This window comes from Papaver somniferum, chromosome 1, assembly GCF_003573695.1.
Source record: "Papaver somniferum cultivar HN1 chromosome 1, ASM357369v1, whole genome shotgun sequence".
Lineage (NCBI taxonomy): Eukaryota > Viridiplantae > Streptophyta > Magnoliopsida > Ranunculales > Papaveraceae > Papaver > Papaver somniferum.
Window position 1 is genome coordinate 228,022,407 of NC_039358.1, and position 144,179 is coordinate 228,166,585.

The 144,179-nt window shown below is 37.5% G+C and overlaps 11 protein-coding genes and 1 long non-coding RNA gene across 14 annotated transcripts; 5 read left to right on the top strand and 7 right to left on the bottom strand.

Annotated features, from left to right (window-relative positions):
* Positions 1–3,034: 3,034 nt before the first annotated feature.
* Positions 3,035–3,671, bottom strand: LOC113271399. Its single transcript, XM_026521255.1, has 2 exons — positions 3,539–3,671; positions 3,035–3,423 (listed from the first exon to the last, which is right to left on the bottom strand). The coding sequence occupies exons 1-2, from the start codon at positions 3,669–3,671 to the stop codon at positions 3,035–3,037; spliced, it is 522 nt and encodes a 173-aa protein (XP_026377040.1).
* A 13,593-nt stretch (positions 3,672–17,264) lies between these two features.
* LOC113318128 (60S ribosomal protein L5-like) lies at positions 17,265–19,984 on the top strand. Its single transcript, XM_026566256.1, has 8 exons — positions 17,265–17,398; positions 18,053–18,122; positions 18,211–18,429; positions 18,512–18,591; positions 18,687–18,803; positions 19,018–19,164; positions 19,283–19,452; positions 19,623–19,984. The coding sequence occupies exons 1-8, from the start codon at positions 17,396–17,398 to the stop codon at positions 19,741–19,743; spliced, it is 927 nt and encodes a 308-aa protein (XP_026422041.1). The 5' UTR covers positions 17,265–17,395; the 3' UTR covers positions 19,744–19,984.
* Positions 19,985–20,403: 419 nt separating this feature from the next.
* LOC113337950 lies at positions 20,404–21,142 on the top strand. Its single transcript, XM_026583485.1, has 2 exons — positions 20,404–20,691; positions 20,775–21,142. Exons 1-2 carry the CDS (start codon positions 20,516–20,518, stop codon positions 21,004–21,006), a joined length of 408 nt encoding a protein of 135 aa, XP_026439270.1. The 5' UTR covers positions 20,404–20,515; the 3' UTR covers positions 21,007–21,142.
* Positions 21,143–22,378: 1,236 nt separating this feature from the next.
* LOC113318137 (splicing factor U2AF-associated protein 2-like) lies at positions 22,379–29,097 on the top strand. 3 transcript variants are annotated; one of them, XM_026566270.1, is made up of 15 exons: positions 22,379–22,548; positions 22,969–23,082; positions 23,376–23,396; positions 23,490–23,624; positions 23,709–23,956; positions 24,655–24,843; positions 25,893–25,985; positions 26,121–26,159; positions 26,501–26,590; positions 26,689–26,791; positions 26,922–27,002; positions 27,296–27,372; positions 27,512–27,592; positions 27,973–28,064; positions 28,559–29,097. In XM_026566270.1, exons 1-15 carry the CDS (start codon positions 22,539–22,541, stop codon positions 28,683–28,685), a joined length of 1,500 nt encoding a protein of 499 aa, XP_026422055.1. In that variant the 5' UTR covers positions 22,379–22,538; the 3' UTR covers positions 28,686–29,097. The 3 variants fall into 3 exon arrangements, with proteins under 3 accessions (XP_026422055.1, XP_026422048.1, XP_026422062.1); XM_026566263.1 differs by having other exon boundaries at positions 22,380–22,548; positions 23,706–23,956; XM_026566277.1 differs by lacking the exon at positions 23,376–23,396 and having other exon boundaries at positions 22,382–22,548; positions 23,706–23,956.
* Positions 29,098–29,718: 621 nt separating this feature from the next.
* LOC113271410 lies at positions 29,719–29,991 on the top strand. The gene has a single exon (XM_026521264.1). It carries the CDS (start codon positions 29,719–29,721, stop codon positions 29,989–29,991), a length of 273 nt encoding a protein of 90 aa, XP_026377049.1.
* Positions 29,992–44,065: 14,074 nt separating this feature from the next.
* LOC113337958 lies at positions 44,066–44,658 on the bottom strand. The gene has a single exon (XM_026583492.1). The coding sequence runs from the start codon at positions 44,531–44,533 to the stop codon at positions 44,249–44,251; it is 285 nt and encodes a 94-aa protein (XP_026439277.1). The 5' UTR covers positions 44,534–44,658; the 3' UTR covers positions 44,066–44,248.
* Positions 44,659–45,660: 1,002 nt separating this feature from the next.
* LOC113337967 lies at positions 45,661–46,263 on the bottom strand. The gene has a single exon (XM_026583499.1). The coding sequence runs from the start codon at positions 46,077–46,079 to the stop codon at positions 45,789–45,791; it is 291 nt and encodes a 96-aa protein (XP_026439284.1). The 5' UTR covers positions 46,080–46,263; the 3' UTR covers positions 45,661–45,788.
* A 1,138-nt stretch (positions 46,264–47,401) lies between these two features.
* On the bottom strand, positions 47,402–48,507 carry LOC113271417. The gene is made up of 3 exons (XM_026521274.1): positions 48,176–48,507; positions 47,659–48,094; positions 47,402–47,503 (listed from the first exon to the last, which is right to left on the bottom strand). Exons 1-3 carry the CDS (start codon positions 48,505–48,507, stop codon positions 47,402–47,404), a joined length of 870 nt encoding a protein of 289 aa, XP_026377059.1.
* A 2,362-nt stretch (positions 48,508–50,869) lies between these two features.
* On the bottom strand, positions 50,870–51,532 carry LOC113271424. Its single transcript, XM_026521286.1, has one exon. It carries the CDS (start codon positions 51,530–51,532, stop codon positions 50,870–50,872), a length of 663 nt encoding a protein of 220 aa, XP_026377071.1.
* An 18,167-nt stretch (positions 51,533–69,699) lies between these two features.
* Positions 69,700–70,452, top strand: LOC113337972. Its single transcript, XR_003354520.1, has 2 exons — positions 69,700–70,058; positions 70,202–70,452. It is a non-coding gene; the product is annotated as an uncharacterized LOC113337972 (long non-coding RNA).
* Positions 70,453–108,851: 38,399 nt separating this feature from the next.
* On the bottom strand, positions 108,852–109,398 carry LOC113337978. The gene has a single exon (XM_026583509.1). It carries the CDS (start codon positions 109,249–109,251, stop codon positions 108,979–108,981), a length of 273 nt encoding a protein of 90 aa, XP_026439294.1. The 5' UTR covers positions 109,252–109,398; the 3' UTR covers positions 108,852–108,978.
* An 8,955-nt stretch (positions 109,399–118,353) lies between these two features.
* LOC113337989 lies at positions 118,354–119,766 on the bottom strand. Its single transcript, XM_026583517.1, has one exon. It carries the CDS (start codon positions 119,665–119,667, stop codon positions 119,374–119,376), a length of 294 nt encoding a protein of 97 aa, XP_026439302.1. The 5' UTR covers positions 119,668–119,766; the 3' UTR covers positions 118,354–119,373.
* Positions 119,767–144,179: the final 24,413 nt, after the last annotated feature.

Here is a 144,179-nt window from a genome sequence, read left to right on the forward strand (position 1 = left end):
AGAAGCAGAGAGTTGCCAAAGTCGAGCCTCAGATAGAGCAGACTGTTGAAATCCCTCAGATAAAGCAGGTAAAATTCTTTATAAATCAAGCAGTTCTTGGGTGAGGTTTTAACTTCCATGCATTTAATCAATTTGAGTGTTATTTGCAGCCTGATAATTGAATTTTGTAGGTTGAAACTGCAAGGATAAGTGAAGGTTTTTTTTTCTGGTTATAACATGCATGAATTGCATTATACTTCTGATGCAATGTATGGGAGAGCAGGTTCTGGTGGTAGGGTGTCTGGTTTTAGAGGTGGGAGAGCAGGCAATGGGGAAAGGGCTGTGTATGCAACTGCCAGGCGAGGGAGACCACCGCAACAGGTCGAGCAAGGCAGAATTCAGAATGGAGAACTTGTGGGTGTAAAAGATGGGTGGGTTGTTTTTGCTCTGCACCCCACAAAGGGCCGCCGGGTGATAAAGGAAGGCATTGTATTGGTAGATGATGAGCGGATTATCTGTGGGGGGACTCAGCATGGCTTCTTTTCTGCTCATATACCCGATCCTGCCAAGGATCAGATCCAGATCAAAGCTACAATGCCACCTGAACCAGGTCAGATCACATTTCCCAATTTGTTCATTTTTGCTCCCACTCTCAGGAAGATGGCTCAGGATGTGGCCGAGGTGTCTTAGACTGGTGCTTGAGAAGTCACACATCCACTTGAAGTTCCTCGATATGAGCATGTAACTCTTGGAGTTGATTCTAGGATTGTGGGTCAAATCTACAGATCTGCAAATGCTAGTGCTATGCGAGATGAGGAGCCCCAGCTTCCTGTGTTGCCGGCTGATGACACTTTGCCTCCTGAAGCAGATGCAAGGGCTGTAGAGAGGGTGTATAAGGCAGTGATGGCCAGAGCTGTGAGAGATGTTGCACTTGAGTCTGGGGGGCCAAAAGCAGACTAAACAGGTAGGATTTAGCAAGCTACACATGCTGAATTTAGTAGTACCAGACATTCTGAAATCTTTTCTTTTAGTTTGATGCCGAAAAAAAAATGATGATATCCTATTTATGAAAATGTTTTATGCATACTTTGGTAATTTGTAGTATTATGTTTAAGTTTTTATTTCCATTTAAAGAAAAGGTAGTGCAATGTAGCTGATTCCTAGTTAAAAGCATGTTAAGAAAGAAGCAATTTTCCTAATAGAGAAGATCATGAGTGCTAACAAGGTTCAAGAAATAGTCAGGTTTAAGGGACTTGGTAGGACTAGCAGGCAATAGAGAGCATATGCTTTTGGTAAATTGTAGAAAGATCAAATTAGGAGTAGTGAGTAGATACAAACAGAGAGTCAAGTACTCACCTCCAGGAAGTTTAGCCAAAATAGCCAAGATAGTACACTGATACATACCAGGGGAAGGAGGTGTAGAAATACAGTTGATTCCCCAATGAGCTTTGCAACTAGAGAACCTCCGACTAACTGGTTGAGATTTTTGTCTCAAAAAAACTCCTTCCATTGCTAGGATAAAAATATGGCTTTGAGAGCTTGAACAGGGTAATTTAAATCTAGGCAATGGGAGTTTAGTGGCAAGTTGTTTTTGATAAGAATTTTCCAGTAAGACTGAAAGATGCTGAAATAGGCTAGATTGGGTATGTGTTTTTGTAAAATAACCCAGAAAAGCTTTTGTGCCATAGTAATCATGAGATATGCCATAATGGCCTTTGATGGTTTGGGCATTCATTCCTGTGTGATTCTTCGGATTGTAAGTTATGAATTCAGTGATTTGTGTGTTGCAAGTGATTTTTGAGCTTTTTGTGATTTGAGTGGTATTTGTGATTTGTGTTGTATAATTGATGCAATTGCAGTTGCAAATGTGAGACTTGTGAGTAGTGTTCATGGATTGTGCTTGAGATTAGATGAGAAGTATCATTTGCAGAGAAACATTGGAGATTTCCGGAATTTTTTTTTGGGATCGGCGGCTAGAGAGAGCCGGTAAAGAGACGTTGGAAGAATGGGACAAAAAAAAAAACGGTAAAAAATAGCCGTTACTGAGATGGGAGAAAGCTCAGGTGAAGCGGGAGAGAGGAGAGAGGGAAGATCCATATTTGATGATTTTAATAAAATTGTCTATGGCACCTTCATTAACTGTTTGCTTTTGGGAATGAGGTCATATGCTTCATTTTGGTACTTAGCTAGAAAGTGACGGTGTTGAGAGCTCCACCAAGTTCAAATACGGAGTACAATTCTTTTTTCTTTGTTTTTTTAATTAAATGGATTGATAAAATAAATTAAGGAGGATTTTCTAAAGTGTTGGTTTTCCTTATCCTGGGTTGCACAGACGCGGACACTACAAAATTATCAAAAAACTAGGACGCGGACACGTATATACATATTTTATTTATATTTTATTTATATACACAATCATGTATTTATATAGCAAAGTATGAAGTGTTTCGATCCTAAAAATTAGAAAATGATACTACATGTGTATAAATTTCAAAAGAAAATAAGAGATCGTATGTTTATACACGCCGAAGATCAAACAATCAATCACTATTAAACACATGACACAATCAAAATGCATTATTAGAACAACACATGCCCAACCAAGGATATACGTGATGTTATTTCCAGTTACAAAACCCTAATAAATACCTAAATGATTGATCTCAGTATTTGTCTTTCTTCATTTAGTTAATGATAGTAAAAATAAAGGAAGAAACTTAAATGAAAATGAAAAAGAACGCTTCAAACCCGAGTCATCAGTGCGTCCAAACCAGACGCGCGCATGACGCGCACATTGGTGCGTCGGACACGCGTCGTGTCAGCGTCCCACGCACGTCCTGTGTCTGGTGCAAGTATGACGCGGACATGGCTCGAAAAATGCAGCGTCCGTGCAACCCATCCCTTATCTCATTTGAGTGGCTTGAGATATGACTTCTACCAACACATTGTTCTCCTAATTACAATATTAAAAAAAAAAAGAGTTTGAAAACTGAAAATCAGAAAAGAAAGAAGAAAATTTGGGATTTGCAACCATTATTACATGACTGAAAGATTTTCATTGCTTCTCCAAAAAAATGTTGCTTGTTTTTCCCAGAACATAGAGTATCAGCCGCTGATAATCACCTTCCACCCAGAAGTCCTTTAGATTCATACTATTAGCCGACTTTGCTGCTTCCAGCAAACTCAGAGCCTCTGCTTCTTCTGCAGTTGATGGTTGGAAAGTCCCAGCTCTAGCTTGACTAGCACTTCCTGTATCATATCGTATGATTAAACCATAACCAGCGGAGCGTAAAGCATCAATCCACGAAGCATCAAAATTTAGTTTAAACTGATTTAGAGGTGGTTTTGTCCATCCTTTGTCTATGTGAGATGCCTGCCTAAGTGAGTTAGAAGCGCTGTTTACTTGTTGGTCCGTGTTTCCAGTTGTATTTGTTTCTTTTTTTTCTTTTTTTAATAGGAAAGGATATTTATTAATAAAATAAAACTTACAAGAATGTTTTATCCTACTGGAGTAAAGATAAAACCCAGTTAGGTCCATTGAATAACCAATCAAAACTACTTATTTCAGACAAAGGAGACCAAAAAGCCAAATGTCTTTGGACTGCTAGTGCTAGCTGAACACTTGTGGTAGATTTGGATTGAAAGATGATAAGGCGTCTTTCCTTCCAAATCAACCAGCATTTTGTGGCCATTAGTTCTATGTCGTTATTTGATCTTGCCCCTGCAATCCAATCAGAATATATATATATATATGCAAAAGAGAAGCGAGCAACATTATTTGAGTTTAAACCTACAAGAGGAGGTAACATGAATACTGTCTTTGCATAAGGGAATTCGAAAAAAAGATGTCTAAGAGATTCACACTCATGATTACATAAAACACAACTCAAATCTATGTCTTTCATAAATTGTCCTAACTTTTTCCTTACAGGAAATGCATCATGGATACATTTCCTTAAAAATATTTTTATTCTCTGCGAAATGTTGAGTTTTCAGAAAGCTTTCCATAAAAAAAACATTTCCAGACATGTTATTATCTACAGATGGATTATTGAGTTTTTACGTAACAGTTGAAAAAGACACTCAGACAAAGTAAAAGAAAGTCTCAAAAGAAAAATACCTCAATCAAAAAGGGGAATAATAAAGATCAAAAGAATCATGAATATAAGTCTTGTTTAAAGTGCTACAGAAGTGTTCATACTTCAAAAAACTATGATGAGAAGGTTAATGAGTTAACCAAGGCTTGGATGACTACTCTTGACTACTGTCCGGAGGAAGAAATCTGTGTAAGTTCCTTCAACTTCTTTGCTGACAATCTTTTCCTCCAAGCAACCCAGTTCACTCCGAATTACTCAATCCTGTCCCTTCAAAAGAAGAAAGTCTAATGAAAAGGATTGAATATTTGGAAGATCAACTGGATGTTCTGAGACATGAAATTGCAAGCATTCGCAATAGTGATTCCCATAAGAAATACCATCCCTCGGTTATTTCTTCTCAGCAAATCATGCCTGACTTTATATCTAATGAAAAGGATGATATAGAAAATCACAAGATTGTCTCAATTGATTCAAAATCTGATATCTTGTGTGTTGATCAGGATCATCAAGATAATATAAGCACAAAAAATCAAGAGATTATCTCCTCAGTCAAAACATGCTTGCAAAAGAGAAAAAAGAAATCTTTCATATGTACTAGTAAAAGTACGAAAGAGATTTCTAAGGCCACTCATAGCCTTCAAAGACCAACAAACAGAGTTCTCAATACTACTCTAAGACAAATGAGCAAAAATCTCAATTTTGTTCACACAAGGGGATAACGGGATCAAGAGATAAGTACACCCTTAAGATGGAGACCTCCCATTCCTGTTCTGGATCGGGAGAAACTTATTCTGTAATAAGAATATAAAATGGTTCTTGTACCCTCTGTTTTCTACAAGAACCATATCCAACTAAGAGGGTTGTATTTCTGTACTTAGTCTGGTTCTTATCTCTGTTTGGTTTGGTTAAAAGCATTCATAAACGGTTTCTCTTAAAATCGTTTCCTTGCACCTACCCTTGACTTAGGTTTTTAGTCAAAAGATCTTCTTAAAATATCTTTTTCCTTTTAAGAAGAAGTCTCTTCCCTTGAAGGCTAAGCATTTCATTTCTCTCTTCCGCCATGTCTTCTTCAAGTCTCTCAAGCAAAGAGAATGATGTGTGGACTGTTTTGTTTCCATTTAAGAAGATTCGTTTCGATTCATCAGATAATGAGTTATGCTCAGACAAACGTGATGTATCTTTTGATGGAAATCCATCTGTATCCCAGTTTGAGAAACTCTCCTTGACCATGAATCTCATTTTGGAACAAGTAAGTGCTCTGAAAAAACGAATTGGTTGTATCATCCAAGAAACTGGAAGAAAAGATTGAAAATCTTGAATCAAGGATTGATCTAATTGAAGAGGAGCTTGATGAATATAGGGAATATGAGAAGAATTCTGAAAGTAAGTGAAATATTATTTTTTCTAGGAAACTTCTTAAGAGAATTTTATTCTTGTTTTTGTTTATGAAGGATAACTAGGGTTTGGAATAGCCATTATTGTGAGTACACATAGCTATGTCCAACTTTTTCATCTTGCAATTTTTTAGATTTATTTATTTAAATTCTAAAGTGATTTGGAAGATGATGTTTGCATTATTAATCTTTATGGTTTTATATGTTGCAATATGTTATGAGATATGTATGTTTGCGTCCGTGAACTATTATTGTCCCATACGATGTCAAAAGTTATCTCTTTCATATGTCGATATGCATGTAGTGATACAAGATCGATGAACTTTTGACAAACAAAATTAAATCCTATTATGTCAATTCTTTGATGGAAGATAGGTTAATATCTTTTGTTTACAAAGATTATGTCTATTATATGTCGTTACGCAAATAGTGATGAAGATAGAATGAATCTTTGTATATTCGGCAGTATAGATCTTCCCTAATCCATATTTTATGTATATACTGTGCGGCTCCATAAGTTTTATTATGTGAGCATTTCCAACTAAACAAATCATAGATTCGTTTGTGATTAATTTGGTTGTGTATTACGATTAAATTAATCATGGGTCCTCTTGTGATTAGTTTGATTGAGATTTTTTGGATACAAAATCATTTCCTTATGGTTTTTGGTGTCCAAAGAAATCCTTATTTTCTTGTAAAAGTAAGTTCGCTCTTGTTGTTCTTTCGGGAATGACATCAAATGGGGGAGAGTTCTTTTGAACTTACGCTTAATTTACATATCTTTGTGGGGAGTGCGGCTGTGGAATATTTTAGGGGTTATCTTGTATCGTTATAAACTCCTTGATGAATGCATTTAGCTTCGGCTTTATGATTGCATCTAAACAAGTTGATATGTACTTTTCTTTGGTCTTGAAGCATCTCCGTGGAAATTTCATTAGGATCCCGTTTTCGTACCTTTGCCAATTTTATTGACAAAAAGGGGGAGAATTAATATGTATTTCACACTACAAATACATATGGTTTACGTGTTTTATGAATCATTATGTAAGGGGGAGTGGTTTTCATGTTGAGATGAAAGTATTTACTAAGGGGGAGTGATACATATCACCATAATATTGTTGTCTAAGTTGTGATATAAGAACTTTGATATTGTGTTATAATACTATGACACTGTATAACAATGATCGAGAGCTTTTGTTTTCTCATTGTTATGGCTACGGATCTTCAACAACTATGATGCTGAATGGAACATCTATGGAATCATGGGAGTACTTGAAAAAAACGAAGTTTTCGAGTAATGTTGAAGCACCAAGGAGATCAAGCATGTGGACGAGAAGCTACAAAGTTTTATTTATTTTGTAATCCATATGTATAGATAGTTTTTCCACTAAAATTGACAAAGGGGGAGATTGTTAGAGCATTGCTCGGTCGAACTCGCATGCGTTTCTATCTCAAGCATGTTTGTCAATTTAGGTGTCAAAACTATATGTCTTGATTTCTAGACTACTTATAGCTAAGTCTCGGATTAGGACAGTTCAGTGTAGTTGAGCTCCAGACTCCATGGCGATCATCTTACGAAGACGAAGAACTACTCAAGGAACCAGTGGAATTTCATCCGACCAAAAGGTATGTGGAGACTTGAACTTATCTATCACTTATAAGTGATCTACTCTATCTCCTACTCTTGAGACAAAGTCGTATAAGTATGATAGTTTTCATACATACACATTTGCTATTTCGAGCCAAGTTTACTCGCCTATCTTTTTCTCGAAATATGTGTTGGTAAGATTTCGCTTTAACCACTTATCATCTTATCCCGTGACGGAAGTTATGATGACGTTTCAATATTGAAAAATAGCTTTGATGACGATAGTTGTGAATAGCGACTATTATAACATTATAGAAGAATGTTTCAATTATTGAAATGTAGAGTTGAGATTACGTAACCAACTATGGATATAAGCATATATAGTATGTTCGCACATTAATGTATAAATCCACGTACCGGAAACCAAGTGTGTGCATATGTGTGCATACGATATGATGAAGGAGACAGGTTGGGTACGAGTACCCGTATGCGTACCAGCGGAAGTTTTCGAACCGAAAATTTCTGCTGAGTTTGTAAGTTTGCAAACTGTTAAACCAGCCACCTTAGGTAGGCGTACCCACAGAAGTTTTCGACCGAAATTTTTTGTTGAGTTTCTAAACTCAAATCAGGTAGCTATAGTACACGTACCCGTACGTGTACCGAAGCTGTTTATATTTCTCAAATCGGAAGTTCATGAACTTAAACAATAAATCAATAAGTAATGCAATCATTGCAAACCGTGGATATATTGTTCATGAATTGATTCAAGTGAATCAAACCGATTTTGTTTCAGTGTGTCTATTCATAAAGACCTAAGCAATTTAACAACTCTTCAACTAGTTCTTATGAGTCATTTGAACTAGTTATGTAAAGAAGATGAATACGGTTAATATGGAAGTGCTCATATGGCTAACCATTGGTTAACTATTTGTGAGCCAACTAAGTGTACACGTTTAGGTACGGTTACTCAAACCTAAATGAAATACATTTCATTTGTGTGTGACAAGTTAAGTTTCGATCTAGCGGTTGAAAGATATTAGCTTGGTTAAATCAGGTTTTTCATCTAACAGTGAATATTGAATGCTTTGTTACCAAGGTAACTTGGATTGCAAAACCTGATTTGAAACTATATAAATGAGACATCTAGCAACTGGAAAAACTAATCCCCACACCTCCTGTGTGATAATAGTTGGTTTTTCTAGAGTCGATTCTCCTTTAACCTTAGGTTTCTTCTCGAGACCCTGTAGGTTAACGACTGAAAGACTTCATTGGGATTGTGAAGCCAGACGAAACTACTTCTCTTTTAGTTGAGCGATCTGATCTTGCCATTTTCTATCGTACGAGTTCAATTGAATAATTGACTTGAGATTATATCTCCGATAGGGCAAGATAAAAAGAAACCACAAACATCTTCGTCTCATCGTTTGTGATTCCACAATATCTAGTTTCGCTACCATACGATTTAGATTATTGTGAGGTGATTGATAAGTCTAGGCTGTTCTTCGGGAATATAAGTCACGGTTATCAATTGGTTTCTGTTCACCTTGATTTTATCAAAAGACGAAACAAAAATGTTAGGTTTATCTGTGGGAGACAGATTTATCTATCATTGTAGACTTTTCAGTGTGATACAGATTTGTTTATTGAAGTCTTCGACTTTGGGTCGTAGCAACTCTTGGTTGTGGGTGAGATCAGATAAGAGAATCAAGTGCGTAGTATCCTGCTGGGATCAGAGACATAAGGAGCGCAACTGTACCTTGAACCAGTGTTATATTGATTAGGGTTCAACAACAGTCCAGACCGAAGTTAGTTTGTAGTATGCTAGTGTCTGTAGCGGCTTAATACAGTGTGGTGTTCAATCTGGACTAGGTCCCGGGGTTTTTCTGCATTTGCGGTTTCGTCATTAACAAAATTTCTGGTGTTTTTGTTATTTCTATTCCACATCATATTTTGTTATATAATTGAAATATCACAGGTTCTGCGTTAAGATCAATCAATTAGAATATCCAACCTTTGGTTGTTGATTTAAATTGATTGACACTTGGATATTGGTCTTTATTACCATCCAAGTTTATCTCTCTAGTATTTAATAAAGACTCACAGATTTCCATTTGCTTGAGTATAGATCAAATCGAGAGATTGAGATATTAACTCTTTGATATACTTTTATCTAGATTGAGTCTGACTGTCTAGTTGATTCTCTAGAAAGTATATTGGAGTTAATCCATAAAGATTGCTAATGGAAATATTGCGTGAGGTTGTTAAACCCCCGCTTTTTTAGAAACTTCTACACTTCATTCTTGCTCAGAAACACTTTTAGAAAAATCAAGGATGATCACATACTTGTTTTTCTTTCTCACACAAATTCATTTTTCTTTAAAACTCAAGAACATAAAAAAAAACTCTCCATCGTAAAAAAAGGCTTCTAAAAACTCTTCTTATTCTTTTTCATCAAAATCTGATTTTTAATATCCAAAGAAATAAATATAATCTTAAATGAAAAATATTATTAAGATATTAATTAACATCATTAACTCATTCAAGAAAAAAACGGTTTTCGACATTAAATCAAAACAAATTTATTCTTTAAGATGAAGAATAATTTTCATATTAAAACCATTCTAGTGAGACACTAATTTATTGGAAATAAATAATGTTTTTAAAACATATATTCCCAACATTAACAAATGCAATGTTTAAAAAATGTCTGATATACATACTATAAATATAAAAGTTCAAAACGTAATTTTGGTAGCTATTCCGAAATTTCACCAAAATTTTCCCGGAAATAAGGTAAGGTTGCCGCAGTGTCTAGGTCGAAACGGACTAGAATATGGGATCAACTGCATTGCTCATGACTACAGTGATAATTTTTGTGCGTCCATTAAAAAATGACCAAAAAGGAAAAAAATGAATATATGCTCAAGACTCTCGAGCCTCTATAACGTGGTATTTTACTAACATGTATAAAGGAACATCGAGAAATACTTTATATAGCAAATTCAACAATCTAAAAAAGGGAAAAACACAGAGGGAGAGAGAGAGAGAGAGAGAGAGAGAGAGAGAGAGAGAGAGAGAGAGAGAGAGAGAGAGAGAGAGAGGAGGGAGAGAGAGAGAGAGAGAGAGAGAGAGAGAGAGAGAGAGAGAGAGAGAGAGAGAGAGAGAGCTCTGAAACTCCGATTCTCTTCTTCGTCGATTAGGGTGTTTTCTCCCCATCTCTCGTCGTTTTCAGGTAATGTATTCAGTCTCCTAATGTATTCAGTCTTTTCTTGTTGTTGTACTTATTTGTTTATGCTTATCAGCGATGATTATTTTTTTTTTAATTTTTTTTTTATTTTAGGGTTCTTTGTTTTTCATTCTTTCATCTAGGTTCTTCTTCTCATCAGCGATGAGTTCTTGGTTACTTTTAATACTCTTGTGAATCTTAAGATATTGGTGGGATAATTTTTGATTTGATAATAATTATTAAAAGAATGTCTACAAATATATATAAACATTAATGGTTATTAAAAGAATGTTTACAAATATATATAAACATTAATTATAGTTTTTTATGTTTTTCAACCAAACAATATGCCACTCTTGTTCTCCTATGATATTCATCCACATCAAATTTTATCTTATTTTAAGACCTTTTCCCAATGGGTTATTTTTACAGTAAAACTTTGAAAAGTAGTTTTCTTATTATATTAACGAAGTTACTAATTTATCGAATTAAAATTTAGCTTATATTAGCCTAGATTAGACAAGAGAATTTTATTACTTTAAAAAAGTAATTAATTTATCGAGAATTAACTTGTCGAAGTTCTACTATATTGTGTTTTTTTTTCTTTGATCGGCTATATCGTGTTTTTAATACATAGTGTTTTTAATATATGAGAACGTTTTCGTAACTAAGCTATTAATAATATACAACGTAGATAAATTTAGATATTGTGACTTCGTTTTCTTTTATGATTATTTCACAATAAAAACATCACCTTGGATTCAATCAACATTATTTATGAGATGAATAAAAAAAGCATCCTGAAGTAAACACTCAGATTGAGAAGAAAGTATTATGCATATGGTATATATCTGTAGGAGAAGCCGTCGATCGTATAGAAGAAGCTAATGATGACGCTGACGTTATTGAAGTTTGTGAGATCTTATCTTTAGGCAATGGTTCTTGGAGAAGGATACATGAAGTGCTACCTTATTTTCTTCGTGACAATTTCCTTGTGTGTAAGTTCCTATAGGGCTACATGTATAGTAGCATTTGATGCTCGAATTGAGAAATCTATAGAGATCCAAATCCCATGATTTTAACTGGGATCAACATTTGGATCTAGATGAATTCAAACCATTACAGTCGTCTAGTAGTAATTGATGGCAGTTTAGGTATAATACGGAGGATAAGTGCTTTTATTTCCAAGCAATGGATATTTTACGATGAACAATAAGACAATCACAAGATCAACAAAACAACGTCTACAAGTGGTGAAACTTGGATTGAAGAGACTATCACTTTACCCTTTCCTTGGACTAAGAGCCTGTCACTTAATTAATAGTTACCCTGTTGTTGGAAGTTAGAACACATCAAATAATCTTACAAACTTATCAAGGTACTGATAGACATATGATTCATTCTTATCATTGGAAATAAAAAACTCTTACATAGATTATGACCAACGAGCGGTCTGTTAGGGGAATTACCGATCCCGGACGCTATGCACAATTTTTTTTTGATCAAAAAAATGATAATAATTATATATATATATATAGTGTGGAAAGAATAAAAGAATTACAAGGGAAAAATTGTTTATAAATAACATCTCAATTCGTCTGGTTTAAAAAAAAAACTATCCCCTAACTATTTCTTCCCATTTGAAGACTAGTTCTTCGAACCTCGCATTCTTGAGATTATGAGAAGAGAGACCAATACAAAATGATATCTTTTATGTCTAAGGTAATATTCTTAACATCCTTCTCGCCTTCCTCTTTATAAACGTCCGACAATTATGCTCTTTCCACAGGGTCTAACATACTGCATATGGAAAAACTTCCCACATGAAGTTTTTCCATTATCAGAAAAAAAATCCTATTAAATCCCTTGTAGAGAGCCCACATTGAACCCAGCTGATCCCAAAACTAAGAAAGAAAATATTCCATATTCCATTTGCAACCTTGCAGTGAATGAACAAATGGTTTATGGATTCCAAATCTTCTTTACATATACAACAGCGATTTACTAAAGTTCTTCCTCTAGTGGCCAAGTTATCTAGAGTTAGTATGAAATTATTATTAGAACACTGCTCGGTCGAACTCGCAAGCGTTGCTATCTCAAGCTTGTTTGTCAAGTTTAGTTGCCAAAACTATAAGTCTTGATTTCTAGTCTACTTATAGCTATGTTTCGGATTATGATAGAATGTATAATTGAGCTTTAGACTTCACGGAGTTCACCGATTGATGCGAAGAACTACTAAGGGGAGCTTGTGGAACTTCATCAACAAAATGTATGTGGAGACTTGAACTCATATATTACTCAGAAAGTCTATTTCTATTCTATCTCCTACTGAGACAAAAGTCGTGTAGCTATATAGACTTTAAGTATATACATTTGATATTTCGAACTGAGTTTAACTCGCTTACATATTTCTCGAAATGTGTGTTGGTAAGATTTCTCTTTAACCAAGTTCATCTTATATTCTTGACGAAAGTCAAAAGATGATCATGTGAAAATCGCCTGGTAACATCTTGTATGATTTGTGTGAGACAATCATTTGATGTAGACTTGGAATGTTTCGTATTGACCATTCAATCACTTGAAAATTTCTTTGAAGCTAATAGTTTGTGTGAGACAACTATTCCCGTCTTCCGTGAATGTTTCAATGAATGAAATGGAGTTTAGAACGATTAACCATGATCGGATATAAGCATAGTATGCGTACTTGCATATGTGTAGTCCAAGACCGGAAATCTAGTATGCATACCCCTATGCGTACTGGCGATGTCAGTAGAAGTTCGGGAACTTTAATATGCGTACCCGTACGCACACTATATCAACTGAGTTAGGATGTGAACGACAATATGCGTACCCGTCAGTGCGTACACAGTCCATGTCCGGCTACTTAGGTATGCGTACCCGTTTGCATACTAAATGGGTTATGTTCTAAAATCGGTTTGCTCATGAACTAATACATTTATATAATAAGGAATGCAATCTTTTGCAAACCGTGGCTATAATGTTCGTGAGTCGATTCAAGTGAATCAAAACCGATTTTGCTTCAATTGTGTCTTGTATACTTCTATGAGAATATAAACAATTGAACAACTCAATAAACTAGTTTCATTTGAGTCATTTGAACTAGTTATGGTTAAGATGAATAAAGTTGATATGTAAGTGCGGCTAACTTCGGTTAACAATTGTTGAACCAACAAGGTGCACACGTTTATGTACTGTTACTCATACCTAAATGGAGTCACATTTCATTTGTGTATAACTAGGGCTGCACAAGACCCGGTCCATTTTAACTGTACCGACCCGGAACCGGAAAAACCGGACTCGTACCGAACCGGAACCGGAGTAGACGGGACAGGTACCGGTTCTTAAAACTGAGAACCGGAGTAGGCCGGTACTGGTACTGGTTCTGGGGTGAGTCCCGACCTGTCCCGGCCCATATGTCCCGGTTAATTGTAGTCGTAGATTTTTTTGGGGATCTTACATCCTGACCGTCCGTCATAGGTATAAGTTATCTCTAATTCTATCAACTTTCATTTCAGTTTTCTTTTTTTTTTTCTTCCCTGAAGAGCAACAGTCGTTCTTCACTACCATTCATGATTCACCAGTGACCAGTCACCACCTTCATCGATTCATTAAGGTATAAACTAGGATACTTGCTCTTCTTCTTCTTCTTAGATTTGTAAGTTACTTGTAACTCTCATGGGATTTGAAATCGATTATGGAATAAACTAGGGTTTGAAACTTTGAATCGTGTAATACTGGATTTGAAATCGATTTAAACTAGGAGTAACAATTGTTTTGTTACTATTAAGAATCTAAGATTGAAATAGGGTTTGATTTGAAATTGAATTAGGGTTTGATTTGAGATTGAATTAGGGTTTTTATTTTGTGTTGACTGATTTATGTGATTCCGTGTATACCCATGTTGAGATTTGATAAGCAGTAGACAACTAGACATGGATATATGTTAGTTTTTGTTTTTATCAATTCCATTCCCAAAATCTGTGATGTTGAGTTGAGTTATTGTATAGTTAAAATTACTTAAACTAATTGTGTTCAGTGTCTCTGTTTCTGCCTAGTTGAATTGAGTGTCCTGGTAGTTACAAGATTTGAAGCTAGTGAAATGTTATTGGTGGGTGATTTTTCGTGTAGTTGTATTTGTTATTGGTGAATCCATGTAAAAAAGTTCATGGATTAATTTTGTTAGTTCTGTTTAATTGTTTTCATTGAAAGTATGCAATTGTGTATTTAGTATGCAATTGTGTGTTGTCGTTTTTAATTGTTTTCATTGAAAGTCAGATATGATGTTTTGATGTAGTTGTATGTGGTTAATTTTGTTAGTTCTGTTTACTTACTGCATATAATGTTCTTTACTTCTCTTGCAGGCCTTTAAGGTGCTAAATGGGGAAGCGCAAAGCACCAGATGATTCCAGCAATAACATTGTAGCTGTTCCTACACCAAGTTCAACTCAAACTCCAAATACAACTGAAGTTGGATCATCCTCTCAAGCTGCATCTAACACTGATGATGGCAATTGTTACTCATCAATGAACAATTAGTAGAATTTAGAAACAATGTAGCATCAGATCCTTTTATTGCTCGTATGTCTCGTCTAATGTGTGCTAAGTACCATAAGTATTGGGGTGTGTATGAATCAATGAATTCTGTAATGTTTATTGCTCATCTGTTAGATCCAAGAGAGAAACAAAAGGGTTTGGAATTTACTCTTAATTATTTGTATGAGAATAATACATGGGAGGTTCAAAGAGTTATGAGAAAGGTGAAATTAGAATTTGAGGAACTCTTTGAAGATTATAAGTCCTTGTATTCAGTTCATGAGGAGGGGTCAAGTAGTGATGCTCATACTGTTGCTTATCCAGCTAGTGTGCAATCTGTTGGTCTGTTTGCTAGAATTCTATCAAGGAGGAAACAACATTGGGACACCCCAAGTTGTGTTGAAGAGGCAAGAACAACTGAGCTCGACAGGTATTTGACAGATGTGATTGAAGGTGGAATGCGTGAAATAGGTCAACCTGACCATTTTGACATATTGGCTTGCTGGCAGGCTAATGCAAGCAGGTATAAGATACTTTCATACATGGCAAGAGATATATTAGCCATGCCTGTGTCTTCAGTGGCCTCTGAATCAGCTTTTAGCACCGGGAAGCGCGTGCTGACTCCATGGAGAGCTTCTATGTCTACAAGGACAGTCGAAGCATTGCTCTGTACACAAAGCTTTCTTCAAAATCCCATTGCTCTTGATCTTCTATGTGACTATATACCTGATGATGCTGTTGAAGATGAGGCAGGTAATATATTAGGTTTTCTTCTATTTAACAGAACTTACTTTTCAAGTTTTCTTGTATTACTTGCTTACTTTCTTGTTTTACTTTTTTGTTCCATGTTGCAGCCATATGGGATTCTCTGCTAAAAGAAGATTGATGTAAACTCCGTGTCAGTGACTCAATGCATCCAGTGCCAATTGTTCGAGAAGTCCCCCATCCTTTGCAAGGATTTCTTTTCATTTCTTGTCGCAGACTTATGGAAATGTTGTTTTTAGTACTATGTTTTAATGTTGAACTTTGAACTTAAAGTGTGATACACTTATTATTCTGTGATGTTTTAAACATTTATTATTTTGAACTTTGTAATGTTGAACTTAGTCTTAGACTCTTAGTCTTAGGTTGTTACTTTATTGTGTGTGTTAAAATTCAGGTAAAAAACCGGTACCGGAGTGGAACCGGACCGGTCTTACCGGGACAGGTACAAGTCCAGGTACAGGTCCTCAAATTGAAGAACCGGTCAACTCCGTGTACAGGTACCGGTTCCAACAGAAAACCGGACTGTACCGACTCATGTGCAGCTCTATGTATAACAAGCCAAGTTCGATCTAACAGTTGAAAGATATTAGCTTGGTTCTAATTAGGTTTTCATCTAACAATGAATATTGAATGCTTTGTTACCAAGGTAATTTGGATTACAAACCCTGATTTGAAGACTATATAAGGGTAGGGTGTGCAACAGGCGGACAGATGCGGATTAGGGGTCACCCGCGTCCAAACCATCAAAGTTGCGGATTTGGAAAATCCAACCGTGTCCGACCCAATCACCCGCGGATTTGACATCCGCGGATCAACGGGTGATACAGACCGGATGCTGATTAACCGGATGCTCATCATCACCAACAATTTTTACATTTTCCTAAAAAACCCGAAGACGGAGGATGGACGATCGTTCAAATACCATTTCTGAAAACTCAGATCCCTGAAATCCTGCAGAATGGTTGTGCTATTATTATTGATGTACTAAACAGAGTTGCAGAATCAATGATTGCTCATACGAAAGCTGGACTTAATATTGATGGTGCACGTGATCTTAGGATGCTTCTCAGTTATGTTAATAACTTGCATACTAAGTATGTTCTTCAATTAATCTTAACTGGACCTATCTGATTAATTCCTTCATTTTTATTGCTTTGTTATTATATGTGGTGTTTAAAATGTATCACTTTGACGTCGTGATTAGGCAGGAGAATAAGCTGTTTTATGCTTTGGATATTGGAGGGACGAATTGCCTGTGTGTTAAGGGTTAAGTTAGATGGGGAGGATGTTGACATCCATAACTATTATAAAACTTTACTATCCTACGGTGCGGGTGAATCCGCGGATTTCAAAATTCAACCGCAACCAAACCTTAAAAGTGCGGATTTGAGAATTTCACCCGTATCCAATTCATAGAACTTGCAGATTGGATTTCATCCGTAATTTTACGGACGGATACGGATGAAATCCACGGTTCCGGACTTTTCGCTCACCCCTATATAAGGGAGAACTCTAATAACTGGGAAACCTAATCCCACACCAAGACCATCGAATAGTCCCATTGGATTTGCTCTCAAAATGTGGGGAAAAGCCCATAGGAGCCGGCCTAAAAAGCAAGCGAGTGCGAGGGAGCATCCGAGTAAAATCAACAAATCCAGGCCGTCAATTAATACCTAGGGTTTTATATATTTAGGCACCTTCTCTATCGTCTCCTCTTCTCTTTTATCGCTGAACAAAGCGGGGAGAGTTGTCTTAGGACTTAGGAGGCGGAGAAACTACTCGATCTTCAGCAATGGTACGAACCCTAAATCTTCGTTCATTCTCTACAGCGTTTACTATTGTTCTCTGTGTGAATCATCTATTTCTATTCGTGAAGTTTGATTTCGTTTGAGTTCACATGAAATGGGATTTTGGTTTATCTTATTGTTAGTTTTAAGCTCATTTAGGTAACGATTTATACAGATAGATGAAGCTTATTTGGTATTTTGTTTGTATGTTTGTGTTCTCTGTAGTTGTTTCAGTGGTAGGTTTTATGTTTTTATGAAATAGATGTGTAAATGCCTGTAAGCATATGCTTAAGAGCTGAATATCTGTAGATCTAGTGGTGTTTTTATATTTCAGGGTTGTAGAAGCAGTGATTTGTGTATTTTGGTTATTGGATTTTGATATTTGATGATTTTTTAACATAAACCCTGGATTTTTTCTGGATTGGGTCGAAAGGGTTTTCATCTGTGCTGTTATGATGTTAGGATTCTATGATTATATATGTTGCTGAGCTTGTTTTCATTGATTTCTTAGCTGGGAAAGGGTTGTAGAGCATCAATATCTCTTTGGGTTTGCTGATTTGTATTTTCAATTGTTGTCTGGTTTGGGTTTGGCTGAATGGAATTGTAACCTTTTTATGTTCATGAGAATTTGCACTTATTATAAATTACATCGGTCTGTGCAGGTTTTTATCAAAGCACAGAAACCCAGAGCTTACTTCAAGAGGTTTCAAGTTAAATTCAAGCGAAGGAGAGGTATATGCTCATTTGATTTTTGATGTAATTTCTTATATCTTTGCGTGGATGTGATCTGATTGTATTTGTTTCTTTGTAATGAATGTAGAGGGAAAGACCGATTACAGAGCCAGAATCCGTCTTATTAACCAGGACAAGAACAAGTACAACACCCCTAAGTACCGTTTTGTTGTTCGTTTCACCAACAAAGACATTATTGCCCAGATCATTTCTGCTACCATTACTGGTGATTTGGTAATGTGTGCAGCTTATGCCCATGAATTGCCCCGATATGGTCTTGAAGTTGGTCTCACCAACTATGCTGCAGGTAAATATTCTAACCTTACTAATGGTATGTTGTATTTTTATGTCATTGAAAGAATCTGATAACTGTTCTCTTAAAACCACAGCTTACTGTACTGGTCTTCTATTGGCTCGTCGTGTGTTGAAAAAACTTGAGATGGATGCCGAGTATGAAGGCAATGTTGAGGTATATGCTTGTTCTTTTGGTTGTTTCCTTGTTTTGTTATAGTGTAGATAAGTTGTGGGCAGAAGAAACATGTCACTGACAGTTATCACTTGCAGGCAACTGGTGAAGACTACTCTGTTGAACCCGGTGAAAGCCGAAGGCCCTTCCGTGCTCTTCTTGATGTTGGTCTTCTGCGAACAACTACCGGAAACCGTATCTTTGGTGCTCTTAAGGTAACATCATTCCCCAGCCTAACGCATCTTTGCTATATTTATCATATCTTTTTCTTTGTGTGTCTGGGACTCTGGGTTAATCATTCCTTGATATTTTGGTGTATACTCTTTTTTCCCTTTGGATTCATATCTTCTCTTAGTTACTGAAACTAATGGTCAAATGTTGGATTTACTGTGGCTCATAACGTCTAATCATTGCTATACACAATTTTAGGGAGCTTTGGATGGTGGTCTTGACATTCCTCACAGTGACAAAAGGTTTGCTGGTTTCCAAAAGGGTGAAGGAAAGAAAGATGCTGCATTGGACCCTGAGATCCACAGAAAGTACATCTTTGGTGGGCATGTTGGTACATACATGAGGGTATGTGTGAAAATATAAGATACTTGCGTTTGTACTTTCATTAATGAATACTCATAGTTTGGATTGATATGCTCTTTGGTATTGTTTTGTTTTCTGAACTTCTGTTGACTATGTCCAGACCCTAATGGAGGATGAGCCTGAAAAGTTCCAAACTCATTTCTCCGAGTATGCGAAGAGAAACATCGACGCTGATGGTCTTGAAGCTCTTTACAAGAAAGTGCATGCAGCTATCCGTGCTGATCCTACTGCAAAGAAAACTGAGAAGGCAGCTCCCAAGGCCCACAAGAGGTATAGAGCTACAGCCATTTCAACAAATTCAGTTTTATTTTCTCAAATTCCTTTTTCTTGTTTTGTTTCGCCTACCTCTGTTTATACACTTGGTTTCATCGAAATAGTTGAACTTGTTTTTTGAGTTGAAAACTGTATTCATGGTTTTATTTGTTTTCCATCAATTGCAGGTACAACTTGAAGAAGCTGACATATGATGAGAGGAAGAACAAGTTGATTGAGAGATTGAATGCCCTCAACTCAGCAGCAGGAGCAGATGACGATGATGACGAGGATGAGGATGACGAGTGAACTGTGTCTCACCCCAAGTAGAATTAAAACCAAGAAATTTTGGATGTTCATCTTCGCCTCGTTTTCGTTATACTCTTATCCATTTACAAATTATTTAGCTTTGTTTGTCTTGAATCTTAAAGGTTATAGACCTTGTTAGGCTTTTTGGATGTTACAAGTGGAGAATCAAATGTTACTCGTTTTTGTACTAGTAACTTATTCTGGCATTTTAGTTTTTAAATTTTTTTAACCTTTTCTGCCATGTTCTTTGTTTTCTTTTTTCAGTGGTTCGCCAATCACCATGGTCTATGTTCTCTGTCTGAGTACACTGATTTTGATCATGATAGTAACATCCCAGTCAAGTATAACATCTCTAGAACTTCTTAACCAATAAACTCTGCAGACTGGTGTCAATTTGTAGGCTTTGGTAAATCTATTCCTAGATGTGTAGACTTAACCTTGGCTAGTTCAGGATATTTGTTTGAACCTCCCAAACTATGCCTCAACCCCGAACCGTATGGTTGGAACCATCTTTCATTATCACACCCTGATTGGGCTCTTTTAAGATTCTGAGGATTATCCCTCGGAAGGTTCTTCAGTTGATTTCAGAAGGTCACTATGGTCCACAGTGGATGAAGTCTTATCCAAAACCAACCAATAAGAACTAACATCATATTGTACCTGTGCCTCTGAAGTCCTAACACCATCTTTTTCTATCATAAACATTTGAACCTGTTGGTGCCTTGCAAGCAAATCAAATTTCTAAAGAAACTCTTTTGTGAGGGTGAGTGTAATGGCTCATTCGTTAGCCTCTTCATTGCAGCTTTCTGTAGCTGCTTTCTCAACAAGAACCTCTAAACAAAGGAACTACCAATGCTCAGGGATTCAGAGAATCAGATGTGACCACCTGAGTTGGAATTATCAAACATTAGATGGTAAATCAGAAACCCAATCCGCTATCGGTCGGAGGTAAGTCCTGTAATTGTATCTGGTTGCGTTATGTACTCAATGGCAGAAACTGGATTAATCTCTTGTGGAAAAATAAAATGCAGGATTCTTGTTGGGGGATTCACCGGGGCGATATTGAGCTTGAACGTCGGTAACCAAACTGCAAATGCGGCTCAGAGAAGACCGCCACCAAAGCCTCCGGCTGAGAAGAAAGACCCGAATGTTAGCGGTGTTACTGCGAAAGTTCTTGCCAGTATGAAGAGGAAAGAAGCCATGAAAGAAGCCGTGGCAAAATTAAGAGAGCGAGGAAAGAAAATCGAGGGAGTGTCCGAGTAACAAGTTACAAATCAACAAATTGTATGTTTATGATTATGAATGACCCTATATTGATTCAACTACAACAATTACTCTCTATATTTTTTTGTTATGAAGTTAAATTCATGATTGGGGATTCAAATTTTATTGTTCTTTAAGTACTAAAGGCTTGAATTGAGCCTATTGTGTTGATAGGTAGGCTCACTCCTGCAAACTTATGCAAATGCTATTGGAATTCTATCTGATACAAACAAATGATTTCTATAACAAATGTAGTAGAAGGAAGGTGCAGGTCCAAGGAAATAGATTGACAAGCAGTTCAGGTATTGTTATCAGCGAGAATATGATTGATGCAAATCAAGAAAAGCAGAAAGGCGCATCTTTGGTAGGGAGTTGGACTGAACTGTCTGACAACCTATAATTTGGACTCCACTAGAGAGGCCAAAAACAGTGCTGAACTTTAGGATTCCAAAAAGTCTGCAGAGTTTAGACTTGTGCAGCTCTGCACCTTTCTCACCATACATTTAGATGTTCAATATAGAGTACAAACTTATAGTAGTTGCATACTGCAAAATTGTTTAGATATCAAGCAAAGCCCTCCCAGAATTGTGCAATTATGTTTGATCTCAATGTCTGGATCATTAGAGCGTTACAAGTTCTGGGATGCGCAGGTGTAAATGATTAACAAGACAAAGACGATATCAATAGTTTTCTGTAAACAAGTGCTAGGAGCCTGGGACTACTAAGTGTGTTTGCCTGGCTTGCCCTTGTAAACTTAGAACCCATTGAACGAGTAAGAGCAAAAGCTGCAGCTTGATTTGGGCAAATTGGAAGCAACTCAACTTACTAGTTTTTGAAGGGAAAAAGCCAACTGTCATCTAAAATGAATGAAAGCAAAAATTGGTTTTTGGAATTGATTTCTGCTTTCTGGAAAAGCACTTCACACACCTGCTTCTAGTCCAAACACACTTGCACAATGACTACTACCTCACTCATATATGAATCTCTAAAGTGGAGATAGGATCCACTGATCTCAAGGATGATAGTCAGGCTCCTTGATTATACATAATCGCCTAAAAAAATCAATAATCTGAGAAGTTGTTTCTCAACTTAAAAAGTAAAAAGTAAAAAGCAAAAAGCAAAAAGTTAATTTGGCGTTTGAAATGACGCACTTTTTGTGAATTGCTTTTCTGGCATCCAAACATGCTCCTAGCACATGGCAGCCACGTCATCTACAACACATGACAAACACGCCAGTACATCCAATATATGTACACTTGGCAGTACCGACGTGTCAATCTAGTTCCCCCCCTTGCAGGGTTACAGTTTCAACGTGTCCTCCAGACTACAATCACTCTCAGACTCGCCAGTTTAGGCTTCTCTCAAAAGTGGGCTAAACCCTGAAAGAAAAAAAATGAAATTCATATATATGAAAAAAACACAGCGTTCGTTCTTCATCTTTCAAACCCCCCAAAAAACCTAACTTTCTTCGTGAATGTCAAACTGCTGATTCCGAGATTACCAAATCATCATCAAGGTTGGTTGTTGTCTAGATGGATTCAGGTATGTAAAGCAAATCCCTAAATTTCTAAAACCTGATAATATTATCAGAATAACAAAAACCCTTAAAATTTGAGTTTCTTAGATCTTGATTCGTATCTTGTTATTCATATCTTGCGTCGTGAAAATGGTCTCAAGAACAGGTTCTGTTTGATTTATGGTTCTGAATGCGATTTTGTAGTGTGAGTGGAAGAATTTTTTTAGGGTTTTGATGTGTTGAAGAAGGTGATTTAGGGTTTAGTGACATTAGCTGTCAGTGTGATTTTGTGGTATGAATGGAAGAAATTTTTTAGGGTTTCTGTTGTGTTGAAGGTGATTTAGGGATTAACAATTTTGTATGGAGCTTATATTCATCAGTCTCAGAATCAAAATTATCTGTAATGTTGAAAAAAAGAGTTTAATTCTTTGGCTTTAATTTTGCAGGTGCGGAGAATAGTCGTAGTGGAGGAAGTGGCAAAGCAATTTCTGAAGTAGGGTGGTACATACTTGGGGAGAATCAAGAGCATGTTGGTCCATATGCATTCTCTGAATTACAAGGTAAGTTGCATTACTAAATTCACTGCATTCTCTTCTTTTTCTCAGTTGGAAAACTTGGAATGAATGCTTTTCGAAACCCGTGTATGTGGCCATTTGCTTATCATATCATGTTGAGCAGGATTTTTCCTTGTTCTGAGAATCCAATAAATGGGTATCTGTGAGATGGACTGCATCGTGCATTCTACGGTGCTCAATAAAAGGAACTTTGAAGGAATTACATGCTTTTGTAGTTTCTTTTGTAAAAGGAGAATGCAGTAAATTTACTTGTTTTATTCTTGTTCTTGAATTTTCAGTTACACCAGTAACCTATCAAGGTTTCAGGACAATTGTTACATCTGTGTCATGTTCATAATGGTCTTATGAGCTATTGAACCATCTACTTAGTTCTATTTACTTCGCCTGAGCAGAGCATTTCAAGAATGGATACATCGCTGAAAGTACACTATTATGGGCTGAAGGAAGAACTGAATGGCTGCCGTTGTCATCGATTCCTGAACTGTTCACGGGAATATCTTTACGGAGACCCGAGCCTGCTGTTGCAGGTGAGTTTATCTACCAACCTTGGCTTGAATATGACGGTTGCATATGATAGGTATCTGAATATGTCGCTGTCCTTGTTACAGCAGCAGCGACTCCTGACAATGATGATGAGTTCGCCAAATGGCAGGAGGAGGTTAGAAAAGCAGAACTCGAAGCTGAGGCTTTGAAGCATGGCTCAAAATTAAATGATGTTGGTGGGTCAGATCAGTTGAAAGACTTGGAGGGGGATGTTGACGAGAGGCCTTCCACACCACCTGATGGCGAGGAAGAATTCACTGATGATGATGGAACTGTGTACAAGTGGGACAGAGGTCTTAGAGCATGGGTTCCCCAAGTAAGTTTTTGGCTGCATCTATCTTTCTTGGTTCTAAACTAATACTAGATAAATAGGATAATTTTTATCACCGGATACAGCCTGCGTAATTAAAAGGTTATTGTCTTTTATCACTTTTGTATTTCTTATTGTGTTATTATGTTTGAGGCTTGTGAAGAGAGTCGTACTGCCTTCTCTTTTTCGCGGCAGTATTGTCTTCTCTTGGTCTGTCTTATATTTCTCTATTTTGGTTGAGGCCGATTCTAGTAGTATGTTTTTATCCAACTGGTAAGTTGCTAAGTGCTGCTGCAGTTACTCTTTCGGTCCATTAAGGACTTCATAGCATATGAAAAGTCATTAGTGATTTAAGTGCAGCCTATCTTCCTTGCTGGTGTTACCCATCAACATGTTGTGTAGGACTCCAGTGGTGGCCATTTTCGAACTTGAATGACATACCTGATTATATGCCAAATTCTGTGGTTGACTCTTTCTTATGTGGTTCACGGTTAACCTTTATAAGTGGTTTTACCCTTGTTCATTCTATAATTGAGAATGTTTCCACGTAATAGCCAATACCTATTTATTTCGGCACTGATTGCATCTTTCACTGGTGTGAAATTGATGTAGCCTTATTGTTATGTTACTTTATCCTACTATATTCTTTATTTTTCATCCGTCACCTTCTGATTATTAACATGTATCTGAATAATTTCCTTCAGGAAAACTTGGTTTCGAAAAGTGAGGAAACATATGAATTGGATGAGATGACTTATCCAAAAGAAGAGGAACTGTTCCCATCAGTACTGGGTGCTGACATCTCTTTAAAAGGAGAGGTTGATGATAACACCAAAACAAAAGAAGCAAAACCTGACGCTAAGCGTAAAGCACCTGAGAAGGAAGAAAAGAAGGTAATCTTTTGATCCTGTGTTCTGATGGTGTTGGTTAGGCTTGCTTATGCTAACAGTCGTCATGTGATGTCTTACCTCTAGCCTCTAGGTTTAGCTCTCTTTTCGGTGTGTTCATAAAGTTTTACTTTTATTATATCATTTCATGGTTCCTTCCTTAGTTACCAGGAACCTGAGAAGTGGTCACGAATCTCAGTGAGAACCGCCATTTTGCGCTCCTCACTAAGATCTGTGATGGGAGCGCGCTCCGAGCATGAGAGAAACGTGCTCCAAAAGAGTGAAATCCGTTTCTCTTATTTTCCTCTTTTTTTATTTGTAATAAGCAAGCATATCTGATATCTAGCTTCATGTCTGTTAGTAAATATTCTCGTATCTTCATATCTTTATCTGGAATATCATGTATCAGCCGCTATATCTTCTAGGTTACCTATTTTATAGCCATATAACATCTGTATTACTTATCTAGTTTAGTCTTTATCCTACCAAGAAAACAGGTCGAGGTATATCTTATGTGATCAAACTCCTTGATAGATGATAAACTAAATCCTCACATGTCGTCTAAACCATTCTCTTCTCCTTAGTCTTGTATTTTTATTACAAAGGCCCACAATTTTAAATTTACACCAATCTTATTCACTTAGACCATTCTCTTCTCCTTAGTCTTGTATTTTTATTACAAAGGCCCACAATTTTAAATTTACACCAATCTTATTCACTACTTTGATCAGATTGTAGGAAGAAAATCTAAGTGTTAGTAAACGTTTTTGTGTTCTTTATTGTTTATGAAATTGGAAAATTAGTAGTATAAATAATGTATTTATGAAATCTAATCTACGCTCCCAATACGCTCCTCGAATCTCATTTTTTGATAATTTTACGATTTTCGAATCCGTTCTCTATTTTGTTCCCGACCGCGCTCCCGCTCCTGTTAACTAAGGTCTTCATTCTCCGCGGTAGTCTGTTTCAAAGCTGTATTGTTTTTCGTGTCATACAATGTGGGTCAGTTTCATTATTTCTCTTGTTCTAACATCTTTGAGTCCTTACTTATGCAGGAAGCAAACAAACCTCCTGATAGTTGGTTTGACTTGAAAGTTAATACACATGTTTACGTTACAGGATTGCCAGATGATGTTACTGCTGAGGAGGTAAGCACTGTTAATCTTCTTCTTGCTGTTCTATTTGTCTTGGTTCCATGATACAGTGAATTGTAGTGATTCTGTACACGGTAGTTGTTCTTGTTATATCTCTAAGGAAATTGGTTGTTCTTTCGACTTTATCAGGTGGTGGAAGTGTTCTCCAGGTGTGGTGTTATTAAAGAGGTGAGTTGGACTTCTTTTATCACTATGAATACTAATTGATTAAATTAATTTCTCGACGACGACCAATTATAATCCTCATTGTTCGAGTCAGAGACAATTTCTTTCTTCTTGGAGTGGGATTTGTTGTCTTGACTCCGATCCAAATTCCCAAACTTTTTTGTCTTAGTTCTGAGGTGTCTTTCTATGGCCATAGTTTCCTCCCACTTCTCAATAGCACTTCTAACTATGTTCCAACCTTGCTAAGATTAAGAACAAATACTATATTAGATTTTGGAATATGTACTGCACTTAAATTCTGTTGTGCTGCAGTTATAACTGACACTTATGATTAAATGATACAGGACCCTGAAACGAAAAAGCCTCGTGTTAAGATCTATGTTGATAGAGAGACAGGAAGGAAGAAAGGAGATGCGCTCGTGTCTTACATGAAGGTAATATTTTCATCTGTTAACTGATAGTTGGTACAGGGAATTTTATAATTGTACTAGACGTTCATTTTTTTTGGCTATTTTTTTATTTTTTTCATTAGGAACCTTCTGTTGAGCTAGCAATTAAAATTTTGGATGGGGCGCCTTTCCGGCCTGGTGGATCTCCTCTTATGACCGTCAGTCCAGCAAAATTTGAGCAGAAAGGTAAAGTAATGGTAGCGTAAGTTTCCAACGTCAGTTCATGTATAACAGGTTCATGATTATAATTGTTCTTATCTAGTTTCACTAATATTCTTGCGACTATCTTAACAACAAGCTCTAACTTGTTTTGCAGGTGATAGATTTATAACAAAGCAAGTAGATAAAAAAAAGAAAAAGAAATTAAAGAAAAATGAGGACAAGATACTTGGATGGGGTAAGTCTCATCTTGCAGTGGTGTCTTTTCTGCATGCTATAGAATACATGTTGTACATGGTTACAATCTGTTGGTTCGTGATATGTTTTTCCTTTGTTCCATGGACTACTTCTGGCTATGATAAACTATAGCTTTTTCAGCACAGTTCAGAGTGTTGATATTCTCATGTGACTATATAAGTTGCCAGCATTTGATGGTTCAGTCAAAAGTTCAGATACATGAGTGTTGGTCTAGCACCAAATGTATTTCATACGGCTCAGAAGTCCATAACTTAACTTTCTTTCATTGTGCAGGGGGCCGTGATGATAGCAAGGTGTTGATTCCAGCTACTGTTATTCTTCGGTTTATGTTCACACCTGCTGAAATGAGGGTAAGTAGACATCTAAATGTAATATCTGGAAAGCGTTAATTGAGCTGGATGGATGTTAGCATCTAGTACAAGTTCTGAATTTCTGTTGGGCAGCCTTTGAATGTGTGTTGCGTAACTATATATATATCCATCTTTGCAGTCTGATGTTAATTTAAAGGCCGAGCTGAAGTCAGATGTTGAGGAGGAATGCGTGAAACTTGGTCCAGTGGAGCTAGTTAAGGTACGCAGAGAACCCTCGTGATCTTTTTCCTGATTTTCCTGTCTGAAATGTATTGATGGAGTCTTGGAGATGATTGACAAAGAATACAAGAACTGTTATGATATGGACACAGATTGTTCAATACCATTGAAAGGCATATACCACTTGTGGGTGATATCAATTTCTCGACGGTTTTGTTTGTTCATATTTCATCTTTCCTTCATTCTCTGTATGAGATTAGTAAATTAATTTACCTTTCTTGTGTGCTACTACTGGTAGTCATGACTAAAAGCCCAAAATTATTGTTCGAGTCATGTGAGCATATTTCTCTTGCTTGAAGCCAATGTTTCCAATGTTGATTGTTGAGCTAAAATATTTACATTTTACTTCTTTGCTTGCAGGTGTGCGAGAACCATCCTCAGGGAGTTGTTCTGGTGAGATTCAAAGATACAAAGGATGCTCACAAGTGTATAGAGCTAATGAATGGAAGATGGTAAGTACTGCCTCACTTTTGGGTCCAAAATTCTTTATATCATCATGTTCAACTACTCAAACTGCAAATGGATGTACGTACATACATCCCTTGAGAAACTGAAAACATGGCACAACGCCCATCTGTCGAGGAACATGTGTGGTACTCACGTCAATGCTGAGAGGAAGTACACAATCTGTACTTGATGAAAACAGTTTCCAGATCTGCATTGGAATATGTTACTGGATTCTGGATATGAAAATAATGAATATACTCTATTAGTGGCATTGAAGTTTTGACAACTAACCATACCCATAGTTCCCCCGTCCTACTTTGGCTTTGTCTTTCTACATTGTAGTCTGTATGGCATTAAAAATTGCCTTCGAAGTCGCTTAGTTCAGACCTGCATATATATTTATAAGCAGAAAAGAGCCGCTTTACGACTTCTTTTCAGCGATTAATCACTTGCATGGGTGCACCTCTTCTCTTTCTCTAATTTGTGTTTCCCATTTCAGGTTTGGTGGTAGGCAAGTACATGCCAGCATAGACGATGGTTCCGTTAATCATGCTGCGGTCCGTGATCTTGAGTATGACGAAGCTCGGTTAGCTCAGTACGGTGCTGAGCTTGAAGCTGATGACTGACAAAGATGGCGATACTTTTTGAAGGAGCTAATATGGAAGAAACCTGCTTTTGTCCAAATTGTAAAATCTCAGTAACTGAGGCCTTATGAGTTACACAGAATGCTTTACTTAATACTGCATATATATGGGAGGCTTTTGCATTGGGATGGGTGGCTTGCGTAAAGTCCCGGTTCAGATTTTGTGGGGATTTTGGGCAGAAGGGTAGATGTAAATGAGCGCATTTAAATTGGTATCAAAGATAATGTTCAGGGCACCATGAAACTTGTACTTGGGATTATGTTTACAGTCACCAACTTAGCTAGAATGGTAGCATGGCCACGTAAATGAGCACATTGGCTGAAACACCAACTGACACTAGGTTGTTGATTAGTCAGTTGATAATCTGAAAGCTTTGATTTCCCACTAATTAAAATTTCTTATTGCGTGAACATCAAGTGATGGAAACATGCGATAATGATGAATCCACCAACAACTAGATTATGTTTTAATCCTTTCATCTCTGTAGCATGTACACATCATCTTCATCGTTGACTGCTTTTGGTACATGGACATGAAAAATTCTTGTTGACTATCATGAACCTAACTTTTGTTTGTTAAAAAGAAGAAAGGAACACAGTGAGATTTTTCCCAATTCCAACCTCTCGAAAAACTGCGTTCCTTCTTTAATTTATTATTTCATTGTTTAATAGAATGAAATCAGCATTAGGTGGTATTGTTAGTTCAAATGGAGCTTTCATTTATGATTTGATTTCTTTTCGTTTTCTTGAAGTCGTATGCCTTTTGTTCTTCATTTCTTGTCTGTTGGTTCAAAAATTGCTTTCACCACCATCTATATCATCTCTTGAAGGTTTAATCTGTGGATTACTTCGAAGAAGTCTCTTCCTTGCCTTCTAAGTTCCAAGTGGCTTCCCTTGAAGTCTATCATTATATATATATCTCCTCCCCATTTCTTCTTTTCAACGCATCTCTCGCTCTCTTACAACTCTTCCCTTGTCCCTCAGAGAACTTATTATCTTAAAGAAGAAGATTAAATATGGAAGGTTTGATTCCATTTGTATACAAGGCAGTAGTACAATATAGGAATGGGGGTCGACAAGCTTCAAATATGGGTAATTCATCATGGTACAGCGAATCATCAATATCAACATCTTACATGAGGCTTCCTACAGATGGTGGTGAATCGGGGCGTTTTCAAGATACTAATCAAGTTGAACTATTCTCGTCGAATTCCATGGTTGTTACTGCCACTTCCGCTGTTCAATCACCTCTTGTTTCTCGTCGACTTGTATCTTCTTCGTGGCAATGATTGATCCGCCGCTTGTTAGCTTGTATGAACGTATATTGGAGTGATTGTGTATTGTCAGGTTAATAAGAACAGCCGAACCTTGCGTGTAAGCAAAACCAAAAAACAAAAGGAGCTTTAGACACGCTAAATTGTAATTACTACTAGCTACTTCCTGGTTATCCATGGACAAAAGAGCCTTGTATAATCTGGTGAAGCAATATATAAAGTTTGTTGGTGAATTGTACATAAAACAAAATGTAATGATATTTTTATAATTGTAAATTTAGATCCAGTTATTTTGTCTAAAGATTGATAAATTGCATTGTGCACTAGGAAACCTACATATGGCCAGACCGTAATGCCATAACAGAGACCACAAGTATACATACAAGACTAAGCAGAAACCAGAATTTAAATGGAGAAATTTGTGACAAAACTTTCATTGATATACATACACAAGCACCAATTAACACACAAAATAAGAATTCAATTTGGTCCCCAGCAGCTCAAATACATAACGTCCAAAAGTATGTCATGATCTCTCTGCTGCTTCATTATAATTTGGTCCGGAATAACAGAAGAAGCTGGCATAGAAGAAGAAGAAGAAGTTGCTTGAGAAATAGATGATTTGACTCTATTCTTAGCATATTGATGGATGGATCTTAAAGTATAATTCCATCTGCACAATCCAGCTTGATCTTTCAATGCTTCAACAACACCAACACTAACAGCAACCATCCATGCTTTTCTTGTCGAACTCATTGATTAATTCTAAGTAGCAGTAGTAAGTTGTAAAAGTGATTTTCGAGAAAGTAGTTAATACACTAGTTCAGTTTTGAATGAAGAACTTGATGTCGACTACAAGTAATTCTTATATAGATGGATGAGGTTAGACAATCAATAATTTATTGAATTATGAAGTAACTGATGATGTAACCAAAACCATGGATTGGAGATACTGCTATTAGTTTTATTTTTGGTGGTCGGCTGGTTTCGTTTATTTCTGTGGGGGAACGAAAATAAACAAAGGATTTGTCTGTGTATATTTGGACAATGAACTGTTAGACGCGTTGATGATGTAGGAGTGGAATATCGCAAAATAATAAGTATGCGAAGTAAGGATTATCTGATGTAAGCGAGGACTATCGCACATGGCAAAGTTGAAGTGACGTATTGGATAATGTCAGCAAAGTCACGAGTAAAGTGTGATGTTGTATACGAAGTATAAGCTGTGCGAGAATGAGTGAGTGTAAATGAGCGAATAGATCGCACAATGATTCCGAAAATAGTGGATCTCTTAGCTGTCATCCATTATGAGGAATCACTATATAAAGAAAAGAGGTCATCACGTAGGAGAGAGATCTTTTAGTGTGTGTGAGACAAGAAACTAGGAGAGAGAAAGTTTATTTGGAGTCATTGTTATCCATTGTATTCAATTATAATCCTTGAAAATTAATAAAGAATTCATTATGATTACTTGAGTGATTGTTTTAGATACATTGGGGTGTGGTTGTAGGTATGGGTGTAAATTGGGCCGGGCTAGCACGTTTACGACACAGCACAACACGTTTATATTTGAGCACAGCACGGCACAACACGTGACCGGCACAGCACGGGCATAACACGTTTGTTTAATGTGCTGTGCTGTGCCCGACAAATAGGCACATCAGCACGACACAGCACGCGGCACAGCACAACACGGTTAAAAGCACAACACAACACGGTTAAAAGCACAACACAGCACGACACAACACGGGTAAAACCACAGCACGTGTAAAGCACGCGAAAAGCACGTGAAGCACGACCTACTAGTCAAACCCCTTATTATTTAACGGTCCATTACCTATAAGTCTATAACCAAACCACGTGCATAGCTAGAAGTACTAACACGTAGCTAGTTTCAATACTCCCGTTATCATGCCGTTACCTAGACACGACCTATGTTTGACTAGTATTATAAGCGAAAAGAAAATTTTGAGTTCTCATTTCTCTTTCTCGCAAACCCTTGGGAAGAAAAAAAACCAGACAGCCGCCACAGCCGCTGGTAAATCTTCTAACAAAACCCCTAATGTCTTTATCTTTACTCTCTGATAGCACTCTTTCTCTCTATTTTCATTCCGTCTAATTAATCTGTTTATATTTTCTTGACAAGATTTGGTTTCGGTGGGATTTTTTCAGCAATTTGAAGCTCAAGGTACGTTTTGTTTTTCTTAAGTTAGTCTTTTGAGTTCTGGTTTGGTAATTTACTCAATCGGACTTTGTATTGTTTAGATCTGTGATTTTTCAAGAGGTTTCATGCATTTTCTGGTGATGAAGTGTTTGTGATTTTAATTTTAGAATACGAACATGAAGTGTTTGCTAAAATGTTTGATTTACATTTTTGTTTTTGTTTTAATCGATCTGTGTTGGGTTCCTACTTGTTAATTTCTGGTTTTTATTTGCAATTCATATTTACCAAATGCTTCATTTAACCTTTATGGTGTTCCATCTAAACATATTATGTTTATGTTTGGCCTTCCAGATATGGTGTTCTTCAAAAAAGATGAAGCCTTCAATGCAGATTAATCAATTCCTATTATTATGTTCATGTTTAGGTTACTGATCTAAACTTATATATATATATATTTTATTTTCCTAACATATTACCTGGTTAGGTTATTGATCTGCATGTGCTTGGTTTAACACCATTTATTTTTGACATTTTCAGGTGTACTTGGTGAAGAAAGCTATTAAATCAAGTCCCACAGATTGAAATCTTGCTTATCGCTTTAGTTTGACTCCCTTTTATTTTATAAATTTACTGTTTTTCTCCAATTTATATTAGGTTTGTTTATAAGCTATGGAATCTGGTGCTGGTGAATCTACTAACCCGTTGAGTATTATAGATTTGGATATGCTTGAGGCCAACGGGAAGTCCCTGCTGGTCAGGAGAATGCACCTTCCTCTCTTCCTAAAACAAGAAAAAGAACCTCCGAAGTTTGGGCTCATTTTGAAACTAAAGAGGTTATGTTTAAGGGAAACTTGGTATTAAGGGATGTATGCAAACACTGTATGACTGACTACAAAACTAGTAATGAACCTGGGATTAATAGCGGGACTGGTCACTTAACTAGACATTTAGCAAAGTGTTTGCCCTTACACTTAGATGAAAATGATCCTAAGCAAGCTAAAATCACATTAGGTAGTGCAAGGGTAGGTAATTTTACTTATAGTCAGAGTAGAATGAGAGAAGGATTAGCTGATTTCATTGTAAATTCCGAGAAACTCTTAGCTCTAGCTGAAGATGAGGATTTTGAGGAGTTTATTCAATTTTATCTTCAACCTGCTTATAAAAAAGTTAGTAGAAATACATCTAGAACTGATATTGTGAAGAAATTTGATGGAAGGAAAAACCTTTTGATTGCTGAATTTGCTTCACATGCTACTGGTATATCTTTTACTTCGGATATGTGGACAGGATGTAATGGATCTCCTTATATTTGTGTTACATCTCATTATATTGATGCTAAATCTTGGATGCTAATCAAAAAGGTAATTGCTTTTCGTACTATTCCTTATCCTCATACCGGTCTCCATATTCATGAAGTTATCTTAAATATTTTGAAAGAGTATGGTGTTGAAAGTAAATTTTTCAGTCTTGGTTTGGATAATGCTGCTGCGAATGTTAGTGCTATTGACTGTTTTCAGCGTTCTGTTGTGCCTCCATATCCTGATTTTGCGAAATTGTTTAATGTTAGATGTGCATGTCATATCATTCATTTGATAGTTTATGATGCTATTAAGGTGATTGACGAAACTGATAACTTGGACTTTATTAGAAAAATTGGAATTGCAATCCTTTACATTACTCATGCTCCTTCTAGGTTACAAGAATTTAAGAAGTCTTGCCAAAATTTTGCTCTTAAACCTAGATCATTTGGATTAGATTTGCATAATAGATGGAACTCTACTTACATGATGTTGAAAGCAATTGAAGGTTATGAAACCGTAATATTGGATGCCCTTATTGATTCTGACTATGAACTGGACATGATTGACTTTGACAATTGTAAGGTGTTTACCAAGTTTTTAGGTGTATTTTATACAGCTACTAAGAAGTTATCTGGAGTTTACTATTCCACCACTTGCATTGCTTTGAATCAATTGTATAACATTGCAGTATCATTTAAACAATGTAGGGATAATAGGCTTTATGGCAGAGTTATTAAGTTGATGGAAGAAAAATATCTGAAATATTGGGAGGCTATTCCACCTCTATTTATCTTGGCGTTTGTTATGGATCCAAGGAAGAAAATTATTGGAACAGTTATACTCATAGAAGGAATTGCTAATGCCTTTGATAGAGAACCTCTTGATAGTTTTGCATCTGTGCATCAAATGCTTTTGAAACTGTTTAATCATTATTCCAGTACTCATGGTAGTAATGTGCAAACTACTGTGGCCCAATCTCAATCCGATTTTTGTGAACTAGATCCATCAGAAAGATTGTTATCAACTTGTTCTACCACTGTTTCAAGTGGCACATCTAATACCAATTCAATTTCTGAACTTGTTAGGTATTTAGAGTTGGATGTCACTGTTTTCCTTGGAAGTAAGGAATTGGGGAGTAATTTTGATATTTTGCAATTTTGGAATACTCATGGGAATAGTTTTCTAATTTTGCAGATTATGACTCGTGATTTACTGACTCCGCCTGCATCAACAGTGACTTCAGAGTCTTGTTTTAGTTTGAGTAGGAGAATTTTGAGCAAAAAAAGGAGCCGACTTGCCCATGATATTTTGGATGCTCTAGTGTGCTCAAAGGATTGGAATGACGCTCGGAAGAGAAGACAAGAGTTTAATGATGAATATGAGGAAGTCTTCTCAAGGTTCGATGGTTAAACTGTCACTGGAAGGTATGTAAACATAGTATCCTCTTGTTTTATTTTAGTTCTTGCAACTGTTACCCCTTTTTAAGATACACTAGCTTAAAGCAACAAACACTTTGTAGAGTACTGGAATTGGGCAAATGTGAACAATTCTTTCCATCAACATTATAAATCATTGTTCACTTTATTTTGTGATTAAATTCATTCTAAATGTTCATTCACAGGTGATTCCACTTTTTTGACATGGATCTCGCAGAGCCATGGAAGCTTACAAATACTTTTTGTGCTGCTGATTAGCTATGCTTGGAATGTGCAGTTATGTAAAGCTATATTTTGGATGCAGTTAGTTTGTAAAGCTATATTTTGGATGTACATTTATCAGATGTTTTCTCTTACCCCACAACTACAAGGTTTTGTTCAGTCTGGTGAAATGCATATTTTGGATGTATAGAGCTTGTTCTCTGCTGAATATTTGCTTGTTTTTTTTTTTTTTTTTTTTCCTGTTTAGTTAATGGGGTATACCCCATTTCCTTTTTAACTTGTAAGCTGGACTGGTGGTTCACCAATCAGACTTGTGGATTGCCTATGTTTTTTATCTTAATATATATAATCTTTTTAGTATATTACGTATAGCACGTGTGCCGACACAGCACAGCACGGCACAACACGTGAATAAATGGGCTGTACCCGTGGGCTGTGTTGTGCCGAGCTTTTGACTAATAAAGCACAGCCCAGCACATCACGTTTAAATTATTGGCACAGCCCAGCACAACACGTAGCACGCCAAGCACGTGACTTTGTGGGCTGGGTTGTGCCGGGCAGGCACGTTTTACACCTCTAGTTGTAGGTTTTCCTGCAACTACATATGATGAAGCACAGCCCAGCACATCACGTTTAAATTATTGGCACAGCCCAGCACAGCACGTATCACGCCAAGCACGTAAATTTAGATCCAGTTATTTTGTCTAAAGATTGATAAATTGCATTGTGCACTAGGAAACCTACATATGGCCAGACCGTAATGCCATAACAGAGACCACAAGTATACATACAAGACTAAGCAGAAACCAGAATTTAAATGGAGAAATTTGTGACAAAACTTTCATTGATATACATACACAAGCACCAATTAACACACAAAATAAGAATTCAATTTGGTCCCCAGCAGCTCAAATACATAACGTCCAAAAGTATGTCATGATCTCTCTGCTGCTTCATTATAATTTGGTCCGGAATAACAGAAGAAGCTGGCATAGAAGAAGAAGAAGAAGTTGCTTGAGAAATAGATGATTTGACTCTATTCTTAGCATATTGATGGATGGATCTTAAAGTATAATTCCATCTGCACAATCCAGCTTGATCTTTCAATGCTTCAACAACACCAACACTAACAGCAACCATCCATGCTTTTCTTGTCGAACTCATTGATTAATTCTAAGTAGCAGTAGTAAGTTGTAAAAGTGATTTTCGAGAAAGTAGTTAATACACTAGTTCAGTTTTGAATGAAGAACTGATGTCGACTACAAGTAATTCTTATATAGATGGATGAGGTTAGACAATCAATAATTTATTGAATTATGAAGTAACTGATGATGTAACCAAAACCATGGATTGGGAGTAACTGCTATTAGTTTTATTTTTGGTGGTCGGCTGGTTTCGTTTATTTCTGTGGGGGAACGAAAATAAACAAAGGATTTGTCTGTGTATATTTGGACAATGAACTGTTAGACGCGTTGATGATGTAGGAGTGGAATATCGCAAAATAATAAGTATGCGATAAGGATTATCTGATGTAAGCGAGGACTATCGCACATGGCAAAGTTGAAGTGACGTATTGGATAATGTCAGCACAAGTCACGAGTAAAGTGTGATGTTGTAACGAAGTATAAGCTGTGTGAGAATGAGTGAGTGTAAATGAGCGAATAGATCGCACAATGATTCCGAAAATAGTGGATCTCTTAGCTGTCATCCATTATGAGGAATCACTATATAAAGGAAAGAGGTCATCACGTAGGAGAGAGATCTTTTAGTGTGTGTGAGACAAGAAACTAGAGAGAGAAAGTTTATTTGGAGTCATTGTTATCCATTGTATTCAATTATAATCCTTGAAATTAATAAAGAATTCATTATGATTACTTGAGTGATTGTTTTAGATACATTGGGGGGTGGTTGTAGGTATGGGTGTAAATTGGGCCGGGCTAGCACGTTTACGACACAGCACAACACGTTTATATTTGAGCACACACGCAACACACGTGACCGGCACAGCACGGCACAAGACGTTTGTTTAATGTGCTGTGCTGTGCCCGACAAATAGGCACATCAGCACGACACACACACACGGCACAGCACAACACGGTTAAAAGCACAACACAACACGGTTAAAAGCACAACACAGCACGACACAACACGGGTAAAACCACAGCACGTGTAAAGCACGCGAAAAGCCGTGAAGCACGACCTACTAGTCAAACCCCTTATTATTTAACGGTCCATTACCTATAAGTCTATAACCAAACCACGTGCATAGCTAGAAGTACTAACACGTAGCTAGTTTCAATACTCCCGTTATCATGCCGTTACCTAGACACGACCTATGTTTGACTAGATTATAAGCGAAAAGAAAATTTTGAGTTCTCATTTCTCTTCTCGCAAACCCTTGGGAAGAAAAAAAACCAGACAACCGCCACAGCCGCTGGTAAATCTTCATAACAAAACCCCTAATGTCTTTATCTTTACTCTCTGATAGCACTCTTTCTCTCTATTTCATTCCGTCTAATTAATCTGTTTATATTTTTGACAAGATTGGTTTCGGTGGATTTTTTCAGCAATTTGAAGCTCAAGGTACGTTTTGTTTTTCTTAAGTTAGTCTTTTGAGTTCTGGTTTGGTAATTTACTCAATCGGACTTGTATGTTTAGATCTGTGATTTTCAAGAGGTTTCATGCATTTTCTGGTGATGAAGTGTTTGTGATTTTTAATTTTAGAATACGAACATGAAGTGTTTGCTAAAATGTTTGATTTACATTTTTGTTTTTGTTTTAATCGATCTGTGTTGGGTTCCTACTTGTTAATTCTGGTTTTTATTTGCAATTCATATTTTACCAAATGCTTCATTTAACCTTTATGGTGTTCCATCTAAACATATTATGTTTATGTTGGCCTTCCAGATATGGGGTTCTTCAAAAAAGATGAAGCCTTCAATGCAGATTAATCAATTCCTATTATTATGTTCATGTTTAGGTTACTGATCTAAACTTATATATAATATATTTTATTTTCCTAACATATTACCCGTTAGGTTATTGATCTGCATGTGCTTGGTTTAACACCATTTATTTTTGACATTTTCAGGTGTACTTGGTGAAGAAAGCTATTAAATCAAGTCCCACAGATTGAAATCTTGCTTATCGCTTTAGTTTGACTCCCTTTTATTTTAAATTTACTGTTTTCTCTCCAATTTATATTAGGTTTGTTATAAGCTATGGAATCTGGTGCTGGGGAATCTACTAACCGACTACTAACGTTGGTATAGATTGTGATATGCTTGAGGCCAACGGGAAGTCCCTGCTGGTCAGGAGAATGCACCTTCCCTCCTTCCTAAAACAAGAAAAGAACCTCCGAAGTTTGGGCTCATTTTGAAACTAAAGAGGTTATGTTTAAGGGAAACTTGGTATTAAGGGATGTATGCAAACACTGTATGACTGACTACAAAACTAGTAATGAACCTGGGATTAATAGCGGGACTGGTCACTTAACTAGACATTTAGCAAGTGTTTGCCCTTACACTTAGATGAAAATGATCCTAAGCAAGCTAAAATCACATTAGGTAGTGCAAGGGTAGGTAATTTTACTTATAGTCAGAGTAGAATGAGAGAAGGATTAGCTGATTTCATTGTAAATTCCGAGAAACTCTTAGCTCTAGCTGAAGATGAGGATTTTGAGGAGTTTTATTAAACTTTATCTTCAACCTGCTTATAAAAAAGTTAGTAGAAATACATCAGAACTGATATTGTGAAGAAATTTGATGGAAGGAAAAACCTTTTGATTGCTGAATTTGCTTCACATGCTACTGGTATATCTTTTTACTTGCGTTGATGTGGACAGGATGTAATGGATCTCCTATATTTGTGTTACATCTCATTATATTGATGCTAAATCTTGGATGCTAATCAAAAAGGTAATTGCTTTTTTCGTACTATTCCTTATCCTCATACGGTCGCCATATTCATGAAGTTATCTTAAATATTTTGAAAGAGTATGGTGTTGAAAGTAAATTTTTCAGTTTGGTTTGGATAATGCGGCTGGCGAATGTTAGTGCTATTGACTGTTTTCAGCGTTCTGTTGTCCTCCATATCCTGATTTTGCGAAATTGTTTTAATGTTAGATGTGCATGTCATATTCATTCATTTGATAGTTTATGATGCTATTAAGGTGATTGACGAAACTGATAACTTGGACTTTATTAGAAAAATTGAAGTGCAATCCTTTACATTACTCATGCTCCTTCTAGGTTACAAGAATTTAAGAAGTCTTGCCAAAATTTTGCTCTTAAACCTAGATCATTTGGATTAGATGTGCATAATAGATGGAACTCTACTTACATGATGTTGAAAGCAATTGAAGGTTATGAAACCGTAATATTGGATGCCCTTATTGATTCTGACTATGAACTGGACATGATTGACTTTGACAATTGTAAGGTGTTTACCAAGTTTTTAGGTGTATTTTATACAGCTACTAAGAAGTTATCTGGAGTTTACTATTCCACCACTTGCATTGCTTTGAATCAATTGTATAACATTGCAGTATCATTTAAACAATGTAGGGATAATAGGCTTTATGGCAGAGTTATTAAGTTGATGGAAGAAAAATATCTGAAATATTGGGAGGCTATTCCACCTCTATTTATCTTGGCGTCTGTTATGGATCCAAGGAAGAAAATTATTGGAACAGTTATACTCATAGAAGGAATTGCTAATGCCTTTGATAGAGAACCTCTTGATAGTTTTGCATCTGTGCATCAAATGCTTTTGAAACTGTTTAATCATTATTCCAGTACTCATGGTAGTTGTGCAAACTACTGTGGCCCAATCTCAATCCGATTTTGGTGAACTAGATCCATCAGAAAGATTGTTATCAACTTGTTCTACCACTGTTTCAAGTGGCACATCTAATACCAATTCAATTTCTGAACTTGTTAGGTATTTAGAGTTGGATGTCACTGTTTTCCTTGGAAGTAAGGAATTGGGGAGTAATTTTGATATTTTGCAATTTTGGAATACTCATGGAAATAGTTTTCCAATTTTGCAGATTATGGCTCGTGATTTACTGACTCCGCCTGCATCAACAGTGGCTTCGGAGTCTTGTTTTAGTTTGAGTGGGAATTTTGAGCAAAAAAAGGAGCCGACTTGCCCCTGATATTTTGGATGCTCTAGTGTGCTCAAAGGATTGGAATGACGCTCGGAAGAGAAGACAAGTTTAATGATGAATATGAGGAAGTCTTCTCAAGGTTCGATGGTTAAATTGTCACTGGAAGGTATGTAAACATAGTATCCTCTTGTTTTTTTTAGTTCTTGCAACTGTTACCCCTTTTTAAGATACACTAGCTTAAAGCAACAAACACTTTGTAGAGTACTGGAATTGGGCAAATGTGAACAATTCTTTCCATCAACATTATAAATCATTGTTCACTTTATTTTGTGATTAAATTCATTCTAAATGTTCCTTCACAGGTGATTCCACTTTTTTGACATGGATCTCGCAGAGCCATGAAAGCTTACAAATACTTTTTGTGCTGCTGATTAGCTATGCTTGGAATGTGCAGTTATGTAAAGCTATATTTTGGATGCAGTTAGTTTGTAAAGCTATATTTTGGATGTACATTTATCAGATGTTTTCTCTTACCCCACAACTACAAGGTTTTGTTCAGTCTGGTGAAATGCATATTTTGGATGTATAGAGCTTGTTCTCTGCTGAATATTTGCTCTGTTTTTTTTTTCTTTTTTTTTTCCTGTTTAGTTAATGGGGTATACCCCATTTCCTTTTTAACTTGTAAGCTGGACTGGTGGTTCACCAATCAGACTTGTGGGTTGCCTATGTTTTTTATCTTAATATATATAATCTTTTTATATTACGTATAGCACGTGTGCCGACACAGCACAGCACGGCACAACACGTGAATAAATGGGCTGTGCCCGTGGGCTGTGTTGTGCCGAGCTTTTGACTAATAAAGCACAGCCCAGCACATCACGTTTAAATTGTTGGCACAGCCCAGCACAACACGTAGCACGCCAAGCACGTGACTTTGTGGGCTGGGTTGTGCCGGGCAGGCACGTTTTACACCTCTAGTTGTAGGTTTTCCTGCAACTACATATGATGAAGCACAGCCCAGCACATCACGTTTAAATTATTGGCACAGCCCAGCACAGCACGTAGCACGCCAAGCACGTAAATTTAGATCCATTTATTTTGTCTAAAGATTGATAAATTGCATTGTGCACTAGGAAACCTACATATGGCCAGACCGTAATGCCATAACAGAGACCACAAGTATACATACAAGACTAAGCAGAAACCAGAATTTAAATGGAGAAATTTGTGACAAAACTTTCATTGATATACATACACAAGCACCAATTAACACACAAAATAAGAATTCAATTTGGTCCCCAGCAGCTCAAATACATAACGTCCAAAAGTATGTCATGATCTCTCTGCTGCTTCATTATAATTTGGTCCGGAATAACAGAAGAAGCTGGCATAGAAGAAGAAGAAGAAGTTACTTGAGAAATAGATGATTTGACTCTATTCTTAGCATATTGATGGATGGATCTTAAAGTATAATTCCATCTGCACAATCCAGCTTGATCTTTCAATGCTTCAACAACACCAACACTAACAGCAACCATCCATGCTTTTCTTGTCGAACTCATTGATTAATTCTAAGTAGCAGTAGTAAGTTGTAAAAGTGATTTTCGAGAAAGTAGTTAATACACTAGTTCAGTTTTGAATGAAGAACTTGATGTCGACTACAAGTAATTCTTATATAAATGGATGAGGTTAGACAATCAATAATTTATTGAATTATGAAGTAACTGATGATGTAACCAAAACCATGGATTGGAGATACTGCTATTAGTTTTATTTTTGGTGGTCGGCTGGTTTCGTTTATTTCTGTGGGGGAACGAAAATAAACAAAGGATTTGTCTGTGTATATTTGGACAATGAACTGTTAGACGCATTGATGATGTAGGAGTGGAATATCGCAAAATAATAAGTATGCGAAGTAAGGATTATCTGATGTAAGCGAGGACTATCGCACATGGCAAAGTTGAAGTGACGTATTGGATAATGTCAGCAAAGTCACGAGTAAAGTGTGATGTTGTATACGAAGTATAAGCTGTGCGAGAATGAGTGAGTGTAAATGAGCGAATAGATCGCACAATGATTTCGAAAATAGTGGATCTCTTAGCTGTCATCCATTATGAGGAATCACTATATAAAGGAAAGAGGTCATCACGTAGGAGAGAGATCTTTTAGTGTGTGTGAGACAAGAAACTAGGAGAGAGAAAGTTTATTTGGAGTCATTGTTATCCATTGTATTCAATTATAATCCTTGAAAATTAATAAAGAATTCATTATGATTACTTGAGTGATTGTTTTAGATACATTGGGGGTGTGGTTGTAGGTATGGGTGTAAATTGGGCCGGGCTAGCACGTTTACGACACAATATCCTCTTGTTTTATTTTAGTTCTTGCAACTGTTACCCCTTTTTAAGATACACTAGCTTAAAGCAACAAACACTTTGTAGAGTACTGGAATTGGGCCAATGTGAACAATTCTTTCCATCAACATTATAAATCATTGTTCACTTTATTTTGTGATTAAATTCATTCTAAATGTTCATTCACAGGTGATTCCACTTTTTTGACATGGATCTCGCAGAGCCATGGAAGCTTACAAATACTTTTTGTGCTGCTGATTAGCTATGCTTGGAATGTGCAGTTATGTAAAGCTATATTTTGGATGCAGTTAGTTTGTAAAGCTATATTTTGGATGTACATTTATCAGATGTTTTCTCTTACCCCACAACTACAAGGTTTTGTTCAGTCTGGTGAAATTGCATATTTTGGAGGTATAGAGCTTGTTCTCTGCTGAATATTTGCTTTGTTTTTTTTTTTTTTTTTTTTTTCCTGTTTAGTTAATGGGGTATACCCCATTTCCTTTTTAACTTGTAAGCTGGACTGGTGGTTCACCAATCAGACTTGTGGATTGCCTATGTTTTTTATCTTAATATATATAATCTTTTTAGTATATTACGTATAGCACGTGTGCCGACACAGCACAACACGGCACAACACGTGAATAAATGGGCTGTGCCCGTGGGCTGTGTTGTGCCGAGCTTTTGACTAATAAAGCACAGCCCAGCACATCACGTTTAAATTATTGGCACAGCCCAGCACAGCACGTAACACGCCAAGCACGTGACTTTGTGGGCTGGGTTGTGCCGGGCAGGCACGTTTTACACCTCTAGTTGTAGGTTTTCCTGCAACTACATATGATGAAGCTTCCTATTTAATTCTCGTCTCCCCTCGTGCACTCCTATCTTAATAGTATCCCAGTACCATGGTCCGTGGACACTGCTTGTAACGTACAAAGGTCATATACATGATGGCCATTGTAGATGGTAAAAACGAGCATTTTTCACGCATGGGATAAAATCAAACCATTGCAACTGGTCTGGAATATCACACAGTCTAAGTGACACAACCTTGTTAAACCTTTTTTCGTCAGAATTTGTACTCTCTCAACGAGTTAAATTGTCAATTTCAAACCTCTTGGTAGTTTGCATATTCAAAATTTTGGAGATTAGGCATCACCTAGACTTTTGGCCTGGACCCATCCATTGCAACGAGGATACCACACGGTTAAATGATTTGCAGCGTGTTAGTGCCTAGGTAGTCGCTCTTGCATTTATTCGTACAGATGTTTGATGTCATTGTGCTAAATTAAGAAGAAAACTGTTACTCATACAAATGAAGAACAGAAAGAACCTCGAAGAATTTTACTATTCCACCCTACTATTTCTGCTGTATCATCAATGACATATGAAGAGAGTCCAACATTCAAACAAACAAAAATCACATTAATCTCTAGTGATTATAATCTAGAGAGTGATTTTTGTAAATTTTGTTGTTGTTTCGATGCACTAGAAATGCCAAAATGTAGCCAAGCTGTAATGCCATAACAGAGGGTATCTGTTTTGGATGTGTACTTGGGGATAACTCATTGCCAAGATACAAATGTACAGAAACCAGAATAAAAATGGGAAGTATATACAAATACAAGCACCAACTAACTCACATAAGATCCATTTGATCTTGGTTACAATTGGTGGAAAATTAGAAACTAATTGGGTCCCCAACAGCTCAAATACATAACTGTTCTAAGTGATTCATCAGATTGCTTCATCCCTTGTTGCTTCATCATCATAATCTGATCTGGTATAACTGATGAAGCTGGAATCGAGGAAGAAGAAGTTGCTTGAGAAATAGATGATTTCACTCTGTTCTTGGTGTACTGATGAATTGATCTCAGAGCATAATTCCATCTACACATTCCAGCTTGATCTTTTAATGCTTCGACAACACCAACACTAACAGCAACCATCCACGCTTTCCTTGTTGAGCTCATGATTAATCCCCGAGTTTGAAGTAGTAGTAGCAATAGATTGTAAAAGTGATTTGTGAGAAATTAAGTTAATACTCAGTGTTTGAATGAATAACTGAGTGCGCAAGTTTCTTTTATAGATGGGATGGGGCCAAGAAACTACTAAACCAAAACCATGGGGATATTGCTAGTAGTTTTACTTTGCTGGTTGGCTGGTTTTGTTTAGACACGTTAATGATGATGAAGCTTCCTTTAAAGTTATTTAATTGCCGTTTCCTCTCTCAGTAGTCAGTACCGTGGACTACTGACTAAGACGTGAACAGTATCATTTTACTGTGTTCACAATAGTATTTTGGACTGGAAAAAAAGAAAGAAGAGCAAAAACACCCCCTTCAAGAATTTCTATTCCACCCCACCATTTTTTGCTGATATCATCAATGACGTATGCAAAGAGTCAACATTGATACAAACAAAAATCTACCCAAAAATCTACACATTCGAGCTTGATCTTTCAGTGCTTCAACAACACCAACACTAGCAGCAACCATCCAGGCTTTGCTTGTCGAACCCATATTCAAAGATTGATTCTAAGTAGTAGTCGCAGTTTGCACGGTTGGGGGCCGACAGATGTGCACTGTACAGTCTCCGGCAAGTATTGTGCATTACCTAAAGAAACTAGCAACATAATCACTTTTCATTACAATGAATGAGTTTTTGTTTGAATTCTTTAGATAGTGCACAACATCTCAAAACACTACCTTTCTGCGGTCTACCGGCAGTGAAACGACCAGGTTTAAGTCCAATCGCATACGCACCTAAAGTAAACAAACTCACGACTCATGGCAATGGCATAGTCATTTAATTTGTACTGGTTAAGACCAGAAGAAATCATCGCATTCCACCTCTTTTTAAGTTTATTTTCAGGCATTTGATCAAACATTCCAATTAAGGGCCAACTCAAAATTATCAAAATTCACTGATTAATATTCTTGATAATAGAGGGTGGTGGTTCGGTGACGGTGATTGTAGATTTTGCCGTTGTTTTCATGCACTGGAAATGCCAAAACTTAGCCCTTATGCCCTAACAGAGGGTGTCTCTGTTTTGGATGTATCTTTAGGAATCACTCAACTATCCGGACAAAAACCATAATTAGAATAAGAAATTTAGAAAATTTGTGATAACAATTTCATTTATATATACAACCGCTAATTAACACAAATAACTAAGATAAGATCCATTTGATCTTCTTAGCTAGAGTTTGTGGTTTAAGAGATCATTTTAATTGGGACCCCAACAACTCAAATACATAACTTTTCTAAGTGATTCTTCCGATTGCTTCATTTCATGATCTCTTTGCCGATTCATCATCATGATCTGGTCTGGAATTACAGAAGAAGCGGGAACTGAAGAACAAGTTGCTTGAGATATAGATGATTTCACTCTGGTTTTAGTGTACTGATGGATGGATCTGAGAGCATAATTCCATCGGCACATTCCGGCTTGATCTTTCAATGCTTCAACAACACCGACACTAACAGCAACCATCCAGGCTTTGCTTGCTGAACTCATCTTGACTGATTAATTTAAGTAGTATGTAAAAGTGATTAGTGAGGAAGTAAGTATAATATTTCAGTTTTGAACGAAGAACTTGATACGGAGTCTATGGACTACAAGTTTCTTATATAAATGCCCACTTGAGACTACGAGTCGTTTCATTCATGTAAACTTATGGGATACTGCAAGTGGTTTTCAGTTTGCTAGTTTTCTTAAATTTCTGTGGGAGCAAGAAAAGAGATAAGTTGTTTGTCTTTGGATTGGACGTGTACATTGATCTGTTGGACACGATGATGTCTATTCAGTACAGTCACAAGAACCCAAAACCGTAGGCACGGACGAGGATTTTTTTAATCAACAAGCGTAGCGCTTTTTTTTTCATTCCTTTTTCAAGGTAGAATCGGGTTTTCTGCTAGAAACTGAAAATGATAATAATCTCATAGATACACTGAGGCTTTAAATGAGTCGTTTTTGGGTGAAGCCACTAAAAACCTCATGGGTCTAACCAAAGTTTGAAGGGCATGGGTCGTACCATACAACAACTTTTCTTTCTCACCAATTTAAGACGGCTGTACCGCCGGGGTTATCGTCGAAGTAGGAAAGATTGTAATAGTAAATCTTGAAGTAGCGAAGTAAAGGTAAAGTAAAGGTAGAGTCACGTGAATTGTGTGAATATTAGCGAAGTAAATGGTGAGCTGTATTCAGCTATCTCAAACAACTACATAAGGAGCATCAAGATAATGTAAAAGGAGTTGAGTAATTTGTATCCAGAGAGAGTTATATTGTGAGAGTTATTTTTGAGAGGTTGTAATTAGGGTTTGATTGTAAACTTAGAATAAGATCTTACTTCAATAAAATTAAACATTCTTTCTATTTTCAGTAATATGTCTTGATTCATTATCTAGTTAGTTCATTCGGGTTTGTTGTAGGATTTCCTGCAGTTACATCGAGAGCATAATTCCATCTACAGATTCCAGCTTGATCTTTCAATGCTTCAATAACACCAACACTAACAACAACCATCTGCCAATCATCAAGTGGTCTGGTGGTTGGCATGCTCCCTAGTCCCTCTCACTGCGAAGGTAGGGGTTCGTACCCTGTAATTGAAAGAGTTTGGATGTAGTTTAGGGATCACTAGTCTAGGGCATAAAAAAAAAATCCAATCTTTGCTTGTCGACCTCATCTTCACTAACTGATTCTAAGCAGTATGTAGTATCTTGTAAAAGTGATGATTTGTGAGTAAGGGAGTAATATTTCAGTGTTGGGTGAAGAACTTGATATGGAGTACAAGTTTCTTAATTTTCTTTTTTTTGTAAGTTAAAATGCATTCCAACAGACTAACTTGGGGAGTTAGTAACCCTTACATCAATAATAGTAGAGCCATCTAATGTTGAGCAAAGGGGCTCAACTCTAACATTAGATTTATCTACTTCTAAGGCCTGCACAATACAAGACGGAGGGACATTCCTCCAGTCGACAAAATTACAATAATGTTTAGCCTCTTTAGCCAGTATATCGACAACATTGTTTGCTAGTCTAGGAACATAAAAAAAAAACCCAAAAAGTTTTGACAGAGATTGAATTCTCTTTTTACTTCATCTATTATCTTCTGATTTTTCCAAGTGATTTGAGAAGGTTTCCCATTCAGATAGTCGAAGAGGTTCTTGCAGTCACCTTCAACACTGAAATTTGTTATTCCTTCCTCCACTGCCCATGCTGCTGCATGTAAGAGGCCTAAAACTTCTGCTTCTTCTGGGGATGTGGCTGAGATGGATCCTGCTCTTCCCTGGCCGAAGTTCCCTGCATCATTTCTGAGAATTAAAGCAAAGCCTGCTGGTTCATTTACTGAAGTCCAGGCTGCATCTAGGTTAAGCTTTTTTTGAGCATGTCTAGGAGCTATCCATCTAGGTTTTTCCTTAAATCTAATAGAAGTATCTTTTGTCTGATAAGAATCTTTGTACCAGAAACTCAAATGTCTTTGTATTTCTAATGCTAGTTGAGAATAAGTTTGCTCTGTCTTTTCAAAGGACCTGTTACATCTTTCTTTCTATATGAACCAGAATTTTGTCAAAATGATTTCTAGAGGAACAATTTGATTGTCATTTCCTAACCAATTTTTGCAAATGTCTAAGAACTTTTTGGAGTTATCAAAGTTTATGTCTAATGGGGAAGACTCAGATGCCCAAACAGATATGGAATAAGGACAGTGAAATAAGAGATGTTCTGTGGTTTCATTTTCAATACAACCAAAAGTGCAGTTAGGAGAGACATCCTGCATGAATCTAGATAATTTAAGATTAGTAGAAACTGCATTTTGTAAGCACTTCCAAATAAAGTTTTTAATTCTTTGAGAGGTATTTAAGTTCCACGGACCTTTCCAAAATGTGTCAGATTGTCCTAAATCATAGTGATTCACAGTTCTTTCATTTAGCTTGTTATACATGGATTTAACTGTGAATTTTCCTGAGTTAGTAAGGAGCCATCTGAGGGTATCTGACTTGGCATTTAAGTTTTTATCTAAGGTAATTCTAATGTTACAAATCTGACTAGAAATATGACTGGGAAATACATCCTGAATTAAGAAGGAGTTCCACTTTTTTGAGATAAGTTCAATAAGATCTTTCACTAGGGTTAAAAAGGAGTTAGCCGGAGTTTTGAAATTACTGAGGTTCTCTTTCAATTAAGGGATCCAATTATCCTCCCAAATATTAATCTTAGTACCATCTCCCACTTCCCAGATAGAGTTTTGTTCCAAATCCAAGAACTATTGGTTGGGATTTTGGCTTTAAAGGATGAAGATTTCCTGAAGTATCTAGGTTTAAGCTGAGACACCCATAGAGCTTCAGGCTCATTTAAGAGTCTTTGCGGGCATTTCTGAAACCTAGCCCCCCTTTACTCAGAGGTTTACAAAGACACGAATAAGATATAGGGTAATAACCTTTGTAGTTTGTTTCTTCGCCCCACCAGAAATCTCTTTGAAGAGCATCCATTTTCGTAGTTATTTTCTTAGGAAGAATGAAACAACTCATTTGATAGCTAGCCATACTTGTTAAAATAACTTTATTTAGAACCATTTTACTAGCTTGTGCTAAGGTTTTCCCTATCCAATCTTGAACTTTTTGCTCCATCTTCTCTATTATGCCTTCAAAAAGTTTAATTTTAGCCTTATCTATGAAGAGAGGAGTTCCTAAGTAAGAGTCTTTTAAGTCAATCTTCTTGATTTTAAGAAGTTTGCTTATCATACTTTGATGTTTAGGTTGAACTTGTTTACTAAAGAATATTCCTGTTTTTTCAAAGTTAATTACGTGCCCTGATGCTTTACTAAAAATGTCAATAAGTTGCAAGATATTATGACATTCCTTAAGATCATCCCTAATGAAAAGAAGGCAATCATCAGCAAAAAAAAGATGAGAAATTGGGCTATTCTTAGGTGTTATCTTGATGCCATTTATTAATTTCTCTTCTTCACCAGATAAAAGTAATCTAGAAAAGATTCCCTTGCAGACAATAAAAGTTATGGGGATAACAGGTGCCCTTGTCTAAGACCTCTAGTTGGTTTAAAGAAGTTCCCTGGACTACCATTAAGTAAGACAACAATAGAAGATGTGGAAATACATTGATGGATTAAGTTGCAAAATTTGTTGTCAAATCCAAAAACCTTCATGGCTGAAAGTAAAAAATCCCACTTTACTCTATCAAAAGCCTTGGACATGTCTATTTTTATACCTAAAACAACATGTTTCGCTTTTTTCTTCTTGAAAGAATGAATAAGCTCTTGGGCTATAACTATATTGTCAGAGATTTGCCTTTTAGAAAGAAATGCAACTTGGAATGGAGAAATAAAAGGGTTTAGAAAGGGTTTCATTCTGTTAGCTAGATTTTTAGCTATAATCTTGTAAATGGTGTTATAAAGCCCTATTGGTCTAAAATTACTAGGATCTTTAGGGTGCCTATTTTTGGGAATAAGGAAAAGAAAAGTTTTGTTAAGTTCTGGGTGGAGTTCTCCAGTTTTGAAAAACAGTTGAATTGGAACAGTGACTTGATCTCCCACGGTTTCCCAATTCATTTCAAAGAAGCTAGCAGGAAAGCCATCAAGTTTCTTAAATAGATGGCCCCAAAAAGACTTTGTAGTCTTCTTAAATATGGAGCACAAACCCATGGGATACTGCTGGAAGTTTTGTTTTTCCGGTAGGCTGGTTTATTTATGCCTATGGGGAGCGAAAATAAGATAAAAAGTTGTGTTTGTACGTGTACACTGTAGAATGGTGAGTTAGAGACGTTGGTCTATGTTCAGTATACCGTTCTTGTTTTTTTCACGAACCCCAAAACCATAGGCATGGACTAGGTGTTTTTTTAATCAACTGGCGAAGTTTTCGCCCACCAATTCTGGTGTCCCCTGCGCTCCTTAATGTGGCGCGGTACACTTACTAGGGTGCCATGTGCAGTAAGAGTCTTATCTTTTTTGGACAGTATTTGTACTGTACCGGTACGATTAATGGAGAAGAATAACGGAATTTGAACGAAAAAGATGAACGAAATCAAAAAAACTCTATCGTAGTAACCTCACAATAACTTCATTATCAACATAACCCCAAATAGATATTGTTCTTACAATATAAATGCAACAGAAAAGGAATTTAACCCTAATCGGAATTAACAAATCCTAGGCCGTCACTTGTCGTGTATCCATTACTCAAACAATTAAGCTAACCGCACCCGGTGGATTATAACGGCAGACACCTAGTACTTGGCATGCCAATCAAAGGTACATGACAAATACCCTCCCCATTACCAAATCTTTGTCCTCAAGGATTAAATTTTGTAAAGTGGCCGCGAATATTCGCAGCATCCTCCCATGCGGCATCTTCAGCTGTAGCATTAGGCCAGTGAATCAGAAGTTGATGTACATGCACCCCATTTCTGACAATAGTTCTGGAAGCCAGTGCTGCTGGAGGAATTACTAGCACTTGACCTGCATTGTTAATGATTAGGAGTCTAGGTGCTGGTGTATGGTTGGTACCTATCTGCTTCTGGAGTTGAGATGCATGAAAAACAGAATGGATTCTAGCTTCTGCAAGTAACTGCAACTTATAAGACACAATGCCAATTCTATGTAAGATGGTGAATGGTCCATAGTATTTGGATGCAAGCTTCAAATTCCTTCTCAATGCCATAGAAGCTTGCCTGTAAGGATGTAGCTTTAAGTAGACTTTATCACCCACCTCAAAACTTCTTTCTACTCTGTTTTTTTCTGCATAGAATTTCATACTCTCCTGAGACTTGTGAAGTGAGTCTTTCAGTATGTCTAGGACAACATCTCTTTGATTCAAGTAGTCTTCAACAGCAACAACAAAAACAGTAGTGGTGGAAGGAAAAAACAGGTGAGGAGGATTATATCCATAGAGTGCAGTAAAAGGACTTACTTTCAAGCTTGAGTGGTAATTAGTGTTGTACCACCATTCAGACATAGGTAGCCATTGGTGTCATTTTTTTGGTTGATGTCCATACATGCATCTGAGGTAGCTTTCAAGGCAGGAATTGACTCTCTCAGTTTGGCCATCAGTCTGAGGGTGATAGGCAGCGCTGAGTTGTAGTTGTATACACATTTCCTTAAATAAATCTTGCCAAAAGTTGCTGGTGAAGACCTTGTCTCTGTCAGACACAATGGATGCATGCAGTCCATGTAGCTTGTAAATCTGATTGATGAATTCTTTAGCCAAAGAAGAAGCAGTATAGGGATGATGCAGTCCAATAAAATATGCATACTTTGTTAATCTGTCTACCACCACCAAGATAATAGATTTCCTTTCAATCATTGGCAGGCCTTCTACAAAGTCCATAGAGATGTGCTGCCAGGCATGATCAGGAATGGGCAAAGGTTGCAACAAGCCATCTGGAAAAGTATGTTCACTTTTATTTCTTTGGAAATATCACATGCAGACACATACATGAGAATCGCTTTCTTCATGGCAGGCCAAAAGAATGAGGCTTTGGATCTAATATAAGTGGCATGAATACCAGAATGCCCCCCAACTGTAGATGAGTGGATGAAGTCCAAAATTTTGGCCCTAATATTAGAACTGGAGGTAATATAAAGTCTTGATTTGTATCTTAGAACACCATCATGGTATGAATAATGTGGAAGTGTAGCAGGGGTAAGTGTAAGTTGTGCAATGAGTTCTTGTACCTTTCCATCACCAGAATAGCTGTCAATAATTTCCTTAGTCCAAGATGGTTAGGAAATAGAGATTATTGCCTGACAAGCACCAACATCATGAGGTCTTCTTGAAAGTGTATCAGCAACTGTTTTGTCAGAACCCTTTTTATATCTTATTTCATAATCAAAGCCTAGAAGTTTCATCAACCATTTTTGTTGTAAGACAGTAGAGATCTTTTGCTCCAATAAATACTTAATGCTTTGGTGGTCAGTCTGAATGATGAAATGGTTACCTTGCAAATAATGTCTCCACCTGGTGACAACTTGTACAATAGAGAGTAGTTCCTTTTCATAAGTAGATAAGGCAATAGATCTTGGCTCAAGAGGTTTGCTGTAGAAAGAAAGTGGTTTCCTTTTTGCATGAGAACATCACCAATTCCAGCATCACAAGCATCAGTTTCAAGCCCAAATTGTCTAGTGAAGTTTGACAGGGCTAGCACAAGGGTTGTAGACATGGCTTCCTTGAGTCTTTGAAAAGTTGTAGTATCTGCTGGAGATCAAGAAAGGCATTCTTCTTTAGCAGATCAGTGAGTGGCCTACTTATTAAGCCATAATCCTTCACAAATTTTCTGTAATAGCCCGTGAGGCCCAAAAATCCCCTGAGCTCTTTGAGTGTGTTAGGAAGTGGAAAATTGACCATGAAAGAGATCTTCTCAGGATCAGGTTTAACTCCCTCAACAGTAATTATATGTCCTAGATACTCAAGTTCAGTTTTCCCAAAGCAGTACTTAAAAAGTTTTGCAAAAATCTGGTGTTGTCTCAAGATATCCAAGGTGATTTTCAAGTGTAAAAGATCTTCTTCTAGGGTGGAACTGTAAATAAGGATGTCATCAAAAATACCAGTATAAACTTCCTTAAATGTTCCTTAAATACATCATTCACGAGGGCCTGGAAGGTAGCAGGTGCATGGTGAGGCCAAAAGGCATCACTTTGAATTCAAAGTGACCATGATGAGTTCTAAAAGATTTCTTATAGATGTCAGCAGAGGTGACCCTGATTTGACGATATCCAACCCTTAAATCAATCTTAGAAAAAAAAATATATTTCCTTGTAATTCATCAAGCAATTCATCTATAACTGGAATTGGAAATTTATCCTTGATTGTGATGCTATTAAGCCTTGTATAGTCTACACAGAACCTCCATGTATTGTCCTTCTTTTTTTTACCAGAAGTATATGAGCTGCAAAAGGACTATGATTGGTTTGAATAATGCCATATTGAAGCATATCCTGAACTAGTTGTTCCACCACTGATTTTTGAATGTAAGGACACCTATAAGTTCTCATGTTAACTGGTTAAGAATTTGGTTTGAGGGGAATTGAGTGGTCTAAGCTTCTCTGTGGAGGAAGTGTTTTGGGCTCAGAAAAAACATCAGGATATTGTTGTAGGAGTTTTGAAATAGGGAGGTGGAGGACTGGGTTGTGTGGTTGAGGTTGGAAAAAAATTTTCCGTTTGAGATTGCATAGTACTTTTGAAAATTAGCATCTGAGATTAAAAATTAGTTTGCATCCGACTGTCAAAATCATCTTTAGTCATCATAATACTGAGTTGAAGAGTAATATTATCTATTTGAGCCTATTGCCTTGCAGTTGTATCGGTCAATCCTTTACACGTTTAAGAAACCATGATGAATTTTTTTTCCGAGTGTGATAGGAAGAAACAACTCTGAATACCAGTTGTACTGTACCAGTACGATTGATGGAAAAGAATAACGAAATTTGAAAGGAAGAGACGAACGAAATAAAAAAAAACTATGCGTAGTAGCCTCACAATAACTTCATTATCAACATAACCCCAAAGAGATATTGTTCTTACAGTATAATTGCAACAGAAAAGAAATTTAACGCTAATCGGAATTAACAAATCCTAGGCAGCCGCTTGTCGCGTGTCCATTACTCAAACAATTAAGCTAACTACACCAAATGGATTATAAGGACAGAAACTTAGTACTTGGCATGTCAATCAAAGGTACGTACAGTATTATTGAATCGGCTGTTTGGTGAAATTTATTTTATACCGCTTGGTTAAAAGAGATTTTGAGCCCTCAACAATTTGGGGCTTTAGGCAGCCGCCTAGCTCACCTATTTTCTACCGGCCTAAGACGACCATGTATCCATCTGTATCCATTTCACAATAACACATATGACGGTTTAACGGAGCTGAGTGGATGATAGTACTAGTTTGGAAGGTTATTTTAACCGAAATTCATATTCATTCAGATAAACTTTATCTCATAGTTAGAAGAACTTAGAAGTTAAAGGATATTCACGTAAAGCATAGGAGATACTAGATAGCAAGAAAGCCAACAAAAACTACTACTATTTTATTTATCTTTTTTCAACGTCCCTTTTGGCTCATGTACGACACTCCAACGTCCGTAATTCCATTTATCATTAGTTTCTATTTGCTTTTCTTCACACCTTTTGTACCTACGTTTATTATTTTGCACGTTTAATTTCTTAATCTTCTTGCTTGTGAACTGGCCATCCGTAATTTACAATAGCAGGCAAACTTTCACCGGGTTTATAAGTACACCACCTTAGCCCAAGCCCACTGCCCGCCACATTTACCATTCAAGCACAATCGTTATCACCATATACAACCTCCCAATTGTCAACCCTCTCCAACCCAATTCACCCCTCCTCCTAGCATTTCATTTGGTAAAGACATATCTATTATCGCATGGAACTGTCAAGGTTTAAACCATCCACCAACAATTCAACACCTTAATGGACTTATATCAATGTACAAACCAACCATATTATTTATATCTGAAACTTTGGCCAATGACTTTCAAATGCTGCGCATTGCGCAGACTCTGCATTTTCCGAATCACTGCACAGTTCCTAAAATCGGCAGAAGGGGGGGCTTATATCTATTATGGAAAAATGAGGTCAATATCCAAGTCATCCTGAAGTCCCAAAGTTATATTCATATTCTTGTCACACCTACTGCTCCAGACCAACCTTGGTTTTGCACGGGTATATATGGCCCACCACATCCGGACCCAAGAAAAAACATGTGGGAAGATTTTCCAACAATTTTTCCTACCACTTCAACACCTTGGATACTACTTGGAGATTTCAACGAAGGTTTGGACCAATCGGAAAAAAAGGAGGCAGATCGGTTACGTATGCACAAACACAACCGTTTATCAATTTAATGGATCAGATGTGCTATATTGATCTAGGATTAGCGGAGACCCGTTCACCTGGACAAATAACCAACAAGGGTATGACAACATCCAACAAAGACTTAATAGAGCAGTAACAAATCAGCATTGGAAAACAACCAACCCCCATGATGGAATAACACACATGCCACGAATAGCCTCAGATCATGCTCCTATCCTGCATCAAACAAAAGCCTTGGACTGGCAATGGAGTAAGAATTATAAATTTGAGCATCTATGGATATCTCACCCTCAACTTCATCAAGTGGTTACCTCGGCATAGGATAAACTACAGGACTCAGATCCACCATTAAACCTCCATCTCAAACTCATCTCAACCAGTGAAACTCTAACATAATGGAATAAGATTTGAAAATACGGGGGTCTAACAACCTCACCCAATATTTCGATTAGCAATCTGTATGGACTAACTCTAATATACTTTTAAGAGACTCAACTAGACAGTCAGACTCAATCTCCATAAAAAGTATATCAAGGAATTAATATCTCAATCTCTCGATTTGATCTTTACTCAAGCAATCTGCGAGTCTTTATCAAATACTAGAGATATAAACTTGGATGGTACCAAAGACCAATATCCAAGGATCAATCAATTTCCAATCAACAACCAAAGGTTGGATTTTACAATTGATCGATACAACGTACAACTTGTGATATTTCAATTATATAACAAAATATAATGCGGAATAGAAATAACACAGACACCAGAAGTTTTGTTAACGAGGAAACCGCAAATGAAGAAAAACCCCGGGACCTAGTCCAGATTGAACACCACACTGTATTAAGCCGCCACAGACACTAGCCTACTACAAACTAACTTCGGTCTGGACTGTAGTTGAACCCTAATCAATCTCATACTGATTCAAGGTACAGTTGCGCTCCTTACGTCTCTGATCGTAGAAGGATACTACACACTTGATTCCCTTAGCCGATCTCACCCATAACCAAGAGTTGCTACGACCCAAAGTCGAAGACTTTAATAAAAAAATCTGTATCACATAGAAAAGTCTATGATAATAGATAAATCTGTCTCCCACAGATAAACCTATGAGTTTTTTTGTTCCGTCTTTTGATAAATCAAGGTGAACATGAACTAATTGATAAACCGGACTTATATTCCCGAAGAACAACCTAGTATTATCAATCACCTCACAATAATCTAAATCGTATAGTAGCGAAACTAGATATTGTGGAATCAAAAACGATGAGACGAAGATGTTTGTGAATTCTTTTTATCTCGCCTATCGGGGATATAATCTCAAGTGAATTATTCAATTGAACTCGTATGATAGAAAATGGCAAGATCAGATCGCTTAACTACAAGAGAAGTAGTTTCGTCTGGCTTCACAATCCCAATGAAGTCTTTCAGTCGTTAACCTACATGGTCTCAAGAAGAAACCTAAGGTTAAAGGAGAATTGACTCTAGCAAAACCAACTAGTATCACACACGAGGTGTGGGGATTAGTTTTTCCAGTTGCTAGATGTGTTCTTTATATAGTTTTCAAATCAGGGTTTGCAATCCAAGTTACATTGGTAACAAAGCATTCAATATTCACCGTTAGATGAAAAACCTGATTTAACCAAGCTAATATCTTTCAACCGTTAGATCGAAACTTAGCTTGTCACACACAAATGAAATGTGTTTCATTTAGGTTTGAGTAACCATACCTAAACATGTACACTTAGTTGGTTCACAAATAGTTAACCAATGGTTAGCCATATGAGCACTTTCATATTAACCGTATTCATCTTTCTCATAACTAGTTCAAATGACTAATAAGAACAAGCTGAAGAGTTGTTCAAATGCTTAGTTCTTTATTCATGGACACAATTGAAACATAATCGGTTTGATTCATTTGAATCAATTCATGAACAATATACCCACGGTTTGCAAATATTGCATATTCATTATAAATTATTGTTTTAAGTTCATGAATTACCGATTTGAGAAATAACCAGCTTGGGTATGGTATGGGTATGCGTACCTTAGCTACCGGATTTGATTTTACAAACTCAGCAGTATTTTTCGGATCGAAAACTTCCGTGGGTATGCGTACGGGTATGCGTATCTAAGGAGTCGGTTTACTAGTTTGCAAACTACAAATTCAGCAGAAATTTTCGGTTGAAAACATCCGCTGGTACCCGTACGGGTACGCTACCTAACCTGTCTCCTTCACCAATACCATATGCACACACTTGGTTTCCGGCACATGGATTTATACTCTAATGTGCGAACACACTATATATGCTTATATCCATTGTTGGTAATCTCAACTCTACATTTCAATCATTGAAACATTCTTCTATAATGTTATAACAATCGTTATTCACGACTATCGTCATCAAAGCTATTTTCAATATTGAAACGTCATCATGACTTTCGTCACGAGTAAATATGAATGTGGTTAAAGGAAAAGCTTACCAACACATATTTCGAGAAAAAGATAGGGGAGTAAACTCGGCTCGAAATTTCAAATGTGTATGTATGAAAACTATCATACTTATACGACTTTGTCTCAAGAGTATGAGATAGAATAGACTTTTGAGTGATAGATAAGTTCAAGTCTCCACATACCTTTTTGGTTGGATGAAGTTCCACTGGTTCCTCGAGTAGTTCTTCGTCTTCGTAAGATGATTTCCATGGAGTCTGGAGCTCAACTACACTTAACTATCATAGACCGAGACTTAGTCATAAGTAAACTAAAAATCAAGACATATAATTTTGATCTCTAATATTGACAAACATGCTTGAGATAGAAACGCATGCGAGTTCAACCGAGCAATGATCTAACAATCTCCCCCTTTGTGAATTTTAGTGACAAAACTATCAATACATATGGATTACAAAATAAATAAAACTTTGTATCTTCTCGTCCACATGCTTGATCTCCTTGGTGCTTCAACATTACTCGAAAACTTCATCTTTTCCAAGTACTCCCATGATTCCATAGATGTTCAGTTCAGCATCATAGTTGTTGAAGTTCCGTAGCCATAAAAATGAGAAAACAAAAGGTCTCGATCATTGTTATACAATGTCATAGTATTATTACAAAGTATCAAAGTTCTTATATCACAACTTCGACAACAATACTATCGTGATACGTATCACTCCCCCTTAGTCAATACTTCGTCTCAACACGAAAACCAATCCCCGTTACATAATGATCTGAAAACCATATGTATTTGTAGTGTGAACTACATATTAATTCCCCCCCCCCCTTTTTGTCTATAAAATTGGCAATGGTACGAAAACGGGATCCTAATGAAATTATCATGGAGACACTTCAAGAGCAAAGAAAAGTACATATCAACTTTGTTTAGATGCAATCATAAAGCCGAAGCTAAATGCATTTATCACGGAGTTTATAAAGATACAAGATAACTCCTCAAATATTCCACAGCCGCACTCCCCACAAAGATATGGAAATTAAGCGTAAGTTCAAAATAACTCTCCCCCATTTGATGTCATTCCCGAAAGAACAACAAGAGCGACCTTACTTTTTATAAGAAAAGAATGATTTCAAGATAGCACTAAGATACTTAGAAGATACATCTACTTAGAAACAAATGTGGAAAATAACGTTACACCTCAAGAATTTCCAAACTCAATTTCCCAGAGGATCTAGATAAGAGTAGGGGCAAGAGCTATGGAAGACTAATGAACCTGAACGACACCAATAGACTGCGGTAGGTGTTGAAACGTAGCAGTATCTAATGGTTTGGTGAGAATATCAGCCAATTGTTGTTCTGAGGGCATAAATTCCATATTAATGATACCATTTTCATAGAGATCTCGAATAAAATGATACCTTATATCAATGTGTTTAGCCCTTGAGTGCTCAACTGGATTTTTTGTTATGCGAATTGCACTGGTGTTGTCGCATAAAATTCCCATTATTCCAGTGTTAATTCCATAATCAACAAGCATTTTTTTCATCCATAGAAGTTGAGTACGACATGAGCCTGCAACGATGTATTCTGCTTCACATATTGAGAGGGATTGTGAATTTTGTTTCTTGCTACGCCAAGCTACAAGATTCAGTCCTACATAGTAGAAACCCCCTGACATACTTTTTTTATCCTCCACACATCCTGCCCAATCTGCATCTGAATAGGCAGTAAGATCAGTGTTAGTATCAAAAGTGTAAGATAGACCATACCCTGCAGTGTGATTAATGTAACGTATAATTCTTTTTGCAGCTGCAAGATGAGATTCTTTTGGATTTTCCTGGAACCTAGCACAACAACCAACACTAAAAGTAATATCAGGTCGAGTAGCTGTAACATATAAAAGACTTCCAATGATAGATCGATAAAGTTTTTGATCCACATTTACACCTTTATCATCCCGATGCAGTTTACCAGTGGTAGGCATAGAAGTTAGTTTAGGAGTTGACTTATCAAGGCCAAATCTTGAGACATGATCCTTAACATATTTTTCTTGGGATAAGTAAATTCCATCCTGTGTTGTTGAATTTTGTAAACCCAAAAAGAATTTTAATTCACCAACATTGCTCATTTCAAACTCCTTTCCAAGAGACACTTGAAAATCTTGTGCAAGTTTCTCCGAGTTGATCCATAGATGATATCATCTACATAAACTTGAGATATCACAACATCTTTTCCATTCCATTTGGTAAACAACGTTTTACCAACTCTTCCTCTCGAAAAACCCTTCCCAAGAAGAGATGAAGTCAGTTTTTCGAACCAGGAACGAGGTGTTTGTTTCAACCCATATAGCGCCTTATTAAGTTTAAGGACGTGATCTGGGAAGTCAGGGTTTTCAAATCCCTTAGGTTGAGCTACATAGACTTCTTCCTTTAAGGTTCCGTTTAAAAACGCATATTTGATGTCCATTTGAAATAACTTTACCTTAAGAAAACAAGCATGAGCTAATAACAATCTAATGGACTCAAGGCGTGCCACATGAGCAAAGGTTTCATCAAAGTCGATTCTTTCGATTTGTGAGTATCCTTGAGCGACAAGTCTTGCTTTGTTTCTGACAATTGTGCCAAACTCATCAGACTTGTTCTTAAATATCCATTTGGTGCCAACTATATTGACATTTGGAGGACAAGGTACAATCTTCCATACATCTTGTCTATGGAATTGATTTAACTCTTCGTGCATTGCATTTACCCATAAGGGATCGCTAAAAGCTTCATCAACATATATTCCTTGCTTCTACTTGTGAAAGATAACAACCAAAATTGCACAAGTTTTGAAGTTGTCCTCTAGTCTTTGCAGTAGAATCTCTTCCTCCGATGATACTGTTGAGATCATGGTTTCTTTGAACCCAGAGGTGTCGTTGGGGGACACGTTTCTTGTTCAACAGGCACAGTCTGATCAGTGTTTTTTCCTTGTCACTAGAAAGATCGGGATCAATGATTGTAGGTACAACTTCAACTGAATCCGGAACTTCTTTGACTTTCTCAGTTATCTCAGTTGGAGGCAATTCAGCAGGGGAAAAATCATGATGAAAGTCGCTAATATCATCAATGATAACGTTAGCGGATTCCATCATCACTTGGGGTCTGAGATTAAATACTCGAAAACCATGACTATCAGATGCATATACCAAAAAGATACCTTCATCGCTTTTAGTATCAAATTTCCCTCTCTGTTCTCGATCTTTTAGGATGTAGTACTTACTTCCGAATACTCTAAGATAGTGTAAATTGGGTTTTCTACTATACCACAATTCATATGGAGTGTTTAGGGTTTTAGACCGTACGTAGACACGGTTGATCAAGTAACATGCTGTGAAGATAGCTTCTCCCCAAAATCTTAGTGGTAAGTTTTTGTTATGGAGCATGACTCTGGCCATTTCCTGAATATTCCTATTCTTCCTTTCTCAACTCCATTGGCTTGAGGAGTAATAGGTGGTGAGTATTGTTGAATAATCCCCAGTTTGTCACAGAATTCAAATACTTTGGTTTCCTTGAATTCGGTGTCACGGTCGCTTCTAATTTTCTTTAGTTTGCGACATTGTTCATTCTGGATTCTATTAACAATAATCTTAAATTCACCAAGGGTTTCATTCTTATGAGTTAAGAAAGCTACCCAAGTGAATCTGGCGTAGTCATCTACCATAACTAAAGCATACTTCTTTCCTCCAACAGTAGATTGTTGAATTGGTCCGAAGAGATCCATATGAATTAAATCATGTGGAGCCTTAGTGAGAATATCTCGAGATGACTTATGGTGAACTTTCGTTTGTTTACCCTTTTGACAGGCACCACAAACACCGTCAATCTTTGCATTGATTTTGGGAACGCCTCTAATAAGTTCTTTGTTAATGATCTTAGTTAAGAGGCGATAATTGATGTGACCGGCCAAAACGCTCATGCCAAAGATGTGTAGATTCCAACTTAGTCAAATTGCAACAATTGCTAAACTAAGTATCAAGGAGATTACAATTATTTTTACCACGAGTTCCTTGAAAATTACTTTTCCAGTTTTGTCTACAATGTCACATCCATTTGCATTGAAGACAACTCTATGGCCTTTGTCACAAATTTGACTAATAGAAAGAAGATTTGCAGTCATACCTTTGACGTATACTATATCATGGATTTCTGGAACACCGGGAAGCTTGATCATACCCTTCTTGCTAATGTAACAACTCCCATCTCCGAAAGTAACTGGTCCTCCTTCAAAGTCACTTGTGGAGACAAACCACGAAAGGTCACCAGTCATATGTCGGCTACAACCATTGTCAAGAAACCATTGGAAGGGTGATGTTGATTTTAAGGTAAAAGCTCCCATACTAGCACTACTTTCCTGTTTAGGATTTCTTGTTAGTATTGTACACCTTTTTAGATAAGCAAACAATTGTTCAACTTTCTTGTGGAGATTGCTCGCAACTTTTATACTTTTCTGAAAACGTGTACATGTATGTTGATTGTGATTGAGAGACTCACAAAACATACAAGGACCAACATCAGTAATCTTATTTGAGAAGTTCTTCCTTCTATAAAATTTCTCAAAGTATAAACTTTGTTTAACACTTGACTTAATATGATCCTTTACAGAGGAATCAAACGAGTTATTCATCATAACTGAAGAATTTTTTACAGACGTCAAATCCTTATGCTTTGCAATTATTGCAGCAAGATCACGATTGATTCGGATTTGTTCATCCAACTTCATTTGGAGAATAACAAGGGTTTTAGAACATTCCCTAAGATTGTGGTTTATTCCTGGTGAAACGTTTATAGAGACTTTACTGTCCACCTAGTCAGATCGCCACAAACACAAAATTTTGAGGTCCTGAACGTGTTTGCCTGCTCTGATACCAATTGCAAATGCGGGGGTCTAACAACCTCACCCAATATTTCGATTAGCAATCTGTATGGACTAACTCTAATATACTTTTAAGAGAATCAACTAGACAGTCAGACTCAATCTCCATAAAAAGTATATCAAGGAATTAATATCTCAATCTCTCGATTTGATCTTTACTCAAGCAATCTGCGAGTCTTTATCAAATACTAGAGATATAAACTTGGATGGTACCAAAGACCAATATCCAAGGATCAATCAATTTCCAATCAACAACCAAAGGTTGGATTTTACAATTGATCGATACAACGTACAACTTGTGATAATTCAATTATATAACAAAATATAATGCGGAATAGAAATAACACAGACACCAAAAGTTTTGTTAACGAGGAAACCGCAAATGAAGAAAAACCCCGGGACCTAGTCCAGATTGAACACCACACTGTATTAAGCCGCTACAGACACTAGCCTACTACAAACTAACTTCGGTCTGGATTGTAGTTGAACCCTAATCAATCTCATACTGGTTCAAGGTACAGTTGCGATCCTTACGTCTTTGATCGTAGAAGGATACTACGCACTTGATTCCCTTAGCCGATCTCACCCACAACCAAGAGTTGCTACGACCCAAAGTCGAAGACTTTAATAAACAAATCTGTATCACACAGAAAACTCTATGATAATAGATAAATCTGTCTCCCACAGATAAACCTATGAGTTTTTTTTTCCGTCTTTTGATAAATAAAGGTGAACAAGAACTAATTGATAAACCGGACTTATATTCCCGAAGAACAACCTAGTATTATCAATCACCTCACAATAATCTAAATCGTATAGTAGCGAAACTAGATATTGTGGAATCAAAAACGATGAGACGAAGATGTTTGTGATTTCTTTTTATCTTGCCTATCGGAGATATAATCTCAAGTGAATTATTCAATTGAACTCGTACGATAGAAAATGGCAAGATCAGACCGCTTAACTACAAGAGAAGTAGTTTCGTCTGGCTTCACAATCCCAATGAAGTCTTTCAGTCGTTAACCTACAGGGTCTCGAGAAGAAACCTAAGGTTAAAGGAGAATCGACTCTAGCAAAACCAACTAGTATCACACAAGAGGTGTGGGGATTAGTTTTCCCAGTTGCTAGATGTCTCCTTTATATAATTTTCAAATCAGGGTTTGCAATCCAAGTTACCTTGGTAACAAAGCATTCAATATTCACCGTTAGATGAAAAACCTGATTTAACCAAGCTAATATCTTTCAACCGTTAGATCGAAACTTAGCTTGTCACACCCAAATGAAATGTGTTTCATTTAGGTTTGAGTAACCATACCTAAACATGTACACTTAGTTGGTTCACAAATAGTTAACCAATGGTTAGCCATATGAGCACTTTCATATTAACCGTATTCATCTTTCTCATAACTAGTTCAAATGACTAATAAGAACTAGTTGAAGAGTTGTTCAATTGCTTAGGTCTATATTCATAGACACAATTGAAACAAAATCGTTTTGATTCATTTGAATCAATTCATGAACAATATACCCACGGTTTGCAAAGATTTCATATTCATTATAAATTATTGTTTTAAGTTCATGAATTACCGATTTGAGAAATAACCAGCTTGGGTATGGTATGGGTATGCGTACCTTAGCTACCGGATTTGAGTTTACAAACTCAACAGAAATTTTCGGTTCGAATATTTCCGTGGGTACTGTACGGGTATGCATACCTAAGGTGACTGGTTTACTAGTTTGCAAACTACAAACTCAGCAGAAATTTTCGGTTGAAAACTTGGTTTCCGGCACATGGATTTATACATTAATGTGCGAACACACTATATATGCTTATATCCATTGTTGGTAATCTGAACTCTACATTTCAATCTTTGAAACATTCTTTTATAATGTTATAACAATCGTTATTCACGACTATCGTCATCAAAGCTATTTTCAAGATTGAAACGTCATCATGACTTTCGTCACGGGTAAAGATGAATGTGGTTAAAGCAAAAGCTTAGAAACACATATTTCGAGAAAAAGATAGGCGAGTAAACTCCGCTCGAAATAGAAAATGTGTATGTATGAAAAGTATCATACTTATACGACTTTGTCTCAAGAGTAGGAGACAGAATAGACTTTTGAGTGATAGATAAGTTCAAGTCTCCACATACCTTTTTGGTCGGATGAAGTTCCACTGGCTCCTCTAGTAGTTCTTCGTCTTCGTAAGATGATCGCCATGGAGTCTGGAGCTCAACTACACTTAACTATCCTAGACCGAGACTTAAGTAAACTAGAAATCAAGACATATAGTTTTGATCACTAATATTGACTAACATTCTTGAGATAGCAACACATGCGAGTTCGACCGAGCAATGCTCTAACAAGATTAACTTTGGCCATCTACCCACTTTAATCAAAAAGTCAACCGCGAAAATTAAAGCTTCCCAACATCAATGTGCTACGCAAACTGGAGCTGCACTGGAAAACTGGATTCAACAGGAAAAGCAACTCCGCATTGAACACTTGAATTTATTGGATTGCCACGCAACATATTGGTAGCAGAGATCTAGAATACAATGGCTTCAGTCAGGCGACCGTAATACCACATTCTTCCATACCAAGGCCACAATTCATAGAAGCTGCAACAATATACAACAACTTCAGGATCATCAAAACAATTGGATTAACGACAAATAAGAAATTATCAGGATCATGCTTGAACACTTCACAAACCAGTATACGGCTCCAAATATAGTAATTGATGAAAACCTGTTCGAGGAAATAACACCAAGGTTAACCCCCCGAAAATTTGAGAAATTAACAACGGAAGTTACCACTGGGGAGATCAAACATGCGCTTTTTTCCATAGGATCGGACTGCACTCCAGGACCACATGGATTCACCAGTAAGTTTTTTAGAGTTTTTTGGGAAACAACCCAACCACAACTTATTGCTATGCTCCGAAGTTTCTTTGAGTCTTTCAACATTCATCCTCTCATGAACCACACTAACATCACTCTAATCCCAAAGATTGAACATCTTTCAAAACCATCTCAGTTTAGACCGATAGGGTTATGTAATGTCACTTACAAAATCATCTCAAAGATCTTGGTCATACGACCTCTACTCCCATTTTTGATAAGCCTACACCAAAATGCCTTTGTGCCTCAATGATCCATTCATGATAATATAGCTATCGCAGCTGAAACTTTTCACCATATCAGAACATCATACCGTACGAAGGATCCTAAAATAGCACTGAAACTAGACATTCAAAAGGCCTATGACTCCTTGGACTGGGGATTCATCAAACAAGCTTTCACCAGCTTAGGCTTCCCCTCCAACTTTGTGGATTATATTATGCTATGCATATCTACGGTAACCTACTCAATCAATATCAACGACACATCGCATGGATACATCACTCCAACCAGGGAATACGGCAGTGAGACCCTCTCTCTTCTTATATCTTTATTATTTGCGCGGGAATACTGTCCACCAATTTGGGAATACTTGAAGCACAAAATAAGATAGAGGGGCTCCGTATTTCTCAAAAAGCTCCAACAATACTGCATCTTATGTATGCGGATGATCTCTTGATAACATACAAAGCAACTCCAGAAGGCACCAACCTCCTCAAACTACTGCTACAGGCCTACGACACCTCGGCGGGTCAACACATCAACGACTCTAAATCCACACTAATACATCACCCGAAACTAGAACAACCCCAGATAGATAAGTTAACCCAAGATTTCGACATGCCAAAAACATCGAACCCCCCTACTTATTTAGGAGTACAATTTAAACATGGTAGATCCTCTAGCCACATATTTCCACCTATGCTTCAACGGCTGGCACGCAAGGCAAAAGGATGGATGAACAAATGCCTCAACCAATCAGGAAGATTCGAACTCATAAAATCATCACTAACCCCTACTGCCAACCACCTCATGCAAACCCAAATCCTTCCTTCTCATATCCACCAGAAAATGGATCGTATCACGACAAACTTCTTCTGGGGTCACGATTCTTCAATCAGAAAACTCCACCCACTGGGAAAAGAAAAGATCCACAAACCCAAATCACAAGGAGGGCTCGGTATCCGAAATAGTAAGGAACACAACAAAGCGCTACTCATGAAACGAATTTGGCACATTCACATTCACAAAAACCCTAACTCTATCTTAGCCAGACTATATAATGCAAAATACCTTGATCAGACCCCCATTTTCGAAAACATCCCACCACTCCCGTCTTCCCCTAGCCCTCAGTGGAGGCAAATGGCCTCGCATATACCATTTTTCAAACAACATCTTTTCCACCAAATAGGAGATGGATTACACACCCCATACAAGCAAATTGGATACCACAATTTGAACATACCATTAACCGAGCTTCTTGTTATCCAATACAATCAGTAGCCGACATCATCGACCCATTAACCAGGAATTGAGATCATGAAAGATTAAGCCTACTACCCCACCCCATAATTCAACGAATCATTAACATCCACATCCCACAGAGTAATCAACCCGATAGGATCATATGGACTTTTACCAAAAGCGGACAATATACTACTGCTTCAGGATCGATACAACTGCCTCACTAGCGCTTCTGCGCAAACTCACCAAAACCCCCTTCCACCATCCAACTTCCTTTGGACACTCCCATGTCCCCCAAAAGTACAGCTTTTCTTGTGGAAAACAATTAATGAGGGTTTACCAACCCTCGACATTCTTCGTCGCATCCATCTCACCAACTCCAACCTATGTCCTCAATGCAGTTCTAATCCCGAAACATCCAGTCACATTATGCTATACCGTCAGACATCTATAGATTCTTGGAACCTCCTACTAAACCACCTCAGAAATCTTCACATTTCCTCGCAAGGCATACTCATTTCACCACCTCACCAAACAACCATATCTGAAATCCTTCAAACAAAAGTGCCTGCACCAATAACCACAACCTTCTGCTTCCTTTTTTGGTCCTTATGGTTAACCAGGAACGGTGTGATGTATCACTAACATCAACAAAATCCGATAAATGTAATGGAAATGGACATCAAGCTCCAACAGGAATATTCTTGGGCACATACGCACCTCCCACCGGTGCTCCCTGGGATGCAGCCATATGCAAACCCTGCACAAAGAACAGTAATAACTTCAACCATCTTTGTAGGATGGCTCAAGCCTCAATCAGATTGGATCAAAATCAACACGGACGTTGCAGCAAGAGGAAGCCCCGGAATAGAGGGAGCAGATATTATTTGTAGAAATGAGAAAACCAACACTATCCTAACAATAACACAACCTCTAGGCATCACCACAACACTTGCAGCGGAGACCTGGGCTATGCACATAGCCTCTAAAATGGCGACGGAACGAGGATGGCCAAAAGTCCAATTTGAAACGGATTCGAAAAATTTAATGAGATTTATAACCTCAGATATAGACCCCCTTGGTATATATCTAACCTGGTTGCAGAGATCAAATAAAGGCTCGCCCAAATTCAACAATACACCGTTAGCCACGTCTACAGAGAAGCAAATCAAGTGGAAGATGGTTTAGCAAACCGAACAACGGATGATTGTTCCATAGGGAGACTCACGACAACAGTGTGGGGACATACAATTCCGCAATCTATCAGTTCTATTGTAATAGCGGACTCTATAGGTATTACGTACCCCGTGTAATTTCAGTCTAATTTAATAAATTTCATGTTTAAAAAAAAAGAAAAAAAAAGAAAGAAAACTTGACAAGTTACAGATCCATCCTTACAAGGAACAATATGATCAGTAGTACCTTGTCATACACACTAGAGCTGGCAAACAAGCCAAAACCCGCGAGTTAACCCGTGCCCGGCCCGTGAAAACCCGAACCCGGCTCGGCTGGTTCCAAAACAAGCCGGGTTCGGGTTGGAGAAATGTCGGCTTGTGAGTAAACGGGTTAACCCGTCCCGGCCCGTGAACCCGCGGGTACAACCCGTAAACCCGTCTAAATTGCTTATAATAAGTTATATTTAATCATAACCGTCGGATTATCTAGGGCTAATCATATCCTTACGTTTAAGGTATAAAAAGGAAAGGCTAAACCTAAAACATCATTCTCTTTTTTTCTTCTGCCTCTTCTGCTCGTTCTCTTCTTCTGTGTTCTTCGGCTGGTGGAGAATTAGAAATGATAGTGAGAGATTGAGAGTTTGAGACCGAGAGTTGAGGGGAAAGGTTTCGTTGGTGTTAATAATAGTGTTACTGATGTTAATTAAGTAAAAAGAAGATGATGAAGAAGTTGTGAATTAAAAAGGAAAAAGGTTGGGTTTTCTCTGTGGTTAAGATTGAGTTTGAAATTGAGGAAATATAGATCGAAGTATGGTTGTTGGTAGTGTTGTTGAGTCGAGAAATTGATTCCAACTCAAAAGGGGGAAGTAATTTAGAGAAGATAAATTAGGGTTATGTGAGTTGAGGATTGATTATCAAATTCCAGATGGGATTTAAGATCGTGAGATGTAGAAGAAAATAGTTATTCTTATTTGAAGATTGATTTACAGAAAAAAAAAGAAGATAATTATTGTAAACTCAGTATGAATTTAGATTTAGGGTTTTATTATAAGAATCATTATGAATCTTTTCTTTGATTGCATGTTGTTCAACTGTGGTTGTTTTATCTAGTAGATTTATTAATAGTTTCTTATGCATTGAGATTGAGTTGAAATTCTTTACATACTTCTGCAGGCCAAAGAAGGTGATGGATCCGCAACACTTTCAATGGTCAGTAGATCATCCTTCCCGTTTGCATTCCTTTTTTATTTAATTTTTTCCGCCTTAATTATGACCTACGACAAATTGCAAAAATATGAGTTACTGGTGTGATCGAATTACTAGTAGTATTGTTGAATGAGGTATGCCTTTGTTTGTTGATAATTCTAATTGAAGTATATATGGTCCTGTGGATGTAATTGCAGTTGTTGATGATAATTCTAATTGAAGTATATATTCTAATTGAAATTGATTTTCATCTCTGTTTTTATTTCTTTAAAGAGTGGAAGATGATTTGGTTAAATGGGATTGTTCTTGTTTGGAAAAAGGAGAGAAATAGAGAGCTATTGATGGCAGTAAGAGTTGGTGACTAAAATGGCAAGGTTCGTGCTTGGAGGGTGGTTGAAAAATTGTCTCAACAAAATCCCTTGTGATTTGAAGGAGCTAATGCACAGATTCTTCTGCAACATTTTTGTAGTATGTTTTAACTGGCAGTACTCAGTTCTAGCCATCACGGGGGTTGAACATCTAAAATGGTATTGCACTCTGAATTTTATTATCTAGTTTTGTGACTAAATGGTGTCATTTCTTGTAAAGTTATCTACTAATTCTAAAAGGGGTTGGTGACTGATTCTTTTATGTTTCCCGACTAACTAATTTTTTTTATTTTGTATATAAGTTGGCTCAACTGAGGGAAGAGTTGGTGTCCATCATTTGGATTTGGATGATTCTCAGCAAGAGAAAAACTTCACCTTCAAATGTATAGAATTCTTGCTGCGATTGAAGCAACGATGGGTTGAGCTGAAAATGGACTGATTAGATGTATGTTAGGTGTTATAGGGAAGGATTTGGAAGGATTTGTGTTTGCTTATTGTAATACTTGTGTTTGATCTTTGTAATTTGTCCTAAATTAACTTAATTAAAATTTGATTTGATTTTTAATCTAACAAGCCGGGTAACCCGTGAACCCGCAAGCTTTACCCGTTACGGGCACGGGTTGAAGAAATGACTACCCGTGAAGAATATCAACCCGCGGGTTTTGGCCCGTATTAACCCGAACCCGTGTAACCCGTAACAAGCCAGCCCCGGCCCGCCCGTTTGCCAGCTCTAATACACACCCAAACTTACAACAGCATAGCTAGATTAAATACATTTAAGCCTTTCATTTTATTTTTTTTAATAAAATACTTCACTGATAATCGCACAGAATAAAGCGCTCAAGCTCAGATTTGGGAACATTATAAAGAAGAATAGTTTCCTTTAAAGATTCATACACAGCATCACAATCAGTAACATGTGCGAAGATAATGTCATTCACGTGCATATTGATATCAGCAACATCTTTCATAGCATTAACAATTAGTACATTCATACGTGCATCGACTTCACGTCCAACCCTCTGCACCTGCACAACTGTAGTACCAGTTTTCTTATTAACGTATAAAACAACATCAACCACGGTGTTGTTATAAGTTTTTGGTAGGTTGCTAACGATGTGAGTAAGGCAAGTATTATCAGTTTGAACGTTAGAAATCAGTGGTGCAGCTATTGTAGATTTTTTTTGCTCGGAACGTCCTAGAGACGTGGGCACATTGGCTACAGAAAAGATAAAGCAAATGATAACTAGAACTGAGAATAAAGTTGATGCAGAAGAAGAGGAAGATATATTAGCCATTTTAGTAAATTTTTTAGCTACTTCAGATTGTAAAGCTTGTTCTTCTCTTAAGTTTTGCAGGCACATGAATTTATATTAGGGTCATATAGTTAATGGAGGATGACCATACTAGGCACTCCCATAATGGCTATTTTTTCTATTTTTGTTTAATGGTGAATTAAACTATCATACTATAGTGCAAAAACATACCCATAGCAATACGGCAGTATTATCTTTTTTTCTTTTTTCCCCCTCATCCGTTCAACTTGAAAGTCTGCTGCTCATATCGATACAAGAGCAGCAAGAATCTGCAATGCCATTAACTTGCTGAACTCCTAACGTACCAATCCAAGGTCATCCTGCCGGCCGGAATAGTACTTAATTGTGGGTAAATCCGATACAGACTGTGGTAAATGCACGAGTGCTGCAATAATTGTTACCCCAAATTGGGTCCTGTATTGCTATTATAACAGGCGTGCTAGTGCTGCAATACTTTAGCAACAAGTTGTTCATAAAATACGAATTAAAGTGAGATAGTGGTACTACTGCATTACCAAACTATTGAAGTACAATAAGAGAGTATTGCGGTATGACTTCCCTTATTTGCATTACTCGATAAAAAAAGTCATTTTCCTTATATGGATACTTTTCTGAAAGGTTATCTTGATAAAGTATATACTAATGTATCCAAGTGGAAGAAAAAGAAGCACTGTTAGAGATTTAGAGTTTGGTACGTAACAAGAAGCCATGGTGACCGTGAGGAGAATCCACAGAGCAACCTAGCTGATAGCGAATGTCTCTCCCGATTGGCCCGGAATTGGCAGTCGTTGATCATGTGAAACGTGCAGTTTACACTGTAGAGCAGCGACGGAACCAGAAATTTATGTCCGGACGGGCTGCATTCTGATTCCATGGATACTTAACGTTACTGATCTATAGCGATCGTAGTAAGTGCGATAAAACTGTAAAGGTATTTGAAATTGGGAGTATAGCCAAAAATTTATCTTGGCGACCACAGGTTGCTATATATTTTTGGGATTTTGGCCTATTTTCTTAAGATGAAATGACACAATTATACTTGAAAATGCAGTACTTTAATACGTTTATCTTCGAAAATTGGGATATTTGGTTTGTAGGAATTACCTGTAGGTACTATTATAGTGTTCTTAGTTAGTGGAAGGTCCACCCACTAAAGCCCAGTAACGGTAGGTCCATAATTAAAAGAAAAGAGAAAAATGGACCTAATTTTTTAAGCCCAGGTCCTGCACACGTGTGTAAATATTACGTGCATTTTTAGAATTTCCAAAATAGCCTTTACTATATAACAGAAACATAAGCCAGTTTCTCTCCATATTCTTTTTCTTCTCAGATTCAGTTTCTCTCTCTCTCTCCCCCTCTCCCTCTCCTCTTCTCTACTGATGCGGGATTTAATGAAATCAATTCATTTTCTTCATTCTTTAATTTTTAGTTTTTTGTATTAGGATAAAGCTTGGAAACGAAGATTTTTAGAACATCTTGATCGATTCAAGAACCCAAATCGATTCTAGCCTTTGGTAAGTTGATTTTCCTTATTAATCTTCTTCTCGTAATGTTTATTCGAAGGTTTCAAGATCTAATCATTAATTAGTAGATGTTTGATTATGTTTTCCAATTTGCATGCATGATTAATCAAGTCTTCCTTCATTTTCATGAAAATAATCCAGATTTAGATGAATAGTTACGTTTTTTATTCATTTCGTTACTAGATATGATTATACTAGTTTTCTTTTGTTGGGTTTAGGTTTTTTTCAGTTGTTTTTGTGTATGAACTATCAGTACGTATGTGATGTACCGACAAAAAACCTAGTTAATTGTTTAGTTTTTGTTTAAATAATTTTTTTTGTTGTTGTTTGATCCAACAGTAATATATGCATACTGAATAATTACGTTTTTTATTCATTTTGTCACTAGATATGATTATAATAGTTTTATTTTGCTGGTTTTAGGTTTTTTTCGGTTGTTTGTGTATGAACCATCAGTACATATATGCTATACTGACAAAAAACCTAGTTAATTGTTTATTTTTTGTTTACATAATGATTTTTGTTGTTTGATCCAACAATACATATATCGCATACTGGAAATAAGATGCTTTGATTTTATTTTTTTTATTCATAGACTCATCACTTCTTTTGATTTTGTTATATTCATAGATTCCTTACTTATCTGTTGATTTTTAGGTTACTATGAATCAACAATACATATATTGAACACTGAAAAACTGCTTTGATTATGTTTTATTCATAAATTTTATTCACTTAATTCATATGATCTGCCAGTACATATATGGCGTACTGATAGAAACTTCTGATTCTGTTTTATTCAGAGTTTTGTCACTTTTTTTTGTTTGATCCATGAGTACTTATGCTCAATACTGAAATATGTGCTAGTTTTGTATAGATTTTTCTGTGTTTACCGTGGATTTGTAGGTTTTCCTTTTTTTTTTCTATGATTTAATACTGTACTGAAGAAATATTATAGATTAATTTGTATGATCCTACAATATATGTGATGTAATACGTATTCTAATTTATTTATCATTGATTCTTACAGATTTGTACTCTACCTGGAAGCAGTGCAGCAAATATGTACTCGAATTTGTAAGCATTCATATATATAATCGGATTTGTAAGCAATACGACAGATATGTACTCAGATTTCTAAGCAGTGCGACAGATATGTACTCAAATTTGTAAGCAGTGTAGCAAAGATGTGCTCGAATTTTTAATCAGTGTACTCAAATTTGTAAGCAGTGTAGACACACATGTTTGGTAGTAATGGATATTATGGACATTTCCATGTTTTAATTAATTTTGGATCTCCGGATAAAAAAAAATCCGGTTGGACCCTACTATAAATAACTATATGGGCCTAGGACCAAACAAGAAATTTTCCATTTGGTTTCTGGTACTCATTTTTTGACCGAAACCTGGGTTTGGTCTAACATTTGTCCGGCCTTTGCGTTTGGTCTAAAGACCAACGTTGACCTCGTTGACTCGGTTAAATATTGACTTCAGTTTAATAATTATCAAAAAAAAGTTGAATAAAATCTAATTCATATTCTAATTTACTGCTATACCCTTTCACTTCACCAAAAATGTCTTCCCAACACCCTTATTCATTTTCTACTTCATCTTCTTCCGCCTCTGAAACACCACAATTTTGCATAACACTACGGGTGTCCAGATCCCATCTCGTTTCATTTGCCCTAAATATGATTCGCAAAAAGCAGTTTCTCATTTCTTTTCCCCCCAAAATCAAACAACTGCTAAGAGAGAAAGTGGAGTCTAGAGCCATGGTTCGCCATTGAATCGGTGAGGATATTATAAGGGAGAATCTTGTAGCTGAATAGATTCGGGACATATGGAAGAATAGATTCGTTTGTGGTGTTATTGGAACGAGATGTAGAAGAATGTGTATGAATCTCATGTATCAGTTGGGGAGAATCTTGTAGCTGCTAATAGTTAGGGTTTGAGAGGTTGATGAATTGAAGAAAAGATGAAATTGAAGTATGGGGTTTGCTTATTTGAAGATTCAATAGCTGTAGATGGAAAAAGGGAAACTGAAATTAGTGATGAACCTAGGAGGCGATGGTTGTTGTTTCCGCTGAAGTGAACAATCAAGAAATGGGTTTGCGTTTGCGTTCTTGAGAAATTGCAGATGAAGAATGAAGGGGACGAACTCGTTGATGTTGGTTAATGATTTGATGGAGGATGGTTCTGTGAATTGTTATTGTTGATTTAAAGAAGGTCAGATGGGTATAGAGAGAAGAAATTAGGGTTTGTCTTCCTGTTAAATCAAGAAATCAAGGAGGAGGTGATGATTATCAGGTTTTACAAAAGGGATTTCACAATTCAATTAACCTAAACTGGGGTTTTTCTGTGAAATTCAGTTAGTGTTGTTTTCCATTAATGGACGTTGAGAATAAATTTGAAATTCACAAAAATGTAGATAAGGTGTTTGAAGAAATGTCTGAAATGAAGTTATTCAGTACACATATTCAGTAATTTGGTCATCATAGAGACAAAGAAGTGCAATTAATTAAGAAGAAAATGGCGCAAGACCAAGTACAAGTAAGTGTAAAAAGAATGGATTTGTACCCATGTCAGTACATATTGTTGCATCTATTTCAGTTTTTTATCCAACATGATGAAGAACAAAATTTATTTTATGAATACAGGTTTCAGTGTTCAAATGTTGCTAATGTTTTTAGTAAGAAATGATGTGATAAGAATGATTATCTAGATCACTTTGTTATATGTATAGCATTGGCAGGGGTTTGGGTTTGGGTTTTGCAAAGGTATGCTTGTTGTTGCCCGGGATTTCCATGTAAAGCACCGATTCCGATTGTTTACCAGTTGTTTATACAGTGACCGTCGGTAGATCCACTTCAGGGGTATATCAGTAAACTCAGTAATTTACAATGCTTTAATTTTATAAAAATTAATTAAATTATGGTCATAAACAGTCAACGTGGATCAATGTTGGTCTTTAGACCAAACACAAAGACCGGACAAATGTTAGACCAAACCCAGGTTTTGGTCAAAACCTGGGTACCAAAAACCAAATAACCCTCGAAAAATAGTTAAAATAGCTAATATGGTTAGGGATATTCTCACATTAGCCCCCCTCCAATTATGTTTATCCTACACTAACTTACATGAAAAGTCATTATACACGGTTAGTTTCGGTAGGATAGTCTCGGCTGAAAGTGTTATATGAAAACGGTTAAGCTAATAGTTCAGTAGGATAGTTTCGGCTAACCTACATGAACAAGTCATTGTACACGGTTCGGTTGCAGTCCATCCTAACCAGAGTGTATATTATGCTATGTTAATCTCAAGTCAAGTTTTTCATCTAACAATGATTATTGATTGCTTGGTTCCAAAGGTATCTTAGCTTAAACCTAAAGTAATTACCTTGACCTTGAAAGTCTATGAAAAGAGAACCTCCAATAACTGGGATCTTTGAATCCCTGACACTATTCTTGTGTGTCCTAGTTGTAAACTAGAGTTGTCACCTTCTTCAAACCCTTCTAGGGTTTAGTGACTAAAAATACTTCACCTGGGGATTGGTGAAGCCAGGTCCATCAATCGTCTTGATAAGTTTTTGATCATATGTGTGATTCAAGAAAAGTATGAAAGTGTTATATGAAAATGGTAATAGTTCAATAGGATATTTTCGGCTAACCTACATGAACAAGTTAATGTACACGGTTCGGTTACGGTCCATCCTAACCAGAGTGTATGTTCTGCTGTATTAATCTCAAGTCAAGTTTTTCATCTAGCGATGGTTATTGATTGCTTGTCTCCAAAGCAATTACCTTGATCTTGAAAGTCTATAAAAAGAGAACCTCCAACAACTGGGATCTTTGAATCCCTGACACTTTTCTTACGTGTCCTAGTTGTAAACTAGAGTCATCATCTCCTTCAAAACCTTATAGGCTTTAGTGACTAAAAATAATTCACATGGGGATTCGTGAAGCTAGGTCCATCTATCGTCTTGATAGTTTGTGTATCCTCGTCTTAGTTTGATTGTTGAGTTACTCACTCAGACAAGATAGATAGAAAATACAAAGTTTCTTCGTCTCAGATTTGTGATTCCACAAGTTTCGACTTGTAAGGTGAATAATAATCTAGGCTGCTATTCGGGAATCATAAGACCAGATTTTGAGGTTTGCTACCACTTTGTCTATTGCAATCGATTTTCTACCTCACCTTGATTTTTGGTCAGAATGGAAATCATATATATAGGCTTAATTATTTGTGGGACGAGGCAGATTGGTCTAAAGTCTTCAATTGAATTGAAGCAACTCTTAGGCTATAAAGGGCATCAGCTAAGAGAATCATTTGTGCATAGTCCTGCTGGGATTCAAGAGGCGTAAGGAGCGCGATTGTAACTGAATTGATGTAACGGTTTAATTCGGTCGACTCAACTACATACAGTCTGAAGTCCAGATAACAGACTAGTGTATGTAGCGGCTTAATACAGTTTGGTGTTCAAATCTGGATTAGGTCCTGGGATTTTTCTGCATCTGTGGATTCCTCTTTAACAAAATTTCTGGTGCCTGTGTTGTTTCTTATCCTTATAATTGAAACAAGCCTCTACCCCGGTGCATACGCACAAGCTGTATAACAGTAGAAGTTTATAAAGGTAACAACTAACATTTATGTTGGAATGTACTACTACTCTCTATTACCTTAACAAAATTTGTTGTTAAGGCCACTGCATTAAACATTTAACTCTAAAAGTATATTTAACATTTATTTGTGAGCGCGCATGACGGGGTTCATAAGGCGAAAAAATGACCCCACTGGCATTAACACTTGCAGGTAAAGAGAGGATCAATGGTTGACTATTATATTCATAAGATAATGATTAATGAAGTTTATCAAATTAACTTTGAAAAAAGAACGTACCACCCTTGAAGTTTGTCATTGAAACTCTTTGCAACTTTGATGTTCTTTTTAGGCTCCGTAGAAGTAAGCTCCATTTGCTTAACCTGTAGCCTGCAATTTCATCATAACAATGATGTTGCAATTCTTATTAAGTGTTCTTCCGTGAGCACTGCTGTAGTTGCATCTTTTCTGACTACTACACCCAAGTGAAATTAAATACTACAAACTACTTAAACATACAAGATTCAATATGCACAAGAAGTAAAGAACATGAAATGTAAAGATTGATACAAGCATATAACGTGGTTCGGCCTTGAAGACCTACGTCCACGGAGAAGAAGATGTTTTCTTATTGATTATAAGTTCTTACCCTTGAAAGTGTTACAGATATCTTCTAGATTCCTCACTTTATCTCTATCTAGATCTCTCTCTGGAATTCTCTGTAGAAAGACCATCTAATGTTACATAAGTTGTCCATCTCCTTGTACATGGACTGGTATTTATAGTCTAAATAAACTCGTGATGGCTTGATCTTCCGAGTTGGGTGAGCTGTCTTCCATCGTGCTAGTTCCCTCGGGCTGGTTTTATACTATCCCTTGTGATGGCTTGCTTGGTTTTCCCTCCGAGTTATCTCGCTCTCCCCTGGATCGTGTTGGCCTTCTGTGGAGAACCTCGCGCTCTATTGCCTCGGGGTCGTAGTATAGATCGTACGAGTCTTCCGTCACGATGTGCAACTACCCATGTCCTGTTCTTATCCTTCATTAAATGCGGTCTTGCTTTTTAGACTTGACCGTCTGAGCGGATTAGACCTTTACCTACACGCGTCATTCATGTGGCGCCTGTGCAGTTTCCTCGACTGAGACAAATCCTCATTTTTAGAGAATGATTCGGTGCTCCTACCTTATCATCTCATCATGTATTCATCCCTTGAGATGTTGACACGTGGTCATCAGGTATTTTACCCACACATTTTGCTCATTTTCTTTGCAACTTGCCGAGGGCATGATGGGAAGAAAACTATGTAACCGTCCCACCTTTTTCGCCACATGTGTACTTGTCAGCCCCTTCTGAGATTCCTGTTGGTTTATCTTAGATTTTCTGGGATAAGGCGCCTTTTCCTCCAGGATTCTTATCGTCTAGTTTTTAGCGCCTTTGACCTTCTTGAGTTTGGAAGAGTTGGTTTTTTCGAGGATTTCCTCTTCTATTTAAGAAGGGTCCTGATGAGGGTATGAGTTTCATTTTTCCTCCTCGTCCTCCATGGGAGCGGGGTGGTTGTTCATATGTTCATCATGATGGTATGTCCTCTCATTTATGCGTTACTTCGGTTTTTCTTTCTCCTGATTCTAGATCATCACCAATGTCTTTTCAGAGAGACTTACTTTTTCGCATAACGTCTTTAGCCTCATCTGTTTTCCAAGTGACTGGACCTCCTGTTATGGGATTTCGTATTTATCACTGTTTTTCCTTTTACCGGCAAGCTTGGAAACACTTCGTAAATTGTGTTTCTTCCTGCGATTGGTCTTGGGAAAACTTTATGATGTGCGCGTGTCTGCACGTTTTGGATTAGAAATGTTTGTTGCTGGAGGCGCTGGGGTATAAAATATTGTTTCTGTGTTTAAACGTATATATATATACCTTGCCCCTGTTTTATGTCGTAGCGTCGGAGGCTGGTGTTATGCATGGAGAGCTGGTTGATTGGGTAAGGTATCCCAAAGGTTTTTCACCTGCTCATGGTTTTTGTCTCGGACGAGGAATTGGTAAGGTGAAGGCGTGTTTCTCCAAGCGAGGTGTGAGTGCGATGCTCCTGTCCGAGGACGTTATGTAATTTGTATATCTGTTCTGTCCAGAGTTTGTGTATTTGATTGTTTTGTGTAATTAAACGCATGGCTCTGAGGATTTTGCCGTATGTAATGTTAGTCCAATTATGGATGTCAAAGCCAAGGAGTGATCAGTTCCTGTATTTGGATAAGACACTACTTATAATATTGGATTTATTATACATATGATTTTTTCCTTCTCGTTCTCATTTTTTGTTTTTGTCCCTTGTTTTGGCTATGATTCCTCCTTGTGACTTGCAGGGTGATACCTCGGTCGAGTGATACTTTCCCCATCCAAGGGCAAGTACCTCGATGCTGGGTATCTCCTCATGTAGAGGACGTCACCCGATTTTGTGATCGTGATGGCATTTACCGCAGGTCTGTGTCCGTGTCCGTGTCGGGTAGCTTAGGTAAAGTACCTGCATCATTCTAAGAGAATGGAAGGTGTGGCTAGCACCGTGCCATAGTGGTTTATGGGCTTTAGTGGAATGTAAATATGAGATAAAGTAATAGACAAATTGGTAAGAAAAAATGTTTGAAAACAAAGACAAAATAAAAACAAAAAGAAAGGGAAAAACATTAAGACAAAAGGAGCAATTTTATTATTTTTGCAAAAGAGAGTTTAGTACATTCTAGAAAGGTTCTGTGACCCGTGTTCAAGTAGGGAGAATGCCCCATTCTAGGACCTTTTGGTGGTCCCTCTAAACGTTGTAAGCTTTTAGTTATTTGATGTTCCATGGGCGTTCAAGTTCTTCGCCGTCATCTCCCGCCTTAGCTAGGACTGTTAATGGACCTTCCCATATGGGTGCAAATTTTCCTGACTCGCGCTGGTAGGGTGGGATCTCACGCAAAAATTTATCGCCTGGGATGAATTATCTCAGGTGAACACGTTTGTTGTATTCCCGAGCCAATCTTCTGTGGTAGTTTTCTATTTTTTGGAGAGCGATCTCTCTATTTTCTTCCAAGTCGTTGTGGGGATCCTTGCCTCTGTTGGTATGATTGCCTCCGTGCCATATGTGAGGGCGAAGGGGGACATTCCTGTTGGTTCCCTCTTGGTAGTCCTATAGTCCCATAAGACATTGTGCAACTGTTCACACCAGCTAGCTCCGTATCCGTCAAGTTTTTTTTTTTTTGAGTATGTCGGCGATGGTCTTATTTGTGGCCTCTGCCTGGCTATTACTGATAGACGCATTTATGTGTCTAATATGTCTCTATTGTATGTATTGTTAGTGCTCAATTTTGTATTTATTGTGTTCTTTTATGTCTTTGTAGGAATTTTTGGAGAAATAAGCCCTTGCGACGAAATGGGCTTAAAAAGCAGTGTTTTACACCCCGGAGAAATGTATCGTAGGCACCCCAGAAATGCACCAGAAGCATCCCAGAAATGTCCCGGAGGAACCCATAAAAATTACTATTTCCACCCAAAAATTACAATTTCCACCAAATTGCTATTCGCACCAAGCTCTGGTTAAGGGGCATCCATCTTCTCTTTAAATTCAAAAACAACTTTTTGGCGGGAAAAATATATTCAAAACTGGCAGATTTGTGATCGAGAAAATGAAGGTGTTTTAGTGCGATTCAATCGCTGAAATTTGGTGGGAAGTTGTGATATGGGATAGGGAACACATTGTAGGCATCAGATTCGATCGGAATTGGCTGGAAATCCTGGTTTGAGTCACGAGCTCAAAACAGAGCAACGTGTCCTGTAACACGAGTTTGATTGTGTGTTTGCCATGCATGGAGTGTTTTGGAGGAGTTCGATGACTTCGGAGGCGTGGGGAAGGTTAACTAGAGCGTGCAGGATCAAATTTTACGTGTGTAGAAGCCAAAAATGGAAATTATTGTTAAATATGGGCAGCGAGCAATGACGGGATTAATGGGAGATTATAAGGTGTTATGGTCGGATATTTTTGTTCTAAAACACTATAAATACAAGGCTAAAGAGTTTAGAAGAGTTGGAGAGTCTTTGGGAGAGTTTAGGAGCCGATAAGAATCGAAAGAAAGTCACGCAGGAGAAAAGCTTGCTGCTGGTGCAAGGAAGAACACGAAGAACATAATACCCTCAGGGACAGTCGTTGATTAGTGTCGCTTAATTGCGACAATAGTCAATTCCTTTCCCCGACTTCGGAACAACAACACCACTGTTTATCATTCTTTTTGAACGCTCTATATGTGTCGCAAACACTGTTGTAAACCGTTTTTCTCCATTTTCTCTTGATTGTAAACAACTTTTGAGTATCAATGAATCAATTTGAGAGGTTTTTCATCATGAGTAGCTAAACCCAATCCCAGGGGTGACGGAGGAAGCCATTCTTCCAAAAGTTATGTGGTAAAATTTATTTAAATTTATTTATGCAACTCTTTTATGATTAATTGCACCGAATAAAAATGGAGTAAATGATTTTTATTAATCAATTGTGTTTTCTCTTGATGGAGTATGCTTAGTAAATTGCTTTTGATACTTCATGCTCGCGATTAAAATTGGATGTTTTCAAAATCTAATTTAGGCAATGATTAGAATCACAATTTCCTTTGATTGGAGTTATATTGTCTAGAATTGCATGATAAGAATTGTTATTGAATCACATAAATTTTGGTGAATGGTGGAATCCTGATCCCCGGTAAAAATTCTCTCCCATATTTTGTTAATATTGTGCATATAAAATTATTTATTTATTTTTATTAAGTCTAAAAAAAAATTATCCTTCACAAATCCGAGAGTTTGAACCTTCACTACTACAACCACGAAAAATCTCTAATCATTTTGGCGCCGCCGACACGGAATTGTGTTAAGGTAGAATTTTTTTTTTTAGATTTATTTTTCTTTGTTCTTTTTTACGTTCTTTGGGTATTTGTCTATGTGATACAGGTTTTGAGGCTTGGATCGAAAAGAAAAAGAAGAAGAAGATGTTGTCAAAGATTTTTGGCGATTTCATAAAGACTAGGAGCAAAGCTTAAAGCAAAAAGAACGGAAAGAAGACGAAGGACTTTTTTTTATTATTATTTTTTAGATATTTTTTTTATTAATTTTTTTTAGAAACTGTAATTAAAGTTTTTATTTTTGTAATCTTTTATTTTTGGACATTATTTTTTTTTTCCGGACATTGAACATTATTTTTAAAACCCTACGGAAGGGTTATAAATTAAAAAAATAAAATAAATACAAACTGTTTGCAGGGAAGGACGACGATTACTATATCGTCTCGGCCCCTCGGGTTCGCACACTGACACCGGAGTCAGTGGCCCGAGTCGACTACAACGGTTCTTCGCCCGTCTGGTATGGGAGGTAAACTTCTAGACACCCGCGAATCTCCTGCAAGCGGGTTTACTGTTTGCCTTAAGGTGAATATATGCTGAGGACTTGAATACGGCTGTTTTAAATTCCTAGTAAAGGGCAAGGCCTGGCCAATACAATATAAGGGTTTGGATTTCATCACCGTTCTCTTCTTGCACGCCTTAGGAAAACAAAACCAAACGCGATCCTAAGCCTATATTTTGACTAGAACGAGACCTATAGGGTAACGAGCTTAATAGGAAACTCGTTTGAAAAATATTGGTTGCTCTTTAAGCACACTTCAAAGTTCATGATGGTTTTTGTGAGTTGAATGCGTGACTGCGACGCCTTCAAATGCGGTGAGGCCTTGGGTATCAAAGCTCTACTAAGCTTCCCTCGTCTCTATTCAACTTACTTTGACTCGGATTGATTCCAGAGGGTTTTGATCAAATTGCAACGAATTCCCTTTCGAAAGATAGAAGCTGTTCTAGAAACAATCTAAGTGGAGCCATCATGCTTTTTGTTTGCTAGAATTTATAGGTTTGATTTGGTCGAGTCAGCCTTGTTTGTGATTGTGTAGAATTCCTCTATAGTTTGTGTTTCCTCGGTGATGAATCCTTTTCAGGAGACGCCACCTGAGATGATGTTACGAGAATATATGTCTAGAAATTCTCGTTATCAAGAGACGTCTTCGGAAATGACTCTTGGTGAATATATGCGTGGCAGCGATATATGGATACTCCAACTTTTATTGAGGAATCACCTCTAACGATCTATGAGAAATATTATAAACATATACCATGTAGTTGGGAACAAAGCTTGAGAATTCGTGAATATCAAAAATTATATTGTGATGATGATGAGGAGGAGGATGGTGATGATGATTATAATGATATTTCTAGTTCAAATCTAAATAATTTTAATAATTATTTACCTATTCAAAAGGACGAGGATTTGACTAGAAATACCCCCGTTTTAGACGATGATTACGAAATCGATGATGGTTTAGAGGAACCAGTTTATCTTGAGAGTACTGTTTTCGAGTCAAACGATTTAGAAACAATAGTCTTAGATGAACTCGTAGAGATTAGCGGGGATGAACCTGACTTAGAAAAATCAATCGCCCACTTTCAGGAATCTGATGACCTATAAATTAGGGAGATTATGACCAGTCTACCTAGAGACGCCGAAAACTCTAAGTTTGGGGGTGATTATCATTCTCCATGTTCTTTAACTCTTACAAAAAATCCCTCACGTGGGACTTGACATCAATGCCTCAACCATCTTACAAGACTATCTTCGTACTCGTTTTCCCGAACTTAATAATATTCAACACGAGTCTCAACTGTTAGAAACCCATCCTCTGGTTGATGAGGTTAGCCCAGGCAATAATACCAAGATTGACTTTGTTTTCCCACCAAAAACTTTTCTACCAATTGTGGGAACATATAAATTTCAGATGTGTCAATTATTAAGTTTTGAGACTAAACCTAATTACTTTAGGAGATTAGGGTCGACACATCTGTTTAAGGAAGACCACCACTCTCTTTGTGGTCAGCTGTGTAAGTCAAATCTGATTGACTTTAAGGATCCCCAGTTATTCAGGTTGTTATTATTTTTAATTGAGTTTTTCCAGACTTTTAAACCTGAACTGTTGGATCTTAGCTATGAGGAAGTGCATCCAATGAAAATATTCTATCAAGATCCTTTCATAGAACCTGAACCTGAACCACAATGGGACATAGGTATCTTAATCAGGAAACTAGATAAGGGTATGCAGTACATGTTCATTTTCTTGGCTTGTTGCAGATTCCTTTTACTTGTGATAGCTCTATTTGGTTTCGATAACCCACAATTATTTCGGCTATTGCTATATGATTCGAGGTGATTAAACCTTTCTTAGTCTGGCTGAAGACTATAAACTTAGCACTTGGGAGGTAACCCAATCTCATGCAACCCGGTAATATCCTTCCTTCACTCTTTTGCTTCAAATAGTAACTGTCTCTCCTTGTTCATGCTTTTAATTTCATCTTTAGAACATTGAGGACAATGTTAATTTTAAGTTTGGGGGTATGGGAGAAACTTTTTAGTTGCAATAAATAAACTCCAGAGCCTAGAAATTTACGCCTATTAAGGATAGCACTAACCAATCTAAGTGGATGGAAACATTTTTGTTTTAGGAGTTGAGGAACCAATCTGACTAGATGGAAACATCTATAGAGTCTATTCATAAAAGCACAGAGCTCAGGTGTTAGAATTAACATGATAGTTTCGCCATATCTCGTCGAGTCCTTTTCACTTTCTATTTTTAGTTCTTTTATTTCAAGTGATTTGGTGGGGCACACGATTCAAGTTGTTACCTTTGCTAGGGTGAAATAGAGTGACTGAGTTACCTTTTCAAAAAAAAAAAAAAAAAAAAAAATAGACCAGACCAGTAGACCAATCGGAATAAATACTAACATACTTGGATAGCAATATGGTGTGTGTGTTCTCCCTGTCTCCGTCGCCTAAACAAGCGTGGAATGCGGATCCACGGGAATCACCATGTAATCTGCTGACAAGAAACATGCGCTTCGGTTCCAAGGTCCAATCATGTTGGTTAGTTCTTAAATAAATGTGTGTTTAATAAAGTCGACCACTGGTACCCTTGTATATGCCAGTTGTGTTGACCTAGTTAGTTAGGATTATTAACCACTGGTTCCCTTGTATATGCCAGTGTGTTAATATTTACCAGAGGTATCTCAGTCATTTAGGTTAGGTTCATCTTGGCAGAGGCCTTCAGACAGATATGGGAAACACCGTTCGCTTTTCAACCATCTACACCATCCTTAATTTTCATGTGATTAGTCTGACTCCGAGTATGATGTCCATCGTGAAACTATCTTAGTAGAGTCTGTCACTTATATGAATTTTAGTATGCTTGAGTGCAAACTCGTGTACACAATTGGAATTTCGCATCAGGGTTCTTCCTCTTAGAGTCAATAATTGTATGCCAACCAAGGAGGTTCTTTAGTGCTTTCCAAGGTTGCGTAGAGATAGGGTATGGAGAGTAAAGGTTTTGTGGGTACACTCTGGTAAACCCTCCGGAGACACACACTCCGCCACTAGGGCCACCTAGGGGTTCAAATGATTTTCTTTCTAGAATAATTTGCTCGAAGGACTAGCAAATAATAAGTTGGGGGTGTTGATAGACGCATTTATGTGTTAATATGTCTCTATTGTATGTATTGTTAGTGCTCAATTTTTGTATTTATGGTTGTGTTCTTTTATGTCTTTGTAGGAATTTTTGAGAAATAAGCCCTTGCGGCGAAATGGGCTCAAAAAGCAGTGTTTTCACCCCGGAGAAATGTTCGTAGGCACCCCAGAAATGCACCGGAAGCATCCCAGAATGTCCCGGAGGAACCCATAAAAATTACTATTTCCACCCAAAAATTACTATTTCCACCAAGCTATTCGCACCCAAGCTCTGGTTAAGGGGCATCCATCTTCTCTTTAAATTCAAAAACAGCTTTTTGGCGGGAAAAATATATTCAAAACTGGCAGATTTGTGATCGAGAAAATGAAGGTGTTTTAGTGCGATTCAATCGCTGAAATTTGGTGGGAAGTTGTGATATGGGATAGGGAACACATTGTGGGCATCGATTCGATCGGAATTGGCTGGAAATCCTGGTTTGAGTCACGAGCTCAAAACAGAGCAACGTGTCCTGTAACACGAGTTTGATTGTGTGTTTCCATGCATGGAGTGTTTTGGAGGAGTTCGATGACTTCGGAGGCGTGGGGAAGGTTAACTAGAGCGTGCAGGATCAAAGTTTACGTGTGTAGAAGCCAAAAATGGAAATTATTGTTAAATATGGGCAGCGAGCAATGACGGGATTAATGGGAGATTATACGGTGTTATGGTCGGATATTTTTGTTCTAAAACACTATAAATACAAGGCTAAAGAGTTTAGAAGAGTTGGAGAGTCTTTGGGAGAGTTTAGGAGCCGAGAAGAATCGAAAGAAAGTCACGCAGGAGAAAAGCTTGCTGCTGGTGCAAGGAAGAACACGAAGAACATAATACCCTCAGGGACAGTCGTTGATTAGTGTCGCTTAATTGCGACAATACTCAATTCCTTTCCCCGACTTCGGAACAACAACACCTCTGTTGTATCGTTCTTTTTGAACGCTCTATATGTGTCGCAAACACTGTTGTAAACCGTTTTTCTCCATTTTCTCTTGATTGTAAACAACTTTTGAGTATCAATGAATCAATTTGAGAGGTTTTTCATCATGAGTAGCTAAACCCAATCCCAGGGGTGACGGAGGAAGCCATTCTTCCAAAAGTTATGTGGTAAAATTTATTTAAATTTATTTATGCAACTCTTTTATGATTAATTGCACCGAATAAAAATGGAGTAAATGATTTTTATTAATCAATTGTGTTTTCTCTTGATGGAGTATGCTTAGTAAATTGCTTTTGATACTTCATGCTCGCGATTAACAGTGGATGTTTTCAAAATCTAATTTAGGCAATGATTAGAATCACAATTTCCTTTGATTGGAGTTATATTGTCTAGAATTGCATGATAAGAATTGTTATTGAATCACATAAATTTTGGTGAATGGTGGAATCCTGATCCCCGGTAAAAATTCTCTCCCATATTTTGTTAATATTGTGCATATAAAATTATTTATTTATTTTTATTAAGTCTAAAAAAAATTATCCTTCACAAATCCGAGAGTTTGAACCTTCACTACTACAACCACGAAAAATCTCTAATTTTTGGCGCCGCCGACGCGGAATTGTGTTTAGGTAGAATTTTTTTTTTAGATTTATTTTTCTTTGTTCTTTTTTACGTTCTTTGGGTATTTGTCTATGTGATACAGGTTTTGAGGCTTGGATCGAAAAGAAAAAGAAGAAGAAGAAGTTGTCAAAGATTTTTGGCGATTTCATAAAGACTAGGAGCAAAGCTTAAAGCAAAAAGAACGGAAAGAAGACGAAGGACTTTTTTTTATTATTATTTTTTAGATATTTTTTTATTAATTTTTTTTTAGAAACTGTAATTAAAGTTTTATTTTTGTAATCTTTTATTTTTGGACATTATTTTTTTTCCGGACATTGAACATTATTTTTAAAACCCTACGGAAGGGTTATAAATTAAAAAAAAATTAAATACAAACTGTTTGCAGGGAAGGACGACGATTACTATATCGTCTCGGCCCCTCGGGTTCGCACACTGACACCGGAGTCAGTGGCCCGAGTCGACTACAGCGGTTCTTCGCCCGTCTGGTACGGGAGGTAAACTTTAAACACCCGCGAATCTCTGCAAGCGGGTTTACTGTTTGCCTTAAGGTGAATATATGCTGAGGACTTGAATACGGCTGTTTTAAATTCCTAGTAAAGGGCAAGGCCTGGCCAATACAAGATAAGGGTTCGGATTTCATCACCGTTCTCTTCTTGCCCGCCTTAGGAAAACGAAACCAAACGCGATCCTAAGCCTAAAATTTTGACTAGAACGAGACCTATAGGGTAACGAGCTTAATAGGAAACTCGTTCGAAAAATATTGGTTGCTCTTTAAGCACACTTCAAAGTTCATGATGGTTTTGTGAGTTGAATGCGTGACTGCGCCGCCTTCTAATGCGGTGAGGCCTTGGGTATCAAAGCTCTACTAAGCTTCCCTCGTCTCTATTCAACTTACTTTGACTCGGATTGATTCCAGAGGGGTTTGCTCAAATTGCAACGAATTCCCTTTCGAAAGATAGAAGCTGGTCTAGAAACAATCTAAGTGGAGCCATCATGCTTTTTGTTTGCTAGAATTTATAGGTTTGATTTGGTCGAGTCAGCCTTGTTTGTGATTGTGTAGAATTCCTCTGTAGTTTGTGTTTCCTCGGTGATGAATCCTTTTCAGGAGACGCCACCTGAGATGACGTTACGAGAATATATGTCTAGAAATTCTCGTTATCAAGAGACGTCTTCGGAAATGACTCTTGGTGAATATATGCGTGGGCAGCGATATATGGATACTCCAACTTTTATTGAGGAATCACCTCTAACGATCTATGAGAAATATTATAAACATAGACCATGTAGTTGGGAACAAAGCTTGAGAATTCGTGAATATCAAAAATTATATTGTGATGATGATGAGGAGGAGGATGGTGATGATTATAATGATATTTCTAGTTCAAATCCAAATAATTTTAATAATTATTTACCTATTCAAAAGGACGAGGATTTGACTAGAAATACCCCCGTTTTAGACGATGATTACGAAACCGATGATGGTTTAGAGGAACCAGTTTATCTTGAGAGTACTGTTTTCGAGTCAAACGATTTAGAAACAATAGTCTTAGATGAACTCGTAGAGATTAGCGGGGATGAACCTGACTTAGAAAAATCAATCGCCCACTTTCAGGAATCTGATGACCTAGAAATTAGGGAGATTATGACCAGTCTACCTAGAGACGCCGAAAACTCTAAGTTTGGGGGTGATTATCATTCTCCATGTTCTTTAACTCTTACAAAAATCCCTCACGTGGGACTTGACATCAATGCCTCAACCATCTTACAAGACTATCTTCGTACTCGTTTTCCCGAACTTAATATATTCAACACGAGTCTCAACTGTTAGAAACCCATCCTCTGGTTGATGAGGTTAGCCCAGGCAATAATACCAAGATTGACTTTGTTTTCCCACCAAAAACTTTTCTACCAATTGTGGGAACATATAAATTTCAGATGTGTCAATTATTAAGTTTTGAGACTAAACCTAATTACTTTAGGAGATTAGGGTCGACACATCTGTTTAAGGAAGACCACCACTCTCTTTGTGGTCAGCTGTGTAAGTCAAATCTGATTGACTTTAAGGATCCCCAGTTATTCAGGTTGTTATTATTTTTAATTGAGTTTTTCCAGACTTTTAAACCTGAACTGTTGGATCTTAGCTATGAGGAAGTGCATCCAATGAAAATATTCTATCAAGATCCTTTCATAGAACCTGAACCTGAACCACAATGGGACATAGGTATCTTAATCAGGAAACTAGATAAGGGTATGCAGTACATGTTCATTTTCTTGGCTTGTTGCAGATTCCTTTTACTTGTGATAGCTCTATTTGGTTTCGATAACCCACAATTATTTCGGCTATTGCTATATGATTCGAGGTGATTAAACCTTTCTTAGTCTGGCTGAAGACTATAAACTTAGCACTTCTTGGGAGGTAACCCAATCATGCAACCCGGTAATATCCTTCCTTCACTCTTTTGCTTCAAATAGTAACTGTCTCTCCTTGTTCATGCTTTTAATTTCATCTTTAGAACATTGAGGACAATGTTAATTTTAAGTTTGGGGGTATGGGAGAAACTTTTTAGTTGCAATAAATAAACTCCAGAGCCTAGAAATTTACGCCTATTAAGGATAGCACTAACCAATCTAAGTGGATGGAAACATTTTTGTTTTAGGAGTTGAGGAACCAATCTGACTAGATGGAAACATCTATAGAGTCTATTCATAAAAGCACAGAGCTCAGGTGTTAGAATTAACATGATAGTTTCGCCATATCTCGTCGAGTCCTTTTCACTTTCTATTTTTAGTTTTCTTTTATTTCAAGTGATTTGGTGGGGCACACGATTCAAGTTGTTACCTTTGCTAGGGTGAATAGAGTGACTGAGTTACCTTTTCAAAAAAAAAAAAAAAATTAGACCAGACCAGTAGACCAATCGGAATAAATACTAACACTTGGATAGCAATATGTGTGTGTTCTCCCTGTCTCCGTCGCCTAAACAAGCGTGGAATGCAGGATCCACGGGAATCACCATGTAATCTGCTGACAAGAAACATGCGCTTCGGTCCACAAGGTCCAATCATGTTGTTAGTTCTTAAATAAATGTGTGTTTAATAAAGTCGACCACTGGTACCCTTGTATATGCCAGTTGTGTTGACCTAGAGTTAGGATTATTAACCACTGGTTCCCTTGTATATGCCAGTGTGTTAATATTAGTCAGACCGGTATCTCAGTCATTTAGGTTAGGTTCATCTTGGCAGAGGCCTTCAGACAGATATGGGAAACACCGTTCGCTTTTCAACCATCTACATTTTTCTTTTTCCATCTTCTTAATCTTTTCATGTGATTAGTGACTCCGAGTATGATGTCCATCGTGAAACTATCTTAGTAGAGCTCTGTCACTTATATGAATTTTAGTATGCTTGAGTGCAAACTCGTGTACAACAATTGGAATTTCGCATCAGGGTTCTTCCTCTTAGAGTCAATAATTGTATGCCAACCAAGGAGGTTCTTTAGTGCTTTCCAAGGTTTTGCGTAGATAGCTAGGGTATGGAGTAAAGGTTTTGTGGGTACACCTCTGGTAAACCCTCCGGAGACAACACTCCGCCACTAGGGCCACCTAGGGGTTCAAATGATTTTCCTTTCTAGAATAAATTTGCTCGAGGACTAGCAAATAATAAGTTTGGGGGTGTTGATAGACGCATTTATGTGTCTAATATGTCTCTATTGTATGTATTGTTAGTGCTCAATTTTGTATTTATTGTGTTCTTTTATGTCTTTGTAGGAATTTTTGAGAAATAAGCCCTTGCGGCGAAATGGGCTCAAAAAGCAGTGTTTTCACCCCGGAGAAATGTATCGTAGGCACCCCAGAAATGCACCGGAAGCATCCAGAAATGTCCCGGAGGAACCCATAAAAATTACTATTTCCACCCAAAAATTACTATTTCCTCCAAATTCCTATTCGCACCCAAGCGCTGGTTAAGGGGCATCCATCTTCTCTTTAAATTCAAAAACATTTTTTTGGCGGGAAAAATATATTCAAAACTGGCAGATTTGTGATCGAGAAAATGAAGGTGTTTTAGTGCGATTCAATCGCTGAAATTTGGTGGGAAGTTGTGATATGGGATAGGGAACACATTGTGGGCATCGGATTCGATCGGAATTGGCTGGAAATCCTGGTTTGAGTCACGAGCTCAAAACAGAGCAACGTGTCCTGTAACACGAGTTTGATTGTGTGTTTGCCATGCATGGAGTGTTTTGGAGGAGTTCGATGACTTCGGAGGCGTGGGGAAGGTTAACTAGAGCGTGCAAGATCAAATTTTACGTGTGTAGAAGCCAAAAATGGAAATTATTGTTAAATATGGGCAGCGAGCAATGACGGGATTAATGGGAGATTATACGGTGTTATGGTCGGATATTTTTGTTCTAAAACACTATAAATACAAGGCTAAAGAGTTTAGAAGAGTTGGTGAGTCTTTGGGAGAGTTTAGGAGCCGAGAAGAATCGAAAGAAAGTCACGCAGGAGAAAAGCTTGCTGCTGGTGCAAGGAAGAACACGAAGAACATAATACCCTCAGGGACAGTCGTTGATTAGTGTCGCTTAATTGCGACAATACTCAATTCCTTTCCCCAACTTCGGAACAACAACACCTCTGTTTATCGTTCTTTTTGAACGCTCTATATGTGTCGCAAACACTGTTGTAAACCGTTTTTCTCCATTTTCTCTTGATTGTAAACAACTTTTGAGTATCAATGAATCAATTTGAGAGGTTTTTCATCATGAGTAGCTAAACCCAATCCCAGGGGTGACGGAGGAAGCCATTCTTCCAAAAGTTATGTGGTAAAATTTATTTAAATTTATTTATGCAACTCTTTTATGATTAATTGCACCGAATAAAAATGGAGTAAATGATTTTTATTAATCAATTGTGTTTTCTCTTGATGGAGTATTCTTAGTAAATTGCTTTTGATACTTCATGCTCGCGATTAACAGTGGATGTTTTCAAAATCTAATTTAGGCTGTGATTAGAATCACAATTTCCTTTGATTGGAGTTATATTGTCTAGAATTGCATGTTAAGAATTGTTATTGAATCACATAAATTTTGGTGAATGGTGGAATCCTGATCCCCGGTAAAAATTCTCTCCCATATTTTGTTAATATTGTGCATATAAAATTATTTATTTATTTTTATTAAGTCTAAAACAAAATTATCCTTCACAAATCCGAGAGTTTGAACCTTCACTACTACAACCACGAAAAATCTCTAATCAATTACTCTCATGATAGATCGGTGTGGATTTGTTTTTTCTGATCTTGAAACAGTTAAAGACAAGGTCGATGTTTTTCCCTCGGAGTTGGGCCCCATTATCAGATACAATGGCGGCTGGGATTCCGAAACAACATATGATATGCTCGAAGAGGAACTTAAAGACATCGTGGTCTCTGACATGTCTTAGAGCTGAGGCTTCCACCCATTTGGTGAAGTAGTCTGTGGCCACAATTAAATATTTCCTTTGTCCCGTACCGGCTCTGAGTGGTCCGACAATATCAACCCCCCATTTGGAGAATGGCCAAGGGTTTAGGATGGACTTTAAGTCCATTGAGGGTGCATGCCTCCTTTTGCCAAATTTTTGGCAATCGATGCAAGTTTTTGCCATTTTTTTTGAGTCCTCGTTCATGCGAGGCCAAAAATATCTCTGAAGTCTCGCTTTGTGAGTGAGGGGTCGTCCTACACTATGGTTTCATGCGTAACCATAATGTATTTCCTTTAATATGCATTGCCCTTCTGCAAACGAGAGGCATCTAAGGAGAGGTCCAAGGTAGGACTGTTTGTATAACACACCATCCCGGAATTGGTAGTTTCCAGACCTTGATATTATCTTGTGTGAAATTAGTTGGTCGCTTGGGAGGTATCCATTAGCTAGATACTTGATGATTGGTGTCCTCCAGTTATCCTCTAGTAAACTTTCTTCTTGGGCCACTGAATCTATAGCGAGGATGTCCATATTTCCTTCAAAGGGAATGGAAGGGAGTAAGACTCTTTCAACTCTGACATTGGTAGCCTCAGGGTTTACTGTCATAGAAGCTATGAATGCTAAAGCGTCAGCATATCTGTTGTTGATTCGACTTAAGTGGCAGAACGTGATGTTTGGTATCTGTTCGATGTAATGTTTGGCGAGTTGGCGGTATCGCTGCAAACATGGGTCCGAGGATTAGTACATTCCGTCTATCTATCTGATAGTGAGTTGGGAATCACTTGTCAGACGTACGTTATGGATGCCCAAAGTGATGATTACTCGGAGGGCATGTATTACTGCCTCGTACTCAACGATATTGTTGGTGGCGAGGAATTCGAGCCTTAAACTATAGGCGATTCTTCGACGAGTTGGGGTTGTAAAAACCATTCCGATTCCTGATCCTTCCGAGTTACACGACCCATCGACGAAGACTTCCCATCGGCTGGGGTCCTCGGAGCAAAGTAGTTCGGGAGGGTCATCTAGTTCATCTTCCATTCCTGGGATTTCCTCGATTTTGTTAGCATCGTCGATCTGGAAGTCGGCCAGGAAGTCTGCGACCACTTGGGTCTTGATTGCCGTTTGGGCTTGGTATTTGATACCAAATTGTTTGATTTGGGCTCCCCATTTGGAAATTCTTCATGATCTGTCAGCATGATCGAGCACAGACTCTATGGGGCCTTTGTGATGACTATCACAGTGTGCACATGGAAATAAGTACGCAACTTTTCTGTTGCGTAGACCAAAGATAGTACGATCTTCTCGATCTTTGAATAGTTTTTCTCAGCTGACGTCAGAGTTTTGTTGATGAAATAAATTGGCTGTTCTACTTATGTATCTATGCGAGTGAGTACTGTACTGATCGAAGTATTGGTCGTCGATAGATAGATGTAGAGATTTTCAACAGGGTTGGGTTTTTGGAGAATTGGCAAAGTTGCCAAATGTTCCTTGATTTTTTGGAAAGCTTCCTCACAGGCACTTTTCCATGAAAATTTTTCACCCTTTTTAAAGGTATTGAAGAAGTCTCTGCATTTGTCCGAGGATCGGGCGATAAATCTACCGAAGGCCGCCAGTCTGCCATTTAGTCCTTGCACGTCTTTGATCGTTGCTGGGGAGGGAATTTCTACTATAGCTCGTACCTTCTCGGGGTCGACCTCAATTCCTCGTTTGCTGACTAGATAGCCCAAGAATTTACCTGAGGTCACTCCGAAGGCACACTTTGCTGGATTGATCTTCATGTTAAATTTTCTCATTTGTGCGAAGATTTCTTTAAGATCGTGTGCATGATATTGTGGGAGCTTGCTCTTAATAAGCATATCATCTACATATACCTCTAGGGTTTTATGTATCCAACCATCAAACATCTTTTCCACCATTCTTTGGTATGTGTCCCCTGTGTTTTTTTTATCCTGAATGGCATTTTGGTGTAGCAGTATAGGACACGGGGAGTGAAGAAAGCGGTATGCTCTTGATCTTCCTCGGCGAGGGGGATATGGTTATAGCCAGAGTATCCATCCATGAGAGATAAAAATCCATATCCTGAGGTTGCCTCCACGAGTTGGTCGATGTTAGGGACTGGGAAGCTGTCTTTGGGACAAGCTTTGTTAATATCGCTAAAGTCAATACATATCCTTACTCCTCCGTTCTTCTTTGGTACGATATCCATGTTGGATACTGTACTTCTCGTATCACCCCTTATGCTTCCATTTTCTTTAATTCCTTTTGGATGGCTTCATGATATTCCGGTGCCACCTTCCTCATTTTTTGGCGCATGGGCTTATGCTTGGGATCAATTTTTAGGTGATGACTGCATACTTCGGGGTCTATTCCTGGCATATCTTCCATGCGCCATGCAAAGACATCGGAATATTCCCTTAGAACTTGTATTAGTTTCTCTTCTTCTTCCTCGTCGAGGAGTGTTCCTATTTTTATCATACCCGGATTTTCGGGTGTTCTGATGTTGACCTCTTTGGTTGGCTCTGCGGCCGAGAAATTTGATTTGAGCTCCCCTACATCGGAGAGGTTCTGGACGGGTCCCATGGGTGAGTCTGATGTGAGTTCTTTGTCTGTCACGAATTCGTTGCCTAACCGTCTTACCTCGTTGGTTCTAGCTATGTAGGCATCGATTTCGGCTTGGTGTTTGGCATTCTTAGCTCGCCTCTTTTTTGCTCCGGCAGAGTTTACTTTGTTCTCTCCGTATTGAACTTCTATCCCATAGCAGTACTTTGCTACTCCGGGATCTCCAGTGATTTCTTCCACCCCATCAGGCGTAGGGAATCTTAGCCTTTGATGGTAGGCCGAAGCTACTCCTTTGATCCCATGGACCCAGGATCGCCCCACGATGGCTGCGTAAGGTGATAATACATCTACCACGCAGAAGGTGGTTAGGGTCAGAATCTTTCCCACTCGAATTTCTAACGTTATCTCACCTTTCGGGTGAGTTGATGACCCGTTGAAGCCAAATATATTATAAGCAGTGGGTACGAGACATTCGTCTTTGAGACCTATTTGTTTGAATGTTTCATAGAACAAGATCTCTACTGAGCTGCCGCCATCAATCAAGATTTTGGGCATTTCCCATGGTAGTGCTCTATTTCTTGCTTCCCCTCCCTCGTGTTCGGGGAGTGCAATTGCCATCGTGACCACTAGAGGATCGTTGTGGTTGTGTCCTCCTTATGGTGCCTCCGAGGCTGAAAAGCTTATGGGGAGTTTCATCCACTACGCCATTGGGGGTTCTCTGGCTATACTGAAAACTTCATCACCTTTAAAGTTGCGCTTGTGGATACGCCCTGTAATGTTTCCCTCTCGTACGGGGGTGGTAATCGCCGAGTGTGATATGGTATTGCAACCTAGGTACTGTGTCTCGCGGGGGATTTCCACACGATGTATGGGTTCCCCGACGAGCGTGCCCTCGTTTGTCATATATCGCAACGCCTTTTTTAATCAGTTACACAAGTCTGCCGTGTGGCTATGGAACTGATGGTATTTACAGAAGTCAGTTCCTTTTTCGGTTCGTTCTGGTTGTTCACCAGATGACACAATTCTGGAACGAGTTGTCCTCATGCTCTCCAATTGTTTGGGGATTGTGACTGCGAGATTCTCGGTCTCGCAGTGAATTTGGACTTCGTCGATTTGGTCCTCTTCTCGCCTTCGTTTGGGATTAACGTCTGAGGACCTTTTGGATGGACTATCCTTGTGGGAAAGATCATCTTGGCTCCCCTTAGGAAACCGATCCGTTGTTTGTCATCTTGCAGTTGTCCAAAGGGACTTTCCTCTTCTGGGATTTCGTCGATAGTAGTGAGTGTCACCTTCTTCTCGGCTTTATTTTTTAGCCTCCTGCTACGCCTTTCGAGTTTCACCATTTTCTCACCCTGAGCTCCTTGGGCTTTCAAGATGGCTTCTATGGCAGCATTAGCATCGGCGAGATCTGAACGGTTGTCCTTCTTGACCTCAGTGTTTACTACTTGCCTTGGCAGGCAATTCAACCCTCCTGGTTGAGTAAGATGGATGTTATCATGCTTCTCGAAGGGGTTTCCTTCGCCTTCGGAGATAGAGTTGTCAGCTAGTCCTTCCCGATACTGGTCATCGGGTTGTCCCTCGTCTGGGACCAGAGCTTCTCCTGGCTCCATATCGTTGGGATCCACCATTTTCACCTTGGCTCACGCGAGAAGATTGTCGTGTAACCATTACCTTCCCTGCAACATATGCAATAATACTTAATTTGTCTTTTCTTCAGAAAAGTGGGACCCTAAGTTTGCAGGTCACGTGCAATTACTAAGCCATAGTTCAGACTGGACAGTTTAGTACAGGAAGACTTTGCAGTAAATTTTGGAGACATGTGAAAATGTCAAAACATTCCCTCTTTGCATGAGGTGTTGATGATGGAGAAAAAGGTGTTTTTCCAGTCCCCTTTTTTCGAGGTAATATCTCCTTCAATACACCATACCCTTATAGGGAAAGAATCTAATTATGACGATTGCGTGCGTTTTCCCATTCTAAGAAATATACCTCATCATCTTTTAACTTTTGATTTTAAACAAACTTTGAGTTTGATGAATAATTATATACTCATTAATTCCTCCCCTTGACTTAAACTTAGACTTTTAAGAAGGAGATCGGAGATTATGTTGAGTTTGATGATCAACATCATGAAAAATTCTTCTTTTCAACTCTCGTAAGGTGATTTCTTCCTTATGTAGCTTATTGACTAGCATCTCTTCCCATCTCTTTCATGGAGGAGATCGTTTGAGCACCGAAGCATTTGAAGCTCCATATTTGCTCCGATCTGCAACTCTCCTGAGCTACTTGAGGAAAGCTTAAAAATATTGAAAATAACAAGAAATCTTAAAGAAAAACGGCAGAAAATTGTAGATATGTTGATTTTGAGGTTCTACTAGACTTCTTAGATCGTGAAGATCATTTTTGAATCCGAGATTAACTCTCTCAATAGAAATCTACTTTGTAGTGTGAAAACACTTCTCTTACAGAGATTATGAAAAACAATATAGTTATGTTGTTAGGGAGGTAGATTAGATCTTCATACCTCCCTGTTTCTAGCGCCAAAATGTAGTTGCATCTTTTCTGACTACTACATGCAAGTGAAATTAAAGACTACAAACTACTTAAACATACAAGATTAAATATGAACAAGATGTAAAGAGCATGAAATGTAAATATTGACACAAGCATATAACGTGGTTCGACCTTGAAGACCTACGTCCACGGAGAAGAAGATGTTTTCTTATTGATTATAAGGTGTCACCCTTGAAAGTGTTACAAATATCTTCTAGATTCCTCACTTTCTCTTTATATAGATCTCTCTCTGGAATTCTATGTAGAAAGACCATCTAATGTTACATAAGTTGTCCATCTCCTTGTACATAGACTGGTATTTATAGTCTAAATAAACTCGTGATGGCTTGATCGTCCGAGTTGGGTGAGCTGTCTTCCATCGTGCTGGTTCCCTCGGGCTGGTTCTATACTATCCCTCGTGATGGCTTGCTTGGTTCTCCCTCCGAGTTATCTCTCTCTCCCCTGGATCGTGTTGGCCTTCTGTGGAGAACCTCGCGCTCTATTGTCTCGGGTCGTAGTATAGATCGTCAGAGTCTTCCGTCACGATGTGCAACTACCCCTGTCCTGTTCTTATCCTTCATTAAATGTGGTCTTGCTTTCTAGACTTGACCGTCTGAGCGGATTAAACCTTTACCTACATGCGTCATTCATGTGGCGCCTGTGCACTTGCCTCGACTGAGACATATCCTCCTTTTTAGAGAATGATTCAGTTCTGCCACACATAGAGAACCACCTTGTTAGAGTGGTGACCCCCCCCCCCCCCCCCCCCCCTTAAAGTTTCCCTTTTCTTCTTTTCTCTGTAAATTCTTTCCCTCTTGGTTGTTGCTTCCAGGTTCGATTTCTTCTCGTCCTGATTAAAGTTAGCAAACACTTTTCTTTTTTAATGCATCTCAAATTCCAAGAAAAAAGAAAAAAATAACAAAAGTTTTTAATTTTTTTCATAAAACAAAGTTTCTTTTATTGGGTTACCTTCTGAGTTGTGATTATCGATTATTGATTAACTGTTAAATTTCCATAGAAGTTTGTTTTCTGGGTTAATTGGTTTTTGGTACTTACATTTTGTCCAACATTAGTGTTTGGTTATTTTTAGTCCAACTTAGGGGTTGGTACTTGGAAATAACGTTGACCCGCGTTGACCAGGTTAAGTCATAATGTGTTTAAATTTTCTGATAATTAATACGTAATTACTAAAACATATTTATCTTTAAACAATGACTAACCTTGTCCTCAACTCATCAAACACATGGATGGTCCATATTACATCTCTGCGCATCTACGAGATTAACGGTTTGGATTTTAATACTTTGTTTCACTTATTCATATTCCCCGAAGAGAAACTGCATCTGCATCTTCTTTTTTTTAAATCCATACACACAGAAACCCCAAATTTTTTTTTTCTTCGAATCCCATAACGTCACCTTCCTGAAAATACTTTCCCGCTCTCTTTTTTTTCTTTCTCATCTGTGATTAAAGAACTAGAAATTTCAGATTGAAATTAATTGTCTACCCAATATTTTTCAGATTTAAATTCAATTTCATATTAATTCATCTGTGATTAAATCCCATATCAAAATTCATATTCTTCGAGTTTTTCCCAAATCCTAAATCACAACCCTTAAACCTATTAATTGTCTGCCATAAAGTGTTGATTTCATCTAGATTTTGAGATATGATTTTTGGTATTTTAAATGATTCGATGAAGTTCTGAAGAAATGCTTGATTTGGTCACTTATTCGCATCTGATTCGTGGGTCTGTAGGGTGTTCAATTTTTATTTGGGAGATAATTTTGAGGTTGGGAATGAAATCAGGATTATCTGGTTGAAGGTTTGGAGTGAAATATTGGGTTTTTTTTGTATTTCTAATGTGTTCATGATGTTACTAGTTGAAGGAGCTTCGAAAACTATGTGTGGTTTTATTTTCTGTGAGATAATCAAAACATAGTTGTGATTTAAAGATGGGTTTGTAATCGGGTTGTTCTTCTCTGAAGTTGTGTTTTTTCATAATTTTTGCAGAAGGTGTATGCAAACTGAGATTATTGCTAACGTTTGTCTTTGTTTTTCTGTTATCTTGATACATGATTTTTGTATAAGATGATTTGAATTTGTGGTATGAAAGTTAAGTTGAATGACAACAATTGAAATGGGAATGTAGAAGAAACTGTGATTTTTATTTTGGGGAAGAACATGAATTAGGTTTCTTCTTGTTAACGGCAATCTAACAACGCTAAGTATTTAGATTTTTGTTTATTTTTTTTGATAATTATTAAACAGAAGTCATGGTCAATTAGGGTCAACATCAATTCCAAGTACCAACCCCTAAGTTGGATAAAAGTTAGACCAAACAATAATTTTGGACAAAATGTAAGTCTCAAACACCAATTAACCCTTGTTTTTTCCGTTGTGCAACGTGTTTGAAAAGAAGTGAATCCACTGATCTACTTGTTTTTTGCCCTTTTGCAAGTAGGTATGGTCTGCAATTACCATCCTACATCCATTTGCAGCCTCCACCCTCTTTCTCCTCATTACCAACAATTCTTTGCACATATTTTTCCTGGTTGCAACAATTCTCAATCTCATGGCATCAGATAAGCTTTGCCATTCCAGTGGTTGTACCGACTCATAACATGCTACTCAAGTCTTGTGACACCCATATTGGTGTATATATGTTCTTATGAGTATTACTTGATGTACCCATCTGGAATCTGTAAACCTGTCTACTCTTGCCATGTCAAATAATTCTGCAAACAGGTTGTTGTCACTAATATCATGGTTATAGACTGAAAAACTTCTCGCTACATAATGGAAATCGCAATTGACTCTTTCCAAATGAGATCCTAAGGTACGATGCCTATTATTACCTTTTCTTCAAATGAGTTGAGTTCTTTTTCCACCTAGTCCGAGGGTCATAAAATGATTGCAGTGAAGAACTCAATACTAAATATGAATGGATGATGAACTGATGGATATCTTTCAGAAAGAGGTTATAGATGAAGGTAAATCCATTATCTCCTATATTTGTAGTATACGAAAAATAAAAACCAAGAGATGCATCGTTTGGACTTTGGAGAACTTGGAAACTGAAGCGCTTCGCTAAATTAGTATTTCTAAAGTACAAACTAATTGGTGTCAATTACGATTTCTTGGAGAAAGCACCATTTGGAATGAAGATGTATCTTTTGGGATGAGTTGGCAATGATGATTGATGACATGGAATAATAGGATGACATGGTTCAACCACAAAGCAGAACAATTATGGTGATGCCATGTGTCTCTTTTTGGGGTCCCTTATTATAAAGAAAGATATCACAGGTCGTACGTAAATCAATCAAAATAGATATATCCATCCTTGTTTATTGGATACAATTTGATTGATTCTTGGACATTGATTTTTGAGATTTTCCAAGAACTCGGAAACGTATTCAGGTTCACGGATTTGGTTTTGTAAACTTTCTGATTGTTAGTGTTAGAGCATGGCTCAGTTGAACTCACCAAGCGTTGGTATGTCAAGTTTGGTTGTCATATTTTAGTGAACCAAAATTCATGTTAAGAGTCGCTTGATTATGTACTAGAGTTAAACTTCGTATAGGTTAGCTTGAAAGTATTAGGATATGAGACATTACAAGTATTGCGAAAACTTGAAGATGTGAAGAAGCAAGGAGCTACAACGACAACAATCATCCTTCCACTTGAGGTTCGTGATATTTGACTGGAACTGTTTCATTCCCTAACGTATCTTTCAAGTCGTGCATATTGAAAAACATAACTGCGAAGCATATTTGAACTCTAGATAGACATAGTATTAAGGAATATAATACGAGGTTTATTGCTTAACCATTAAACTTTGTAGATAAGACATCGCCATAATCATTTGAATGCTATTGTGATTATGTATGGATATGAGGTGAAGATTTCATCATAGGGAACAATGTTTACATGTGTTCTAAGAAAGTAAGTTCATAAACTTGTTTGTGAACCGAAAAGGAAATTGCCAGGTGTTATTGGTTTTGTTGTTCATTGCATACCTTATGAACAACCAATATGTGTGATAGAGTATAACCTCTCACAACTTGTTGTGTTCTTGGTAGAACTGTTCACAAAGGCCTGACTTATGTATTGGTATAACTTTTATTAGTAAAACCAAGCTTAAGTAATCACCTGTGGTATGATCGGGTTTTTTATGTCTGACCTTGTAAGGTAAAGGGAACCGATCCTTGTAAGGGAAAGGGAACCGATCCTAGTAAGGGAACCGATCCTAGTAAGGGGTGCACTACATCAAAGGGAACCGATCCTTGTATGAGGTGCAACAAGGTTTATAGCAGAAAGGGGAACCGATCCTATGGACATGTGCAACACATATAAGTTATATACCAATATATATGAGGAACCGATCCTAGTACCTAGTCAACCGATCTTTTGGGAAGCTAGTGTGACTATGCACAGTACTCACATGGAGGTAGAACCGAAACTTTTTTTGGTAGAACCGTAAACCCATGATTGTGATTGAATGTTGGTTTTATCAATCACATAGTTCTTGAAAGTCAGATGAACCAATTCTAAAATTGTTTGGAAGTGTGGAAAATCGGTTTCAAGGTTGTAAGTGTGAAAGAGAACTTACAAAGTTAAGATGTCGACAAACTTTTAATACGTGCTATGAACGTTTATTTCTATAATTGTTCAAAGATATTCCTTAACGGCTAAGGGAAGAGAATCCCAGGATCAAAACATAAGTAAGTTAAGAATCTTTTAATTAAGGTTATTAATTTCATTTAGGTAAATTACAGAATTAGTAATGTGCATTTACTAATTATATTTTCCGAGAGGTTTCGGTCGTTATTTTTGGACAGAGCATTTCCAGGAATTATGGAAACCGAATTTGTGCTTTAATGAATATCTTGAGAATATTTTCGGTTTTGGAAATTCCTTGGTGTCCAAACTTCCTTGTCTACAAATACACGAAGTTTGACTTTCTAGCAAACTAATCCTTCGAAACAACAGACTTCCTCTTTTGTCTTTGTTACTAGTGTAGCCGCCTATCGGAGAGGAGAGTAATCTAATTAGGTGAAATCTTTTACGGACGCTCGTTTTAAAGTCTTCTTTGGGATTGAGAAGCTCTAGCACGACCCGTTGGTGGGAAACTAGATAGTTGCGGTTTATCTTTGTTTTTGATTGATTTGATTGACTAACGTTGATTGAAATCTGATTGCACCTAGTTTGTTTATTCTTGAGAATCTTCTCTTCTGATATAAGATTCACTCAAACTAGTTCAGAGTTTCGACAGGGATCTTTAGACTGTTGTTAGTTCTAAAGACGATCTTGTGATAATCCATTGTTAACAGACTCCAGTCTGTGCGTGATTGATCACAAGAGATTCAAGTGATTGTGTGCAGGTTTTATTGAAGATTTAAGAAGATTTAAAGACAAAGAACATATTGAAGATATTGAAGATCTGACTTGGGTTTTATAATCTTTGGTGTGCACAATACTTGTTTCGATAAAAGAGGATCCAATTAATAATCGGTGTATCCTTGTGGTAGATTGGAATGATTAATTGAGTAGATCGGCATAAACACAGTTCTTCGGATTAAAGGTGTTGTTGGCTTAATCTTAAACGATTAACTTTGGGTGATTGGACATAAGATAGATCTAAGGACCTGGCGAAGGAGTTTATGTTAAGATAAACGGAAGAGCCTTTGTCCGACTCATATCACTTGGTTGAATAGAGTTTATACCAAACAAATTTGTTGTTCCTTTACTGTTTGGAATATGAACCAAAGGAATTGTTCCAAGTACATGACTTATTCATAAGTTGGAGGCGTGGGAATACAGAAGGAACTAAGTGAACTATAAGGTTAGTTACTTGGTCTCAACTATACGAAGTTAGGTGTAATTTTGTGTAGCGGCTTAATCCTGAGAGTATTCAATTCTGGACTAGGTCCCGGGGTTTTTCTGCATTTGCGGTTTCCTCGTTAACAAAATCTTGCTGTGTCATTTACTTTTATTTTCCGAACTATAATTGTTTTATTATAATTAAAGTAAATCACAAAAACGTTAATTCCTATTTACTTGATAAGAAATCCTATTGTGTTTGGTTAAGACCGAACCGTTGTATAAAGTAAACATACTTCATTGTTGTATTGTCTCGATCTCGTATACATAGACGATCACACGAAGTGTGAAACAATTAGTTGTATTGTCTCGACTCAGTCTATAGACAATCACTTTCGGAGAAAGGACTTATAGGTAGGAAAATTTTTAGCTTGAGGTATATTTGGGTACCTTCGCCTTTTCAGTTAGACAAAGAGATATAAAATCTTTGTATAATTCCTTGATCGAGATTTATTAAGTTGAACTCTCGGATTGTATTCGAGTTTAGTCCATACAGGTTGCCTAAGAAAAATTTGGTGGTGTATATTGGTACCCACACGTTTTCAACTGGTATCAGAGAAGGAAAACACGCGAATGACCTAATAAGTCTGTGTTTGGAGTGATTGTATGGACATGAGTGAAATCTCAATAAATGTACCGCTAGCCTTTCATGGCACAAATTACTTATGGCGCTCCACAACCACCTTTTTAGCCTTATCTAACATCCCACGAAGCTCCACAATGCCATCCCGATGTACATTTACGTCCTCCTGAAGTTTTGCATTATCTTGCTCCAAGGAGTAAATCTTGCACCCACGCGCACTCACATCGAGTTTAAGACTGCTATGTTCTCTAGCATGCCTATGACTAGCATTATGTATCTGCTCCTCCAACCGTTTGACCATGGCTACCAATAGAGGGGCTAGTTCAGAAGTCTAAAACCTACTATGATGACACAAAAACTTAGATGGAGGAATAAATAAATACCTTCTAATTATTTATTATTCTGGCAAGCAGATAAGGCCTCCTTCTTAGCCACCGTCACGGCAAAACGAAGATTCTGCACCTCTTGCTCGAAAGCATTGGCTCGACGCCTAGCAACACGAGTCTCAGACAACATACCAGTCCTCAAAATTTTTCTCTAGTACATCGTACAACAACACCAGTCAGAACTGGGGCACTAAGAAACTTAAGACAAATACAGAAAAGGCGTTCAATACGTACCGCGTGCACGAGTTGCTGCTGAGCAGACTTAGGTCAAGAAGTTAAGATACGAGCCTGCTCGTCCTCACTCAGCCGAGCATACTGATCCGAGCACAACATCTTCATCGCCTCGGACCCTCCAAACACGGTGGAAGACGAACTAGACGGACCCACTGAAGCAGAAGGAAATCCACTAGCAAAATTACTTGGCACACCAGGAGTACTCACACTCGGAGTCATTGGGAGGACCCCACTAACAATTACATCACTACCAATCCGAGCATTCGTATCGAGAAGATCATCCTTGTCAGCGAAATCACTCACCTGGGGAAAACTCACCTCCGATCCGAATGCACCACCATCGAGATTACCAGGATCATCCAGCAAAGCTTGGTCAAGATCATCAAAGAATCCATCAGTAAGGTCCAACACTTCATTCTCGCCAAATAGCGCATCAACATCCACTTCCATGACAGACTCTGCCACACTGGTTGGAGAATTAGATGGTCCAGAACCATCAGCAATCCTTCTCCTCTACAAAAAACATAAAATCATCAGCTGCTAAGGCATAAAACAGGGGAAAGGTATATATATATACACGTTAAAATAATAAAACAGTATTTTCTACCTTGGCACCCTCAATAGCTCGAGCAGACTGAGAAGAACTCCTACGGGAAACGACTCATTTAAGCTCCCAAGGCTTGTAGGGGCGAAGATGGGCGTGCATCTCAGGAAGGCTGGGGAGAACATTTCCAAGTTCATACCAACCAAAATATAAGGTCCCACAATCCGAATAGGAGCAACAAGCCACTTGGGATCGTGAGTCTTACGAAGCGAACGCTGAGTAGAAACAGGAGGATCTAAATCGACCATAAGGGGAGGACCTCGGATAGCTCACCGAGACCTAGAAATCCCAACTCCAAAGCCGTCAAAGGTATCAGACTGTTGACACCAACCGTTCTCTACAAAAGTATCAGAGTTGTACAACTCCTTCTGAGAAGGAACGAACTGATTCAACTCATGCTCGATAACCTTACCTTGGCTTCGGCGAGCATACTCTCTGGGGATTCGGTAAAAATTACCATTGGGCTGATATATGGCTCGTTGAGGCTTAAGCTTGAACAATACCTCGTACTGGAAAGGAACTAGCGGACAATACAGAGGAATACGAAGGCCAGCATCGACTTGGCCAACTGCAACGATGATCTCGTTGGGACCACAAGGATTCTTCAAGAAAAGATCCTCCGAAAGAACACCAAACTGACCCTCAGGAGTAGCAAAGGAAATCTGAAACCTTTGAAGGAGATATCTAACCCTCACCGACTCCAGGAAAGCATCATCAGAAATGCCGGAGGAACGGTCGGAACTTGGAGTTCTCATCGGAGCCTTCCCAGTATTGCTGAAAAGCAAACAGAAGGGAGGAGTCAGAACAGATGCAAATAAAGAAGAGACAAATCAAGAAAGTTGGAAGAAAGCGAGTAATGACGGTTCTTAAAAACTCCCCAAGACGAAGAACAATGGAAGAAATAATCAAAGGAATCATGATGATCACAGAACCTAACAAAAACAAATCAATGACAAGAATCATTGATCCAGACAAATATAGCAGACATACTGTTCAAAGTAACGGTGTAAAATTACCGGAGAAAACAAAAGGAAAAATAAAGCCAGGGGACCAGACCGTCTTGAGGTGCGAGATGGAGAGTTTCTCCCAGACACTATGAACTTCTTTATAGGAGACAAGGAGTTAAAAAGGAACAGTAAGAAACAAAGGAGAGAAAGAATGAAAAAGTTCTGAACTCTGAAAAGAGATAATAAAAACGACATTCTCTCCTCCCAAAAGATTTTATAAGAAACCAAGAGATAACCAACCGGCGCCTCAAGTCCAACGCGTAAAAGCGCACTAAAAATGCATACATGGCGGATATCACGGACGTGGCGAAAAGGACGGGACGGTTACGAAGTTTTCTTCCCATCATGCCCTCAGCATGTTGCAAAGAAAAGGAGCAAAATGTGAGGGTAAAATACCCGATGGCCACGTCTCAACATCCTAAGGGGTGGATCCACAATAAGATGATGAGATAAAAGCATCGAATCATACTCTGAAAAGGTGAGTTCGTCTAAATCGAGATGCTTTCTATAACATCACATGAATGACACGTGTAAGGAGTAGTCTAATCTGCTCAGACGGTCAAGTCTAAAAAGGAGGACCACATTTAATGAAGGATAAGGGCAAGATCTACATCGTGACAGGAGACTCGGACGATCTGTATTGCAACCCAGAATTTATAGAGAACGAGGTTCTCCAAAGAAAGGTTACACGATCTGGAGGAGAGCGAGATAACTCGGAGGGAGAACCAAGCAAGCCATCACGAGGGATAGTATAGAACCAGTCTGAAGCAGCGAAGGCGATGTACGATAGCTCCACCAGCTCGGACGACCAAGCCTCCACGAGTCTAATTTCCCTATAAATACCAGTCCATGTAGAAGGAGATGGACAACTTATGTATTATTAGATGGTCTTTGTACAGAGAATTCCTGAGAGAGATCTAGACAGAGAGAGAGTAAGAAATCTAAGTGATATTTGTAGCTCTTTCAAAGGTAAGACCTTATAATCAATAAAGAAAACATCTTCTTCCTTGTGGATGTAGGTCTTCATGGCCGAACCACGTTATATGCTTGTGTAAACCTTTACTTTTCATGCTCTTTATATCTTATTCATCTTGAATCTTATATGTTTTAATAGTTTTTAGTCTTTAATCTTGCTTGGATGTAGTAATAGCTTGCAGAAATGATTTCTGAGAAAACGAGTAAATATTTCAGTTTTGGATGAAGAAGTTGATATGGACTACAAGTTATATAGATATGGTTGGACTTGCGTAACTACTAACCACTAAAGCAAAACCATGGGATATTGCAAGTAGTTTTCGATTGCTGGTTTTTTGTTATTTCTGTGTGGGAAATTAGAAATAGTTTTGTCTTTGTGCATCCCAAAATATCAGGCACTGACGAAATCTTTTCTTAATCTACAATTATTGAAGACGAAGCTTCCTTTAATTTTTAAGTTTCGGTGTACGTGCCTTCCCAATTAATGTGGCATGGTACTGAGATCCCATTTTATTTTGATAGACAGATTGATCCGATTGTTCATGAGCTGGTTTGGTGAAACTATTTTAGTACTAGTCGCAGCTTGCACGATAGAGGGCCGACATATGTGCAGTATAGTCTCCGGCAAGTATTGTGCATTACCTAAAGAAACTAGCAACACAACCATTTTTCATTACAACGTATGAGTTTGTTTGAATTTTTTAGATAGGGCGCAACGTATTCTGCAGTGAAATGACCAGGTTTAAGTCCAATTACATACACCTACAGTAAACTAGCTCACAAGTCATGACATAGTCATTTAATTTATACTGGTTAAGACCAGAAATCATTGCATTCCTTCTACCTCTTAAGTTTTAGTTTCAGGCATTTGATGAACATTCCAATTAAGGGCCAACTCAAATTTATCAAATTCACTGATTAATATGCTTGATAATAGAGGGGTGGTGGTTTTTGGGACCACCTTCCGCGATGGTGGTTGTAAATTTGGCCGTTGTTTTGATGCAGTAGGAATACCAAAATTTGGCCGTCATGCCATTTTCATGCCGTAAAGAGAGGTGTCTCTGCCCGGACACAAACCATAATTAGAATAAGATTTTTTTTTTTTTTTTGACATAAATAATTAGAATAAAAAGATTAGGAAATTTGTGATAAGAATTTCATTTATATACAACTACATGCACTAATTAACACATAACTCAGATAAGATCCATTTGATCTTCTGAGCTAGACTTTGGGGTTTAAGAATTTTAATTTGGTCCCCAACAACTCAAATACATAACTTTTCTAAGTGATTCTTCGGATTGCTTCATCTCATGATCTCTCTGCCGCTTCATCATCATAACCTTCTCTGGAATAACAGAAGAAGTTGCTTGAGATATAGATGATTTAACTCTGGTTTTAGTGTACTGATGGATGGATCTGAGAGCATAATTCCATCTGCACATTCCAGCTTGATCTTTCAGTGCTTCAACAACACCAACACTAACAGCAACCATCCAGGCTTTGCTTGTCGAACCCATATTCAAAGATTGATTCTAAGTAGTAGTAGTAGTACTCGTAGTAGTAGGCTAGTAGCTTATTGCAAGTGAAAGTTGATTAAAAGTGATTTCAGCTTTTGGATGAAGAACTAGATATGGAGTACAATTTTCTTATATAGATGACCCCCATGTAACCACTAAAGCAAACCAATGGGATACTGCTAGTGGTTTTCATTTTGCTGGTTTTCTTAAATTTCTGTGGGGGCAAGAAAAGAGGTAAGTTGTTTGTCTTTGGATTGGACGTGTGCATTGATCTGTCAGACACGATGGTGTCTATTCAGTACAGTGTTCATTTTTTTTTAAGTTTATCGCACAAAACCCAAAACCTAAGGCACGGACGAGGATCTTTTTAATCAACAGGGCGAAGCTTCTTCCATCAATCCTGGTGTCCCTGCGCTCCCAAGTCCCATCCAGTCTGGCATAGTATTACGATGGCATGTGAAAGAGGAATCTGTCTGTCTGCATATGGAGTCGGGTTTTTGGGTGAAACTATTTTGTACCATTTGGATGAAAATGATAATAATCTCATAGATACACAGAAGCTGTAGATGAATCGTTCTGGGTGAAACCTAAAAAGCTTATCAGTCTAAATTTAAGTTTCGCGCATGCACCAAAATTTGAAGGACATTGGTCGTCCATACAACTTTTCTTTCTCACGGTTTAAGATTGAAAGAAAATAACAACATACGGGCTGTCATAAAAGTCCCATACTCGGCTGTTTTTGTCATACTACTTGGTGTAAAATTCTTCTTATCTAAACACGATTGGTCTTAAATGTCAAAATGACCAACATCCTAAGGCCTTAATTAGCCATTTGGCGACCAGAAATAATTCCGGTAGGTAAAATCGGTGAGCCATCTGGTCAACAATCCGGTCAACTGTGAGGAAAGAACACTTTTATTCCCACACAGTTTCAAGCTAACATTTGGAGATGAGTTCCTCTTATAAACCAATACGAACCTTCCGGTATACTGCCGGATTTAGTACTTCACTCCTATCTTTAACTTTTACTGCACACCCAAAATATTAGGAACCAACGAAAGCTTTTCTTAATCTATAATTTGATCGGCATTTCATTCAACAATTAGTAAAGGCGAAGCTTCCTTTAAATTTAATTGTCGGTGTCTAGTACGTGCACTCCCAACTAATGTGGGATGGTACTGAGATCCCCTTTAATTTCATGCACAGGCTGAGTTGATTGTTCAGCTAGTAATTCGGTGAAACTATTTTAGTCTTAACTAGTTGTCGTTTGCTCGGTTGAGGGCTGACAGATGTGCAGTATAGTCTACGGCGGAATGCTGTGCATCAGGCGACCTAAAGAAATTGCAACACGCGGGACAAGAAGATGAGAAATCATTGCATTCCACCTTTATTTTCAGGCGTTTGACCGAGCATTCCAGTTAACGGCCAACTCAGAATTATCAATTTCACTAATTAACTCTTGATAATAGAGGGTGGCAGTGATTGTGATTTATGATCGTCAGATTGATTTGAGACTAAACTTCGGTGATGGTGATTGTAGATCGATGCACTAGGAGTACCAAAATTTTGCCGTAATGCCATTTTCATGCCGTAACAGAGGGTATTTTTGTTCTAAATGTATATTTTAACGAGAATTAGAAAAAGAAGTTTAGAAAATTTGTGACAAAAATTTCATATATATACAAATACAATCACCATTTAACTCAAATAAGATCCATTTGATCTTGGATAGAATTGGAATTTTAGGATTTTAAGATCCTTTTTAATTTGCACCCCAACAGCTCAAGTACATAACTTTTCTAAGTGATTCTTCAGACTGCTTAATTTCATGATCTCTTTGCTGCTTCATCATCATAATCTGATCTGGAATAACAGAAGAAGCCGGAATAGAGGAAGAGGAAGTAACTTGAGAAATAGATGATTTCACTCTATTCTTTGTATATTGATGAATGGATCTAAGAGCATAATTCCATCTACACATTCCAGCTTGATCTTTCAATGCTTCAACAACACCAACACTAACAGCAACCATCCACGCTTTGCTTGTCGAACTCATATTCAAAGATTAGTACGTAGTAGTAGTGATAGCTTATTGCAAGTGATTTATCAGGAAGTTGATTAATGATAGTTTGAGTTTTGGATGAAGAGCACACGCTTCTTATATAGATGGCCGCCCCTTAACACAGTATGAGTCTCGTTCATGAATCATCATTCAACCGGCCAAAGCAAACCCATGGGATACTGCTAGTAGTTTTGTGTAGCCGGTTGGCTGGTTTTGTTTTGTTTATTCTAGTGGGGGACCAAGATAAGATAAGAAGTTGTCGCTGTAGTACGTGTATACTGAACAATGTCTATCTGTTAGACACGTTGGTGTCTGTGCAGTATGCTGTCCTTTTTGCATAAACTTCAAAACCATGGCACGGAAGAGGATTTTTTTAATCAACAGCAATAGGCCAAACTTCCACCAATCCTGGTGTCATCGGCGCTCCCATCTAGAGTGGCATGGTACTAGGATGCCATGTGCAGGAAGAGTCTCTGTTTGAATGTTGAATCAGCTATTCTTTACCGCTTGATGATGAAAATCTCACAAGTACACTGAAGCTGTGGATGAAATGGTACTAAATTTTTTAAAGCACATCCAACCGCATAATCATCTGTTTTTGAACTTCCGGTTGTATATAATTTTTTAGTAAGCATAAATTCTATGTGGTCGTTAAAGTTGGAACATTATTTTGTTTTTTCGACGGAAAAGTTAGATATGTATTAATTAAGCAATGTAATACAAATGATCAATAATTTCACCTTTATCAAATACGTTAGACAAAATGTTGTCTTTTTGAACTCATTGGTGCAAGTGCGACGACATATATTTGAGTCTTCTAATGTTGCAACTGTAATAATAAAATACTCAAAGAAGATGTTAGAAATAAATTTCTGAAACGCTAAAATAAACACTCAGCAAACAGAGGACAGAGTCACGTGTTCAACACGTTGTCCTTAACACGATAGTTGACCGGTACATCTCAAGAATGAGTGATGCCTATACCCTGTGGTCAAGTCGTATCCAGGATAAAACTGCCCGTTGCAAATATTGTTAGCACTACAATACTTGCCCACGCATACGAACTCAACATCAATGACACAAAGAATAAAAACCACACAGAGGGAGAAAGACGAAAAGAAGAGGATAGTAGCTCTTCTGGACACACTTTGGAATGAAGAATTCTAGTCGCTTTTATAGGTAGAAATGAGAGAGGTGAAATCAATGCACGTTAATGTGATAAATTATGTTGCATGATGTCGACATAAATCAGTCATAAAATAGTCAAAAACGGTAAGAAATAATGTCGTCATTTATGCACATAAAAACGTTATGAAATATTTTGGTAAGAAAATAAATTCTCCCACGTCACACACCCCCCACATTCAAGACAAAATTTAAATTTGATTGTAAAATATTTAAGGAAATAATTTGAAATCATTTTGTCAAAGTGATAAGTCTTGGTTGATCCATGTCCACGGCGTAGGCACGAGCCCGAGCCCGAAGATTAAGTGAAAGCAAAAATATTTCGCCCCACTCGTTCCACCCACATTGTTTTACTAACTATCCATAAAGGAATAGCTATATAGTAGAACTCCTCTTTAGATATACCCAATGTGGGACTAAAGGTTCTATTTCGTTCACTCGTAAGAAAATGAGCAGGTGCTCTTAGAGACACAAAGGTCATAATTTCAATTCCCACCAAGACCATAAAACCAAAACAATAAACTCATTTTCTCCAACAATCCCCCACATGAATGAAATACCGATAAAAATCAGAAAACGGAAAGCGAGAAATACCACTTAGGCAAGAGGTGTCCATGAGGTCTTGAACTTTTGCTTAGTGAGAAATTTTCGGGACTACTTGATGGACAGTGAACGCGATGTCTTGAACTACCATCGTTTGGTGTAATCCGCGATAATAACCACGCGTGATATCTCTCTAGGTGCTGTCAAGTTCGTGCCGTTGTGTCCTTTTTGCCCTGGACAAATCCCGTTTCTCAGAATGCTCTAGAGAATCAGCTCTATTCTCATAGGAAGCGACCCACTTCCACATTCAGATAGGTGAGTTCCATCAAGAGTGTTTACTGCTACACCCCACTTCAATCTTAAATTGAAATTATAGAACTCACTAAGACTTAGTTTAAAGTCATCCTTCTCATGCAGTCATACTATCACGTCTACACCATAGGGAAGGGGCAGAGAATGAAATTCTATGATAGTGTTTACCTTGACCCACCACAAATTAGTTTCTCATTCAAAACCTTGATCTTGGGATCTCCAGTCAGCAAGGTTGAGTATCCTTCATGGCAAGTTTATTTAATGAGCCTAAGCCCCATCCCCTTAGATGCATTATTAACTATCTCCTTGGACAAATCTTTCGTCAAAGGGTCCGCGATATTCTCCTTGGACTTGACCCAATCAATGAAAATAACGCCTTTTGAGATTAGTTGTTTTAGGGTATCGTTTCTTCTCTTTATATGTATAGACTTCCCATTATAGTAGCTGTTTTTAGCTTTAGCTATGGCAGATTGATTATCACAATGTATAGATATAGCTGGCACAGGCCTATGCCAGAGAGGAATATCTTCTAAAAAGCATCTTAACCATACGGCTTCCTCTCCTGCTTTATCTAACGCAATAAACTCATATTCCATAGTGGATCGAGCTATGCAGGTCTGTTTGGAACTCTTCCAAGAAACAGCCCCACCTGCTAGAGTGAAAACATATCCACTCGTAGACTTGGACTCCTCTGAGTCTGATATCCAGTTTGCATCACAAAATCCCTCAAGGACGGCAGGATACCTTTCATAATTCAAACAAAAGGTCAAAGTGTATTTCAAATACCTCAACACTCTAAAAAGTGCATCCCAATGTTCCTGCCCTGGATTACAAGTATACCTACTTAACCTACTCACGACATAAGCAATGTCTGGCATATTACAGTTCATCAAATACATCAGACTTCCTATAACTCGAGAGTATTCAAGTTGTGATACTCCATTACCCTTATTCTTTTTGAGTTTAAAACAAGGATCATACGGAGTATAAGCAGGTTTACAATCAAAATGATTGAATTTTCTAAGCACAGATTCAACATAATGAGATTGACTAAGACTATATCCGTTATAATTTCTTCTAATTTTCATCCCTAAAATTACATCTGCGGGGCCTAAGTCTTTCATGTCAAAGTTCTCATTCAGCATGCTCTTAGTGGAATTAATTACATCCATGTTTGTACCAAGTATAAGCATATCATCAATATATAAGCATACAATCACACATGCTTCATTTTCCTAATCAGTTGTGATTCAATTAGATAGGTTATGCTTTGTTTAGATAATCTATGCTTAAGGGATACAATTGATGTTTGAGAATTTGGTTGATTATTAGTGAGTTAAGATATAAATGACTTAAAAGATAATTAGAGTTTTGGATTATTTACCATCATTAATTCATGTGTAATAGTGGAATCGGTGTCTTAGTTGTTTTCTCATACCTCTCGCCCACTTTGTTAATATTTTTATATATAATTTTATTAAATCTTTAAATTTAATCTTAACAAGTCCGAGAGTTTGAACCTCATTACTACAACATCATTCAAAAAATATTATAAAACACCCTCACACTTTGAATTATGCTAAAGAAGGTTGTCTACCTTTCCACAATTCATATGGAGTTTTATCCGATCCTTTAAAAGGTACTCTGTTCAGAATGTAGCAGGCTGAGAGGACAACCTCCCCTCACAAGTTCGAAGGTAATCCTGAACTAATTAACATGGCATTCATCATCTCCTTAAGGGTACGGTTCTTACGTTCAGCTACACCATTTGACTGAGGTGAATAAGGAGGGATAACCTCGTGTATTATGCCATGTTCTACACATAAATCTCTTATAGGAGTTATGTACTCACCACCACGGTCAGACCTAATGGTTTTAATGGTAGTATTCAATTGGTTTTCAACTTCTAATTTATACCTCTTAAAGGCTTCTAAGGCATCATCCTTACCTCTAAGAAAATAAACATGACAGTACCTAGTACAGTCGTCTATAAAGGTAACAAACCATTTCTTGCCACCTCTAGGTTGAACCAATTTCATGTCAACTAGGTCTGAGTGAATTAATTCTAAGGGTTTAGAATTTCTATGAACATCTTTGCTAAAAAGGTTTTTCTAGCATATTTTGATTCTATGCAAATTTCACATTTGTGTTCTTTTTCCAAACTCAATTTGGGTATGTAGCCTACATTAGCTAGTTTATGCATTGACTTGTAATTTAATCTAATTCTACCATGCAAAACATTCAAACACACACAAAAAATTAGAAATGTTCACTTCATCAATTTTCCTTTAAGCTTATATAAACCCTAAGTCATATAGCCGATGCCTGAAAAATCATTTCCCTTAGTTATAACAAGTTTTCCAAATTTAAATAAGATCTTTAATCTTTTACCATCTACAACAGAACAAGATACAAGATTCTTGCATCTGCCCGGAACATGAAAACTTTATTCAATGTGAGAATATTATAGATATGAGCTTCTGCTCGACCATTCCTTTTTATGCAACCTCTGTCGCATATGAGTTACTCATATAGAGTTTCTCGACATCCCCTATCCTCTAATAGGAGGTGAACATGTCTCTGTTTCAACAAACATGCTTAGTGGCTCCAAAGTCCACCCATCATATCTCAAATTGGTTATTAAAATAACTTCCGACATCATGCCACTGAACTCGTACTAGTTTGTTTTCAACTAAAATAGCATTAACTTTCTACTAATTAAGGTTTTCCGTTGTCTACAATTACTGCCGTTTGACCAGGAATTTTACAACCAAAACAATCACCCTTAATTAAAGTAATGCTAGATTTAGGTCTACGAAACATACCTTTCTTACAAGAGCTATGCATAGTGTTTCATTTGACGTTCTCACCTTTGCCATCTTTGGAAGATTTATTTTCAGCCACATGCGCCTATTAGCCATGTCCCTTGTAGATGGCACCTTTATTCACAAAACACAATTCCGAATCAGAAAGTATAATATGAATTTTGAAGATAACATCTGGATTTACAAACTTCGTTTGAAACACCATTTCAAAAAACTCATGGTTACCCCATAAAAACTAATATTGTCAACAACAAATTTCTGCTTGTCAGAATTTTTCAGGAACATTTCTCTGTTTTGTAAAATATCGAAAAAATACTTTACAACTCCAAAAATTTTGAAATTTTAAGTGGGTAACTATGAAGATGTCTACTACATTATGCCAAAAGGTTTTATCAAAACTCTTTCTAGGTTAAGAGATAAAATCGAAACTCTACAGCTGACCCAAAAATTCATTTTTTTGCTTTTTCACTCTACAAATAACATCCCTGATTGTTGGGTGCTATAATTAAAGACAAGGAACGATCAAATAAACAAAATTTATTGATACTTATCTCATTTATAATGGAAGTGATCGGATTGACAAACCGGATGAGCTCCCCAGAAAATTTTGCAGACCCATCAACATCGTTCTTAACCATTGTTACAGATAGAAACGACTATTGTGTTAAGATTGTTGCAACTGTAACAATAAAATACTCAAAGAAGGTGTTAGAAATAAATTTCTGAAACGCTTAAATAAACACTCAATGGAATCAGCAAACAGAGGACAGACTCACGTGTTCAACACGCTGTCCTTAACACGATAGTTGACCGGTACGCCTCAAGACTGAGTGATGCCTATACCATGTGGTCAAGTCGTATCCAGGATAACACTGCCCGTTGCAAATATTTTTAGCACTATAATACTTGTCCACTCATACGAACTCAACAGCAATGACACAAAGAATAAAAACCACACAGAGGGAGAAAGACGAAAAGAAGAGGATAGTAGCTCTTCTGGACACACTTTGGAATGAAGAATTCTAGTCCCTTTTATAGGTAGAAATGAGAGAGGTGAAATCAATGCACATTAATGTGAGAAATTATGTTGCATGATGTCGACATAAATCAGTCATACAATAGTCAAAAAACGGTAAGAAATAATGTCGTCATTTATGCACATAAAAACGTTATGAAATATTTTGGTAAGAAAATAAATTCTCCCATGTCACACGTCCCCCACATTCAAGACAAAATTTAAATTTGATTATAAAATATTTAAGGAAATAATTTGAAATCATTTTGTCAAAGTGATAAGTCTTGGTTGATCCATGTCCACGGCGTAAGCACGAGCCCGAGCCCGAAGATTAAGTGAAAGCAAAAATATTTCGCCCCACTCGTTCCACCCACATTGTTTTACTAACTATCCATAAAGGAATAGCTATATAGTGGAACTCCTCTTTAGATATACCCAATGTGAGACTAAAGATTCTATTTCGTTCACTCATAAGAAAATGAGCAAGTGCTCTTAGAGACACAAAGGTCATAATTTCAATTCCCACTAAGACCATAAAACCAAAACAATAAACTCATTTTCTCCAACATTGTCGAATTGGAGATTCTCTTACATTTAAGTTGATGTCCATTGATATTGCGAAAAGAAAAGTTCAGAAGAAAATTTACCCAAGAAAGACTTGATCTCGGAAGTTTGCAATTTTCATCCCACCGTATTGTGTTGATATCATCAGGGACACACGTATTTTCACACTCAAACGAAGGAAAAATCAACTACCATTACCAATGGAGTTTCTCCCACTGTTTTCTTTGTTGGCACTAGCTCCAAGTACTAAGTTTAGGATGAAACAATTTGAGTTGAAGCCAAAAAAGAAATTAAACAAAATTAAAATGGGAAAATTTTTTGTAACAAAAATTTCATTTAATAATATATATATACATACAAGCCCCAAGTAACTAAGGCGATTACACATTAACTTAGATAAGATCCAGCTGATCCAAGCTAGAATTGGGGCAACTATAGGATTTCATTTCAATTGGGTCCCCAACAGCTCAAATACATAACTTTTCTAATTGACTCTTCAGATTGCTTCATTTCATGATTTCTCTGCTGCTTCATCATCATAACTGAAGAAGCTGGAATTGAAGAAGAAGTTGCTTGAGAAATAGACGACTTGAATCTGTTCTTAGTGTATTGGTGGATGGTTCTTACAGCATGATTCCATCTGCACATTCCAGCTTGATCTTTCAAGGCTTCAACAACACCAACACTAACAGCAACCATCCACGCTTTCCTTGTTGAACTCATCGTATACATTGATTCTAACTGGTAGTATTAGTAGTAGTATTAATAGCTTGTAGAAGTGATTTGTAAGAAAGTGATGGTTTTTCCAAGTTAAATCCTTTTCTTGTATTCTTCGATTATTGAGGTGAAGCTTCCTTAAATTTGTTTAATAATGCCACTTTCTGGGATCCTCCCATCTAATGTGCCATAATACTGGGTGGATGGAATCTTAATTTAATTTCCGGGCAACACAAAGTATTGGTTCCTCATTAATTAATATTTAACTCTAATGGGGCACTCAAAAATTACAATCCTGCTAGTGCTAATGCTAATGGTACAGTTTGCTCGGGGTGTAATTTTTGAAAATGAATTTCCCGAACCCAAATTTCTAACCTTTTATTGGATTTCGGATAAAACCGCAGGTTGTCTAGCCAAATTTATCCGTAGGTTATGTACTGTTTCAGAGTGGTGACATGATCAGCCTCCAACCAACCTTCTTGAAAATCTTAAATCTGGCTATTGTTGTATCCTTAACTTCTGTTTAATGATAAAATCTTCCTTTGCCAATCCTTTTCTTTTTTTGTTTTGGTTCTGTATACTCCAAAATCTTCTCTGAAATACTTAACCTGAATACTCGATTAAAATAATTGTAAGAGTCCATTAATGTGAAGGAAAATAGACTTCCAAAAAATTTACCATATAAGTGATATCCTTTGTAGAAATTGTTGTAGTTTTGATGCACTAGTATTACCGAAATGTATCCAAGCCGTAATGCCATTTTAGTTTAAGGGATGTATGTTTTAAGTTTAAGAATCGCCAGAACCAAAGTAACAAGAAGAAAGCAGAACTAAAATAGGAAGTTGGAGAAAATATTTGTGTGACAAAACTCATGAGGTAAGATACACTTGATCTTTAGCTCAATTAGGTCCCCAGCAACTCAAATACATAACTTTTCTAAGTGATTCTTCGGATTGCCTCAATTCATGGTCTCTTTGCTTCTTTATCACCGTAATCTGCTCTGGAATAACGGATGAAGCTGGAATAGAAGAAGAAGAAGTTGCTTGAGAAATTGAAGATTTGACTCTCTTCTTAGTGTATTGATGAATAGATCGTAGAGCATAATTCCATCTACATATTCCAGCTTGATCTTTCAATGCTTCAACGACACCAACACTAACAGCAACCATCCAGGCTTTGCTTGTAGAACTCATATTCACTGATTAATTCTAAGTAGTAGGAGTTGTAGAACTCATATTCACCAACACTTGATCAGAAAGTTAATTTTCAGTCTTGGATGAAGAGCTAGATATGGAGTACAAGTTTCTTATATAGGTGGCCCCTAAAGACATCGAGTCCCGTTCATGAATTATGCAACCACTAAAGGCTAAAGCAAACCCACGGGATACTGCCAGTAGTTTTATTTGCTGGTTGGCTGGTTTTGTTTATTTCTATGGCTAGACAATTCAATTAAAAGAGTTGTCTTCGTATGTGGACACTGAAGCGTTAAACACGTAGGTGTCGACTCAGTATACTGTTCATTTCTTTAAGCTTGTTGCACAACAAACCAAAACCATGGCCAGGCTGGAGTCTATTATATATACTATTGATTTCTTTTTTTTATTATCGAAAATAAATTCATTACTAAAGAAAAGATTACGTAGTTTTGCTTTCTTCTGCGAGGATAGCTTTAATACAAACCGGAGGATTATTATCCTCCCAAACAGAGCACAACTTGTTATCTTTTGCAAGTCTGCCAAGTCTTGTTCTAGTCTGTAATAACCTTGCATACATTTCCACAAGACCATATTCACTTTATAAGGAAGCTTCAAATGCCAAATCTTTAGCCAAAGTTTTTGTTCTGCTGCACTTGGTATGTGTTGAAAAGAAGGTTGAGTTAGAAACTTGTAGGTGGATTGCACATTAAATTTATCATTTTTGGTGAGGATCCAGTGCAGTTTATCAGAACCTGTGGTCGAGAGCCATATTTCACTGATCATGTCCTTTTCTTGTTGATTAAACACATTTTGCATACTGTTGAAATTCCACTGCTTCAGATTACCATTCTTGGAAATAAGAGTACTAACTTTATCATCATTGTTTCTTTGAGCTTCATAGTTTGAGAAAGATTGTGGTGGCAAACCTCTAATCCAATAATGCTTCCATATATGTACTTTTGAACCATCGCCAATACTACATATATAATGTTGCTTAACTATTTGAAGACCTCTACAAATGCTTCTCCAAATCCAAGTTCCATTCAATTTACCTTATCACATAACGAATCTTTTCCATAGAAGTAATTAGACGATAGAATCTTCACCCATAGACCTTCTTTTTCAGTCATCATTCTCCAAGCTAATTTAGCCAGAAGTGCATCATTGAACTTTGTTGAATTTTTAAAACCCAAACCCCCATATCTTTTTAGCTTAGCCATTCCCACCCAAGCTTTCAGAATTAAACCTTTCTCTTTGCCCCATCAATACCTCATTTGAGTTATTTCTATCTCATTTATGATCTTGTTAGGCATCTTAAAACATCCAATTTCATAATATGCCATAGTACCCAAAACAGCTTGTATCTGAGTAGCTTTGCCTGCTTGATTTACTAATTTTCTTTGCCAAGGAACCAGCCTTTTTTGAATTTTCTGAACAATAGGCTTGAAACTTCAATACTTGATTCTACCCAAAAACAAAGGAAGACCCAATACTTTTCATTCAAACCAACTTTCTTCATATGCGGAATATTTAAGTAGCTGTCACAATCATGGCTTGACATAAATTTACTGAAAAATATACTTGAGTTTCCAAAATTTATCACCTGCCCCGAAGCTTTACTAAAATCATTAATTATTTGAAGAAGGTTGCTCACTTGACGGTGATTTGTTTTGCAGAACATTAAGCAATCATCTGCGAATAATAAATGATTAATAGAAGGAGCATACATACTGACTTTTATCCCTTTTATAAGACGAATAATTTCACCTTTACTCAACATTCTTGAGAAATCCTCCATACAAAAAATGAATAAATACGGAGATATAGGATCTCATTGTCGTAATCCTCTAGTGGGATGAAAAGAAGAACAAGGAGATCCATTAAGAAGTAGTTCTGACACACTGATCAACCAGCTTGCACCATTTATCAGAATAACCTAAACAATGTAGAATGTTACTCCATTGAATTCTGTGGAAAGCTTTAGACATATCAAGCTTTATTCCTATTTCACCATCCTGATCTCTATATTTCTTCATTTGATGTACAATTTCATGCACAATGATTGTATTATCACTGATGTTTCTATTTGGTACATATGCTGCTTGGAACGGTGAAATTATTTTTTTGTAGAAGTGGTTTTAACCTATTCGCCATTATTTTTGATATTACTTTATACGTTATGTTGCATAAACTAATTAGCCTAAAATCAGAAGGATGTTGAGGGCATTTCGACTTAGGTATAAGAGTTTGAAAAGTGAAATTTAATTCCTTCAACAGTAAACCACTTCTAAAAAAGTTCTGAACCATTAAAATAAGATCCTTACCAATAATATCCCAGCATTTTTGGAAGAATCCATCTTGAAAACCATCTGGTCCTGGCGCAACCCACAATTTGCTTTGAAAAATGACATCTTTAATTTCTTCCTCCTCTGGAATATTAGTTAAGTAAAAGTTGTCTTCGTCAGATATGCAGGGAGTGATCAGCTGAAGTAGCTCGTTGTTCCTCTGAGGTTTACTAGTAGTACTTATTTTCTTGAAATGTTGTATGAAAATTCCATTGCTTCCCTATCAGAATTCCACAAACCAAAACCATCTTTAATGGAATTAATCTGATTTCTCCTTCTTTTGTAATTGGCTCTTCCATGGAAATATTTAGAATTTCTATCGTCTTTCTTGAGAAGATTATCCCTTGAGTTGTGATATTTCATCTCTGCATCCACTCCATACCAGTAATTGAGTTGTTGTTGAAGGACTTGTATCTGATCAGTATGAAGCTTCTGAGTACTCTATTGACAGACTTTGATTTTTTCTTGAATTTCTCTTATATGCAGATTTACATCACCATAGACGTTATAATTCCATTTCCTAATTTCTTGTTTTGTGTTTTTCAGTTTTGATACCATACTGAATGCTGCTGAACCAGAAATATCTGGAGATCAGGCTTTAACAATAACTTCCTTACAAGAGTCTTCCCTCAACCAATTTTCATATAGTCTGAATGGCCTTTTGAATGAGTTGTCTGGTGGCATAGTATTTAATAATATAGGACCATGAGAAGGACCATAAGTAATAAGATTATTCAGCATAGCTTTGTGAAAAATTTGACGCCATTTTGTATTCTCCAAAGCTCTGTCTATTCTTGCTTGAAAAAACTGACAATCTTGTCGATGATTAGTCCATGTATATGGAAATCCAGAAAACATGACATCTTGTAGATCACAATTCTGTATAATATCTCTATTCATTTTGGTAGCATAAGAAGTATTCGGGCAAAAAGAATCTTCATCTTCTGGGAACAAAGTAACATTCATATCTCCAATTAAGACCCAAGGAAGTATATTATTCTGACTGAACTCAACTATATTTCTCCAAAGATCCTTCTTTTTATGATAATGTGGACTTCCATAAATACAAGTTAAAATCCACACCACATTATTAGGGACAACAGTTAATTTGATATGTAAGAGTTGGTCACTATGAAATAACATCTCAAACCCAAAACCATCTTTCCATAATATAGCTAAACCCCCAGATAGACCACAAGAAGAGAAAGCTCAATAGTTGGGAAAATTAAAATGTCTTATAAAAGAGTTTGTCTTTTGAAAATGTGTTTTAGTTTCACAAATAAAAAAAATATCAGGATCATGACTATGTATGCAATTTTTATATGATCTCTATTTTCTTTTTTACAAATTCCCTGGCAGTTCCAAGCTAGGACTTTCATGATGAACAATTTATACTTATAACAAAATAGGAAACTAGATTTAATATAGAAAGCAAAAAACTGAAGTAAAGCACTAAGAAAATGTCTATCAAACAAGTATGCGTCAATATAAATTTTATCTGAACAAGTATACAAAGATAAATAAGAGTTTAAAGTGTTTACATGGTCTTCTTGGCCTTGCTAGTGCATAGTGTAAGTAGTAATTGCATTGACATGATGATCCCATCCCCCTCCAGCTTGAATCATTGGCTGATAAACACTTCCTTCGTCTTGGCTTTCCATATCCATTGCATCTTCATTCTAAAATTGAAGAGTTCTATTGGAAGTATCTCTTAGTCGCTTGAATCTCCTTGTTCCGGATCCTGAAGCAGCAGAACTGGATTGACTAGCTACCTCTTCAGTGAAAGTAGAGATATGATGTCCATCTTCAGGTCTCTCAATAACTTTTTTATTAGCCAGAGCAGCCTTCTTCTTTGAAACCTTCCTTGCTATCGCAACTGGAGAACCATCTCCATATTTTGGGTTCATATCCATCACATCTTGAAGAGAAAGGTTTGTTTTACCAAACTTAAACAACGCCTTATTTGCTAGATCTCTGATAAAATTAGTCTTCTTCTCACATTCATCTTCATCATGATCTATAATAAAACAAGTCGGACATAAATTTCCTGTATGCTTCTGATAATAGAAAGGGACACATTGAAGATAAATAAGCTTTTAAGTAAGTTCCCTTCCCTCGCAGAATCGTTCTTTGTCTTTGCTTTTACTTCTGTTGTTTTCTTATTTTGTATTTCGTCAAGCTCGTTGTATGCAACGTCAAATGGATTCTTCCGAAGCATATGCCTCGCTAGAATATATTCGTGTTGAGAAACTGAACCTCGTGACCCAAAATGACCGCTATGTGTCCGAGAATCTGATTTTGAATGAGAAGGTCGAGACTCTTTTTTCACAAGTGGACCGCCTGTCTATTGATTGTTCTCGTAACGAGGAATTAAATTATCATCTTCACGACGAGAATGAGCGTCTTAGGTCTAATCTTCAACGGGTCAGCAACTCCCTCACTACTTCAAGGAACCTTCATTTCTCGTCACTAGCTAACTATAAGAGACTGGAAGAAGATAATGAGCGCGTGATCAAGAGTAAAGCTAAAGTCGCGGTTCATCTTCACAAATCTCGTAACAAGGTATCCGGTTTAAACAAAGAGATCAACTGTTTGAAGAAGAAAGTGGAACTTCTTCAAGCTCAGATAGATAACTCATCTCGTCCGAGGTCTATCAAATCTTCTTCTCAAATCAAGTCCACATGTTCTCGCATGAACAAGAGTGCTTTTGTCATTCAATATGACAAAGATACCTCAAAGTCGGATCACGGTACAGGTTGGGACAATTCCTACCACGAGTTATGTGTTCAACTTTACGAGTCGGATCTAACTATCTCCAGGATGGACCATTTGCATACCTACGTCCAAGAAACCTTGAACACCACTATCTTGCAAATGGAAGGTTGCTTTAGGTGCAGTGCGGAATACTATTGATTATGTCAGATTTCTATTTTCTGATGTAGTATTGTTTGGTTTTGCAGAATCTGAAGATCGTCACAAGAGCCAAGTCCTTCGCCTTTCCCGTGAAAGGGATGAATTTCGCACAGAGGTTTCTTGTCTGAAGAATGAGGTCAGTGATTTGAATGATGACATGGATGAGATGATCGTAACTTCTGGGAAGGTAACCAAGTTAGCTCGCAAGAACACGCATGACTATCTGGTTTCTCTTTTTGGTAATTTCGGCGACGAACATGACCTTCCTCGTCCTGTATTTCCTCTGGAGGTTTTCTCCGATGATGAGCAACCAAAGGAAGATAGAATCATCTCTGGCGAAGAAGAGAGGCTCAGCGAAGATGACGAGGAACAGAAGATCGACAATGCGAAGGTCGAGGAGGAAGAATCCAAAGGTGCCTCTGCCAGTACTGGTGCTGGTCCTGGTGAAGCGGGTGATGCTTTCTCTGATGACATCCCTCTTCAGCGACAATCTTATTTTTTCTTCCTTCATATTTATGTCTAACTATCTTTGAAACAATTTATCTTTCTGGGCGCTCCCAAGCTTGGGGGGCAAAACATCTTAATTTCTTTGGGTAATCTTTTGATTGAATTTTGTGTCACTGTTATGATTTTCTATTTTTTCAAGTATATACTTACCGAAGAAATACTTCAAAAGAATAATTAAATTTAAAGCATATGCTTGCCTCTTATTCTTTTGTGTATTTCCGAGGTACGGCCCGAGGCTAATCCAAACCTCCCCATAAGCTTTAGACCTTATGCTTTAAATCTTGCGACCTCCTTTCTTCCCCTGGGGCTCACTAGGAATCTTCGCCACATCTTATATTGTATTTCGTCTATGCTTTTCACATCGTTACCCTCTTCAAATTCCTTCTTTCACTTGTTCTTTCCTTTGCCTTTTCTTGACAGGGTCTTATTTTGGCGGAACGCTGAGTCCTGCGAGGATAATGCTAAATAAGAACATAAAATGTAAAAGTATATACTTGCCTCTTGTTCTTGTTGAGCATTAGCCGATCAAGGCGAAGTTGTTCAAGTCAAACTATGTCTTCCCCTTGGTTTCTTTGCCTTTATTGCGGTTTCACAAACTTTGAATCTCGCTAGATTTTTTATCTGCCTTCTTTTCATTTTAGAATTCATCAAGTGTCTCGCCGTAATTAGTCCTTATTCTCTTTCTGATTGTTACAAGTTACTATATACAAGGTCTTACCGTGCCCCCTAATTGAGGTCTTATTGTGCCTCATCCTTCTTTAAGGATTTTAATTCGGCGAAGTCTCAGGCGCTTATTACCCTTTTGAATAATAATCCATCAACATCACCTTAACATTCATTTTTACCCATTTTGCGACAGGTCTAGCCATTCCCATGAATGTTAGCCCCATGACATTGCCGTCTTTTTTGGTCACACATCTCCCTAATCTGGAGGGTGCCATCCCTTTATATTCCCCCTGATCGCCCCTTCAAGGAGGTTAACCCTAACATGCATGTTGGTCTCCTCCCATGCAGTTATTATGACATTCAGTTATTTTTGTGACTTCTTATCGCCTTCGCCGATATGACTTGGGGTTACGAAGTCACACCCTAAGTGAGGTTTCTTTGGGATAGAGTGCATTGTAGCCAAGACTTGCCATACGTACATGGCCGGTAACGCTCCAGACGTCCCAGGCACCCGCAGCTCAACCGAATACGTCGGCGCCTTGGTCATATTTCTGCACCCCTTACCGAAGGCCATCATAAAAGGGACCTTCGGCGGATAGGTCTTATCATTTCTCTCTGAGAGTTATTCACGACATGGGTTAGGTATTGCCTCTTGCACTTTCATGCGAACTAGGATGCATGTCATGGATTCTCAGCCTTCCTAGGCGAAGGTTTTAAGTTTCCCTAGAAACTGTCTACTTCGTGAATCTTATTTACCTCCTAATGCAAGGTCTTATCTTTCTTTTTGTTATCTTGCAAGTATGAAAATTCATATTGCTGATACGATTCATCAAGATTTCATTGCTATCCTTTTGAAAATTTGATACATTATCAATTGAGGATTAAAATTAGTACATTTATCTTATTCCTAAGACCCTTCCTCGACTATCAGTGTTCTTCTTCCATGCGAATGTGTTCATATTGATATCTTTTCGACTCCATCATTTGCACTTCGTTCCTGATCTTGAACAAAGTCGAAAATAATGGCTGCCTAGTTGACAGCGCATAGATGAACGAGCGCACTAAATCTTCCTCTGAAATTGTTCCTATGAGTTCCTCACAAATTACGTCCCATCTCGCCACCAGACTTCATAAACTTTCATTTTCCCTTTGCTTTACGAGAATAGTGTCGCTATATCTGGTTTGCATGGTTTATTTTTCGTACATTTGTTCATCATTTCTGGCTGCAGTCCGATTGTATTTTTCGTCATTGGGATATTGTTTCTTTTCCCACCGGCCATCATCGATTGTTGCGTTAGGTACTCTTTTTCTCGGAATTCCCTTCTGCTATTTTCTATGGATCTTTTTAGGTCTTCCCGTTCATTTTGTTCTCCTCGTCCCTTGTTTTCTCGCCGGTATTCGCGACGTCCTTCAATTGCTAATTCCCTTTCTGGAGAATATTTTTCTCTTTGTGCATTACCTTACGCTTGCTTCCTTTTTAGATGATTGTTCTTAATAAAAATTTTCTCATTTTTCCTTTCCAACCTTATACGCTCCCTCACCAAATCTTCTTTCTTTCTTCTTTCTTCATAGAGTTATTTCTTTAATCGTTTCATCTCTTCTTCTTCGCAAGCCCTTCTTTCCTTATCTATAGAATCATGTATTTCAACGCTCTCCTCGGCTTCTTGTATCGATACTTTCTTGCGCTTATTAGTGTTCGTTTTTGCTCCTCCTCGTGGGGTTCGTTTTTCCTTGATGGTGGGGTTTTCTTTCTTATTTTTTGTTACCTTGCTTTCTTCAGTCGTTTTCCCTTCTTCGCCTTTCCGCTTTGCTTTATTTCTTCTTGGATTCCCTTTTATGGAGTCATCTCGCGGTTCTTCTCTCCGTTCGTGGTTGTTTTCTCTGCCACTTCTGTGTCTTTCTGTGGTGAAACTAGCTCTTCACTTATCCAAATTGTGAATACCATCAACCGCCCTGCTCTTCTTTCTTCGCAGGCCTTCTTTTTTTGCTCTATTTTCTTCCTTATTTTCTCCTCACAGTTATGGACATCCTTTTTAATACAATCTTGCGCGTCTTTAAGATCTCCCATTATCTCTCCAATTCCACTCGGCATAGGAAACCGTATGGACTGATGATATGTAGATGCAATCCCTTTTATCCCGTGTATCCATGGTATTCCTATAAGAGCATTGTAAGGTGAGTCTATGTCTATCACGTAGACTGTGACTTTCGTTTCCAGCTCGCCAGCAAAAATCTTCACAACTAATTCTCCCTTTGGCTTAGATGCAACTCCGTTAAACCCATATATGTTGTACGTCGATGGAACGAGATCCTAGTCCTTGTATCCCATGGTTCTAAATGTATGATAAAAGAGTATATCAACCGAGCTCCCCGTATCCACCAAGATTCTATCTATTGCCAGATTTTTGCCTTCTCGGTTGGATCTTCTTCCCATCCTGAGTATTTCCCAAAATTCAGGGTTTTAACCAAAGGGTTTGTGTGCGAATTTCCTCCTTCGGGTACATCCTTTGCTGAGAACGTTATTTCTCTTTTTTTCCATTCCTCCAACGGTTCCTTCGTATTGATGCTGAATATTTCGTTTCCTTCGAAGTCCCTCTTATGTACTCTCTTGAGTATATTGTCATGGAAATTTTGGATGCTCTTTGCTGCATGTATTATCGTATTAAAATTCAGCCTTTGTGTTCCTCTATCTATTTCAATTCGGTATACCGGTTTATTGTCACGAGGTGGTTGAGGTGGTGGTACATAATTTTCTAGGAAATATGCGAGTTTTCCCTGCTCTATTAAGCGAAGTATAATTCGCCGAATGTTTCGACAATCATTAGTATGATTCCCATGAAAGCGGTGATGTGTGCAAAACTCATGACTCCTAGTTCCCGGTGGTGGTTCTCTTCCCAAATTAGGTGGTGGCGGGATCTCCTCTGTTAATACTATTGCCTCCCATACCTTTTCCACAGTTTTGTTAAGCCTAGGGAGATTTATGTCTTCAAAAGATGGTGCACTTGGTCTTCGTTCTCCAAATCGGGGCCCTAGGTTGTTTCTTTGTTGATATCCCGTGTTGTAGGTTCGTGGCTCATAATTCCTTCGTCTTGACTCCTCATATCTTTGTTGATCGATCCACTCTTGATCTCCGCTTGATACAGCTACTAACTTCGCTAGGACCGGATTTGATGGTTCTCCCTTTTCATATTTTGGATCATTCTCCACGACATGAACTGCCCTTGGTAATAGCCTCGAATTTCCTTCTTTTGGTGGAATTGGTACTGCTTAGATGACTTGCCTATGCTTTTCTTCTTGCGCTATGTACTCCTCTTGGTACTCTCTTATTTCATTCATGGTTAAGGAGTTGCGAATAATGAATAATTGAGTGTACATCAGATCAGTTGCGCTCTGTAAGTCTTTGAACGACGAAATTGATCTTTCTGGTAGCCCGTTGAACCAAGCCAATACTTCCCCAGCCAAGCTCGCGGGGAAATATCGACAAAGCACCGCATCATTTCGTCCCCATTGCATCAACGAAAGAGTGTATTGTTTCAAGTGCTGCACAGTACTTTCGGACCCGTTGAATATGCTCGGAAGCGTTGGCAATACACATTTCTCTGGGATGTCAGCATACATTATCTCATACGTAAATGAGGATTTATCGGACTCTTCTATTGCTTCTGCCAGCTTCACTCTGCCGCCTCTTCGCGAATTGTTTATCAACGTCCTCATATCTCGCAGCTCATCCAAGACTTCTTGGTTCAGGTTCCCTCCGTTTTCTTCCCGACGGCCACCTCTTATCACGCTGAGTCTTCCTTCACCACGTCTCCTTTCTTCCTCGTTCCTCCGGTCGAATTCGCGATGTCTTTCATCTTCTTGCCTCCTCTCATTTTCCTCATATCTTCGCTCTTCTTCATATCTCCGACTTTGATCTTCCCAACTCGATGTTTCCAATGCCCTTTTCAGTTCCCTTTCTTCACCGCTTTCTCTTCGTCGTATCCTTCTTCGCTCTCCTCCGTCGTCATCGCGGGTATGTCTCTTTCGTCATAAATCTTCTTCTCCTGATGATATCATGTCCACCTGTGAATCCTTGACGTCAGCTGCAGCTTCCTCGTTTAGTTGGATATTTTGCAGCATCAGTCTGGCGTTTTGTCTCGTCAATCGGGTATGTTGCTCCGCTAAATCCCTATCTCGTTCCCTTTCAAGGCGTAGTGTCTCCCTTAGTTTTTCCAACGTCATATCTTCTTCACCGATATTCACCCCCACTTCCTCATGAGTCATCTCTTCTCCTGCAATGGTGTCCGTGTCGGAAGTGTGTACAGAACCTTCTCTGAAGTTATCTTCGTTGGCATCCTCAGTCCGTTGCTGGTTCACGCCTTGCCTTTCTCCTGTAGCCGATGTTCCTTCTTTTTCCATTCTTCCTCCTCTTTTGGCCTCCAATCGATTTCTTCTCCTTGTCGCTATCATGTGTGTCGCTCGATCTGGTGTTCTAGTCATCAACTTATCCTAGTTTCAATATCAATTACTCTTAAAACCATAATCTTAAAAGGAACTTCTCTCTAAGATCTCTCACTCCTACAATCTTCGGCTTCTCTCCACTCCTTAGATGAGGATGAATCCCCAATCTAAGTTTCCTTGTTTCTGGACGCCAAAATATAAGTACTGTAAATCCAGTAGTACACCCAAAAAGGAAAACAATCAAGATCTAAGACATGTTTAAGTAATATGAACTAAGAAATCTTTATTGATGAATTCTAAGGAAACAAAATACAAGTTCTTGAATACAAGAAAACCCTAATCTCACTCTCTCCAAAATCCGATCCTCCATGCCTTTCCCAAGGACCTCTATATCTTGAATACAAGGAAACCCTAGTCATGCTTCTTCCTTTTGTATTCGACATGTGGCGAGTCTATTTTGTGTACCCACAAACAAACCATTAAAATTTTCCAAAAACATATGAAGTCCAAATTCACTGAACAAAATATATAATGTTTCTTTCCTTTTAGCCTGCTATTAAACCTTCAATGATATGCCATAGGGGTCAAAACTCCTCTTTTAAATACACCTATCATTTCCTGTGTTCTTCGGAGCAAAAACACGATTCTAGTTTTTTTATTGGTTTCACACATTTTCACTGTTCATCCATTTCTATATACCCTATTTTTCTCTGTCTCATAACGAGAGTACTCCATTACAGTCCACTGAGGGTCCTTCTGTAAGTAACAGTCCATCCCTAAAACTTTTTATATTATTTTTGCTTCGCATGACAAAACTTTTTTTTGGAACTAAATTCTTGATTTTTCCAGCATTCAAGGCGTCGTTTGTATCCTGATTCTGCTAGGAACCCATCAATGAGGGGCATTTAATTTAATCCCTTATTGGTAAACCCGAGTTCCAGCCGTTCACCTCTTGTTCCAACGGTTCCTTTGTCTCAAGGGGAGCGACATCAACCTATCCTTCCTACCGGTGTTGCAGCTTCCCAGCATTCAATAAGTCATTTGGAGCCTTGGCGTGCTTCGTCTAGCAATCCTTCATCTAAGCGGGATTTTGCTTCCGCGTTTGGAGGCCTTGATTTTAATTCTATCTTTAGACAATCCGTGGAAAGGGCCATAGATCCACAAACTGGATGGTTCCCCGATATCCAATCACCTGAAGATTTCGACTACCAGTGCCGAGTGGTAATCCTGCTGTCATAGTACTGTTTCAGAAGTTCTTTATGCTTTTTGTGTCTATATTCTGATAGTCATGTGTTTTTGCTGCAGTTTGCTCTTGGTGCTAAGTGGGCTTATGATGCTGTGGTTGATAACAATATTCGGGCTAAGAAAGCGATCAGGTATCTATTCTCCGCTCCCAGTTGGGTACAATTTTAGCATCTTTAGAGGACTGCCGCAAGGAGATCAACAAGGTCGTATTTTCCTCTCCCAAATACGCTCAATCTAGGCACTTGTAGAGAGGGAAAGGCGACTGAGGCAACAAGCTCATTTACTGCGTATTGTTTTGAACCAATTTTTTTTCTTGTTGGAAAACGATTAATAAAATACGATTTTTAAAGTTTTAATAAAAACTATAATTTATTGTTTTCTTTTGTGAATGAAAAACTTATTAGTCCCACACCGTGGAGTTTCCACTTTTTAGTTGTTTTAAGAGACTATATAAGCTTTTAGTCCCACATCGGGGAGTTCATCTTTTTAAGTTGTATTATTCCATTATATAAACAAATTCACTACTTTTGTAAAATCTATGGGAAAATGGATTCTCTATTTTTTAGAGAGACCTCCAAGGGAAGATATTTTATATTGTTTTCTTATGCGCTCACGATTTTCCTTAAGGGTTTTTTCGGAGTTGCCAAGCTCAAGTTGAGCATCTACTACATATGCTAGTAGTAGGTGTAGTAGGGTGTTTTATCCTGGAGGTATCCGTCCTGTGAGGGCTATAGAATCACTCTTGCGTGTAGCCAGGCGCTAATGTCTTAAGGGAAACGTGTTGAACACGTGACTCACTCTGTTTTTTCCAAAGTTTTGCCTTGTTGTTGTTGCGGAGATCAGGGGAGCTCGCCCGTTTCATCAAATCGATCACTTCCATTATAAAGGAGCTAAGTATCAATAACTTTTGCTTATTTGATTTTTTTCCTTTTTTTCGATTATTGCACCCAACAATCTTAAGACATTAGAATTTGTAGTAATCATGGATGTTAATTGTGAAGTGAAAAACAAAAACCGAATTTTTGGTCAGCTGTAGAGTTTCGAATTTATCTGTTAACCTAAAAGGAATTTCGATGAACCCTTTTGACTTAATGTAGTAGACATCTTGGCAGTTACCCACATAAAATTTCGGAATGTTTGGAGTTGTAAAAGTATTTTTTTGATATTTTACAAACAGAGAAACGTTTCTGAAAAATTCTGACGAGCAGAAATTTGTTGTTAACTAAAGTAGTTTTGGGGTAACCATGAGTTTTTGATATGGTGATTCAAACGAAGTTTTTATATCTAGATGTTATCTTCAACACTCATATTTTATTTTCCGATTCGGAACTAAGGTTTGTGAGATGTGGTGTGTTAGGTGATTGGAAAATTACCGTGTCTGTGGTAAAAGTATAAACGAAGATTATGACATGAAATTGGAAAGGGACATGGATACCAGGAGCATGTGGATGAACACAGTTCTTCCAAAGCTGACAAAGGAGAGAACATCAAAAAACTATAAGCGTAGTCTTCAGAAGAAAGGTATGTTTCGTAAAACTGAATTTGGTATTACTTTAATTAAGAGTGATTGTTATGTTTGTAAAATTCCTGGCCACGCGGCAGTAAATTGAAGACAACATAAAAACCTTAATAAGTAGAAAGTTAATGCTAATTTAGTTGAAACAAACTAGAACGAGTTTAGTGGCATGATGTCGGAAGTTATTTTAATAACCAATGTGAGAGACCAGTAGGTGGACTCTGGAGTCACCAAGATTGTTTGTTGAAACAGAAACCTGTTCACCTCCTATCAGAGGATAGGGGATGTCGATAAACTCTTTTTGAGTAACTCATCTGCAATAGAGGTTGCATAAAAGGAAAAGGTCGAGCAGAAGCTCATATCTGTAATATTCTCACATAAAATGAAGTTTTCATGTTCCTAGCATATGCGAGAATCTTGTATCTTGTTCTATTTTAGATGGAAAAAGATTTAAGATCTTGATTGAATATGGAAAGTTGTTGTAACTAGGAAGTGATTTTTCATGCAAGAGTTATAGGACTTTGGGTCTATATAAGCTTAACAGAAAAACTGATGATATGAACATAGTTGATTCTTGTGCTTTCTTTGTGTGATTGATTGTTTTACGTGGTAGACTTGGAACCGTAAATTTATAAGTCAATGCTTAACTGGCTAGCATAGGATGCGTACCCAAATTTAGTTTGAATTTTGAACACAAAAGTGAATTTTGTGAAGAATCAAAATATGCTATAAAACCTTTTAGCACAAATGTTCAGAGTAATTGTAAGCCTTTAGAATTAATTCAGTTAGGCTTAGTTGACATGAGTTCAACCCAAAACCACTGTGGTAAAAGATGGTTTATAACTTCTGTAGATGATTGTACGAGGTACTATCTTTTATACTTGCTTAGGGATAAGGATGATGCCTTAGAAGCCTTAAGATGTATAAACTTGAAGTTGGAAACCAATTAGAATCCTTGAACATAACAATTGTATCCTTAAGGAGATGATAATTGCCATGTTGATTAGTTCAGGTTTACCTACGGCCTTGTGGGGGGAGGAAGTCCTCTTAACTAGTATATCCTGAATAGAGTACCCTTTTAAGGATCAGATGAAACTCCATATGATTTACGGAAAGGTAGATGACCTTCTTATGAATGCGTTAAAGCGTGGGGGTGTTTGACTAAGATTGTAATTCCTCTTCCTAAAAAAAATAGATTGAAACCAAAAATGTTGATTGTGTCTTCATTTAGGGTATGTTGAGTATACTTATACATATATATTTTTTGGTTGTGTGGTCTGAATTTTTTTGATTTTGGTGTGAAAATTATTACGGAATCTAGGATGCTGAGTTCTTTGAACATGTTTATTCTAAACTTGTACCTCATTAGAGATGTGATGTTGATCCCCTAGATTTATTTTCAAACAGTCAGAACTTATCTTAAAGGAAGATGAAGTTGAGGTTGAGCCTAAGAGAAGTAAAACAATTAGACTTGAGACTTCTTATAAAGCCGACTTCATAACATACATAGCTTAGTATAAGCCCTAGACATGTAAAGAACCCTTGACATCTACTGAAACCCCAGTCTGGTAAGAAGCTTCATTTAGTGAAATGGACTCAGTCCGTCGGAACCATACTTGGGAGCTTGCTCATTTACCTCCAGGGAGTAAGACCATGGGATGCAAATGAGTCTTTAAGAGGAAACGTTAGGTAGATGGCATGGAACTGTGGAAAACTATTAGGCTAAGTTGGTAGCTAAAGGATATAAACTAAAAGAAGGTGTAGATTTCCTTGATTCTTATTCACTTGTGACGAGAATTACTTCTCTTGAGATGTTAATTCATATTGTTGCCATAAACAATTTGGAGATACATCAGTTGGATGTTAAGACAACTTTTCTAAAACTGTGGATTAGATAAAGAAATTTACATAGACCAACCTGAGGACTTTGTAGTGAAAGGTTATGAAGACAAAGTTTATAAGTTGAACGAATATTTGTATGGTTTTCAAATAAGCACGTAAATAACGATCATGTGATAATGTGTAGTGGATTTAAGGTAATGAATCTTACAAGTGTATTTACAAGTAATTTGCTAAGGATGCATGTGTGATTGTATGCTTGTATGTTGATGATATGCTTATTATTGATACAAACATAGATGTGATTAATTCCACTAAAAAGATGCACTGAATGAGAACGTTGACTTGAAAGACTTAAGCCCTGTTGATGTAATCTTAGGGATGATGATGAGGATTAGAAGATAATCTAACATTTATAGTCTAAGTGGTTCTCATTATGTTGATTTTTGTGCTTAAGAGATACAATCAGTGTGATTTTAAGCCTGCTTGTACTTCGTAGTATTATTCTTGTAGACTCAAGAAAAAAAATGGTAGTAGAGTATCTTAACTTGAATACTCAAGAGTTATAGGATGTATGATGAATTTAATGAACTATAAGAGTCCAGATATTGCCTATATTGTGAGTAAGTTAAGTAGATATACCTGCTGTTCAGAGCAAGAGAATTGAGATGCACTTAGTAGAGTATTACAGTACCTAAAATACACTATTACCATTTTATTGATTTATGAAAGGTATCTTGATTTATGAAAGGTATCTTGCTGTCCTTGAGGGACTTTGTGATACAAACTGAATAGTTGACTCAGAGGAGTCTAAGTCTACGAGTAGATATGTTTTCACTCTAGCAAGAGGGTTTGTTTTTTGGTATATTTTCAGACAAACATATATTGCTCAATTCATTTTGGAATCTGAGAGTATTGCATTAGATAAAGCACGAGAGGGGGATGAGTGCCTAATATGCTTTTTAGAAGACATTCCTCTATGGCATAGGCCCGTGCCATCTATATCTATACATTGTGTTAGCAAGCTATAATAGCTAAAGCTAAAAATTACTAATCTCAATCGGCGTTATTTCCATGGATTAGATAAAGTGAAAGGATAATATAGCACAACCTTTGACAAAAGGTTTGTACAAAGAGATAATTAAAAATGCATCGAGGGGGATGGGGCTTAAGCTCATAAATTAAACTTGCCATGAAGGATACTCAACCTTGGTGACTGGAGATCCCAAGATCAAGGTTTCGAATGAGACAACTAATTTTTGGTGGGTAAAGGTAAACACTATCAGAGAATTTCATTCTCTGTCCCTTTCCTATGGTATAGACGTGATAGTGTGACTGCATGTGAAGGATGACTTTTAAGAAGTCTTAATGAGTTATATAGTTTCTATTTAAGATTGAAGTGGGGTGTAGCAGTAACACTCTTTATAGAAACTCACCTATCTAAATGAGGAAGTGGGGCCGCTTCCTATGAGAATATGAGCTTTGATTCTCTAGAGCATTCTGACAAACAGGATATGTCCAGGATCAAATTGGACAAAACGACACGAGCTTGGCAGCAACCTTGGAGATATCATCCGTGGTCGTTATCGCGAATTACATCAAAGGCTAACAGTTCAAGACATAGTTCACTGTCTCTAGCACCTAATTCCGGTAATATCTTACTAAGCAAAGGTTCAATACCTCATGGACACCTCTACCTAAAATGGTATTTCCTGCGCTTTTTATGTGATTTTCATTTTGATGGTTTTAGTATTTCTGGAACTTAGGACCTAAGGGTCACTACGGGTTCACTAGTTCATGCCTTTTCACTTCGGTGAAAGGAACCTTTAGTCTCACTTGTGAGGAACTAAAGATGAAAGCTCTCTATACTATATGATTTTTGCAATCCATAGTATGACCCTGGGGTCAACACACTGTTGTGTGAGTGAGACGACGTTGGAATGGCTAGTATGACTTCAACATACACGATCTGTCTGTTTGTTCAGTCAGTTCGGGTCGTGAGATTGAGTTGTTAATTTACCGAGATCAATCTGTGTTTTCGCGTTTGATTGAGTTTTCATTCATGTAGGGGATTGTTGGAAAACAATTAATAAAATATGATTTTTCAAGTTTTAATAAAAATTATAATTTATTTTTTTCTTTTGTGAATGAAAAACTTCTTAGTCCCACATCGTGGAGTTTCCACTTTTTAGTTGTTTTAAGAGACTATATAAGCTTTTAGTCCCACATCGGGGAGTTCATCTTTTTAAGTTGTATTATTCCACTATATAAACAAATTCACTACTTTTGTAAAATTTATGGGAAAGGGGATTCTCTATTTTTTAGAGAGACCTCCAAGGGAAGATATTTTATATTGTTTTCTTATGCGTTCGCAATTTTCCTTAAGGGTTTTTTCGGAGTTGCCAAGCTCAAGTTGAGCATCTACTACATATGCTAGTAGTAGAGTAGTAGGGTGTTTTATCCTGGAAATATTCGTCCTGTGAGGTCTATAGCATCACTCTTGAGTGTAGCCGGGCGCCACTAGTATAATTATGGTCTTTGGTCACGGTTTACCTAGTCACGGTGCTACCTATAAACGAGACGAAAGTTTAGTTCGTCACGGGAAAATATGGTTCCATGTTTAAACACCAGTCCACGTCTTTTAAACAGGATAAAACTTCCTTGGTTTCTCAAGGGGCACCTCAGGTCACCCCAAGGCAGATGCTATTCGCACCCCAGTCAGGATAGGGGGACACCCTTTCTTCTTCGTTTGAAAACTGAAAATTGGCGGGAAAGGAAGAACAGTTCTGCATGATGTTTGATCGAGAAAATGAAGAAGTTGGAATGCGATTCAATCTCTGAAAATTGGCATAAAGATGTGATATGACATAGGGAAGACATTTTGGGCATCGAATTTGATCGACATTGGATGGAAAGCTCGTTTTAATTCACGAGCTCAAAACAGAGCAACGTGAACTGAACACGAGCTCAATCGTGTTTCTGCTATGCATGGAGTGATGTGGAGGCGCGGGAAAGCTTCTGAGGCGTGGAGAAGCTGATTAGGAGCGTACATGGAGTGAGTTAACGTGTGGAGAATCTAAATTTGGTAATTATTCCTATAAATACTAGCCTAATTCGTCGAAAATAGGTTGGCAAGTCATTGGGAGAGAGTTAGAGCCGAGAGAATCAAAAGAAGAGGTCGACAGGCAAAGAAGTTTTGCTGCTGCTCAGCCAAGAACACGAAGAACATTGTACAGTCCAGGAGAGTCGCTGACTAGTGTCGCATATTTCCGACAACTCTCAGTTCCTTTCCCGCGACTTCGGTGTTGTGCTTACAACACTTCTAAAGTGCCGTTGTTACCTGACGCTTTCTGTGGGTCGCAAAGAACGGTCTTAAAACGATTTTCTTCTTATTTCATCATTTGTAATCAACTTTTGAGCATTAATAAAATCTTTTGAGATGTATTACACCATGATGAGCTAAACCCAATCCCAGGGGTGACGGAGGAATCCATTCACACAATATTTATGTGGTAATTGTTATTTATTTAATTTTTGCAATATTTTTATATGATTAATTGCATTGAAAAAAATGATTTAAATGGTTTTTATTAATCAATTGTATTTTCTCTTGATAATGCATGCTTAGTTTTATACTCTTGATGCATTATGCTTGCGACTAACATTTGATATTTTGGAAATCTGGTTTTGGCAATTATTAAGAATCAAATCAATTGTTTAATTTGCATAATTAAAAATTAAATAACATTACATAAATATTGTTGAATGGTGGAATCTTCACCTCTATTTTTCTCCATAATAATTCACATCACTTTGTTTAATTTTGTTACATTTCTAAGTTTTAAAAAAAAAATCTATCTTCACAAGTCTGAAACGAATCCTATTTACTACAACCCCATGAAAAATCTTTAATCATTTTGGCGCCGCCGACGCGGACCTGTGCTTAGGTAGAATTTTTTTTAGGTTTATTATTTTTTTTCCTTTTTACGTTTCTTTTTGTCTTTGATTTGCAGGTTCGAAGTGGAGTACTAAGGACCTTGGAAGGAAAAGCATAAAGCGGAAGGAGCGAAAGAAGAATTTTTTTTTTTTTTTTATATAGAAAAGAGAGAAAAAAAAGAGAGATTTTTATATATTTTTTTTTAGGTTATTTTTCTTTTTCTTTTGCACTTTACTTTATTTGGACTTTGGACTGGACTCTTGGACTTTATTATTATTTTTTAAACCCTACGGAAGGGTACCCTTAAATACAAACTGTGTGCAGGGAAGGACGGTGATTACAATATCACCTCGGCCCCTCGGGTTCGCACACGACATAGGATTCGTGGCCCGAGTCGGCGACAACGGTTCATCCCCCGTCTGGTACGGGAGGTAAGTCCAATTGAAACACTCGCGAATATCCTGTAAGCGAGTTACTGTACTCCTTAAGGTGCTAATTGTTTGAGGAAGAACCGGACTGTCTTTATTTTCCTAGTAAAGGGCAAGGCCCGGCCTAAACAAGATAAGGGTTCGGATTTCATCACCGCTCCCTTCTTGCCCGCTTTAGGAGAACAAAACCTAACGCGAACCCAAGCTTTAAAATCTGATTAGAAAGAGACCTATAGGGTATCGATCTTGTTAGGAAAATTTTCGAAGGATATTGGTTATTCTTTTAGCATACATCGAAGTTCATGACGGTTTCTGTGAGTTGAATGCGTGACTGCGCCGCCTTGTACTGCGGTGAGGCCTTGGGTATCAAAGCTCCACTAAGCTTCCCTCGCCTCGATTAAAGTTACTTTGACTCGGATTGATTCCAGAGGGGTTTGCTTAAATTGTAACGAATTCCCCTTCGAGAGATAGAAGCTGGTCTAGAAACAATCTAAGTGAGCCATCATGCTTGTTGTTTGCTAGAAATATCTAGGTTTACTGTGGTAAAGTCGAGTCAGCCTGCTGTGTGATTGCTAGAACCTTCCTGTTAGGATTTTTATTTCTTTTTGATTTTTTTTAGTGTATGCCCAATTTTGTTAATAGGGCTTGGAAAAGAGATACTCTAGGTCGATTGATTAGCGAAAAACCTAGTAGTTCTTCTAATTTAAGCAGGGAGCTCGAAGATTGTTCTTTTGAGAGCCCTGTTTTTGGAAACTTCAGTTTTGAGAATCTGTCTCTTCGTGAAAATCTCATAACCCCTAGTACTTCTGTTGTGCCAGCGATGGCAACTTTGAAAGATTACATGTTCCCAACTAGGACCAACCGAGCTTCGTGCATTAAATTGCCAGCCACTACGGCTAATTTCGAGATAAAACCTAGTATTCTCCAAATGATACCTATATTATTAGGAAAAGATGATGAGAACCCTTATTTCCATATTAGGGACTTTGAGGAAATTTGTGGGACAATTAGAATAAAAGACCTTACTGATGAAGTCTTGAAACTTAAGATGTTTCCCTTTTCCTTGAGAGATAAAACCACTGTGGTAAAAGATGGTTTATAACTTCTGTAGATGATTGTACGAGGTACTATCTTTTATACTTGCTTAGGGATAAGGATGATGCCTTAGAAGCCTTAAGATGTATAAACTTGAAGTTGGAAACCAATTAGAATCCTTGAACATAACAATTGTATCCTTAAGGAGATGATAATTGCCATGTTGATTAGTTCAGGTTTACCTACGGCCTTGTGGGGGGAGGAAGTCCTCTTAACTAGTATATCCTGAATAGAGTACCCTTTTAAGGATCAGATGAAACTCCATATGATTTACGGAAAGGTAGATGACCTTCTTATGAATGCGTTAAAGCGTGGGGGTGTTTGACTAAGATTGTAATTCCTCTTCCTAAAAAAAATAGATTGAAACCAAAAATGTTGATTGTGTCTTCATTTAGGGTATGTTGAGTATACTTATACATATATATTTTTTGGTTGTGTGGTCTGAATTTTTTTGATTTTGGTGTGAAAATTATTACGGAATCTAGGATGCTGAGTTCTTTGAACATGTTTATTCTAAACTTGTACCTCATTAGAGATGTGATGTTGATCCCCTAGATTTATTTTCAAACAGTCAGAACTTATCTTAAAGGAAGATGAAGTTGAGGTTGAGCCTAAGAGAAGTAAAACAATTAGACTTGAGACTTCTTATAAAGCCGACTTCATAACATACATAGCTTAGTATAAGCCCTACATGTAAAGAACCCTTGACATCTACTGAAACCCCAGTCTGGTAAGAAGCTTCATTTAGTGAAATGGACTCAGTCCGTCGGAACCATACTTGGGAGCTTGCTCATTTACCTCCAGGGAGTAAGACCATGGGATGCAAATGAGTCTTTAAGAGGAAACGTTAGGTAGATGGCATGGAACTGTGGAAAACTATTAGGCTAAGTTGGTAGCTAAAGGATATAAACTAAAGAAGGTGTAGATTTCCTTGATTCTTATTCACTTGTGACGAGAATTACTTCTCTTGAGATGTTAATTCATATTGTTGCCATAAACAATTTGGAGATACATCAGTTGGATGTTAAGACAACTTTTCTAAAACTGTGGATTAGATAAAGAAATTTACATAGACCAACCTGAGGACTTTGTAGTGAAAGGTTATGAAGACAAAGTTTATAAGTTGAACGAATATTTGTATGGTTTTCAAATAAGCACGTAAATAACGATCATGTGATAATGTGTAGTGGATTTAAGGTAATGAATCTTACAAGTGTATTTACAAGTAATTTGCTAAGGATGCATGTGTGATTGTATGCTTGTATGTTGATGATATGCTTATTATTGATACAAACATAGATGTGATTAATTCCACTAAAAAGATGCACTGAATGAGAACGTTGACTTGAAAGACTTAAGCCCTGTTGATGTAATCTTAGGGATGATGATGAGGATTAGAAGATAATCTAACATTTAAGTCTAAGTGGTTCTCATTATGTTGATTTTTTGCTTAAGAGATACAATCAGTGTGATTTTAAGCCTGCTTGTACTTCGTAGTATTATTCTTGTAGACTCAAGAAAAAAAATGGTAGTAGAGTATCTTAACTTGAATACTCAAGATTTATAGGATGTATGATGAATTTAATGAACTATCAGAGTCCAGATATTGCCTATTTGTGATAAGTTAAGTAGATATACCTGCTGTTCAGAGCAAGAGAATTGAGATGCACTTAGTAGAGTATTACAGTACCTAAAATACACTATTACCATTTTATTGATTTATGAAAGGTATCTTGATTTATGAAAGGTATCTTGCTGTCCTTGAGGGACTTTGTGATACAAACTGAATAGTTGACTCAGAGGAGTCTAAGTCTACGAGTAGATATGTTTTCACTCTAGCAAGAGGGTTTGTTTTTGGTATATTTTCAGACAAACATATATTGCTCAATTCATTTGGAATCTGAGAGTATTGCATTAGATAAAGCACGAGAGGGGGATGAGTGCCTAATATGCTTTTTAGAAGACATTCCTCTATGGCATAGGCCCGTGCCATCTATATCTATACATTGTGTTAGCAAGCTATAATAGCTAAAGCTAAAAATTACTAATCTCAATCGGCGTTATTTCCATGGATTAGATAAAGTGAAAGGATAATATAGCACAACCTTTGACAAAAGGTTTGTACAAAGAGATAATTAAAAATGCATCGAGGGGGATGGGGCTTAAGCTCATAAATTAAACTTGCCATGAAGGATACTCAACCTTGGTGACTGGAGATCCCAAGATCAAGGTTTCGAATGAGACAACTAATTTTGGTGGGTAAAGGTAAACACTATCAGAGAATTTCATTCTCTGTCCCTTTCCTATGGTATAGACGTGATAGTGTGACTGCATGTGAAGGATGACTTTTAAGAAGTCTTAATGAGTTATATAGTTTCTATTTAAGATTGAAGTGGGGTGTAGCAGTAACACTCTTTATAGAAACTCACCTATCTAAATGAGGAAGTGGGGCCGCTTCCTATGAGAATATGAGCTTTGATTCTCTAGAGCATTCTGACAAACAGGATATGTCCAGGATCAAATTGGACAAAACGACACGAGCTTGGCAGCAACCTTGGAGATATCATCCGTGGTCGTTATCGCGAATTACATCAAAGGCTAACAGTTCAAGACATAGTTCACTGTCTCTAGCACCTAATTCCGGTAATATCTTACTAAGCAAAGGTTCAATACCTCATGGACACCTCTACCTAAAATGGTATTTCCTGCGCTTTTTATGTGATTTTCATTTTGATGGTTTTAGTTTCTGGAACTTAGGACCTAAGGGTCACTACGGGTTCACTAGTTCATGCCTTTTCACTTCGGTGAAAGGAACCTTTAGTCTCACTTGTGAGGAACTAAAGATGAAAGCTCTCTATACTATATGATTTTTGCAATCCATAGTATGACCCTGGGGTCAACACACTGTTGTGTGAGTGAGACGACGTTGGAATGGCTAGTATGACTTCAACATACACGATCTGTCTGTTTGTTCAGTCAGTTCGGGTCGTGAGATTGAGTTGTTAATTTACCGAGATCAATCTGTGTTTTCGCGTTTGATTGAGTTTTCATTCATGTAGGGGATTGTTGGAAAACAATTAATAAAATATGATTTTTCAAGTTTTAATAAAAATTATAATTTATTTTTTTCTTTTGTGAATGAAAAACTTCTTAGTCCCACATCGTGGAGTTTCCACTTTTTAGTTGTTTTAAGAGACTATATAAGCTTTTAGTCCCACATCGGGGAGTTCATCTTTTTAAGTTGTATTATTCCACTATATAACAAATTCACTACTTTGTAAAATTTATGGGAAAGGGGATTCTCTATTTTTTAGAGAGACCTCCAAGGGAAGATATTTATATTGTTTTCTTATGCGTTCGCAATTTTCCTTAAGGGTTTTTTCGGAGTTGCCAAGCTCAAGTTGAGCATCTACTACATATGCTAGTAGTAGAGTAGTAGGGTGTTTTATCCTGGAAATATTCGTCCTGTGAGGTCTATAGCATCACTCTTGAGTGTAGCCGGGCGCCACTAGTATAATTATGGTCTTTGGTCACGGTTTACCTAGTCACGGTGCTACCTATAAACGAGACGAAAGTTT

Bases quoted from the DNA above. Each gene is read 5' to 3' on its own strand.
- LOC113337989 (XM_026583517.1), bottom strand. From the start codon at position 119,667: ATGAGTTCTACAAGCAAAGCCTGGATGGTTGCTGTTAGTGTTGGTGTC.
- LOC113337967 (XM_026583499.1), bottom strand. From the start codon at position 46,079: ATGAGTTCAGCAAGCAAAGCCTGGATGGTTGCTGTTAGTGTCGGTGTT.
- LOC113271417 (XM_026521274.1), bottom strand. From the start codon at position 48,507: ATGTATAACAAGCTAAATGAAAGAACTGTGAATCACTATGATTTAGGA. The intron at 48,095-48,175 runs GTTAGGAAATGA...AAGATGTAACAG, and splicing joins TTAGACATTTGCAAAAATTG to GTCCTTTGAAAAGACAGAGC. The intron at 47,504-47,658 runs GTAAAAAGAGAA...TGTATTGTGCAG, and splicing joins ATCAGAAGATAATAGATGAA to GCCTTAGAAGTAGATAAATC.
- LOC113271424 (XM_026521286.1), bottom strand. From the start codon at position 51,532: ATGTCTGAATGGTGGTACAACACTAATTACCACTCAAGCTTGAAAGTA.
- LOC113337950 (XM_026583485.1), top strand. From the start codon at position 20,516: ATGGCTCATTCGTTAGCCTCTTCATTGCAGCTTTCTGTAGCTGCTTTC. The intron at 20,692-20,774 runs GTAAGTCCTGTA...AATAAAATGCAG, and splicing joins CAATCCGCTATCGGTCGGAG to GATTCTTGTTGGGGGATTCA.
- LOC113271410 (XM_026521264.1), top strand. From the start codon at position 29,719: ATGGAAGGTTTGATTCCATTTGTATACAAGGCAGTAGTACAATATAGG.
- LOC113337958 (XM_026583492.1), bottom strand. From the start codon at position 44,533: ATGAGCTCAACAAGGAAAGCGTGGATGGTTGCTGTTAGTGTTGGTGTT.
- LOC113271399 (XM_026521255.1), bottom strand. From the start codon at position 3,671: ATGGCCACAAAATGCTGGTTGATTTGGAAGGAAAGACGCCTTATCATC. The intron at 3,424-3,538 runs GTAGTTTTGATT...TATTAAAAAAAG, and splicing joins GTCTCCTTTGTCTGAAATAA to AAAAAAAAGAAACAAATACA.
- LOC113318128 (XM_026566256.1), top strand. The intron at 18,123-18,210 runs GTATATGCTCAT...TAATGAATGTAG, and splicing joins TAAATTCAAGCGAAGGAGAG to AGGGAAAGACCGATTACAGA. The intron at 19,453-19,622 runs GTATAGAGCTAC...CATCAATTGCAG, and splicing joins GCTCCCAAGGCCCACAAGAG to GTACAACTTGAAGAAGCTGA.
- LOC113337978 (XM_026583509.1), bottom strand. From the start codon at position 109,251: ATGGGTTCGACAAGCAAAGCCTGGATGGTTGCTGTTAGTGTTGGTGTT.
- LOC113318137 (XM_026566263.1), top strand. The intron at 26,792-26,921 runs GTAAAGTAATGG...CTTGTTTTGCAG, and splicing joins AGCAAAATTTGAGCAGAAAG to GTGATAGATTTATAACAAAG. The intron at 27,003-27,295 runs GTAAGTCTCATC...TTCATTGTGCAG, and splicing joins GGACAAGATACTTGGATGGG to GGGGCCGTGATGATAGCAAG.